The following is a 113245-nucleotide window of genomic DNA, read 5'->3' as shown; positions in this document are numbered from 1 at the left end:
ATATGATTTTCTACCAATGTACGGTCTAGTTTACGTATTAATTATGTATATTATCTGCCTCCTCATCCTTCCCACTACTAGAGTGTAGCTAGGATAAGATTTTTTTTTAACGTTTTGTTCACAACTATATTTCTAGTGCCCAGAAAAGTGGCTGGCACATAAACATTCAACTAAATTCAATTAACAGTGCAAGCCTGGGAATATTTATGTCAACATATCCACAGTGATCATTTCTAATGGTGGGATTATGGAGTATTTTTCTTTTGCCGACTTATATAGGACAGACAAAAGTAGGTTTACAGTTGTGAGTATGGGAAACAGTTTATTTTTGTACTACTATTTGTTAATTATTGTATTATTTTTCCATACAAACTACTGTAAACCTACTTTTGCTCTACCATGTACATTTTTTTTCCTATAATGATCTAATATATGCTTAGTGAAAACAAATAATCCGGCTAAAGTGTTTAAACCATAGGCAGTGAGGACAAGTCTTCTTTTATTTGTTTATTGTTTGTATGCCTGTTTGTTTTAGAAATAATAGTAATTTTTGTGGTTGTATTTTAAGAATGTTCCCTGTGAGCCCTGGCCGGTTGCTCAGTGGTTAGAGAGTCAGCTCTCGGACCAAAGAGTCTGGGCAAGGGCAAGTACCTTGGTTGCGGTTCATCCCTGGCTCTGGTTAGGGTCATGCAGGAGGTAACCAGTCTATCTCTCCCTCCCTCCCAATCTATCTGAAGATAAATGAAAAAGTATCCTCGGGTGAGGATTAAAAATAAAAGAAGAAGAATGTTACCTTGTGAAATATTTACAAAATGGATCAGAGCTGGGAAAGATTAGAAATCATGTAACATTTAGACAACAAATAAATGTTGGCAAGGATATGGAGAAAAGGGAACCCTTGTACACAGTTGGTGGGAATGTCAATTGGTGTAGTCATATGGAAGACAGTATAGAGGTTCCCTGAGAAATTAAAAATAGAACTTATATGTGTGTGTGTATATATACACATATATATATGGTATATTTATAGTGCCATAAAATATATTTTAGTACTAAAAATAGAACTATATATACAGAACTACTATGTGTACAGTACATATAGAAGTATTATATGACCCTACGATCCCATTTCTACGTATAGAACCAAAGGAAATGAAATCACTGTCTGAAATAGATATCTGTACTTCCATGTTCATCATATCATTATTTAGAATAGCCGAGATATGAAAACAACCTAAGTGTCTGTGTATGAATGAATGGATGAGCCAATGTTATATATAAATATATTATGTAGTAATATGTTATATGTATCAGATATCTACTATATATTTATGTATCATATACATATAATAGAATATTAATAAGCTTTATTCCCCCCCACCACCAAAAAAAATAATTTCCACTATTTGCGACAATATGGATGAAACTGGAGGGTAATATGCTAGTAAAATAAGCCAGACAGAGAAAGACAAATACTGCATGGCATCATTTATATGTGAAATTTTTTAAAAAGACAAAATCATAGAAACAAAGTAGAATTGTGGTTGCCAGAGGCTGAGGGATATGGAAAAGGGGAAGAGATTGGTAAAACATGCACATTTTCAGTTATAAGATGAATAAGTTCTTTTCCTGTAAGTGGCCTGAATTGACCTCTGAAAATGATTTGCTATTCACTTGACCAGAGAAAACCCCACAAAATCATGTAAAGCAAGAAGTTCAAATCTTCATGTTCACATTAAGAACACTTGCGAAACTTCCCAGAGCACAAAGGGTGTGCATATCTGTAAAGCCACCAAGTATCTGTAAAGGTCATTTTATAGAAGCAATGTGTGCCATTTCATCATTACAATGGTGGAGTTGGTAGGTGTGCCCAGGTGAAACAGTGGGGCTGGATGCAGCGTCGGTGGCCCCAAAAGTGTGCTGAATTTTTGCCGGACATTCTTAAAAATGCAGAGGGTGATGTTGAATTTAAAGGTTTAGATGTAGATTCTGTGGTCACTGAGAACATCAGATAATCAAAGCTCCTGAGATGTGGCACAGAACACATGTACTATGAGTTCTCCCTTCTAAACTGAGATGATCCTTACTGATAAAGACCAGATTGTTCCTAAACCAGAAGAGGAGGTTGCATAGAAGAAACTGAAGAAACAAAATATAATGGTCCGGGAATAAATCCAGCATAAAATAAATGCAAATAAAAATAAAAAGATGAATAAGTTTTGAGGATCTAATGTACAGCATGATGAGTATATTTAATAAAACTGTATTGTACACTTGACATTTGTTAAGAGAGATCTCAAATGTTCTCACCAAAATAAATAAATAAATAAATAAAAGTAATAATGTGAGGTGAGGAATGTATTAATTAACTCAACTGTGGGAATCATTTCTCAATGTATATGTACATCATATCATTGTATTGTACACTTTAAATGTATTATGATTTTATATGTCAGTTGTGCCTCAAAAAAGCTGGAAAAAAATTTTAAATCATATACTATTTAGGATGCTATTTCAATAATCCCTGGGAGATGAAATGAGATTCTTGACTAAAATGATGGCAGCAAGACTGTTTTAATCATTCAGAATAAACTAGGTTATAATGTGATAAAACATCCACAAAATTATAGAGGTTTAAGATAACAAGTGTTTATTTCTTGCTCATGGGAAGTCCACTGTAGGATTTCCAAGCAGCTGTCCTTCGTGTGTTGGCTCAGCATTCCATGCTGTTTTGATTTGCTATTACTTCGAAGTTAACAAAGGTTTCCACAATTAACATTGCAAGGAAGGAGAGACCACAGAGAATTGTGCACCAGCTCTTAAATGCTTTCACCAAGAAGTGACACAACTACTACCGCACACATTTCACTGGATGAAGCAAGTCCATGACTTCAAGAGAGTGGGAATAACTATTTCATGTGCTTGTAGGCAAAAGAGAATTAGAAATAGCAACACTTATGTTTACCAAATCACTTACTGTACTGAAAGCAAATATTCAACTTAGTTAACTGACTGACTGTATGTTGGCACCAGAAATGATTGATACTGGATCACTATCAGAACTAGGAAAGCCATGAAGCAGAGCTGGGTTGAGTATATTTTTAGAAAAAAAGAGTATTGAGTATGGTTCCAGAAATGCTCAAGAAACATCCATATAGTAAGGCCCTCAGGCACAGAAGTAATAACTGGATTTTTCCTTTAAAAAGGAAAGCAGAGGGATAAGGTTGGATCTTGAAGAATACATATAGGAAGCTGAAGGAGAAATGACCAGTGAGATCAAAAGAAAACCAGGACAGTGTATAACTGTGAAAAGCCAAGGGAGGAAAGAACTGTATTAAAAGTATTAACTTATGTGAAAGAAAATTTTGTAATTAGGAAGACATAAGTTATATCCCCAAAAATGTGTTTTGAGTAGTTTGATGGGACAGAAGCCAAATCACAGTAAATTGATAGAAAGAGGGAACAGCGAAAAAATCGTGCTTTAGGGTTTATGAACCTCTAGTTTAAGAAGCTGGGTTGTGAAATTAAAGAGTCAGCAGAACAGTAGTAACCAGCTCAAAGTTAAGGAGAAACTGTGGCCTTATCTTGCCCTGCTCTCTTACCCCCATCCCGCCCTGGCAACTATAGCCTAAAATCTAGAGAAAAAAAATGGGTAGGGATATATTCAAGATGTTGGATCAAGAAGAAATGATTGAAGAAACAGAATTTCAGAAAACTGGCAAAACTATGTTTTTCAAAGTCCCAGGAAAGTGGTTAACCTTGGAAAAGAGGAGGTAGATGCCTTGAGATATTAGAAATGAAGAAGAAACAGATAACAGGGAGGGGAGAAAATTCATGAAGGTGTCATTTAAGCTTCTTCATTAGTACTGTATAATAGAGGCATTTTAGTACATGGACAGGACAGGCTGGGCAAAGGCAGTTTTAGTGCTAATGAGGAAGGGCAGATTCAATTAGGAAATCAGTGGAGGTCATGCATCCACGAGCAATTTGAAAGAAAGCTGAAATATCGAGGCAGGAGAGTAAACAAGGTCCTAGCTGTTTGGACTGAGGTAGGAGAATATGTGCCATTAAAGTTTAGATGACAACTTCAAAATCTGCTATCTATTATTTGTTGGTAATTGCATCTGAGCTTTCATCATCTTAGCAACTTTGCAAAGTAGGTATTATTATTCTCATTTTACAGTTGGGTACTTTGTTTAGAGACAGTAAGCTGTAAGTAATGTATATGAGTTTGAATGAGGATTCCCCTAGATGCATTGGGCTTCTCAGGGCCCTTTCTCCTTTTACCAGGATCGGAAATCTATCAGTAGAAACTGAATGTATACACAGGCTCCTCTATATTATGCATGAATTTTTTCCTATAGGTATGTACTTGTCACTTCTTTTTCTTTTTTCTTTTTTTTTTTTGGTACGTGCCCCTAGCGGGAACTGAATCCGGCACTCTCTGGTCCGCAGGCCGAAGCTCCAACCCCTGAGCCAAACCGGCCAGGGGTCATTTCTTTTTCTAAGAATATTTTTTAAATGCAGATATTAAAAACTCTTAATTTTATTATATTTTTATAATCTTCACCCAAGAATATTTTTTCCATTGATTTTTAGAGAGTGGAAGGAAGGGAGGGAGGAGAGAGAGAGCAAGCTAGCTAGAGACATCAATGTGAGAGAGACACATTGATTGGTTCCTCCCAGATGCATCTGACTAGGACCAGGGATTGAACATACGACCCAGGTATGTGCCCTTAACAGGAAATCAACCCGAGAGTGACCCTTTGGTTAGAGGGCCAACGCTCTAATCACTGAGCGACTCTGGCCAGGCCTGCATACCTCTTTAAATAAAACAAAGCAGGCTGCAAAACAGCCAGTATATCACTAACTTCATCTTGCAGAAATCAAATAGCTAGTAATCTATGTATCTAAAAATCCTAGAAAGAACATATATCAAAATGTTAACACTTGTTATCTTTGGGTGGTGAGTTTGACATCTTATTTTCTTCATCTTATTCCTTTTTTGGTGTTTTTATTTAATTTTTTACATTTTTCTATAAAAAAAAACATACTTCTTTAGTAATCATACCCACTCCCCACCCCCGCACACAATAAATATACAATTCCATTTCACATTTTATGTAACAAATAGCAATAACATTATACAAATGAAAACGTCTCTCTCATCTGGACGATTGGTATAAATAACAAATGAGTTTTTCCCTTGCCCCTATAATAATTGTCCCAGTGCATTGTTGCTATAGTTGTGCAGAATGCTGTAATCCCAGTGGATCTCCATCCCTGGTTCATAAAACAAAACAAAACAAAACAAAACAAAACAAAACAAAACAAAACAAAACAAAACACAAAACACGCACAAGACCTGAGATCTTTGGATCTCAGCTGTGGCTGGAGAAAGCACCCACAGCTGGTAACACACTTTTGGATGGATGTACAGGTAAACCTCGCCTGAGATTTATCCGGGATCCCTCAAATCATCTCTGGACGCTCCTGTTGCCTAGTAACCAGAACCCTCTTCCCGGAGCTCCACCTCCTTCTTCTAGACCCCGCCCCCTCTCCCTCCCACTTCTCGGGCAGAAACGGGAGGGGGAGCCGAGCTCCTTCAGCCACTGAGAAGCCTCCATCGCCGGACCGCGAACGATGATTGGAGGAGTGCATGGGCGGTGCTTGGGAAGGGCCTTCCACGCCGGGGAGGAACGTCGGCACGTCGACGCGGGGGTTTTCTTTGGTCGGCCCCGCTAACCCTGCTCGGGTCTGTGGGTCTGTGCCGGTTCCTCCGCCGTCCCTGGCAAGGAGGGCAGTCGTTCTCCGCTCGCGGGCAGGCGCGATTATACTGGCTTTGTGCTGGGACTGACCGCCCTCACCTCCCTTCGGTTCTCTCCTCCGGGGCTAACCGCGTTGAGGCTCTTCGGAGCGAAGGCGGCTTCGGGACTCGGCCCGGGGCAGCTGGGGGCCCATCCCCGCTCTAGGCTCGGATGGGAGGTGGAGGGAGGAGCGGCCTGGGATGTTCAGTCTGATGGCCAATTGCTGCAGCTGGTTCAAGCGGCGGCAGGAGCCTGTCAGGTAGGCTAGAGCCGGCTGGCCCTCGCTTCCTAGGAGGTGGGGACAGCTGCGCCCCGAAGAGTTGGGAGGGGAGCCGCCTCCCCTCTCTGTGCCGGGTGGAGCCTGCCCCAGGCCGCGGAATTAGTCCCCGGAGCGAAGAATAGGAAGATGTAACCTTTTTGTCTAGTTGCATTTACATCTTCAACAACAGCGCTTATTATTGTTATAATTTAAATGGGTTCATAATACTTAAAAAGTTGTAGATTTTGTACACGCATGAGTGGAATTGGAAACTGCCTCTTGTGTTTTTTCCTGAAGTTTCTGTAATGGAATTTTTTTAAGTAGAGAAGCCTGGTATATAGTTTTCATAACACTCACACATCCCTTCCCAACAAACACACACGATTTTGAGGACTTACTATGGCTTGAAATCTGGCTCCAGCACTTCGTAATTACAGTGTATGACTGATATTTGTGGCCCCACCTTCCTCATATATTTAATGAGGGGTGATAATATCTATGCTGTAGGAGTGTTGTAGTAAATGCGAGTAAATGATGGAAAGTGTTTTCTTAAACTGCAGTGTAGCTTCAATTTTCTTACGAAGTCTAGTTAATCTTTTAATTGGTAGAGTCGAATTCTTAACTTTTATTTTGAAATGTCAGATGTATTAACATTCAGTGCCTGTTACTAGATATTCATTCATTTCTCAAAAAATATTTGTCAAGAAAATATCATATGCCAGGCACTGTGCTAGGAAGGGGTCAGGAAAATGATTGGGGTTTTTTTGTTTGTTTGTTTTAAATTGAGAGGTTCAACCTATAAAGAAAGTGTAAATTTGTTACTTTTTATAAATAATTCTGACTTTTATAGTTCTACTTTGGAATTAGGCCAAGGGTAAATTGTAGTAAAATTTTTGGATTTTTAAAATTAACATTTCAAACATAGCATTTGCAGTAATGATGAACTATCCTTTATTTTTATTTTTATTTTTTTGTGGTACGTGCCCCTAGCAGGAACCGAACCCGGGACTCTCTGGTCCGCAGGCTGGCGCTCAACTGCTGAGCCAAACTGGCCAGGGCTGAACTATCCTTGAAAGAATAAATCTGAAAAGCTATACTTGTACATTATAAGGAAAAAATATATGTCTACATTTGGAAAAGGAATTTGCTCTAAGCAAAACTTTTAAATTATTTTCCCTTTATTAACTTAACTGGATTTGAATGTTTTAAATATAAGTAACATGATTGAATGATAGAGCCAAAGATGTATTTGGGTGTATGGATTTGTTTTAATCATGTTCTGTGCTGATCAAAGAGTCTACTGAGATTTGAGGATCATTCTTAATAAATGGTCCCTTAATGTTTTTCTATCTCTGCATTTTAAAAATGTGTTTTGTTTGTGGAAGAGAGCACAATACCGTGTGTCCTTTTAACAAAACACTCAAAAAGCTTGCACGCCAAAGAAGTTTTCAGTTTAATTCATCATTCTTTGTGTTTGCTTCTCTTAGGTATAGTGTAACATCGGGGATAATTGTTTAAGCAAAAGACAGAGTTCAGAGAAAGGAGAATGTACTGATGTCCACGTAGCATCTAGATGTTTATCCAGTAGAGTAGTGACTAGCTGGATGTGGCTGGTGAGCATTTGAAAGGTGGCTAGTTGGAACTGAGATGCTGTGAGTATATAATACCAAGTGGATTTAGAAGATTTTTTATGCAAAAAAGAAATTAAGTAAATATCTTATGTCTTTTTTTAGTGATTACATTTGAAATAACTTTTGCTTATGGAGGATTGAATCAAATATATTAAAATGATTCCACTTTTTACTTTCACTTTTTAAAAATGCAATTACTAGAAGATTTAAACTAGAAAATTTAAACTTACCTATGTGCTTTACAGTATATTTCTATTGGACCTCCCTGATCTAGACCATGACGTAATATAGAGGGTATAGGTAACTCTCTCAGTGTTGGATAGAGTTACCTGTCAAAGGAATTAAAAACAAGTTGGATTACACCTACCTTTTAAGTATCTTTGTTCTGTTGCCTAGTTCACAATAGTGGTAAATAAATATTTGCAACATATTATTAGTAGTTTGATTACTCCTTAGCAATAATCACCCTAATGTAAATAATATTACCAAGCAGTTCTGTTTACTGGAATAAATGAGAGGTGATTAAACTGATTTAAAATCTATATCAAATTTTGTACTTTAATGATTTATTGTTTTGTATTTTATAAGTTTTTGGCTGTGCTGCTCCTTATTGAGTTTCCTTTTCATGTTCATATTTTATGGAGATATGTTTGCAAATGTGAAATGTGTGTGTAAGAGAAGCAGATGTTTATTAATACATTATGTTTTGCCCTGGCCGGTTTGGCTCAGCGGTTAGAGCGTCAGCCTGTGGTCCAGAGAGACCCGGGTTCGGTTCCTGCTAAGGGCATGTACCTCAGTTGTAGTTGGTCCCCGGCCCTGGTTGGTCGTGTAGGTGGCAGCCACTCGATGTGTCCCTTTCACGTCGATGTTCCTCTCTCTCCCTCCCACTTTATCTGAACAAAAAATGGAAAAATGTCCTCAGGTGAGGATAAAAAAAAAAAAACATTATGTTTTGCGGTTACTTTGCTGACTTATCTAATATATTCTGCACTTTTTGGGTTTATCCACCTGTCCTCACTTAGATGCTCTCCCAGTGAGCATATTATTCTAGAGAACAGGGATCAGGGGTTAGATGCAGTATTCAGAATGTGTGATAAGGACAAAGAGTCAGAGATCAAGTATTAAGGCACCAGTCTAGGTCAGGAGTCAGGACCAGGATGCCAGGCAGTTCAAGGATAACATGCATGCTATTGTTAACCACCAGTCAGAATCTGAACCTAGGCTTTCAATCTATGTAGATTAGTCTTTTTTTTTTTTTTTTTTAATATTTTTTTAAATTAATGTTTTGGAGAGAGAGATAGAAACATTGATGTGCGAGAGAAACATCAATCAGCTTGCTTCCTGCATGTCCCCTACTGGGGATCGAACCGGAACCTGGGCATGTGCTCTGACTGAGAATAGAACCAGGACCTCTCAGTCCAGGGGACGTTGCTCAATCCACTGAACCACACCCGGGGGAGAGGGCTGTAGATTAGTCTTGAGTAGACTTTATACCTAGACCCATAGTTAAATAAGTGTTTTGCTCCTGTCCAAGCAGTGCAATATAATGTGGGTTTTTTTAAAAAAAAACTTATATTTTGAGACCATAATATAGTGGTCAAAGCTAAGAAATTAATTTTGTACAGTACTATTAACTAAATTACAGACTTTATTCTCAGTTCACCAGTTTTAACACTGAATGCCCTTATTTTCTGTCCAAGATCTATTCTAGGATCCACATTTCTTTGTCATGTCTCATTCATCTCCCTCAGTCTGTTGTTTCTCAGTCTTTCCTTGTCTTTCATATCCTTGAGACTTTACAGAGTACTTCTCAGTTGTTTCGTAGAACACCCCTCAATGTGTTTGATGTTTTCTTGTGATTTGATACAGGTGTTGTTGCATTAATTGGGCAGAGGGATACCACAGAGGTGAGGTATCGTTCTCAGTACATTACATGAAGGGGTGTGTGATGTTGATATGTCTTGTTACGGGGGGGGGGGGGGAAGGGGGGTTAACCTTGATCACTTGGTATGGTGGTATCTGCCCAATTTTTTTTTTTTTTGGCATTTTTAATTTAGGTTTGTTTTATTTAAGTTTAATGTTAATTCCATGCTGTGTTTCAGTAAGAACAATACAGATTCTGTATCTGTGGCTCTAGTCAGATATCCAGTAGTACAAATTAGCTTCAAGTTACACATACTGCACAAATGAGGTTGAGCGAGCAAAGGGGGGTGGGGGGACAGGGAGAGGGAAGGAGAAGAAACAAAGAATTGAACACACATGCAGGCTTTTCCATACCACCCTTCAATGCTTACCTGCTTCAGAGGGAGAGTAAAAGTAGGCAAGAATGAGCAGCCACGGATTGTTGAACTGTTACCAGCACCATGCTTTTCAGCAGCATTTCAGCAGAGTTTGAAACACTCATTACAACAAACTCCCCAAACAACCTTTAACCACCTCAAGCTAACACCCAATTAATTTTAAACATTTGTATAAAATTCAATTTAAACAATTATAAAAAGGAAAAATGGTATCACATATGCCCCTATAGTGTGATTAACCTCTCTTTTAGATGCTTGCTTCACCTAGAAGTATAATGGCTTTCAAATGTAATTCCCATTTCTCATGGTGACCTTGCCACATCTGGCAGGAGACAATACAGAAATGCCGAAAAAGCCTCTATGCAGTCCTGTTGGTGTCTTAAAGAACCTAAAAGCTAGGACCAGTAAAATACACAGAAATTCACTCTTGCCTTTAAAAACTTTTGAAAACTGTTTTTAAAAAAACCAACAGAGCAGGAACCTAAATTCTGAGACCAAATGTAAGTCAGATTTGGTGGTTCTCATTGACAATGGGGGAATTTCCAAGAGGGGGTGGGATGGGAAGGAGTGGGGTGGTCAGAGATGGTTTCTCTTGTTGGCTTTGATGTCTCACTGATTTTCATCTTCCACATCCTGCAGCACTTCTTTATTCTGCTCTTCACCATCACCCTGCATGTCTGAAGTCCATAGTGTCAGATTATCACGTAACAACTGCATGATAAGTGTAGAGTCCTTACAGCTTTCTTCACTCAGCGTATCCAGTTCTGCAATTGCATCATCAAAAGCTGCTTTTGCCAACCTGCAGGCAAGGTCAGGGGAATTAAGAATTTCATAGTAGAATACTGAGAAATTGAGAGCAAGACCTAAGCGAATTGAATGCGTTGGTGGAAGTTCTGTCATTGCAATATCACTAGAGCTTTGTAAGCCACTAGGCTGTTCTCTGCAGCCTCCTTCCTGTCATTTCCTGTGGCAAATTCAGCCAGATACCTGTGGTAATCCCCTTTCATTTTATAATAGAAAACCTTGGACTCGCCAGTGTTAGCTGCTGGAATGAAGTATTTGTCTAGTACATCCAGAATGTCACAACAGATTAACTTTAGTTCAGTCTCAACCATTTGCCGATAATCCCGAATCATTTTTAGTTTGTCTTCTCCTCCCTTGTTTTCTTCTTTCGTTCAATGCTGCTGATTATTCTCCAGGAAGCTCTTCTAGCTCCAATCACATTTTTATATGCAACAGATAGGAGGTTTCTTTCTTCAACTGTCAACTCCACATCCATCCCTGCTACTTTCTTCTTTGATTCCACCATTTCGTCGTATCGCTCAGCCTGCTCGGTCAGCTTCGCCTGGTACACCAGATCCTCCCGATCAGCCATAGCAGCAGCGGCTCCGGCAGGGTCTGCGCAGTGGATGGAAGCGGATGGCGTCTCCGACTCTCTCAGCCTCTTGCTCCCTCTGCCCAATTTCCTAATATAAAGTTTAAGTCAAACAAATTCACATCTAAATCCTAGGAGTTTTGGCAATTATGTGTGTCAAGTGTGGATAATTTGTTTCTTTCAGAATTTTGAGAAAGAACCTTTACACAAGCGCTTGATGCTTCACTCATAGTACTTACTAAATAACATCTGTGAGCCTAGGAGACAAGTACCTTCCTCAACTCATCTTATACTTATTTTGTACTTTTCCATGTGAGTGGAGTAAGGGTCCATTTTTTTTCCTAAGGCTAGTTTTCATACTTGTGCTCTTTATTCCATTTCTCCCCACTTGCTGGTGAACTTCAGTTCTTCAGCATTTGGCCAGAGATCAAAGAGAGGACTTCTGGGATGTAAGAATAAATCCAACCTTTTTTTACATATATGATATTTTATTAATTTTTTTTAGAGAAAGGAAGGTAGAGGGAGAGAGAGAGAAACATCAGTGAGAGAGAAACATCAATCAGCTGCCTCCTGCAGGCTCCCTACTGGAGATTGAGCCTGAAACCCAGTGTGTGCCCTGACCAGGAATCAACTGGCGACCTCTTGGTGCATGGGACAGCACTTAACCAACTGAGCCACACCAGCTGGGCTAAATCTAAACTTTTATCCCAAAATGTATTGTTCAATTTTATTATCCAGACTAAAAAAATCTTTCTGTTTTGTTCTCAGAACTTTGCTTCTATTCCTTCTTTAGTACATAAACATGCTCATGCCCATCTTACTGTTATAGAACAGAAAGAGTTTGTCCACTCAGCGCTAGCAGAGCCAAAAACAGTAGACACTGAATTGGGGTGGTGAAAGACTATTTTATTAATGAATGGTGCCACCCAGGAGAACCGGAAGCTGATGTTCAAAAGCCTGAACTCCTTGATGGCATGTAGGTTATAGATGATATAAGGCAAATCACAAGTCAGGGTGGTGCTGGGAGCTGATTGTTTGGAGGTGCAGTAAGGGTAATGAATCATCTCTTTAGCTCTTGAGGGCAGCCCTGAGGTCTTTTTTGGCATCTTTCTATCTGGTCTCATGGGAAAGTAGCCAGAGGGTCATTCCACCTGGGGCTCAGGAACTGAAACATAATTTGGGTCAATGGTTAACCTGCCAGAGGTTTAGATCATGTGATAATTAGGTCTGGGCTACTGTCATCTGCTGCCTTGGGGGTTGCTGATTATTTAGGGGAAAGGCTGGGTCTCTGAGGGGTGTATATATAAATAGATAATTTATATAGCTAGGATTTAAAACTAAATTTAATCAAATTCATAAGGACCCTCAGTTTCACTACCTAAAAAAACAAGCCAAACTAAATTTTTTCTGTTGTTGCTGTAACTATTTATATTAGTGATTTCAAACAAAAATTTATCCTGTAGTTTTGACTTCACAAGTTGCATACCTTCTAGAGCAGTGGGTCTCAACTTCCAAATGCCGCGACTCTTTAATACAGTTCCTCATGCTGTGGTGACCCCCAACCATAAAATTATTTTTGTTGCTACTTCATAACTGTAATTTTGCTACTGTTATGTCTTAGGCGACCCCTGTGAAAGGTCATTTGACCCCAAAGGGCTCGCGACCCACAGGTTGAGAACTGCTGTTCTAGAGGGTGTAGGGGAGAATCTGTTTTTCTTTGCTTTTTCCAGTGAAGAAAGAGGACGTCTTTGCCTGGCTGATGTGGCTCAGTGGTTGAGCATCGACCCATGCACCGAGCGGTCACCAGTTCGATTCTTGGTCTGGGCACATGCCCAGGTTGTGGGCCAAATCCCCAGTTGGGGGCATGCAGGAGTGGCCAGTCAATGTTCTCTCTCATGGATGTTTCTGTCTCTCTCTCCCTCTCTCTCTCAAAATCAATACCAAAAAAAAAAAAAAAAAAAAGAGGCTGTCTGTGTTATTTGGACCATGGCCCCTTCCTCTGTCTTCAAAGTCAACAGCATAGCATCTTCTCATCTGATCTCTGTCTCTCTCTTATAAGGAATCTTGTACTTAAGTTCTCTAGTTACCCCTTTCCTTCCAAATGCCTTTTCTTCTTTGGCTGCTTCATATCTCAGCTGGGAGAATCTTTTCTTCAGGAAACTGTTTTTGAGTTCCAGCTACATTCTTTACCCTTTCATTGTATTTGCCTACCACCTTGTATTTGTCTCTACTTATCCATTATTGTATTGTAACGAAATGTTGACTTTTCTCTAATGCTCCAAGATATCTTTTTTTAAAAATATTTTTTCTTGCCCTGGCCGGTTTGGCTTAGTGGTTAGAGCATCGGCCTGTGGACCAGAGAGTCCTGGGTTTGGTTCCAGCCAAGGTCACATACATCGGTTGCAGTTTGTCCCCGCCCCGGTTGGGGGCGTGTGGGTGTCAACCGGATAAGCTGTCTCTCTCACATCGATATTTCTCTCTCTCCCTCCCATTCTATCTGAAAATAAATGCAAAAATGTCCTCAGGTGAGGATGAAAAAAAAAAAAATATATATATATATATATATTTTCTTTATTGATTTTAGAGCAAGAAGAAGGGAGAGGGAGAGAGAGAGATAGAAACATTGATGAGAGAGAACATCAGTTGGCCTCTTTCGCATGACCCCCACTGGGGATTGGGCCCACAACCCAGACATGTGCCCTGACGGAATCGAACCGGTGACTTCTTGGTGTATGGGTCGACACTCAATCACTGAGCAACACTGGCTGGCAAGATATCTTGTAGACAGGAGCTGTTATTTTTAAAACATTTAAAAATAATTAATGTTTTTTTGTTTGTTTTTTTGCAATTTAAATGTAATTCATGTTTATTGTAGGACATTGAAGGCTCAGTTAAGCAAAAAGTGGTAAATTTAAGTTATCCATAATCTCACATCTCCAGAGATGACCATTTTTAATATTATAGTGTAGAATCTCTCATATACATGGAAATTTTAAAAACAATAATGAGATAATAGTGCTGTTTCACAGCTTTTAAAACAATTTTTTTTTCTTTATTGATTTTAGAGAGAGAGGAAGGGAGAGAGGGAGAGAGATAGAAACATTGATGAGAGAGAACATCGATTGGCTACCTCCTGCATGCCCTCAACTGGGGATTTGGGCCACAACCTGGGCATGTGCCATGACTGGGAATCGAACCAGTGACCCCTTGGTGCATGGGTCAACGTTCAGCCACTGAGCCACACTGGCTGGACTGTTTCACAGCTTTTTATTTATATTTTGCTTTAATGTATAATTTATATCTTGTGCAGTAGTATGTATTATTCTTCAACATCTTTTTAATAGCAGCAGAATAGTGTGTTGCATAAATTCATCAAAATGTGTTTAACTATTCCTGTTATTATATATTTAGAATGTTTAAAATATTTTACTATATATCAACAATACTTTGGGGGCATTTTTATATATATATCTGAAAATTCTAGAACAAATGATATGAAAAAGCTTAAGTCATTTAATATATATTGTCACATTGCTCTTCAGAAGAGCTTTTTTTTTAAAAACTAATTTCTATACCTACCAGCAGTGTTTGAGAGTGCCTTTTTTCCTAAAAAAAAAAAAAAAAAAAAAGGGAGTTGTTTTATTTTCCCCAGGTTATAAAGGGGAAACACTATTTGGTTTTAGTTTTTATTTCTTTGATTGCTGGTAAGATTAAATGTTTTTCCTTGGACATTTGTATTTTTGGGGAAATTTCCAGTGATTCTCTTTCATGTTTTTCTGTTGGGGTAGATGCATTTTCTTATTGAATTTTCTGAAAGAGATTTTAAGTGTATATTGTAGGAACTGTTCCTCTGTAGTAGATGTTGAATATATTTTTCTTCTATTATGTTTTTAAATGTTTTGGTGGCTTCTGAATCATAAACATTGAAAAGTTTTTATTCAAATATATCACTCTTTCGGTGTAATATTTAGGAAGTTTATTATTAGTCCAAGATTATATTTACCTACACTCTTTTTCTAGTACATTTATGTTTTAGTTTTTAACATTTAAATCTGTTGAAATTTATTTTGTATGTTGTGAATGGCCTTCCTCCTGGACTCAACGCATGGTCTGTCAGGCCATGGCACCCAGTAACTGTCTGACCAGTAAAAACCTGTGAGCGGGTGCTCACACTTACATGTTTTCACCTACATAGTCTGAATTCCTATTTTTTATACCAAGTAGCATCCAGTTGATGAAATAGTACATACAAAGTATGACAGACTATTCCATAGTTGAAAGACGATTTTCAAGATTTTTATCAGAAATTAGTAGCAGGATTTTGGAAGGGGTTTATTTTTACCTGGGTCTTGAGGAAATTTATGCTCCCTAAGCTTGCTATGAGCATGATTTCAGGAATGGCCCACTTAAGAGAAGCAGAAAATTTACATTAATTTAAGTGAAAGAACTTTGGCAACAGGAGTTATGTAATATTATGATTAACAAAAATAAAATGTAGCCCTGGCCTGTTTGGCTCAGCGGTTGGAATGTTGGCCAGAGGTCCAGAGAGACCCGGGTTCGGTTCCCGCTAAGGGCACGTACCTTGGTTGCAGTTTGTCCCTGGCTGGTTGGGTTGTGCAGGTAGCAGCCACTCGATGTGTCCCTTTCACATCGATGTTTCTCTCTCTCTCTTCCTCTCTCCCTCCCACTCTGTCTGAACAAAAAATGGAAAAATGTCCTCAGGTAAGGATAAAAAAATAATAAATAATAATAAATAATAAAATGTATTTTTACCATCATTTAAGTAAAAAGAATATAATGAGTACTATGTGCTCACCAGCCAGGTTTTACTAATATTAACCTTTGCACATGACATTTCAATTTTTTTTTTGTAAAGAAATAGACAATAAATCTTTGAAGTTCCCTGTACCCTGTTCTTCTCTTACCATTCCTCCCCACAGTTACCCACTTGCTGGAATTACTAGTTTCTTGCCCATCTGTATTTTTTGTTTTGTTTGTTTGGTTATTCCTCTCCTGAGGTTATTTTTCCATTGATTTTTTTAGAGTGGAAGGGAGGGAAGGGAAGGTAGAGAGAGAGAAAGAGAGAGAGAGAGAGAGAGAGAGAAACAGAGAGAAACAGAAACATCTGTGTGAGAGAGAGACATTGATTGGTTGCCTCCTGAATGACCCTGACCAGGGCTGGGGAGGAACCTGCAACCCAGGTATGTGCCCTTGACTGGGAATTGAACCTGAGAGTCTTTGGTCCTCGGGCCTATGCTCTAACTGCTGAGCCAGAGCAGCCAGGGCCCATCTGTGTTTTTTGATGTTATATTTCAGACTAGCAAAGCTTTACTTCAGATTTATTATTAAATTGTTGTTCACTGTGGCCAAATCTGAAAGAAGGGCTTCAGATGTCACAGTAAGTAGTGTACATTGATCAGCGTGGTGTCTGTATGTGATCTCTGCTGTGAATTTTTTTCTGTGGGGGAGCAGCCAGCACCCTAATGGTCATCTTTCTTGTTCTAAATAAATGTAACTGTAAATCTATACCATTTATAGAAAGTGCTGAGTTCTTAATTTCTTAATTAAGCTGTACATACAGATTAGCAAGGATTATCTGATGTGCTGTATGCAGAACTGGAATATCTTACATTTCTTTTTATGCCCCCTACAGCTTCTTATTTATTCTGGGTAAGAATTTTTGAATTTTAGGAGATACCTAAATCTAGAGATACCCTGATTCTACCCCTTTATATTTTAGAAATGAACAAACTGACACTAAACGTTTCACTTGATCAAGACCTAAAAGCTAACATATCCCAGGTTTGGTCCTCTTACTGTTTATTAGTGCTCCATGAATTTAGGTAGTAGTTTTGATGTAATATTATCCTGGGCTGTACAAGCTGAATTAAAATGTCAGAAAGTCATGCACTTGTACTTTAAAATCACATTTTTTTCATTGTATCATTTTTTGTAGTAGGTATTTTTTCATTTTCTCAACTACAATCAGCCGTGGTTTATTGCGATTAATCAGTTCCTGACTCTACTGCGATAAATGAATTTCTGTGAAGTAGTATTCTTTATTTATATACAGTCGTCCCTCGCCACTTCGCCCTTCGACTTGCACGGCTTCACTCTGTCGTGGTTTTTCAATACTATACTATTCTATACTATATTGGAAAAAACCACGACAGAGTAAAGCCGTTCAAGTCGAAGCGCGAAGTGGCGAGGGACGACTTTATCTATTATAAAACAAGTTCCTTTTCATGTATGTGTTTATGTTACTTACGTATAGTTTTAAATATTTTAGGTAATATAAGTTTTCATGTATCAGCTTTTGTTTTTTTAGTGTTTTTAGTGAAATATTTTACTTTGTTAGAATAATTTTTTTTGTTAGAAATAGCTTTTATGTAATTACCTCACTTGAAGTTGTATCTTAGTTGACAGATGAGGTCTAGAGTTGTAGATGTTCAAATGACTGAAGTAATGTCATTCAGAAAAGATTAAAAATTCAAATGTTTTCTGAGTCTAAGTTCAAAATTCCAATATTATGTTGCTTATATTTCTGGTATACTAATTTGTTCACCTTTTATATAAAAAGGCACCATGAGATAAAATATATAAAACAAGCCTTTAGTCTCTTAATCCCTACTTTCTTTCTTTTTCTAACTTGGAATTATTTCAGTTTTTATTAATTTGTTTATTTTTTATCCTCACCTGAGGACATTTTTTTCATTTTTTGTTCAGATAGAGTGGGAGGGAGACAGACAAAGAGAGAGAAACATAGACGTGAAAGGGACACATCAAGTGGCTGCCACCTGCACGACCAACCAGGGCTAGGGACAAACTGCAACTGAGGTATGTGCCCTTAGTGGGAACCGAACCTGGATCTCTCTGGTCCGCAGGCCAATGCTCCAGCCGCTGAGCCAAACCGGCCAGGGCTGGAATTATTTCAGTTTTTAAAATAGTTTTTACTGTTAAGTGAAATTAACATTGTTGCCCAGCTGAGCTGGTATACCTTAGTGGTTGAGTGTTGACCCATGCACAAAGTTGCTGGCTCCATTCCCAGTCAAGGCATGTGCCCAGGTTGTGGGCTCAATCCCCATTGTGGGGCATGCTGGAGGCAGCCGATCGATGTTTCTTTCTCATCGATGTTTCTCTCTCTCTCTCTCTCTCTCTTTCTCTTGTCCTCTCTTTCTAAAAATCAATGAAAACATTTTAAAAAATTTTTAAAAGAAATTAACACTATTAATCGTTACCCTGAAACTATGACATGTAAACTTTTTCAGAAAACTTTAGCCAGTTTGATGTTAGAAGATAGGTGATTTTAATTACATTCTCTAATGTTGAACTGTTTGTTACCTTGGTGTAAAGACTTTTATAAATTCTGTACAGTACTTCCTCAATGTAAAGTTATGTATTATAATTTTACTTAGTATTTACTCAGCAAATGGAGCATCAGAAATTATACTTATGTTGTTTCATTCAGTAAAGGTGCCTAATGTGTGCCCAGCACATTTGACTTAGGGGCTACAGAGTTGATGAAGAGAGCTGGTAGTAGAGGAGACTGTATGATAAGTTGCATGGCAAAGTTAGAGTCTATTTACTGTGGTTGCATAGATGGTCGGGAAGGACTGGGGGTATCCCTGGCCTTGTAGGCTCTGTGGGGAGTGGCAGAAGAGGAGGCTGTAGTGTTCGGACTTGATTCTCTTTAAGGATTTTAAGCAGAAAAATAGCATGGTTTGAGTTTTATCAACATCATGGGTAGCTTTTATTAACAGCATGCAATTCATTACTTTAGTTAATTTACCTATTACTAGGTAATATAACTTCTTCTAGGTCCAGGAACTAGGTTATAATTGTGATAGGCCTAAATCTGGGGAAAAAAATTACAAGATACCTTGATGAAAATGAGCCAGACTACCTGGATACCTGGTGTATATCTGTGTGTGTGTGTGTGTGTGTGTGTGTGTGTGTTCTTTTGTTTAAGGCTTCTGTGCTGAAGTGTGATCTTAACCCCTGGGTTCAGCAACTTAGCACCCTGCCAGTTCTCACTGCCTTGGTATGGTGTCTTTCTAGGCAGTGTTCTCAGTCTGGAATCTCTCCCTTCTTTTTCTGTTTTCACTTTCCCCTTGCTTGGCAAACTTTTCTACTTTAAGAACTTAGCCGAGGCATCACCTTGTGAAAGAAATTTCCCTGGTCTTCTCTTGTATCTCTGGGCTGGATAATGTCCCCTTGCTCTGTTTTCTGTTAGCATCTTGTGTATGTAGATGAGCATTTTAAACTGTTATTGTGTCACGGTCTACCAATATTTGTTTACCTTTTACTCTCATTAGAGGATGAGCATTCTGGCATAGAAAATATGTGTCAGGCATTTTTGTGTCCATAATGCCTAATGTACTTTTTCTTGAATTTCTGTCTGACCAAATGACTAAATTATTGATTTATTACTGTGCAACATTTTTAGAGACTGTAAATTTAAGAACACTGTGTGTGTGTGTGTGTATTTTTTTTCAATTGAAGGGCTAATGTAATTGATTAGTAAGAATAAGATTAAAAGACGTAGACAATCTTTCTTGTTGGTGTTGGTCATAGTGCACCACAGTCAGTGATAATTTGCTATGTTTTAAAAAGCTATAATGACGTGTACATTTTAACATGTGTTAGATTCTACATCTTCATTATTTAAAGAGTTGCATAGAATTTTGAGTGTTAGGTAAATGTTAACCTTTTAAACTCATTCTATAATTAACATATAAATTCAATATTTTATTAAGCATTGTAGGAATTCATGTTGTGATTTTTATTTGTACTGCTAATGTTATATTTATTTATTAAGGCTTTAATTACCTCAAATACTAATTAAATCCATGTTTTCAAGTATATGGCTTAATCTTAAAAATTAACAACTTGCAATGTTAGTCAAAGTAAAAATAGAAATCCAGAGAGGCTTATTTAGTGCTAGTCTCAGCATGATTACCATTTTCCCAAGTGATTTTCATGTTTGAATAATTAAAAAAAAAAAATTTGAACCTAGTATCCTATTGAAAAATGGAATACTTTAAAGATAAAAGCTAACATTCTTGGCAGCTAGCTTTAAGAGCAATATGTAATAGTAATAATTTGGAAATTTTAAAATATGTTTTATTGATGTTTTAGAGAGAGAGGAAGGGAGAGGGAAAAGAGAGAGAGAGAGAGAGACATTGATCAGTTTCCTCCTGTACACCCCTTACTGGAGGTTAAACCCACAACTGGGGCATGTGCCCTAGCTGGGAATTGGGCTGCGACCTTTTTGGTACATGGGACAATGCTCAACCAACTGAGCCACACTGGCCAGGATTGGAAGTGTTTTTTTAAACTGATATATTAATAAGAATGGGGGTTGAGGGGACTTACGGTGCTATCCATATAAGAGAATGAGGGGCCATTTTCCTTGAAAAGGTATATTTAAGATTTTTTACTTGTCTCATAAGAGATGGGAAAGGTTTTATGATGTTTCTAGAACTGCTGACCCAGTTGCTGCATATTTGTAATGTGGTCTTCCTTGACTTCTAGAATAGGCACAGTTGTCTTGTTATCTCTTCCTGTGGCTGCCTGCTCTTTCCCTTTCAACAGTCATCACACAGAATTACCTCTCCAATGCCTATTTTCTTGCTAGGCTCTAAGGTTTATGAGGGCTAGGGATTATGAATGTTTGTATGCTACTGTGTAATAGGTGCTTAATCAATATTTATAGAATAAATTGTGCAGACAAGCAGAAAATGGTGATTTGTTCCCAAAAGTAATTGTTTGGGCTCACGATGATGTTAGTGGCACTATAGATCTTGAACTGAATTATAAATTATTAAAGAGCAATTGGATTAGCTTTAATATAATTTTAGTCTATTTGTTGTATATCTAGTATGTTGAATTTCTAAAATATTGTTTAAAATATTACATTATAGTTACTTACTATATTGTGTTTAGGGCATTATTTTACACTTAAGTCTCGTTCCTTGATATTTTATAGTTATGAATTTGTCAAACAAAATAATAAATTATACTCTAAATATCTCACAGCTTCCTTAAGTAAACTGATACTTTTCAAAGTTGATAATGCAGGTAAAATTTCCACATGGATAACAGTACGTACATACAACCTCAGCTCCTTAAATTCATAATCTGCTGTTGATCTCTGGCATTGTCACTGACCCCACCACTGGCTTACAGGGACAGGGTATGGGGATGCTGCTAATTATGACCTATTTGACCTACGTGATTCTTTCAGTGACTCAGGTGTAGACATCCTTCCATTTATTCCCCATTGTGTGTAGGGATGGTTGAAACATTTAGAATAGACTGAAGCTTCTGGATAACAAAGGAAATTAACATGGAGAGTAAATTAATTTCACTCACAAAAGCCAGTCTTCACCATGGCCCACAAACCTATAAGATCTTGCCTTTGATATGTTTCTGATCTCTTTCCCTTCCCCGCCCCTTTCTCACTGGGTTTTTACCATCCTGGCTTCCTTGCTGATACTGGAACATTCCAGCATGCCCCCACCTTAGTTCCTTTGCCCCAGCTCTTTTCTGTTGCCCCAGATATTCACATAACTACCTCCTTCAAGGCCTTGCTTAGACTTGGCCTTCTCAGTCAGGCCTACCCCGACCACCCTACATAAAACTGCAACCCACATCCTATCACCACCACTGTTCCCCTTTACCCTGCTCTATTCTTTTTTCTACAGTACGTAACCACCTTTCAACATACTATATAATTTATAATTTACTTATTTCTTATATTTATTACTATTGCTTGTCTTCTGCCACTAAAATGTAAGTTTAATAGGAAAGAGTTTGTTTGTTTTTCATTGTTGTGATTATTTTAATAAACAAGTGTATCTCAAATCCCGAAAACACTGGAAAACACTGGTGTCCAGTGCACAGAAGATAGTAACTATTTATTTAATAAATGACCAGTTTGGTTTTTGCAAGACTGAGTTTGTTCTTCCTCCTCTTACGACCCATTACTGGACTGCCTCACACCCTCACCTCTGTCTTTTCTCTTTGTTACATGGCCTTGTTGAATATAACTGGAATTTAAAAAAAAGTCCAGATCCAACAGTCAGGCCTAGAGAGATAAAAGAACACCCTTCCTTGCAATATAAGTTCTGTTTTTAACCTGTCTTCGGATGATTGCCAGTGAAGAACGACTGTTTTTAGCAGAAACCCTGACTCTACCCCATAGGAGTGTGGCCCTGTGGTTTTAACCCAGCTGCTGTGTTATGCTGTGGCTTTCTCTCTATATTCCCAAATCCATGGTGTTAATAGACAGTCTCATCTCATATTGTGCAGTAGTGTAGCCTAGATCAGAAATGAACTTTAGTAGTGGACTGAATTGTCATGTTAATAGGACGTATATAGGTTTGTTCCTATATATCTGTCCCAGGTTAAAGAATTCCCTAGGATGTGGGTGAATTCGGTTCTGGTTCTTTGTAACCTATTAATTATCTTATGTCTTCTGACTCTGGGCTTATGTTTTTCAGTTGTAAAACTGAAACTAGACTACATATATATATTTTTTGGACTCTGTGAAGTTTAGCTATGTCATTAGAAACATTTTAAACTTTATAATTATAGTCCTCTTTCAAAATATGTCAGCACTTAATAATCATGTTACTATGCTGTATTTAAGATTTATACTTGGTAAGGTACTACACATATCTTAAAACAGATTTGAGTATTCAAGTAATGCCTAGAATATAACAATAATTATTTTTTATGTGATGTCACAAGAAAAAACAGATTCGTGATAAGCCTTAGAATTCAATTAACTAGAAAAAAATTAGTCTTTAGTCATGATACATAACTCAAATGTTAGAATCCATCTCCCTCCATTTTTCTTTTTCTTTTTTGTTTCTCTTATTTCATCTATATGTTTTGGGTTTCTATTGTACAATTTCCCTTTTATTGCTTAGAGAACAAAAAGATGACGCTTGAAAGGTATTTTTCATGAATTTTGCTTTTTAAATCTATAGTTATTCATTATTTTCTCTTAGTATGAAGCAGCTTGTCTTGTACAGTAGATGCTCCTAAATGTTGCTTGAATGAATGCATTTGCTTTTATTTTTTCCAATATTGAATTAACTCAGAAAGTGATTTTTAAATTTTTTCATTTTAAGAAAGGTGACTCTTGTGATGGTGGGACTTGATAATGCTGGCAAAACGGCAACGGCCAAGGGAATCCAAGGAGGTAAGCTAAAAATATTTATTATTAAATTATTCTGACTTATTTATTTAAATTGCTTTATTATCTCTTCCTTGTGTACAGCTACTGTGCACTCCATTACTTTATTTTCTCATATTCTTATATTTATATAGGCTGTGGCTAATGTGAATAGACTGGCGTCATAATACCGACCTGTTACCATGTTTCAAATTTGAATAAATGCAGAGATGCAGAGGCTCCTCTAGGTCTTTTATCAGCTAATAGGGATCACATCGGTCTTTCAGTCCATATGAAGGAAAAAGTAAAAAAACTACATGCTGCTGCTTTTAAGGATACCCATCTTCTACTTACATTTTCTTGGCCAGAATTTAGTCACAGAACTTCACTAAATGAAAGAGTGGTAGAAATATAGTTAGCCAGCTGTCTGCATCTTCTGTCTGCATCTTCTGATTTTTTTCAATATGATGTGTAACTTTTAGAGTTATATTAAAGATAGGGTCTCTGTGTCATTAAACAGTGTTATGTCATTTATATCACAACCCATTGGATGTATTTCTTTAGCCTTAATTTCATTCTGTGTACTACAATATAGAAGTAACTGCAAGGGAGTTTTGTGTGTTTTTTTGTACCCAGGAGATGTAGCACCAGCCAGGCATCTTAAGCGTATGAATTGGAAGAAAACCTAACATATATTTGTTTCTGAAAGTGGATGTTCAAGAAGATACCATGCATACAGATAGTCAGGAGGACTTTTATTTATGGAAGTTTATGAAAGAAAACTAACACCTTGCACAACTTGATGTTGGAGAAAAACATTTTGTCACCCCCAATTTTATTATGTAACGTTAGATGTAAATTACATACTATTGCTTGTGGATTTTCCCAAACCCTTGTTGGTACCTTCATGCTATCTCCTGGGTTATATCCTTGCAGAGCACTCACTGTCATCACCTAAACCAGGGTTGGCAAACTTCTACAAAGAGCCAGACAGTGAGTATTTTAGGCTTTGAGGACCATATGCTCTCTTTCCCAGCTGTGCAACTCTGACATAGTAGTATGAAAGCAGCCATACACAGTATGCAAACAAGTGAGCATGGTCATGTTCCAGTGAAACTTTATTTGGTGTGTTATGAAATACTTTTTTTTTTTTTTTTTTGCAATTATTTTAAAATGTAAAACACATTCTTACCCTGCGGTCCATATAAAAACAGTTGGTGAGCCCTGGCCTGGTGGGTCAGTTGGTTGGAGCGTCATCCGTACACCAGAAGGTGTTGGGTTTAATCCCAGGTTGGAAAACATACAGGAGGCAACCGATCAATGTTTCTCTCTCACATTGATGTGTTTCTCTCTCTCTCCTTTTCTTTCTCTGAAATTAGTGAAAACATATCCTTGGGTGAGGATTAAAAAAATTGGTGAGGCAGATTTAGCTTTCAGGTCATGACTTCTTTATCCGAACATCTTCTCTTCTTCCATTCCTTCAAAGCCTTATAATGAAGGGAGCAGGCTCTAAGAATCTGCTAATCAAATTATCTGATTTGTTATGTGTACTCGGAATATCCTCTTTCCATCAGGCTTCTCCTCTTCTGATTTCAGCCTCCATATATCCATCAATTTCTTTATGAGTTTACAAAGTGTTCAAGGTATGAAATAAACAAATAGTCAAAACTATCTTCAACTTTGAGCTCCTTTCTGGCTCTGATTTTGTTCTTTGTCTCATATTTACTATTCGGTCTATTCCAGTGACTGATTTTTAAATCTTTTTAAAGATTCCAATTATACAGAAACACTGGAACTTTTCCAAATTAAGCCTTTTCATTCCTTTGTATTTTTGTTTATGCTGTTTCCATTTGTCTTACTAGAGAGAATATCTGCTTATCTTTAAAGGTAGAATATCTACTTATCTCTGAAGACATATTTTTGTAATATAGTGTCCCTCTTAATGAAATCCTCTCTGATCTTCTGCTGTTCTCACCCATTACCATCAGTGGAATTGACTACTTCCTCTGTTTTGGCCTACTCTTACCTGTACTGTACCTGCTTGTATCAATGCTTAATCGCCCTTCTGTTTATGTATCTGTCCACCTCTCCAAACTGTAAATTCCCAAAGGATAGTTTTATATATTTTGCTGTCCCAGTTCAGGCCACACCTTAAGTGTAGTAGGCAGTACTCTTAAAACATTTTACTCATGACTTCTCTTCAGCTTATTTCTGGTTCTTCTGTTTCTTTGTTTTTGATATTTTCCTGGGTTTTTTTTGAGATGTATCACCTTCCTCTCTAACTGTATTGCCATTGTCTAAACCCAAACCCACAGTGTCTTTCATCTGTAATATTACTATAGTTTCCCAATCTAAGAGTACTTTCTGTCTTGAGCCTAACTTCTTTCAATCAGCTTCTCTTCTTCAGAGCTGTCAACATGATTGTGTTAATTAGATATAGATTTTGGTTGTTTTAACAGAGACCCAAAATAATAGTGGCTTTACAAAATAGAAGTTTATTTCTCTCATAACAATGCATTAAAAGTAGTCTAGGGCTGGCATAGCAGTGCCATGGTGTTAGGGACTCGTGTTCTTTCTCCTATTTGCTTTGCTATTACAAGTGTTTTCCCTTGCCCACCTGTCCAAGGTAGCTCATGATGATAGTGCATTTCAGCTGGAAGGAAGAGTAAAGGGCAAGGGGAGGACATTCTCCTTTTCTTTAAGCATGTGACTAGAGGCCACTACCTGCCATTCAGCTCAGTTCCATTGACTAGAATCCGTGGTGTTTTGAATCTGGCTCCTGCTTGTGCATATTGCCTCCTATTAGTGAAAGCCAAATATGCACATCTCTTTTCCAACTCTGTGTTCAGGTACCTCATGTTGGTAGTTTGAAATTGATCATAGTGGACGTATTTATACCATGGAAATTGGCAAACACCACCTATCAGAGTTTCCTGACCTGATTAAACATGAACCTGCTCTCACAGCCGTATCTAACTGCCACAGAGACTAGGGACTGTAGTCTTTTGTGTTGTTGTTGTTAATCCTCGCCCGAGGTTATTTTTCCCATTGATTTTTATTTTTTTATTTTTTTCCATAAAAACAGATGTTTGTTACAGAACATTTAAAAAAATTAATTAAGCCCTGGCCGTTTTGGCTCAGCGGTTAGAGCGTCGGCCTGCGGTCCGGAGAGACCCGGGTTCGGTTCCCGCTAAGGGCACGTACCTTGGTTGCAGTTTGTCCCCGGCCCTGGTTGGGTCATGTGGGTGGCAGCCACTCGATGTGTCACTTTCTCGTCGATGTTTCTCTCTCTCTCTCTCTCCCTCTCCCTCTATCTGAACAAAGTATCAAAAAATGTCCTCGGGTGAGGATAAAATAAATAAATAAATAAATAAATAATAAAAAATTAATTAAAAGCGTTAAACTCAAAACTGTAATTCCACAAACTGACTGACTTGGTAGCGTGCAAATGCTTTTAAGCCAGAGAGGCAGGTATGTTTGTTCTTGATTAATTTACATATAACAAATTCTTATGATATTTGATTCCAAAATGTATAAATTGGCTTGACATTATTAATAACTTAAAGTAAAATGTAAACATAAGGACAATTTAAACACTGGTATTAATTTAGGAGTCAATTTAAGGTCAGTGACAGGAGTGATACATTAAAATAAAATCTGGGGCTAAAAAATATTTAGGAAGTGCCCTGGCCGGTTTGGCTCAGCGGTTAGAGCGTCGGCCTGCGGTCCTGAGAGACCCGGGTTCGGTTCCTGCTAAGGGCACATACCTCGGTTGCAGTTAGTCCCCGGCCCTGGTCGGTTGTGCGGGTGGCAGCCACTCGATGTGTTCCTTTCACATCGATGTTTTTCTCTCTCTCTCTGTTCCTCTCTCTCCCTCCCACTCTACCTGAACAAAAAATGGAAAAATGTCCTCCGGTGAGGATAAAAAAAAAATTATATATATATAATATATACCTTTATATATACCTTCAAATGCACAACCATGTACCTTTGTGCATTTGAAGATCAAGGTCTAAAAATCCACTTTTGATGAATACCATTATGCAAAGGATGTATAACATCCATCATACATCTGTTTTGAAAACAGCATGTTTCCAAAATTATACATTTCTTTACAAATAAACATTATACTATTAATAACTATTGGAATGAGTCCCAAAATATGTCAGCTCTCACAAGGCGTCCCTGAGCCGTATCTTAAGGCATCCCTTTTAATCTTGGGGCTTCAGGAACATCTTCTTTACTTTAATTGGTTTTGTGTCTCCATTTTCATCTTCTTCATAATTGGCATGATATCTTTTTTTTGGCAAACTTTTTTCCAATTATCCCCACCAAGGTCTCGTATCTTCTAGCTATTTCTTCATCTGACACAGCCAGCTCCACCGTTTCATCTTCAACAACTTCTGCTTTGTTCTTAGCATTCATCTGAAGCATTAATTTTTCAACCTCAGGATTAAATCCTCTGAATGACATTCTTCCATAGAGAAGATCTTCACATAACAAGAAACTCTGCTCTTCTATTATGAAACTCTCTTTCTCTTTAAGCTCTGGCAAATTCAAGTACCAGTGCTCTTCACTGATGATTTTCTTTTCTTCTTCTAGTTGTTTCTTGGTTTCTGAGTCCAGTCCCCTTTGCGTAAACTTCATGTGCAGCAAATTCTTGGATAACTTAGTCTTGTGCTTGGCCACCATGCTGGCTCCCACCCGGTCTCGTTGTCCTACGCCCCCATTGATTTTTAGAGAGAGTGGAAGGGGTTGGGGAGGGCGAGGGAGGGAGGGAGGGAGGGAGAAACAGAGAGAGAGAGAGAGAGAGAGAGAGAAAGAGAAAGAGAAACATCGATTGGTTGCCTCCTGCACATGCCTGGACCAGGCTGGGGACCAGGCTGCAACCCAGGTATGTGCCCTTGACTGGAAATTGAACCTGCAACCTTTTGGTCCGTGGGCCAATGCTCTAGCCACCGAGCCACACTGGCTAGGGCAGGGCACTGTAGTCTTTATTCTAAACAGCCACATGCTCAGCTAAAACAATCCAGGATTCTCTGACCTTTCAGTGTTGTTTCCTAAAAGTTCCTAAAGAACTATTGGTATTTTGGATGGGAAAATTCTTTGTGTAAATTGGTCCCTAGGATTGTTGGATATTAACAACACATCTTCATTAAATTGTAATTTGTTTATATATGTTTCTTTCCTTTTTTTCTTATATAATAGCTCTTTAAGATCAGAAGATACATCTTATTAATCTTTGTATATCTAGGACTTTACTCAGTGCTTAGCACATAACAGAAGTTCAGTAAATAGTTATTGATTATATATTTTCATTTTGTCTTGGACTTTCTAGAGTCTGTCTTAACACATATACTTTACTGAAATCCTTAGGGTTGGGAACCATATGTCTTTGTTCCCCTGGTTCTTGTATGGTACCTGATCTATTTATATAATAGGCCCTCAATAAACGATTACAAGCATGGACGAATGGATATATATATAGAAGGAGAAAAGGGAGGATGGATGTAAGGACAGCAGTTTCAGCTATCTTGCAGTCTGGTTGTGTAGAAGTGAGCCACTAGATGTGTTGTGCTTAGTGCTAAGGATACAAAGACAGGCCCCAGCTACTGGGAATGTATAGGCTATTGTGAAGACCAGAAAGAAGACAGGATTTATGATAGAGGGTGTAAGTGATACCGGAAGTAGGAAGGAATCATCAGAGAAGGATTTAGGAGAAGATTGTAACCTGAATATTTGGTCTTGAGTCTTGAAGTACAGAATCACAAGTGGGGACCAGAGGAAAGTATAGAGAAGTGGCGTAGGATGTTCCATGTATCAGAAGAAACAGTCTATGAAAGTCCTGAAGACCTGGCTCGAGTTCTGGCTCTGCCTACCATGTAACCTTGAAAAAATTACTTAATCTGAATTGGTTTCCTGGGAATATTGCCATCATTTTATCTGTATTTACATTGCTTTCCTGCCTAGAAATGTTCTTCTCCCTTTGTTATAATTTTGTAGTTTTTAAAACTTCACTCCTGTTCATTTCCTCTCTGACACCTTTCTAGACCATAGCCCACCCCTCTCTTCTCTTTACCCTTCTCTTGAATGTCCTCTGTTTTATTTTGGGCTGCTGTAACAGAATGCCATAGACTGGTGCCTTAAGCAGCGAACAGTGATTTCTTATAGTTCTGGACACTGGAAGACTGCAATCGCGGTGCCAGCATGGTCAGATTCTTGGTGATCCTCTTCCTGGGAAGCTGACCACCATCTTCTCACTGTGTCCTCAGGTGGAGGAAAGAGGGGAAACAAGCTCTCTTGTGTCTCTTCTTAGAAGGACACTAATCCCATCATGGAGGCATTATCCTCATAACTTCACCTAAACCTGATCCCCTCCCAAAGGCCCCACCTTCATATATTATCACATTGGAGCATAAGAGTTGTGTGGGGACACAGACATGCTGCCCATAACATCTTCACACTGTCCTCTTTAGACTTTTTCACAGAACATACTGGTTCTTACACTACGCTCATTAATATTCTGTCTCTCTGTATTGTACTGTATTATTTATTTATTTATTTTTAATCCTCACCGGAGGATATTTTCCCTTTGATTTTCAGATAGAGTGGGAGAGAGGGAGGGAGAAAGAGAGAAACATCGGCGTGAGAGAGACACATCAATTGGTTGCCTCCTGCATTACCCCAACCAGGCCAGGGATCAAACTGCAACCAAGGTATGTGCCCTGCCCTTGACTGGAATTGAACCCGTAACTCTTTGGTATGAGGGCTGAAGCTCTAACCACAGAACTAAACTGGCCAGGGCTGCACTGTATTCTTGAGGACAGCAACCCTATTGTATCTGTACATCCGAATGCCTAACAGAATCCTGGTACTGAGTGGGTGTTCTGTACATTTTAGTTCCCTTATCCCTACTCCAGCATAATTCTTTATTTTCACTGATAATGTCCTGAGGCTATCTCTCAAATCCTACTCCAAGACAGCTGCCTATTTTAACTGTGAAAGTCAGTTCTTGCCTGGACTAGATTTCACATTTTGAAAGGTCTAGTGTAATTCTGTTTTTGGAACATCCAGCTGCTTATATTGCTTCTAAACTTGCCCTTTTCTCATTCTAGATAAGGAAGTCTTACAAAATGTGACTTGTCATGTCTCTGTTAACTTTCTAGGGAGCTGTGTGAAGTGCCTTACAATACTTGGTGAAAGGGATGGTGCATTGCAAGTCTATTTCTCAGTAACACCTAAGCCTAGCAGCAAAAGCCTTTCAAATTTATCTTTGCAATAGCACATGTTGAGTGTGGGATAAGACTCTCTAAACCTGTGTTATCCACTAGAGCTTTCTGCAATGATGGAGACGTTCTATATTGGCTCTGTCCAGAAAGATGGGTAACTAGCCACTTACCGCTTCTGAACACTTGAAATGTAGCTAATACAGCCGAGGAACTAACTTTTTAATTTTATTTAATGTTGATTGATTTAAATTTAAAAAGCCTCATGTAGTTTGTGGTCCTGCAGCTGTATACAAAGTCCACTGGAGTAGTGTTTGTTGTAGATTCCAGTGGTGGAGAGAGAATGGGAGAGATAGCATGAAGTGTACATCTTCTCCGTAACCACTGAGACACCAGGTTCTAATACTGTTTTGTAATCTCTCTCTTTCTATTTTTATGCATCTCTGAAAAGCGGCTGTCACTTGCATTTCCAGTCAGTTCTAGAGACTCTTACAAAGATGAATCTTAATAAGGCACAACTTCAGTCACTTAACTATACTGTTGGTCTGCTGAACATTCAAAACATGTAGATAATGAGATCTACTCTTTATATTTGTAAGCTACCCTCACAGATCTTTTTATTTCAATGATAGCTTGAATTCAGTTAATTAAAAAGAGTGGTCCTACCTACTCTTCATAGCTTCTGCTCTTCTTTGGTTCTTTTAAACTGTTCTCTAAGTGTTCCGATTATTTTTACAACTCCACAGAGGTTGTTACGGTCCTTGGAGATGTCTGTGGTATTAAAGGGTTGAAATTTTTGTTTGTAGCTTGGAGAACAAATAATCTTATAGGCAAAAGTTTATTTATTCATTCTATAGATACTTATTAAGTACCTGTTATATGGCAGGCATTATTCAGGAGTGGGGTTTATATTAAAGAAAACATTTGAACAAAAACACAGAAATTCCTATCTGCTTGGGATGTAAATTCTAGTTGGGTATTTTATAGTATCCACCCTTCCCCCAAATCAGTATGCTCAGATGTAATGCTCATTGGGTAAGGAAATAATAAACATTATATTTCAACATTCCATTCTACATATTCAAGTATGATACTTTATATGTTATTTAAGTTGTGAAGTGAAATTATTATTAAAGTCTAAAAATTTTCTTTTATATCATTCAAAACAGAGTATCCTGAAGATGTAGCTCCTACTGTTGGATTTTCCAAAATTGACCTTAGACAAGGAAAGTTTGAAGTCACCATCTTTGACTTGGGAGGTGGAAAAAGAATTCGGGGAATCTGGAAGAATTACTATGCTGAGTCCTATGGGGTAATATTTGTTGTGGATTCCAGTGATGAAGAGAGAATGGAAGAGACAAAAGAGACAATGTCAGAAGTGCTGAGACATCCTAGGATATCGGGAAAGCCTATATTGGTGTAAGTAACGTTGGTGTCATTGTAAGCGTAGAGGCAGTGGCATTGGCCAATAAAGAAATAAATTTACCTAAGTTATAAAATACTAAATAAGCTAAAATAGTCATGCCCTAGTATAATAAAATGTATGTTAATTAGCTGGGAGTTAATACACTGAAGCCTTCTTATAATCTTATCTGTTAGGGATTAAGGGTTGAGGCTATATTATAAAGAAGCCTTATAGTTAGAGCTCCTGGGTATTCAAATCTAAACTCTTTGTTTTATTTGATAATTTACTTTTTATCAAATTGTGCATTTTGAAATGGTTTATTCACAAAGGTCTAGAATGTTTTTCAAATATTTACTCCTTTAATAACTAATTTATGTTTTGCCTTTGTCCTTTTTTTCTTGAAGAGTATTCTTGTTGAAAAATTATTAAAATGGTTTATGCTTTTTACGCCACATTGATTTCTCAGTTTTATTTCTATATTTTCAAATTAAACATGTGATCTGTCACTTAGTCACATGCTTACATAATTTTGTCCAGCTGTCTAAACCTTTTTAAAAAAATGACAAAGGCCTTGGCCTGTTTGGCTCAGTGATTAGAGCATCGTCCCTCAGACCAGTGAGTTGTGGGTTTGATTCCGGTCAAGGGCACGTTTGGTTGTGGTTTGTCCCGGGTCCTGGTTGGATCTTACTGGAGGCAACCAGCTGATGTATCTCTCTCACGTGATGTTTCTGTCTCTCTACCCCACCCCCCCCAACTCTATTTGAAGATAATGGACTAAAACAAAAAAACTGACAAAGGACTTTTGCTTTACTTGCCCTCGTAGCATTTCTTCATAGTAAACACCAGATGGTGCTTTAACTGCAAGATATAGTAAAGTGAAAGTAGTATAAATTGCTCTTAAAATTGTAGTAAGCTGAATGTGTGCCTTTGCCTTCTTATGCATTTGCCCTCGTTCTTCTGATTCATTACTAAGGGATAAAAACTGGAGAACGTGGTTTAAATGAGAAATTGTAAGTAGAGTTTCCCAGTGGTTCTCAATAGCAAATGGATTTTTTTTCAGGGTTTCTTATTCTTTTTTTTTTTATTACTTAGTTTTGTTACAGATGTTTCTCCTTTTTTTCCCCATTGATACCCTCCTCCCCACTCCACCCCCCACCCCATCCCCAGCTTTGTTGTTCGTATCCATCGGTTATGCATACCATAATTTCTGTGGTTTATCTCTCCCCCCCGACCCCCTTCTTCTGAGAGTTGTGAGTCTGCACCAACTTCCATGTCTCTGGGTCTACCCTATTCCTCAGACTGTTATGTTCATTATATTCCACAAATAAGTGAGATCATATGATACTTGTCTTTCTCTGTTTGGCTTGTTTCGCTTAGGATAATACTTTCCAGGTCCCTCCAAGTCGTCTCAAAAGATAAGAGATCTTTCTTTCTTACAGCTGCATAGTACTCCATTGTGTATATGTACCACTATTTTTTTTATCCATTTGTCTACTGATGGACATTTGGGCTGTTTCCAGATCTTAGCTATTGTAAATAGTGCTGCTATGAAATGGGGGTACATATATTCTTTCTAATTGGTGTTTCAGGCTTCTTAGGGTATATTCCTAGAAGTGGCAAAAGAAATAAGCATCAAAATGGAAAGGGAACCCACTGTATGGGAGAGCATAATTGCCAATGATATATCAGATAAGGGATTAATTTCCAAAATATATAGAGTGCTCATACAACTCAACAAAAGGAAGACAAAGAACCCAATTAAAAAAATGGGCAGAGGAGCTAAATAGACACCTCTTCAAACAGTACATACAAATGGCCAAGAGATATATGAGGAAATACTCAACATCACTAATCATCAGACAGATGCAAATTAAAACAACAATGAGGTATCACCTCACACTTGTCAGAATGGCCGCTATCAATAAATCATCAAACAACAAGTGCTGGTGAGGGTGTGGAGAAAAGGGGACTCTAGTACACTGCTGGTGGGAATGCAGACTGGTGCAGCCACTATGGAAAACACTATGGTGTTTCCTCAAAAAATTAAAAATTGAATTGCCATTTGACCCAGCAAATGAAAATTTTTAAATGAGGCAGTTTGGAAACTCTAATTACAAAAAGTGAAACTTTATTGCATCATTTATTGGTAAAGCTTATATTTTTTAAAATTATGTTTATATTGATTTTTTTTTTAATTTTTATTTTTTTTTATTTTTTTTTTATCCTCACCCGAGGATATTTTTCCATTTTTTGTACAGATAGAGTGGGAGGGAGAGAGAGGAAGGGAGAGAGAGAGAAACATCGACGTGAAAGGGACACATCGAGTGGCTGCCACCCGCACGACCAACCAGGGCCGGGGACAAACTGCAACCGAAGTACGTGCCCTTAGCGGGAACCGAACCCGGGTCTCTCCGGACCGCAGGCCAATGCTCTAACCGCTGAGCCAAACTGGCCAGGGCTGATTTTTTTTTTTAGAGAGAGAGGAATGGAGAGAGAGAAAGAGATAGAAACATCAATGTGAGAGAGAAACATCAGTCGGCTGCTTCCTGCACAGCCCCTACTGGGAATCGACCCCACAACCCAGGCATGTGCCCCAATCAGGAATTGAACCTGGATCTCTCACTCCATGGGATGACACTCAAACCACTGACCCACACAGGCCAGGCGATACACTGTTTAATTTTGTATACATTTAACTAGATAGAGAAAATATTTGATTTATATAATTATCACCTTTTTGAATCTAAAGATAACTTTAATAGACATATATACGAAGAATGAAATTTGTTGAACCCCATAGGCTAAATTAGTCTCTACAAATGTTTAAGCTAAAAATCGGTGATTTCTGAAGTAAAAAATATTAATGAGTGATACTCATTTATAAAGTAATTGTGTATGATTTTTAAATCTAATAGTCCTTTATTTAATTTATTCTTTCATGTATTTATTTATTCATGTATTAATGTGTTAATTCAGCAAATATTTATTGAGCATCCACTGTGTGCCAGGGATTATTACGGTGATGAAGACACATTTGGGAACAAAAACAATAAAAATCCATGTATGACCTCAGGAATTTATATTCCAGGGTGTGAGACACACTGAATGCAATAAATTATGTCATACATTAGGTGATAAGTATATTGAAAACAAAGCAGGCAAAAGAATACTGGGAATCTTGTGGTGTGGTGGTGACAGAGGCATGTTAGTCTTGTGGTCAGGACAAACACAGTGGATGTGATTGAGAGGATGCACTTGAGGGGAGAGGCAGTCACACAGATGGAGGTGGGAAAGCCTGAGGCAGGGGCTTGCAGTCTTGAGTGACTACAGTGATTTCTGTGTAATCAGATGACTGTCAGCACAAGGTCTGCTGTCCATTCCAGTCTGCCATCTAGTGAATTTCTGGAATAGAAAGAGAAAATCCACAACTAGGGTGATTGCCTCACCATTATAATTTCATAGTGAGGTCTTGCAAAGATATGATAATTGGTATAATGTGTTATGAAATATGGTTTGCCATTTGACCAATTTTTCTCAAATGAGTTTTACAACCATAGAATTTTTATTAAGAATGGTAAATTGCTTTTTGAAATGAATGTGCTTCAAAAATATGCAAGAAAATATACTCTTAAGAAATTTAGAAGATACAGGAAAGAATGGGTTTTAAAAAAATGACTTACCATGAAGAGTGAACCACTTCTGTTTTCATGACTTTCCTGTGTATAATTTTGTAAAAATATCATATATGCAGTATTAATATAATATATAAATTTTGTGTCCCACTCTTTTTTTATCCTCACCCGAGGACATTTTTCCATTTTTTGTTCAGATAGAGCGGGAGGGAGAGAGAGGAAGAGAGAGAGAGAGAAACATCGATGTGAAAGGGACACATCGAGTGGTTGCCACCCGCACGACCAACCAGGGCCGGGGACAAACTGCAACCGAGGTACATGCCCTTAGTGGGAACCGAACCTGGGTCTCTCTGTACCGCAGGCCGATGCTCCAACCACTGAACCAAACCGGCCAGGGCCCCACTCTTTTTAATGTTTATATTCCTCTTGAATATCTTCCCAAACCCAGTATTTGAAAGTTCTTCTACTTGCTTCTTCCTTTTAATGTTACTGTCTGAATATTGTTCAAATCTACCTACTCTCCATTCCCTTTGATATTACCTCCTCTCACTCCTTCTTCACCCCCACCTCCTCTCATCCCCTCTTCACCCCCACCTCCTCTCTTTCCCTCTTCACCCCACCTCCTCTCTTTCCCTCTTCACCCCATCTCCTCTCATCTCCTCTTCACCCCCACCTCCTCTCTTTCCCTCTTCACCCCACCTCCTCTCTTTCCCTCTTCACCCCACCTCCTTTCACTCCTTCTTCACCCCCACCTCCTCTCATCCCCTCTGCACCCCACCTCCTCTCATCCCCTCTTTGCTTCCCCATGTCACTGAGTGCAGTGGTCTCCTGACCAGTCCCCCCACCAGCAGTCTCACCTATCCTCCAATGTCCTCTACATTCTCAGCAGGAACTCTTTTCATTATTTGATGCCTTTAATTTTATTTATTTATTTGTTTGTTAATCACTAATCTTCACCCAAGGATATTTTTTTCCGTTGATTTTTAGAGAGTGTGGAAAGAGGGAGAGAGAGAGTAAAACATCGATGTTAGAGAGACACATTGATTGGTTGCCTCCTGCGCTTGCCCCAACCAGGGCCAGGGATTGCACTGCAATTTAGGTACGTGCCCTTGAACGAGAATCAAACCTGAGACCTTCCGTATGTCGGCCGACCATCTAATCACTGAGCCACACTGGCCAGGGCTAGTTGATGTTTTCTAAATTACAAAACTGGTACATGCTTTAACAAGTGATATAAAGCAAAGTATAAAAAATATGAGCATTCTTTTTTTTTAAATGCAAATTTGCTCATTTTGCTACTCCTCTGCATAAAGATCTGTAGGTTGCCTTCATAACTCCATGCAGCTAGGAAATTCTGTTTTTTTGTTGTTGTTTTTTCTCTCCCGAGGACATTTTTCCATTTTTTTGTTCAGATAGAATGGGAGGAAGAGAGAGGAAGGGAGAGAGAAACATCGACGTGAAAAGGACACATCGAGTGGCTGCCACCCGCACGATCAACCAGGGCCAGAGACAAACTGCAACTGAGGTATGTGCCCTCAGCGGGAACCAAACCTGGGTCTCTGGGGACTGCAGGCCGACGCTCTAACCACTGAACCAAACCGGCCAGGGCGGAAATTCTGTTCTTTAACTGATATAACTCTAGCACCTAACAGGTATGGCACTGAAAAGTCTGCTGGATAATAGGTGGAAAGGGCCTCCAGCAGAACCATACTAAGCTCAGTGCTAGGGGCTGGTGGGCTGTGGAGAAGTATGGGGAGGACACCTGACTTAGGAGGCCGTCTGTGGATCTCCTTGTTATACACACCTGCTTCCTTCCTGCCCATAGACATCTGGACCTCTCAACTGTAGAATCCAATCACAGCATCTAATTTCTTTTGTTCACCCCTGTCTCAGCCTACACTAGTTGATTTAGGTCCCACAAAACCTCTTAGAACTCACTTAAACACCTAGATAATTTTCTTTTCCCACCTTCTAATGAGCACCTAGAGAACAACCACAGACCTCTGAAAACAGAGAACTATTAAAGGCCTCAGTCATTCAACAGAAGGAAATAAACCTGAAGAATTAGAATATTTTCCATAATCACAAAATTACAAATTGATAGAGCTAGATTCATTCATATTATGGGAAGCAGAGGAGATGACCACGGTAGCAGGTCCTGGACAGTCCACCTTTGTCTGACTTGCTCCTGCACAGGAATCTGACAGCATATGTCATTACTAATGAAGCCTCAGCCAAATTTCACTTTGTCATAGGCTTGAGGGTTCTCTTGAAAGGTCAGAGTCATGCAACATCACTAGACTTCTGTGTTTTATTAGCTCAAAAGTTATGTTTTGTTGATAATGATTGAATGCCTCTTCTATAATAAAAGTAGCTGTAAAATACCTTGAAAGTCTTCCTTCTTCTCTCATATCTATTACAGAGATTAACTTTTGCCTGTATTCTGACTTATTAAGGTGTGAATTATGTTACCCACCCCTATGCCCCCTACACTCGTAATTAACCATTTATAACTTAATTTTAAACCTAAAACTAGGTAATCTTGACAGATAAGACCTTTTCAAGAGAAAAAGTAAACAAATCTGTGCAGTTTTCAGTAGCACAAATGATCAGTAATCCCAAGTTTGACGCTCATCCACCATAGAAATTTTCTGTTAATACAGCAAGGCACTGTATGTCGATGGCTGATGGGAAGAACTGAGCTGGGAGCTATTTTAAATATCTGAACCTATTGAGTTTTCAGTAGTGCAGGCGTCATAAGAAGGCACATGCTCCTTCTATAGCTCCTCTCTCTAGTGTAGTCTTGAAAGCCTCAGAGAAATAGTAAATCACTTTCTTTTTTCTATGGTGGAATCTCCTAATATTTATCATTGGAATGTCTCTGGAGATCCACAGGCTGAGATTTCCTCCAGGATAATAACAATGCTCCTTGTGTTCACACACTTGAACTCTTGGGATGGCGCCACTTCCTCATTACATCCTGTCTGCTTTTCTGTGGAGTCATATGACCTAATTGAACTTTTGGTCAAATCTCACAAATTGGATGCTTCACAATAAAAGTGATAAATACAGAGGAGTTTCACTAGGGAAGGAAACATAGTATCTCTGATATGATCTTACTAGATGTTTTGAACATTTCAATTAAGAAAAATACTTTTTTCCCCACATTTAAAATTCATTTATTAAATGCCCATGTTTTTGCATTCAGGAGATGTCAGAGGGGCCTGAGTCCTTGTTCCAGAGGCAGATAGAGGACACCACATGAATATCTAAAAAAAGTTTTTTGATCTCGAGGTCTTTGTGCCTTGGGGGGCCTCCCAGGACCCTGTGAAATCACACACACAATTCTGAGTGAATGTGCGTTTTTCTCAAGAGCAGATTGTAGCTCTCATCAAACTCTGAAAGGATTTCATGACCAAAAAAGTTAAAAACCATGACATTGAGTTTGCATATTAGGGCAAACAATAACTAAGCTTTTATTACTTCTACAATATAGGATTTTTGTCTCCAACCTTTACATGCCTGCTTGACTCACCTTCCTTCTAGATAATATTACAGGCAAATGTTAATTTGCAAGTATGTTTTTTTTTCTTTTTTAAAATCATATTCTTTATTATATGTACCCAGGAGAAGTTAACTAGGTTATGATTTTCCCAGTACTCTCATTAGAATTTGAGTCAGATGTATTTTTACTAAGTTAGACCTTTAAATAATAAATAGAAGAACCTGGGGTTTTTTTAGAGTGCTGGAAACCCAGAAATATGGAAGTGTGGATTACCTATGTCACTGAATCACTCGGTCTTTAGATATAGTGGTGAGTCCCCTAATTTTGCTAGTTTTACCATCTGAAAACCCCACTCACTGTATTTATAGGGTCCATTGGCTTAAGATTTCTCTTCTTTCAGTGGAACTTTACCAAGCCGTCATGTTCATAAACCTTATTTATTCTGTTGACTTACCTCCAGAATTTCTTTGTGAGAGCTTCCTTTGTCTCTAAGGTTATCCACCTTCACTCCTACAACTGTAGTTTGCCCTAAACCCTCTCGGCTGGTTGATATCCTTGGTAATTTGTGCACAAGCAGTCTGCAGAGGTTCCCACCCTTCCCCTCCCACGCCCAACTCACTCTTATTTAACAGCAAGTTAACAAAGAAAACCTGTTGGCAGTGTGGTTAGGCAGCAAGATGTTGTCCAGGGAACAGCTGCATCAGCATCAGCCCAGGCCGCCTGAATTTTAGAGGGTAGGACCAGGAATGCATCTTTTTTCGAGGTTTTTCCAGATCATTCTGCTGCACAGCAAAAAATGAAAACTATTGGAATAAGGGAAAGTGGGCTTTGGAGTCAGTCCTTGGATAGCTTACTTAATCTTTCTGAGCTTCTGTGTCTTTATTTGTAAATAAGGTATTTCATGCCTGTGTTGTCTGTGAATTCCAAATAATGTGTTTAAAGCATCTAGTGCAGAGTTTTGCTAGTGTGCTATATATGTGATGGTGGACCTGAATAGTTATTATTGATGATATATTGTGTTCAGATGGAGATGAATTGGGAGATCCAGTTTTGAAGTGTCTCACCATATGAATTTAGGCTACATGAAGCTTTTGATTACAGAAAACAGTATAGTTTATTGGGTAAGAATATGAGTCCAAGTACTCATATTACTTCTATTTTTTATAGTGCATACTTTCAGAACCAGTAGGTTACTAATATTGTGCCTCCAACACTTAAGATTTTTTTCCATAAGGTAGCGATTTTAAGGAAAATTTACTCTGAGTGCCTATTAAGTAAGTGACTAAAATATGCAAAATCTTCAGCAACAATTAGTTAAATTTCATGTTATTTTTGTTGCTTAGGTTAGGATGATACTATGGTTTTAAAATATAACAGTCATATGTGATACATTGCTGTGAAAATTTCTGCATTGGAGTCTTGCTTTAAAAGCACTGTGTATAGGTATAAATGCTAATAAAATTATTATTTTACAAACCCGTCTGGATATAATTTTGCTAACAAATATTACAAAGTACTTAATATTCTCTGTTTTTATGAAACAATTTAGGAACAATTGTAAGTCAATATCAGTAAGGCACTAGAGATAAAAGGATATAGTACAACTTTAGAAGGGACAGAAAAATATGTCTGCCGCCACTGATTAGCTGGAGAGTTTATCATGCATTTTAAATTTATCTTTTTTATAATGTTCCTTAAACATTTTGAAGTTAACATATGTGAAACATCTTTTTCTTCAGTAATGCTTGATAACTGACACAGTGGAAAGCTCTTCAATTTTTTTATATTTTATACATTAAAAATTATAGTGTTAGGAGGTATATGTATATATATTTCTGTTCTACCTTAATCCCACTGTGCTTCCAGTTAAAAATTTTGCCTCATACTTCCTTTAGAAAATAGAAGCTGTCATATAAGAATTCTCATTTTCCCACCACCAAATTGCTCGACTGTCTGCTTTTACTCCTGAACCTCGCCTTTCTTCCTACAGTGTGGAAGAGTTGTTTCTGCTCCTGTCTAAGGCCAGCTTCTCCATCTGTACTCCAGATCCCACCCCTTTCTATTTTCCATGTTCCCGCTTCCGTGTTATGTATGAAGGGTTTCTCTCTCCGGATTTTCCCATTAGCAGAATGTACCCTCTTGTTTCTTATAAGTATTACGGAGTCTTTTAACTCCACATTTCTCTTCAGCTCTTGACTCCTTTGTATAGTCCTCTGTTCGAAATTTCTGTAGTAACTATTGTAGTTTTTCGTATCACATTCTTTCCTCAGGATACCCCATGTGTGCTTCCTTCCCTCCAGTTCCTTGAAACTGCTCTTGTTGGAATCAGCAAGTGATCTCCATGTTCCCAAATCCACCATCACTTTGCTGTTCTTGTTTTACCTAAAACTGACAATTTCCTCAACTTTGTTCTTAAGCACTCTTCTTTTGCATTTTGCAGCACATTTCTTGGTTTTCCTTCTACTTCATTGATGATTTCTTCTCTGTCTCCTTTATTAACCCCTTTTCTTCTTTAAATCTAAGTTTTGGAATACCCCAGGCTCTTTTCTTGGCTTCTATTTTTTTTTTTTATATCTATATACTTTTTAAGTGACTTCATCCTAAAATCATCTGACCTTAAATAACATTTATTTACCCAAATGATCCAAATCTATACTTTTAGCCCTGACATTTCTCAAGAGCTCCTACGGCTATAACTATCTTAGAAACTTCTACTTGGACATTTTATTATCCTCACATCCCTCAGTCAGTACATTTCTGTATTTTCCCATCTCAGTAAATGTCAGTATCATCCAATCAATATCCTATAGTTTTTACCTCTTAAATCTATCACAAGTTAGATAGCTTTTTTTTAAATTAATTTATTTTTGTTACAGATATTTTTCCTTTTTCACCGATTCCCCTCTCCCCCATACCCGCCCAGTCCCCAGCTTTGTTGTCCATGTCCATTGTTCATGCATACATGCATATAAGTTCTGTGGTTTATCTCTCCCCCACCACCGCCTCTTCTGGGGATTGTCAGTCTGTACCCCACTTCCACGTCTTTGGGACTTACCCATTCCTCAGGCTGTTATGTTCCACAAATTATATTCCACAAATAAGTGAGATCATATGATACTTGTCTTTCTCTGTTGGGCTTGTTTCGCCTCGGATAATACTTTCCAGGTCCCTCCATGTCATCTCAAAGAATAAGAGATCTTTCTTTTTTTACAGCTGCATAGTACTCCACTATGTATATGTACCACAGTTTTTTTATCCATTTGTCTACTGATGGACACTTGGGCTGTTTCCAGATCTTAGCTATTGTGAATAGTGCTGCTACAAACATGGGGGTACATATATTCTTTCTGATTGGTGTTTCAGACTTCTTAGGGTATATTCCTAGAAGTGGGATCACTGGGTCAAATGGAATTTGAATTTTTAATATTTTGAAGTACCACCATATTGTTTTCCATAGTGGCTGCACCATTCTGCATTCCCACCAGCAGTGTACTAGAGTCCTCTTTTCTCCACACCCTCACCAACACTTGTTTGATGATTTGTTGATGGTGGCCATTCTGACAGGTGTGAGATGATACCTCATTGTTGTTTTAATTTGCATCTGTCTGATGATTAGTGATGTTGAGCATTTCTTCATCTTTCTCTTAACCATTTGTATGTCCTGTTTGGAGAGGTGTCTATTTAGTTCCTCTGCCCATTTTTTAATTGGGTTCTTTGTCTTTCTTTTGTTGAGTTGTATGAGCATTCTATATATATTGGAAATTAAGCCCTTATCATATATATTTGGCAATCATGCTCTCCCATACAGTGGGTTGCCTTTCCATTTTGATGATTGTATCTTTTACTGTGCAGAAGCTTTTGAGTTTGATGTAGTCTCCTTTGTTTCTGTTGCCTTAGGTGATGTATCAGTGAAAATTCTGCTGCGTATGATGTCTGAAATTTTGTTGCCTACATTTTCTTCTAGGATTTTTATGGATTCATGAGTCACATTTAAATCTTTTATCCATTTTGAGTTTATTCTTGTGTATGGTGTAAGTTGATGGTCTAGTTTCAATTTTCTGCATGTAGCTGTCTAATTTTCCCAACACCATTTATTAAAGAGCTGTCTATAATCCACTGTGTGCTCTTGCCACCTTTGTCAAATATTAATTGAGCAAACTGCCTTGGGTCCATTTCTGGGTTTTCTGTTCTGTTCCACTGATCTATATGCCTGTTCCTATGCCAGTACCAGGCTGTTTTGATTACAGTGGTTTTGTAGTGTAACCTGAAATCTGGTACTGTGATCCCTCCAACTTTGTTCTTTTTCAAAATTGCTGTGGCTATTAGAGGTCTTTTTTGGTTCCATCTGAACTTTTGAAGTATTTGTTCTAGTTCTGTGAAATATGTCATTGGTATTTTGATGGGGATTACATTGAATCTATAGATTGCTTTGGGTAATATGAACATTTTAATGATGTTAATTCTTCCAATCCATGAACAAGGTATGTGCTCCCACTTTTTTATATCTTCCTCTATTACTTTTTTCAATGTCCTGTAGTTTTCTACGAATAGGTCCTTTACTTTTTTGGTTAAGTTTATTCCTAGGCATCTTAACTTTTTTGCTGCAATGGTAAATGGGATTGTTTTTCAGTTTCTCTTTCTGTGAGTTTATCAATGGTGTATAAGAATGCCATCAATTTCTTGATGTTAATTTTGTATCCTGCTACTTTGCCAAATTCATTTATTAAGTTTAATATATTTTTAATGGAGTCTTTGAGATTTTCTGTGTATAATATCATCATGTCATCTGCGAATAATGACAGTTTCACTTCCTCCTTTCCAATTTGGATCCCTTTTATTTTTACTTCCTGTCTGATTGCTGTGGCTAAGACTTCCAGTACTATGATAAATAGGAGTGGCAAAAGTGGGCATCCTTGTCTTGTTCCTGTTCTTAAGGGAAATGCTTTTAATTTTTGCCCATTGGGTATGATGTTGGCTGTAGGTCTTCCATATATGGCCTTTATTATGTCGAGATATCCCTCTATTCCCAGATTGCTGAGCATTTTTATCAGAAATGGGTGTTGGATTTTGTTGAATGCTTATTCAGCATCTCTTGATATGATCATATGATTTTTATCTTTCATTTTGTTTATGTGGAGTATCACATTTATTGATTTGCAAATATTGTACCAGCCTCGCATTCCTGGGATGAATCCCAATTGGTCACGGTGAATAATTTTTTTGACATATTGCTGGATTCAATTGGCTCATATTTTGTTCAGGATTTTGGTATCTATATTTATCAGGGATATTGGTGTGTAGTTTTTGTTCTTTGTAGTGTCTCTTTATGGTTTTGGAATTAGAATTATGCTGGTCTCATAATACGAGTTTGGAAGTCTTCCTTCTTCTTGAATTTTTTGAAATAGTTTGAGGAGAGTGGGTATTAGTTCTTGTTCGATTGTTCGGTAAAATTCCCCCGTGAAGCCGTCCGGACCCGGACTTTTGTTTGGTGGAAGAGTATTGATTACATCTCCAATTTCTTCTGTTGTTATTGGTCTGTTCAAGTTTTCTATCTCTTCCTGGTCCAGTTTTGGGAGACTGTGTGTTTCTAGAAATTTGTCCATTTCGCTTAGATTGTCGAATTTGTTGCCGTATAATTGTTCATAATATTTGCTAATCCTTTGTATTTTGGGGGTGCCTGTTATTATTTCTCCTCTTTCATGCCTGATTTTGTGTATTTGGGTTCTCTTTGTTTCTTGCTGATTCTAGCTAAGGGTCCATCAATCTTGTTTATCTTTTCAAAGCACCAGCTCTTTATCTCATTGATTCTTTGAATTGTATTTTTGCTTTCTATGTCATTTATTTCTGCTCTAAATTTTACTATTTTCTTCCTTCTGCTTGCTCTGCGGTGTTCTTTTTTGTTTTCTTTCTAATTCTCTAAGTTGTGAGGTTAGATAGTCTGTTAGAAATTTTTCTTGCTTCTTGAGGTAGGCCTGTAGTGCTATGACCTTCCCTCTCAGAACTGGTTTCATTGCATCCCATAGATTTTGTGTTGTTGTATGTTCATTTTCATTGGTTTCCAGGAAGTTTTTAATTTCTTCCTTGATCTCTATGGTAACCCATTCATTGTTCAATAACATGCTCTTTAGCCTCCAGGGTTTCAAATGTCTTTGCATGTTCTTGTTGCAATTGATTTCTAGTTTCATGCCATTGTGATCTGAGAAGATGCTTGATATGATTTCAGTCTTCTTGAACTTGTAAAGACTCAGTTTGTGTCCTAACATGTGGTCTATCTTTGAGAATGTCCCCTGTGCACTTGAGAAGAATGTGAATTCTGTAGTTTTGGGGTGTAATTCTCTGTAGATATCTATTAAATCCATTTGATGTAGCGCTTCATCAAATTTATTTAGAGTCTGTGTTTCCTTGTTAATTTTTTGTCTAGAAGATCTATCCAGTGATGTCAGTAGGGTATTGAAGTCCCCTGCTATGATTGTATTGCTGTTAATTTCTCTTTTGAAGTCCTCCTGAAGATTTTTAATATATTTTGGTGCTCTTATATTGGGTGCATATATGTTTACCAAAGTTATATCTTTCTGTTGGATAGATCCTTTCAATATTATGTAGTGGCCTTTTTTGTCTCTATTTATGGTCTTCATTTTGAAATCTACGTTATCAGATATGAGTATTGCTACCCCAGCTTTTTTGTGCTTTCCGTTTGCTTGAAAGATTTTTTCCCATCCCTTCACTTTTAACCTATATGAGTCTTTTGATGTGAGGTGGGTTTCTTGGAAACAACATATGTGTTAGTCATGCTTTTATATCCAGTCAGCTACTCTGTATCTTTTTATGGGAGTATTCAAACCATTCACATTTAAGGTGATAATTGATATGTACTTATTCATTGCGATTTTTGTTTAGTGTGGTTCTATTTTTCTTCCTAGTTCTGCTACTAATTACAGCAGTCCTTTTTGCATATCTTACAGTGCTGGTTTGGTGTTAATGTATTCCCTTAGCCTTTTTTTTTTTTTGGTCTGGGAAGCTCTTTATTTGACCTTCTATTTTGAATGGTAGCCCTGCTGGATAGAGTAGCCTTGGATTCATGACCTTCATTAAAACATGCTATTCCCTTCTGGCCTGTAGTGTTTCTATTGAGAAGTCCACTAAGAGCCTTATGGGATTTTCTTTGTAGGTAACCTGTTTCTTATCTCTTGCTGCCTTTAGGGTTCTCTCTTTGTCTTTAATTTTTGGCATTTTAATTACTGTGTGTCTTGGTGTGGGCCTGTTTGGGTTCTTCCTAGTTGGGGCTCTTTGTGCTTCTTGAACTTGAATGCCTTCTTCCTTCACCAAGTTAGGAAAGTTTTTCGTCACTATTTCTTCATTATATTCTCTAACTCTTGCTCATTTTCTTCCTCTTTGGGGTCTCCTATGATGCGAATATTATTACATTTCCATTTGTCCCACAGTTGTCTTAAGCTGTCTTCCTATTTTTTAATTACTTTTTCCTTTTGGTTTTCTGATTGGTTGATTTTTTGTACCCTGTCTTCTAATTCACTGATCCGGTCCTCAGCTTCCTCTAGTCTGCTGGTTAGTCCTTCTGATGTGTTCTTAATTTCTGCTATGTCATACTTCATTTCCACTTGGCTGGTTTTCAGTGTTTCTATATCTTAACTCATGGTGCTGATGTCCTTACTCATGCTGTTGAGCTTCCTCAATATCATGGTTCTGAACTCTACCTCTTATAATTTGCTTAGCTGCATTTCATTTATCTCATCTTCAATAGAGTTCTCTTTTTCTTTCATTTGGGATTTGTTTCTTTGTTTCACCATTTTGTCTATCTCAGTGGGTTTTGGAGCCTGCCAACTTTTCCCTGTGGGTGTTGGTATTCTGCTGTTTGTGGCTCCCTCTACTGGGTTTGGATGAGCCTGGGTGGGCCCACATTAAACACCACTGCCGAGTCTTACTTCCCTGGGTAGATTTGCAAGCCCAGGAAATGTTCAGTTATCCTCTAGCTTTATCCTGGTGGCTAGTAGTCTCAGTTACTCTGTGCCTTGGAATGTAGCCCTGTTGCTCTGCATAAGAGGATTTCCAGAGGGTGGGATAGATGCTGGTTGTTAATGACCCTCAATTTGTATTTCTTTGCCTCACCTGGGAAAGGCTGAATCTCCAAGGGTGGGGGGCTGCTGCTTTTCCCCACAGCTTGGGGAAGGAGCACACTGGCCACTGTCCTTTGTGGCCGCAATTCAGCAAACACTCTGAGTGCCCTCCAAATTCCAAGTGTCCCCACAGAGTTTCAGCTCAGTCTGCCCTCCCTCTGCCATAGCCCCCAGGTAAGTGGCTTTTTTAGTGCTCTGTCCTGGCTCTCTGGGCTGTGGAGTGGGCTTGGTCTTTATTCCCCAAGGGAGCTGCTCACAGCTAAGACTGCTATTGTCCATGGGCTCTCAGCCTACCACCCTCTCGCCCCTCCGCAGATCCTCCCTGTGTCCCTGTTTATTGGTCCTTTCCTGCTGCTTTTCTGTTGCTTTTTTCCGAGGATTTGTCTTTATTTTATTTGTAATTCCTGTTTGGTCCTGGGAGATTATCTGTGTAGCTTCTATTCACTCCGCCTCCATTTTTCACATCCTCTTGCCTGTCTTGTGTGCAGCTGGCTCACACAGGCCTCTGTGGTGCCCCCACACCCTGCAGGTCCCACAGGTACCAGGATTGCACAGTCCCTTTGGGGACCAGGCTCTATGACTGTGTTATGGGCTGCTGGCTCGCACAGGCCTCTCTGGACCTTCAGCACCCCGCAGGTCCCTAGGGTAACTGGATTGCACAGTCCCTGCTGGGTCGCACAGGCCTCTCTGGTGCTACAGCACCCTGCAGTTCCCAAGGGTGGGCAGCTGGATTGCACCAGTCTCTCTAGGGCTCTGGCTTCCCACTGCACTTGTGAGCTACTGGACCGCTCAGGCCTCTGCTGGCGGCTGGGGAGTGCTGCTGCCCAGTGGAGCTCAGCTCCTGCTCCGCTTTTGCTGTAGTTTTTAGGGATGGGTGTCAGCTGCTGGTCTATGTTTCTGTTGCCTGGGGATGGATGTTTGCTCCCCAGCCTCTGTTGCTGGGGGTATATCTCAACTCTGATCGGGCTGCTACTATGGGGGATGGTGCTGGGCTCCCGGCTGTCTGCGTCTTCTGTGACCAGCACCTTGGGAGCTCCACTACTGTGCACTGGTCTGTGTTGACACAGAGTGTCCACTGGTCTGATGGTGCCAGGTGAGCTGGTGGGCTCAGGTTGCTGGGCCCTAGCCACTCCCACTGCCTCCTCCCAGGGAAGACTCAAGATCTTCCAAAATGGTGGGACCTCTCCAGGGTGCAGGGAGAAAGGCCCTGAAGGGCTGCTTACCGAGGTACCTGGCTGCTCCCATCCAGGAACCTTCTGCTCCATGTCTCTGCACTGCATGGGTTTGGTCGTCCACCTTCCTGTGTCCACTCACGCTCTCTCACACACTCGCTCACTCTCTCACACACTCACCCTCCCTCAGGTCCTGCCAGCTGCCATCTTCCTCCCCTTTTTTAAAAAAATCACTGCTGTTTAGTATATAGTAGTTAAGAGCTGATTGTAGAATCATACTGCCTGGGTTCAATCCTCATTCTCTAGACACAGTTTCTGTGACCTGGGCCAGGTTGCTTAACCTTGCTGTATATCCCAGTGTTCTTGTTGGTGAACTTGTAAAATTATTAGAACTTTGCTGGAATGTAGCAAGTATTTCATTAATCTTGAGTATGAGTACTGCTGCTACAACCATCTCCACCTCCATTCCCATCCTAGTCCGAGCCTTCATCATCGCTTACTGGGAGGACTTCATTAACCTGATTGTCTTCTATACCTGTATGCTTATCTTCCACATACCTGCCCCAAATCCATTCTAACCCACTCTGCATATAGTAGACAGAATGATTTTTCTCACATATAAATTATATAACATTATTCAGAGGCCAAAATATATAACATTATTCAGAGGGAGCTTTCCATGGATTATACTTGCTGTAAACGTCAGACTTAATGGCTTACAAGAGCTTCACTCTAGCCACTGCTGATCTTAATTAATTTTATGTCTTCCCTCACTGCTCTTTTGCCACTATAATATAGCTGTACTATTCATTTTTCTTTGAACAGAATAAGTTGCACCCTCCTCAGGGTCTTTCTACTGTTTGTATCCTTTGCCTGGAATATACCATCCCTTGTCCTCATCATTTAGATTTTCACTTAATATTACTTTTTAGAGAGGCCTTCATTGACGGACCAACAGAAGCCACCCTGATAGCCTCTGTCTCATTATATCCTCATTTTAAGTCTGCCAAGAACTTAACATGGTTGGATATTTATATTTGTTTGTTATCTGTTTTCTTTACTAAAATGTGAGTTACAATCTTTTATCTCTTTTTTGAGTTCCAACTATATCCCTAGCCCATAGTATAGTGCCTGGCTTTACAAAATAGTGATGAAGAAACTTTCAAGAATACAGTTACCTTTATTTTTTACTTTATTTGCCAACTCTCCTGATCTGTATGTCCTAAATGGACCCAAGTTCAGGAAAACAATACCTTAATTTACCTTCTTAAGCCTTAAACTAGATTTAGCTCCTCGTTAGCAACCAGAGTCTTCATCAAGTACACAGTGGGATTTTATCAGGATTTCTTTACTACTGAGTTTTCTGCTATATCTGAGCATAAAAGATTTGATACAGCTTCCGGTTTACTTTTGCTTGAATGTAGCACCCTTTGAGATCTTACTTTATACAATTCTTAACTACCAAAATATTCTCAAATGCACCAAAAAATTGTTGAAGTACTTGTCACTTATTGACATTTGTCTTTTGAAGTTAGCATTGGAAATTACAAAAATATTTAATAGAGCTTCATACCTGATTCGAAACTCAAGATCACTCACCTCATTTTCAACAGCTAAGCATGCTGTTTTTAGTTTAGTAAATGACAACTTTTCATGTCACTGGCTTCAGATGCTTATGTAATTCTAGTGGGTAAGGGCTGAAGTGGAGGATTGTCACTTAATAGTGATGAAAGGTATGTGAATGAACCCGTGAAATGAAGAAAAACAAGACACTGAAATACTGGGCATCCTTCATTCTAAAGCTGGAGAAATTTCTAGAACAGCTTCTTTATTTGGAGCTACAGCATGGACAACACCAACAACACAGTACCCTGCAAGGATTTCTTTTTCTGTATTTTACAGCTAGTCCAAATTTCTCTTTAGTAGTGTTAACATACTCTTTTGTACCATTCACTATCATTTCAATATTGTTGATGCTTTCACCTTGTTCCTCTACTAAAAGAGATATCTGAATGAAAAGCTCCCTTAAGTCCTTTACTTGATTCTCCAAGTTGACAAGTTCTCTGTGTCTCTGTTCAATCTCTGAGAGTTGTGCTTTAGTGATATTGGTTTCTGCCAGCAAGCTTTCATTAAAAACTTCCCATTTTCCTTGTTGGAGCATGTCCTCTACTTCTTCTTCAGGTACTTCCTTTCCAGCCACTTCAAGCTGACGGAGAATAAATGTCTTGCACTTCTCTTGCTTTGCTGCTATCGTGTCATTGTATATCAACATTGTTTGTTGAAAATGGCGGAACATGGCAGCATGCTGAGATTGAAGTATCCTTGTGACCACTGATGATGGACCATTTTCAGCCTCTGATTTTTTAGCTTCTTTTACTAAATCATCCAAACCTCTCTTAACGTGTTCTGCTTGAATTTTTATCTCCTTTGCAATGCTCGACTCTTTCTTAAGTAGACTAAACCTTCTCATTGAAGCCACCAGACTTTTCTGTTGCTGCCCAAATTTTTGAACATCGTCTGTCAAATTGTTAATACTCTCCTGTAGTGTTTGGATCTCATGTAGGTGTCTTTCAGCTACAGGCTCTCTTTCATAAATAACTGCTTGCTGCAGAATCATTCCTTGTTCCTCTGCTTCTGCAGTTGACACATGCCTGTCTCTAGAGAGTTCAAGTTCCTTTGTTCGCTGCTTTAGTTCTTGAAGTCGGTCCTTCATCTTGCCTTTCCTCCTAAAAAGCAAAAATGGTTGTGTTTAGCAAAGAAAAGTTTATATTTTTCCCTGGAGCAGTTGGCTTCACATAGCTATACCTTTCTCCCAGAAAAATCTTCTGCTTTTCTGAAAAGAGGTTAAAAAATTAGAAAAAGCAATGAGAATTTCCTCATAAACATCACTAAGATAGAAAAAATAATGTCAAATAATTTATAAATTACTTTGCATGATGTGGGGCCACTCTGAGTCCATTCAGTTGAGTGAGGTACCTGAGGAAGCAGTGATACAGAGATACAGCTGCCCCCAAATAATGTTTTGTGTCATGACACTGCGACATAATAATAGATTTTTCTTGATATGGGAAGATATATCTTAGAATGGAAGATTTGATTTGACAATATCTTCAACTTTAAAATTGAAAGGGTAGCCCTGGCTGGTTTGGCTCAGAGGTTAGATCGTTGGCCTGCGGTCCAGAGAGACCCCAGTTCGGTTCCCACTAAGGGCACGTACCTCAGTTGCAGTTTGTCCCCAGCCCTGGTTGGGTTGAACGGGTGGCAACCACTCGATGTGTCCCTTTCACGTCGATGTTTCTCTCTCTCTCTCTCTCTCTCTCTCTTTCTCTCTCTCTCTCTCTTCCTCCCACTCTATCTGAACAAAAAATGGAAAAATGTCCTTGGGTGAGGATTAAAAAAAAAAAAAAGCTACAAAAAAATTGAAAGGGTACCCTGAAAGTGCCCTTATTACTAAAGATACTGTTCCCAGTTAATTTGTTCTATACAATGTTAAAAATATACTCATTTTGCTAAAAATACATAATTTAATTAAAATAAGTATAGTGACAGGGACGCTTTCACATGAGAGCTTTAAGCAATATAGATAATGTTGAATTTATCTTAAAATGTCTGAGGCTTCTGGATTGATGACCACATTATTTGACATAGTTTTGTTTTCTTATCTATTGCATATGTATGAAAACCTGTTCTTGGTCTGATTTTGCTGGTTTCTCATTCTTAGCTTTCCTTTGCAAAGATATCCAGACTGTCTTAGAACAGAATTTATATTAAGTGATATTTTCACAAACATGAGAATATATTAATATAAAATCTTATTTTGGGGTCACTGATAACATTGACATTGATTCACACCCTGTGTGGGTAGTCATCCATAGGATCAAGTTGATGTGCATAATTTATATATGTGATGTTTGTGTGTGTGTGAATAAAAAGAAATTTTTGTTAAATAAAACACTTGCCCTGGCCAGTTTGGCTCAGCGTTTGGAGCGTCAGCCTGTGGACCAGAGAGTCCTGGGTTCGGTTCCCGGTAGGGGCACATACCAAAAATAATAATAAAAATTAAAAAAAAAAAACAACTTAATTTTCACACAGCAACTTGACTTTAGTAAGGCATTTTAAAATGCCCTTCATGATATTTTGCAGCTAAGAAGCTGTTAAGGGAGCTAAAAATAGCTCATCGAACCATACATATATCAAAGTCAATCAGAGGAAAAGGACTCTGATGATATGCTGTTATGCTATGGGACTCGGCTTTAATATGTTCATGCAAATCTTTTTATCAGTGAGTTAGATGTTGTCACAAAGGCATGCTTTTCAAATATGTTGATGGCACCAAATTTGGAGAGATCTGTATTAAGTTTAAATAGACAGCTGGGATTGAAAGATTAAAATAAGATGGAACACTGTACTAAAAGTAACAGCAATATGTTTAACTAAGGTAGATATAAAATATTCACCTAGTTTAGAAAACAATTCACATCTGTGGAATGGAAGGTCCTTGCATTCAGAGCAGTTGGTACACCTGTCCTACAGTTGCAGAGTGCAGCACATATTTCACAAGTCTTCAAAATGTGCATATCCTTTAGCCACAGTGAAAATTACTGGAGATTTTAATTAAATACAAACTTTTTATCAGAACTATGAGAATAGTTATTATGCTCTCATGAATAATGGTGTGATACCTAGATTGATTAAGAAAGGTATTTGTTCCACTGACTGCTAGTCAAAGCAAATGGGAGTGGGAGTGTGTTAAGTTTTGAGTGTGATATTTTAAGATGAAAAGTCATGAATTAGGAATTTACAAACATTTATGAAAAGATTGAGATTGGAAGACCATACATAGTAAATGGAGACTTATTCAAAGAAATGGAAATATTTGTCCTGCAAAAGAGAAGATATAGGAAATATCTACAACTATTTTTTTAAATGTGTAGGTCTATATAAAAGGAATTCCACTTACTTGGCATAATTCCGAAGGGCAGTGAGTGGAAATTACATGAAGAAAGGTTTAATTTAATGTAAAGAAGACTCTTCAGACAAGTAGAGCTGTCCCGAGATGGAATGAGCTGCTTTATGAGATAAGCTTGCCATCACTGGAGATGTTCAAGATATTCTTGAATGATGACCCAGTTGAGGATGTTATAAAAATGATGCCTGCATTACATAAACAAAATTAAACCAATGTCCTGACAATATTCCTTGGGTTTTAAAGGACTGACATCTTGTCAAATAATTACTGATTCTTACTATATGCAAAGTTTTAAATACTGTAGTGTATATTCAATAATACCTATCCTTGACTAATTTACTGTCTGAGGGGAGATGGACAATATACAATTAAAAATGAAACTACACTACCCACTTACACCATACACAAGAATAATCTCAAAATGGATAAAAGACTTAAATGTAAGTCATGAACCATAAAAATCCTGGAAGAAAACATAAGCAGTAAAATCTGACATCTCATGTAGCAGAATTTTTGCCAGTACATCTAGGACAAGGGAAACAAAGGAAAAAAAATAAACAAATGGGACTACAGCAAACCAAAAAGCTTCTGCACAGCAAAAGAAACCAACATCAAAATAAGAAGGGAGCACGGTGTATAGGGGAAAATCTTTGCCACTGATACATCTGATAAGGGATTAATTTTCAAAATATATAAATAACTCATACAACTCAACAAAAAGAAGACAAATAATCCAATTAAAACCGGCAAGGACCTGAATAGGCACTTCTCCAAGGAGGACATACAGATGGCCAACAGATGTGAAAAAATGCTCAATGTCACTAATCATTAGATACAAATTAAAACTACAATAAAGTGTAACCTCATACATACCAGAATGGCTACCATCAATAAATCAACAAACATCAATTGCTGGTGAGGATGTGAACAAAAGGGAACCCTAGTACACTGCTGGTGGGAATACAGACTGGTGCAGCTACTATGGAAAATAGTGTAGAGTTTCCTCAAAAAATTAAAAATGGAATGCTGTTGGACCCAGCGATCCTGCTTCTGGGAATATATTCTGATTTCAACACCAATCAGAAAGAATATATACACCCCTGTGTTCAGTTCATAACAGCATTATTTACAATAGCTAAGGTCTGGAAACAGCTTAGGTGTCCATCAGTAGATGAGTGGATAAAAAGCTGTGGTATGTTTATACAATGGAATACTTTGCGGCTGTAAAAAAAGAAGGATCTCTTATCCTTTGTGACAGCATGGATGGACCTGGAGAGTATTATACTAAGCAATATAAGCCAGTCAGAAAAAGACAAATATCACACAATCTCACTTATTTGTGGAATCTAATATTACACAAAATAAACTGATGAACAAAATAGGTCCAGAGGCATGGATGCATGGAACAGACTGACAGAACTCAGAGGGGAGGAAGGAGGAGATTAACCAAAGAACTTGTATGCATATATGCATAGCCCATGGACACAGGTAATGATGTGGTCAAGGCCTGAGGTGGGTCTGGGGCTGGTGGATGGGGACAAAAGGAGGGTGAAATGAGGGACATCTGTAATAGTCAATAGATAGATAGATAGATAGATAGATAGATAGATAGATAGATAGATAGATAGATAGAGTTTAAGATGCCATGTCACTTTTGATAGAGCCGTAATCTTTTTCTTTTTAAAACTGTCTCTTTTTATTTATTTAACTTTGTTTTTATCCTCACCCGAGGACTTTTTTGCATTTATCTTCAAATAGAGTGGGAGGGAGAGAGGGAGGAAGAGAGAGAGAAACATCGGTGTGAGAGAGACACATCGACTGGTTGCCACCCACACAACCCCAACCAGGGCTAGGGACAAACTGCAATGGAGGTACATACCTTATTGGGAACCGAACCCAAGACTCTCTGGTCCACCAGCCGACGCTCTAACTGCTGAGACCAACCATCCAGGGCTAAAACTCTCTCTTTTTAAATGGGATTTTTATTTTCCTCAAGTTAATACATATACACAGTTTAAGAAGTCAGATCATTTCAAGGCTTATAAAGATATATAGCCAACCCCCGCCTGCCCTACCATACTTCATTTTCAGTTCTCAGTTCCCAAAGGGAATCATTGTCAGCTCCTTAGCTAAATGTTGCTTTTAAACACCCCCCCACCCTCCATTTCTAGGTAATTTGTTTATGTAGGTTTTTCTGCTTTTTTAGATTTAAAAATTATACTGAATCTCTGTTAAAAAGGATGTGGATTTAACCATTTTTTACACTCCCATCTTTCCCTCAGTTTTTACCTCTCAGTATAGTTATATCACAATTTTTGGTTAATCATATCCATTGTTTATATTATTATGACTAACCAAATGTTATATATACCAGAGTCACATAGGTACTATATACTTTTTTCCTCAAATAAGTTTTGTTGTTTCTAGGCCATTTCTATGGCTAGAGCTAGGAAATTTATACTTTATTTTAGGAAAGTTTTTCACTGACATACTTATGCACATAGAGAAGGTGCCCAAAACAAAATGTATAATCTGATGATTTTTCACAAAGTGAACACACCCATGTAATTATCACAATGATCAAGAACCATTTAACTTTTTAATTTTTCTTGAAATTATTAATTACCTAAGTTTTCCAGTTGTTTCATTTTCTATGTATATACACCACCAGTTCATTTTAAAACTCTTAAATTGAACTAAAAAATCCTTTTAATATATTTTAAATATAGTAGGTACTCTATTTTTTTTACATTTTTTATCTTTTGAGGCTTCTTTCCTGGATCCCCCTAGCTTGACCTGATTTACCAAATTGCTGTTGTGTTGGGATTTTTTTTCTCCTTGTATAAATCCTCCTAATTCCTGGCTCCTGATATCTATTAATGGTTTATCTTCTTGATTTGGGGGCATGCCATACCTTTCTTATAAAATGTAAATGTGATAACTTTTATTTCTGCAGATGTTTTTTTTTTTTTAATCCTCACCCGAGGACATTTTTCCATTTTTTGTACAGATAGAGTGGGAGGGAGAGAGAGGAGGAGAGAGAGAGAGAAACATCGATGTGAAAGGGACACATCGAGCGGCTGCCACCCGCACAACCAACCAGGGCCGGGGACAAACTGCAACCGAGGTACACGCCCTTAGCGGGAACCGAACCCAGGTCTCTCTGGACCACAGTCCGACACTCTAACCGCTGAGCCAAACTGGCCAGGGCGCTGCAGATGTTTTTATTCTGTATTTTTTACACCTGAATGATTTGTTTCTGAGTATATCATTCTTACTTGGAAATTATATATTACCTTAGAATTTTGAAAAATTTGCTGGGTTTTCTTCTAACTTTTGTTATCCTTGAGAAATCTGCCATCAGATTCCTGATATTTTGTGTAATATTTGTGGTTTTAAAAAATGTTTTTTCCTTTAATGAAACTCTTGGCCTTTTCTCTTTATTCCTGGTTTTCTCAAATTTCACAATAATATGCCCAGGGTAGGTCTTTCTGCAGTATTTGCTAGACATTTAGTAGCTTTTTCAATCTGAAAATTAATGTGTTTAGGATTTGGTGCAGGGGCGGGAGGTATCCTAATTTTTAAAAGAAATTTAGCTTCTCCATTATTTTTGTATACTTTTCTTTTCTTTTCTTTCTTTTTTGTATACTTTTCTTTGACGTTCCTTTCATTTGGATGTTGACTTCCTTAACTAATTTTCCTAGTGTTTGGGGAGTAAAGTTTCTTGCCCGAGGCTACACAACTACAAAGTGGTAGAGCCTATATTCAGATATAAGTCTACCTGATGCAGATTTGTTCTTTTTCCCTAATCCATAGTGATAGATTATCCTAGTAAAACATACAAATGAAGTTGATCTGTATCAAATATTATTGGTATAAATACTGTGTTTAAAGGAAACAAGTTCCACCCATCTGGTATTGCTCAGTGGTTTATTGTCCACTCGTGCACCAAAAGATCGCCAGTTCGATTCCTGGTCAGGGCATGTGCCCAGGTTGTGTGCCCGAACCCCAGTGTGAGGCATGCAAAAGGCAGCCAGTCGCTGTTCTGTCTCATCAGTGTTTCTCTATCTTCCTCTCCCTTCCTCTCTCTCTAAAATCAATAAAGAAAAAAAAAAGTTCTTGCAGGAGGTCATATAGCATATCCAATCTAAAATAATTATGTTGGCCCTGGCCAGTTTGGCTCAGTGTTAGAGCCTTGGCCTGTGGACCAAAGGGTCCTGGGTTCGATTCAGTGTTTGATCCCTGGCTCTGGTCGGGGTGTAGGAGGCAACCAATCTGTGTTTCTCTCTCACATTAATGCCTCCCCCCTTCTTCAAGTGAGGATTAACCAAAAAAATAAATGAAATAATTATGTTGTTTGCAGCTTTATTGGGATCTTTAATGTAATTAAACCAAATTAAGCACTTTACAGTTGAGAAGAAGGGAAGGAATTAGTTCTGATCTCATAGACCTATGTCACAGGAAGTCTCTAAGAAATTTTGAATCCTGTCCTTGACATCATGTAGAGATTGGGGTTGTTATAATTTCTTCTGCCTTAGCTCATAGTCATAGGCTAAGATAACATAGATAGGAAGTGAGGTATACTTCATTTCTATTTCTGTACAGAGATTTCTATTTCCTATTCTTGAACTAACCTGTTACTATGAATTCTTACAGCTACGAAGTATATAGCAGATATGCTATTTGTTGTACTATTTTTTTAAACGGACTTGTGTTCCTGATAATATGGGAAAAAGAAAAGAGGAACAGTATTGGAGAATCAGATGAGTGATGAGGGGATCAAAACAAAACATTTTGATTCTTTATTCATGAGAATTAAGTCCTATCTAATGCTTATATAACTGCTAAGAAGCATTTAACAACCTTTAAATATCTCAAGAACTACAAGGTCTCCAACTTTCTCTTTGGTAGTATGACTTGGAACAAATCCTGAAACAACCCTCTCTAACATTTTTATGGCTGGATAGAGCTTTCTTTTTTTTAACTAGAAATAAATGACCAATTCCACCAAAAACCTTTTTTTCTAAAGCATCATAATTATTTTTTTCTTTTAAGAAACAATATTAATTAATCAATTAATTTATTTATTTATAATACATGTTTTTATTGATTTTTTTAGAGAGAGAAGAAGGGAGATAAAGATAAAAACATTGATGTGAGAGCAAATCATCAATCTGCTGCCTCCTACATGCCCCCTACTGGGGATGGAGCTCACAACCCGAGCTCAGGCCCTGAAGGGGAATCAAACCCGGACCTCTCACTCCATGGGACGACACTCAGTTCACTGAGCCATACCAGACTGGCAACTAGCCATTTTAAAACAATTTATAAAGTTTCTTAGACAGAGATTAATAGAATGTTTAGTGCTGGGTGTGGGGAAAAAAGTTCAGCTAAACAAATCCCATTGTATTATTTAATTTTTATTTTCGTTTTGTTACAGAGGTTTCTCCTGTTTTCCCCATTGACATTCTCCACTCATCCCCGCCACCCCATCCCCGGCTTTGTTGACCATGTCCATTGGTTATGCAGACATGCATATAACTTCTGTGGTTTATATCTTCCCTCCCCCCACAACCCCCTCTTCTGAGGGTTGTCAGTCTGTACCCTACTTCCACGTCTCTGGGTCTACCCTATTCCTCAGACTATGATGTTCATTATAGTCCACAAACAAGTGAGATCATGTGGTATTTGTTTTTCTGCTTGGCTTGTTCCACTTAGGATAATACTTTACAGGTCCTTCCATGTCGTCTCAAAGGATAAGAGATCTTTCTTTCTTTTTTATTTATTTTTTATTTTTATTTTTTATTTTTTTGTACAGATAGAGTGGGAGGGAGAGAGAGGAAGGGAGAGAGAGAGAGAAACATCGACGTGAAGGGACACATCGAGTGGCTGCCACCCGCACAACCAACCAGGGCCGGGGACAAACTGCAACCGAAGTACGTACCCTTAGCGGGAACCGAACCCGGGTCTCTCCGGACCGCAGGCCGACGCTCTAACCGCTGAGCCAAACTGGCCAGGGCAAGAGATCTTTCTTTCTTATAGCTGCATAGTACTTTATTGTGTATATGTACCACCGCTTTTTTATCCATTCGTCTACTGATGGACACTTGGGCTGTTTCCAGATCTTAGCTATTGTAAATAGTGCTGCTATGAACATGGGGGTACATATATTTTTTTCTGATGGGTGTTTCAGGCTTCTTAGGGTATATACCTAGAAGTGGGAACACTGGGTCAAATGGCAGTTCAATTTTTAATTTTTTGAGGTAACAACATATTGTTTTCCATAGTGGCTGTACCAGTCTGCATTCCCACCAGCAGTGTACTAGAGTCCCCTTTTCTCCACACCCTCGCCAGAACTTGCTGTTTGATGATTTGTTGATGGTGGCCATTCTGACAGGTGTGAGGTGATACCTCATTGTTGTTTTAATTTTCATCTCTCTGACGATTAGTGATGTTGAGCATTTCTTCATGTGACTCTTGGTCATTTGTATGCCCTATTTGGAGTGGTGTCTGTTTAGCTCCTCTGCCCATTTTTTAATTGGGTTCTTTGTCTTCCTTTTGTTGAGTTGTATGAGTACTCTATATATTTTGGAAATTAACCCCTTGTCTCATGTATCATTGGCAGTGATGCTCTCCCATACAGTGGGTTGCCATTCTATTTTGATGGTTGTTTCTTTTGCTGTGCAGAAGCTTTTTAGTTTGATGCAGTCCCATGTGTTCATCTTCTCCTTTGTTTCTGTTGCCTTAGGTGATGTATCAGTGAAAATTCTGCTGCGTATGATGTCCAAAATTTTGTTGCGTACATTTTCTTCTAGGATTTTTATGGATTCATGCGTCACATTTAAGTCTTCTATCCATTTTGAGTTTATTCTTGTGTATGGTGTAAGTTGATGGTCTAGTTTCAGTTTTTTCCTTGTGGCTGTCCAATGTTCCCAACACCATATATTAAAGAGGCTGTCTTTATTTTATTGTATGCTCTTGCCTCCTTTGACAAATACTAATTGAGTATAATGTCTTGGGTCCATTTCTGGGTTTTCATTTCTGTTCCACTGGTCTATATGCCTGTTCTTGTGCCAGCTACAGGCGGTTTTGAATACAGTAGCTTTGTAGTATAACCTGATATCTGGTATTATGATCCCACCTACTTTGTCCTTCTTTTTCAAGATTACTGTGGCTAGTCGGGGTCCTTTTTGGTTCCATGTGAACTTTTGAAGTATTTGTTCTAGTTCTGTGAAATACATCATTGGTATTTTGATGGAGATTGCATTGAAACTATAGATTGCTTTGGGTAATATGGACATTTTAATGATGTTAATTCTTTCAATCCATGAACAAGGTATGTGCTTTCACTTTTTTATATCTTCCTCTATTACTTTTTTCAATGACCTGTAGTTTTCTGCAAATAGGTCCTTTAGTTCTTCAGTTAAGTTTATTCCTAGGTATCTTAAGTTTTTTTGCTGCGATGGTAAATGGGATGGTTTTTTTTGGTTTCCCTTCCTATCATCATTGGTGTATAAGAATGCCATCGATTTCCTGATGTTAATTTTGTATCTTGCTACTTTGCCAAATTCATTTATTATGTCTAGTAGATTTTTGATGGGGTCTTTACGGTTTTCTATGTATAATATCATGTCATCTGCAAATAATGACAGTTTCACTTCCTCCTTTCCAATTTGGATCCCTTTTATTTTTACTTCATGTCTGATTGCTGTGGCTAAGACTTCCAGTACTATATTAAATAAGAGTGGCGAAAGTGGGCATCTCTGTCTTTTTTCTGTTCTCAAGGGAAATGCTTTTAGTTTCTGCCCATTGAGTATGATGTTGGCTGTAGGTCTTTCATATATGGCCTTTATTATGTCGAGATATGATCCCTCTATTCCCACATTGCCGAGCATTTTTATCAGAAATGGATGCTGGATTTTGTTGAAGGATTCTTCGGCATCTATTGATATGATCATGTGGTTTTTATTCTTCATTTTATTTATGTGGTGTATCACATGTATTGATTTGTGAATATTGTACCAGCCTTGCATCACGGGGATGAATCCCACTTGGTCATGGTGAATAATTTTTTGATGTATTGCTGGATTCGATTGGCTAGTATTTTGTTCTGGACTTTGGTGTCTATGTTCATCAGGAATATTGGCCTGTAGTTTCCTTTCTTTGTAGTGTCTTTTTCTGGTTTTGTAATTAGAATGGTGCTGGCCTCATAAAACAGTTTGGAAGTCTTCCTTCTTCTTGAAGTTTTTGAAATAGTTTGAGGAAAATGGGTATTAGTTCTTTTTTGAATGTTTGGTAAAATATCTCCGTGAAGCCATCCGGGCATGGGCTTTTGTTTGCTGGGAAAGTCTTGATTACCTCTTCAGTTTCCTTAGTTGTTATTGGTCTGTTCAAGTTTTCTATCTCTTCCGGGTCCAGTTTTGGGAGACTACATTTTTCTAGAAATTTGTCCCTTTCTCTTAGATTGTTGAATTTGTTGCCATATAATGTTTCATAGTAGTTGTTAAGGATCTTTGTATTTCTGTGGTGTCAGTTGTAACTTCTGTTTCATTTTTGATTTTGTGTATTTGGGTTCTCTTTGTTTCTTGGTGAGACTAGCTAAGGGTCCATCAGTCTTGTTTATCTTTAAAAAAAACCCAGTTCTTTGTTTTATTGATCCTTTGAATTGTTTTTTTTGGTCTGTATGTAATTTATTTCTGCTTTGATCTTTACTATTTCCTTCCTTCTACTTGATTTGGGGTTTTCTTTTTGTTTCCTTTCTAATTCTTTAAGTTGTGAGGTTAGATAATCTGTTAGAAATTTTTCTTGTTTCTTGAGGTAGGCCTGTAGTGCTATGAACTTCCTTCTCAGAATAGCTTTCGCTGCATCCCATAGTTTTTATGTTGTTGTGTGTTCATTTTTAATGGTTTCCAGCAATTTTTAAATTTCTTCCTTGATCTCCTCGGTAACCCATTCACTGTTTAATAACATGCTATTTAGCCTCCGTATGTTCAAATGTCTTTGCTTGTTTTTGTTTCAATTGATTTCTAGTTTCATGCCATTGTGATCGGAGAAGATGCTTGATATGATTTCAGTCTTCTTGAACTTGTAGAGACTTAGTTTGTGTCCTAACATGTGGTCTGTCTTTGAGAATGTCCCCTGTGCACTTGAGAAGAATGTGAATTCTGTAGTTTTGGGGTGTAATTCTCTGTAGATATCTATTAAATCCATTTGGTCTAGTTTAAAATTGATATTGTAGCACAGAGACTTTTGCTCATACTTTTGGGAAGGTGAATGTTACTGTCACTGATTTTGGAAACCAAGATATTTGACTGACCTTTGTAAAGGTTGTCTTTCTCTGAGCTCCTGTGCATGAATGAAACTTCCTGAAGGAGTACCATATTTTCCTATTTGAATGAAAGGTACTTTAAGGGACTCTTTAAAATATATTGTTATGTGTTTTGTATTCACTAATCTTAATAACTTTACTAGAAAAAAACAAGTAAATATCCTGAATCTCTTTTTTTAAAAAAAATTTAAATCTCTATGTGTTACTGATATTGTAGGAAAAATAGCTCTTCTTTCAGGGCTGTATATCATGGCATGCAGAATATAGTAAGTGATGTTTATATAAAATTAACTATAAAGCACATACTATTTTCATCAGGGTTTATGGATCCTGTGTCTTCATTGAATAGTTAAAGGGCATTTATGTCAAAGATCCTTTACATTATTAGGTTATTTTTGGTTTCTGAGGAATAATTATCTTTGTTGTGGCCACCGTCTGTTTCTCTTGGTGGTTGACAAGTGGATTTAGTGAACTTTAACAGTTTATCTTCACTGGGGAATTATATTATACAAGAATGAATTCAGTGCCCTGCATTTCTTACCCCATTTTTGTGGTTGTCACTACTAGGGCTCCATGGAGTTTGCCTATTGTAGCCCAGGCCATATAAGTATGGACCCAATTTTTCTCTAATGATTTTGATAGCATGAATGGATCCCTCACTTGTTGTAATCCTGGACAAGCCAACAGAGATTTTCCTGTCTGTATATAGACTGCTTTTTTTTTTTTTCTGGTTCACTACTTCATCTAGGAAGCTCAGTTTTAGTTCCCTATAATCAACAAACACACTCTAACTTCCAGCTTCTAGTAGCTCGTGGAGTTGCTTTGATTCCTACTCTCTACTTTGGCTGAGTATGTTCCCTCTTCATTTCTGGGGTTTGGAAATTTCTCTTTCTTACTTTAAGTGTAATATGTAGTTTTAAAATTTGTCTTTGTTCCCCTTAAGATCCTATGAAACACTTCTGTATGTAGAAGAAAGAAGTTCTGTACTGTGTATCTTGACTAAAAGTCATATTGATCATCTTTACAGTGTTAAAGTAATTCAGAATATTCCCCAAATCCTCATTCATTTCTGCAGAAATTGACTTAATGTAGGAACTCAGATGCACTTACAAGCTGTATACAAATTGCATTTTCTAGTAGTTGCATCCTCATAACTACATGTGTAACTATTTCCAATTTAATTGCTTAAGTATGTATCTTTATAAAATAGAATATTAGAGACCTGCAAGCATATTAGAATTTAAAAGCTGGAAGAGACAAAGTTCATGAACATAAAATATTAAGCTCATAGTTATTTAATTGATTAGGCTAGGTGAAATTGATGAGACTACCATCTTAACAGTCTTTTCTGTACCTTAAATTTATTGTTTTAATGCTGGAAGAGTTCTATTCAAATGTGAATCATGCATTGCTATATAGTTTTGAATTCTGCTGTCAATAACTGACCTTATTTTTGAGCTTAAACATATTTGCAAAAAGAAAGAACATTAATTTATAAACATAGTAATCAACTTTGACAATTTGTTATGGAAATAGAAAGTAAACTTGTATGACTCAAATAAAAGTTTCTCCACCCTAATGCAAACAGGGAATATTTCCAGGAACAGAAATGTAAATAAAAATTACCTAGTGCTTTAAGAAATATACCCTGGATAGATACATTATAGATTTATAGATTAAGATATTTTCATTTTTAGTAACAATATTGATTAAAATATTTCAAGAAATGTAACCAGTTATTATCTAACACAAAATGGGATTTTTTTTTTGCTTCTGTATATGAGGACAGCTTACAGAATTTCCCTAGTTCAAGGTGAAAGGAGCTAATGTTATTGGAATAGTCACCTCTTTGGCTACTTAAATGAGGAAAACAAAGAAACAAACAAAAATATTGCAAATTACATGTATTTTCTCTAAGTTTAAATTATCTGATGTTTTTGTAATGCAATCTTTTAGGTCCTTTTTCAAATTTTTATTTTTATTTAGTTTAAATAAGTTAATTGTTAACTGAGTTGTTTAAATATTAAGACTCTTACCTGATGTAAGTATGTTGTTCATAACATACATACTATGATAACAATTATAAAATAACTTAAAAAAATTAGAAAATAAACTATGTTTTAGTTAAACCACTATATATTGCTTTATTAGATCTACCTATACCTGTAGCATTTAAATGATTCTGACTTAACAATGTAAAACTATCAAACCAATTATAATATTTATATTAAATTTTATTATATATTTTTAATACGCTAGCTAAAACATTTAAAAAGTGAGTACTTTGATGTTTTACAGTGGTCCTTTTATAAGATTATTTTCTAATTTCCTCAAATTAATTTAAAAATATTCTGGGAAACAACAATGGAGAAATTAATAAGACCTTCTAGAAAATTATCTTAAGTTTTTAAAGGTTATACATATGTGTTAAATTTGGGTTTAAGTTTCTTTTCAGAATTCATTGTTAAAAGTGTTCTTTAAAGCAAGCACAGTAGGACTAATTTATAATCAGTCTATAAAAGAAATAATTTTAAGTTTGTTTTTTATAGGATCTAAGTTTCCAAAATGAGAAGCTATTTTTTAAAGAACTTAAAAGAAAAAATTGACTATTATTTTGGTGCTCTGCTTCTGAGATCTCTGATCCCAGATCCCGTTCAATTTATTAGCAGTATATATGAGCAGATCAGCTGCCAGTAGCCTGGTCCAAATTCTAGCAAAATAAGTAATTTTAATTATCTGTTGAGCTAGTTTTAAATGTCACCGATTTCAGGCTATGGGTATCTGAGATGAAAAAATGCAAAAAAAAAAGAGTGGTTTCTTTACCTTTGTCTTGTTCCTTTTGTTGCTTTTCCACCTGCGGTGTTGGAGTCTTGCCTTTGAGAGAGAAACTGAGTTTTCATCTGTAACCTGTTGATCAAATTATTTAAGTCTCTATATTACAGTTAACAGGCAATTTCTGTATGTTTTCATATAGTTAACTTAATTGAAAGCCAAATTACGAAGCCAAATAAGTTAGAGATAAAGTTGTCCTTTTGCTGAGAAGAACAAATTGCTTACTTGACTTCACACCTGGAGAATCCGGTTCTGCCAGTTAACCGCCCATTCTTTAGATTAAAGGAAGATCATTTTCATTGGAGCTAGTTGTAACAGGAAGTCCTTGTTAAACTGCCTACATAGAGTATTTGGCACAGGCTCTGTAATTCCATTTCTATATTATATATAAAATTCATTAGTCACTAAAAAGGGGGTTTGTATTTAAACAAAGGTTTCTTTGTTTTCTTTAAGTATCAAAACTTGCTAACATACAGAATTCAGAATAAATAGGAATGGAAAGAAGCTTGGTGTAAAATGTTTTGTTCCATTTACTTTAAAATGATTTAATTCTGTCCTATTTTAGGAAATCCCAAGGGCTTCACTCATAAAATCATTGAATTTCAGAACTGCAACTACCAGTAAAGAGCCCCTGTCCTTAAACCTTCCACCCCACTTTTCTTTTTATTATACCTGCTAGTTTTAAAGTTTCTCCCACAGTTTTCAACACACAAAAATCGAAGTTATGCCACAATATGTTATGCTGTTTATTATATCAATATAACAATTCAAAAATAATTTATACCAAAGTGATATATTGTTTGAAAAATTAGAAATGAAATGTCTCTAATACTATTAAATTTCCTTACTGTCCCCTTCTTTTCGGCCTGATTTTTATGATTTGAGGATGAGAGGAGGGACATTGGTATAATTTCTGTCAAAATAACATTTGTCTTTATTCTTTGATTTAGTATCCCCACTTCCTGGAATCTCTTCCCAAAATAAGAAATAACTTGTTCCCACACTTACTCTTCACAGCACTCCTTGTAAAAACAAAACACTGGAAAAACCCAAAAGTCCTTCAGTGTGGGCCTGGCTGAAAAAAGCATGCAAGAGCCATAAAATAAGCATCTAGCTCATTTATAAAAAGTATACTAATAAAGATGTCTTTACATTACTTCAGGGTAATTTTAGAATTTACTGTTTAAAAAAATGGAAGGTGGTACCCAAGAGCATATATAACATGCTGGTTTCTGAGAAGGAGAGGGGGTGGGTGTGGAGACACACACACATAAACATCCCCCAGCCAGGAAAAAGCAGTGAATACCTATGATGCCCAAATTGTGATACTTATCATTTTCTGGATATACATGTTTCTATTTTCAAAAAGAAATAATGGGGAGATGAACTAAAGCCTAATGAAAATAGTTACTTAAGGAGCATGGATGGACTAGAGAGAGGAGAAGGGACAGAGTTGGATAATACTTCTGATTGTACTTTTTTTTATGGTTTTGTATTTGAAACCACATAAAAGTTTTGAAAATTAAATCTTTAATTTTTAATTTTATGTTTGTTACCAATGTTTCTCATTTTTTACCCCATTGATACCCGGCTTTGTTGTCCATGTGCATTGCTTATGCGTACATGCATATAAGTTCTGTGGTTTATCTCTTCCCTCCCCCCACCACTCCTCTTCTGAGGGTTGTCAGTCTGTACTCTACTTCCATATCTCTGGGTCTACCCTATTACTCAGATTGTTATTTTCATTATATTCCACAAATAAGTGAGATCATGTGGTATTTGTCTTTTTCTGCTTGGCTTGTTTCACTTAGGATAATACTTTCCAGGTCCCTCCTTGTCGACTCAAAGGATAAGAGATCTTTCTTTCTTACAGCTGCATAGTACTCCATTGTGTATATGTACCACCACTTTTTTATCCATTCATCTACTGATGGACACTTGGGCTGTTTCCAGATCTTGGCTATTGTAAATAGTGCTGCTATGAACATGGGGGTACATATATTTTTTCTGATTGGTGTTTCAGGCTTCTTAGGGTATATTCCTAGAAGTGGGATCACTGGGTCAAATGGCAGTTCAATTTTTAATTTTTTGATGTAACACGATATTGTTTTCCATAGTGGCTGTACCATTCTGCATTCCCACCAGCAGTGTACTAGAGTTCCCTTTTCTCCACATCCTCGCCAGCACTTGCTGTTTGATGATTTGTTGGTGGCGGCCATTCTGACAGGTGTGAGATGATACCTCATTGTTGTTTTAATTTTCATCTCTCTGACGATTAGTGATGTTGAGCATTTCTTCATCTGTCTCTTCATCTGTTTCTTAATATGTCCTGTTTGGAGAGGGGTCTATTTAGTTCCTCTGTCCATTTTTTAATTGGGTTCTTTGTCTTCCTTTGTTGAGTTGTATGAGTACTCTATATATTTTGGAAATTAACCCCTTGTCTCATGTATCATTGGCCGTGATGCTCTCCCATACAGTGGGTTGCCATTCCATTTTGATGGTTGTTTCTTTTACTGTGCAGAAGCTTTTTAGTTTGATGTAGTCACATGTGTTCATTTTCTCCTTTGTTTCTGTTGCCTCAGGTAATGTATCAGTGAAAATTCTGCTGCGTATAATGTCTGAAATTTTGTTGCCTACATTTTCTTCTAGGATTTTTATGGATTCATGGGTCACATTTAAGTCTTCTATCCATTTTAAGTTTATTTTTGTATATGGTGTAAGTTGATGGTTTAGTTTCAGTTTTTTTGCTTGTAGCTGTCCAATTTTCCCACCACCATTAATTAAAGAGGCGGTCTTCACTCCATTGTATGCTCTTGCCTCCTTTGTCAAATATTAATTGAGCATATTGCCTTGGGTCCATTTCTGTGTTCTCTGTTCTGTTCCACTGGTCTATATGCCTGTTCTTGTGCCAGTAACAGGCTGTTTTGATTACAGTAGCTTTGTAGTATAACCTGATATCTGGTATTGTGATCCCACCTACTTTGTCCTTCTTTTTCAAGATTGCTATGGCTATTCAAAGTATTTATTGATTCCATATGAACTTTTGAAATATTTGTTCTTGTTCCGTGAAATATGTCATTGGTATTTTGATGGGGATTGCATTGACTCTATAGACTGCTTTAGGTAATATGGACATTTTAATGATGTTAATTCTTTCAATCTATGAACAAGGTTTGTGTTTCCACTCTTTTATATCTTCCTCTATTTCTTTTTTCAATGTCCTGTAGTTTTTTGCAAATAGGTCCTTTAGTTCTTCCTAGGCATCTTAATTTTTTGCTGCAATGGTAAATGGGATTGTTTTTTTCAGGTTCTCTTTCTGTGAGTTCATCATTGGTGTATAAGAATGCCGTCGATTTCTTGACGTTAATTTTGTATCCTGCTACTTTGCCAAATTCATTTATTAAGTCTAGTAGGTTTTTGATGGGGTCTTTACGGTTTTCTATGTATAATATCATGTCATCTGCAAATAATGACAGTTTCACTTCCTCCTTTCCAATTTGGATCTCTTTTATTTTATCTTTTGCTGATTGCTGTGGCTAAGACTTTTAGTACTATGTTAAATAAGAGTGTTGAAAGTGGGCATCCCTGTCTTGTTCCTGTTCTCAAGGGAAATGCTTTTAGTTTCTGCCCATTGAGTATGATGTTGGCTGTAGGTCTTTCATATATGACCCTTATTATGTAGAAATAAGATCCCTCTATTCCCAGATTGCTGAGCGTTCTTGTCGGAAATGGACGCTGGATTTTGTCGAATGCTTTTTCAGCATCTATTGATAGGATCATGTAGTTTTTATTCTTCATTTTATTTATGTGGTGTATCACATGTATTGATTTGTGAATATTGTACCAGCCTTGCATCACGGGGATGAATCCCACTTGGTCATGGTGAATAATTTTTTGATGTATTGCTGGATTCGATTGGCTAGTATTTTGTTCTGGACTTTGGTGTCTATGTTCATCAGGAATATTGGCCTGTAGTTTCCTTTCTTTGTAGTGTCTTTTTCGGATTTTGTAATTAGAATGGTGCTGGCCTCATAAAACAGTTTGGAAGTCTTCCTTCTTCTTGAAGTTTTTGAAATAGTTTGAGGAAAATGGGTATTAGTTCTTTTTTGAATGTTTGGTAAAATATCTCCGTGAAGCCATCCGGGCATGGGCTTTTGTTTGCTGGGGAAGTCTTGATTACCTCTTCAGTTTCCTTAGTTGTTATTGGTCTGTTCAAGTTTTCTATCTCTTCCGGGTCCAGTTTTGGGAGACTACATTTTTCTAGAAATTTGTCCCTTTCTCTTAGATTGTTGAATTTGTTGCCATATAATGTTTCATAGTAGTTGTTAAGGATCTTTGTATTTCTGTGGTGTCAGTTGTAACTTCTGTTTCATTTTTGATTTTGTGTATTTGGGTTCTCTCTCTTTGTTTCTTAGTGAGTCTAGCTAAGGGTCCATCAGTCTTGTTTATCTTTAAAAAAAAAAACCCAGTTCTTTGTTTTATTGATCCTTTGAATTGTTTTTTTTTGGTCTGTATGTAATTTATTTCTGCTTAGATCTTTACTATTTCCTTCCTTCTACTTGATTTGGGGTTTTCTTTTTGTTTGCTTTCTAATTCTTTAAGTTGTGAGGTTAGATAATCTGTTAGAAATTTTTCTTGTTTCTTGAGGTAGGCCTGTAGTGCTATGAACTTCCTTCTCAGAACAGCTTTCACTGCATCCCATAGTTTTTGTGTTGTTGTGCGTTCATTTTTATTGGTTTCCAGCAATTTTTAAATTTCTTCCTTGATCTCCTCGGTAACCCATTCACTGTTTAATAACATGCTATTTAGCCTCCGTATGTTCAAATGTCTTTGCTTGTTTTTGTTGCAATTGATTTCTAGTTTTATACCATTGTGATCTGAGAAGATGCTTGATATGATTTCAGTCTTCTTGAACTTGTAGAGACTTAGTTTGTGTCCTAACATGTGGTCTAGAATGTCCCATGTGCACTTGAGAAGAATGTGAATTCTGTAGTTTTGGGGTGTAATTCTCTGTAGATATCTATTTAATCTGGTCTAGTGCTTCATTTAGGGTCCCTGTTTCCTTGCTAATTTTTTGTCTAGAGGATCTATCCAGTGATGTCAGCAGGATGTTGAAGTCTCCTGCTATGGTTGTATTGCTGTCGATTTCTCCTTTAAGTCCTCCAGAAGATTTTTAATATATTTTGGTGCTCCTGTATTTGGTGCATATATGTTTATCAAGGTTATATCTTCCTGTTGGATAGATCCTTTCAATATTATGTAGCGGCCTTCTTTGTCTCTAGTTATGGCCTTCATTTTGAAATATATTTGATCAGATATGAGTATTGCTACCCCAGCTTTTTTTTCCTTTTTGTTGCTTGGAAGATCTTTTTCCATCTCTTCGCATTCAAGCTATGTGAATCTTTTGTTGTGAGATGGGTCTCTTGTAAACAACATATATTTGAGTCATTTTCTTATCCAATCAGCTACTCTGTGTCTTTTTATTGGAGCGTTCAGGCCATTTACCTTTAATGTGATTATTGATATGTACTTATTTATTGCCATTTTTGTTAGTTTAGTTATATTTTTCTTTCTGTTTCTTCTACTAATTACTGCTGTCCTTTTAGCATATCTTGCAGTGCTGGTTTGGTGTTAATATATTCCCTTAGCCTTTTTTGTCTGGAAAGCTTTTTATTTGACCTTCTATTTTGAATGATAGCTTTGCTGGATAGAGTAGCCTTGAATTCAGATCCTTGTTTTTCATGACCTTGATTACTTCATGCCATTCCCTTCTGGCCTGTAGTGTTTCTGTTGAGATGTCAGCTGAGAGTCTTATGGCGGTTCCTTTCTAGGTAACCTGTTGCTTATCTCTTGCTGCCTTTAGGATTCTCTCTTTGTCTTTAATTTTTGGCATTTTGATTGCTATGTGTCTTTTTGTGGGCCTGTTTGGGTTCTTCTTACTTGAGGCTCTCTGTGCTTCTTAAACTTAAATGCCTTCTTTTCTCACCAAATTAGGGAAGTGTTCTGTCACTATTTCTTCGAATATATTCTGCTCATTTTCTTCTTCTTCAGGGACTCGTATGATGCAAATATTATTACCTTTCCATTTGTCCCACTGTTCTCTTAAGCTGCCTTTCTGTTTTTTCATTGTTTTTTCCTTTTGGTTTTTTGAGTGGTTGATTTTTTTGTACACTGTCTTCTAATTCACTGATCCAGTCCTCTGCTTCCTCTACTCTGCTTTTTAGACCTTCCTATGTGTTCTTTCTTTCTGATATGTCATTCTTGATTTCTTCTTGGTGGTTTTTAATTTCCATTTGGTTGATTTTCAACATTTCTATGTGTTTACTCATGGTGTTGAGCTTCCTCCAGATCATAGCTTTGAATTCTATCTCTGTTAACTTGCTAAACTGCTCCATATTTATTTCATTTTTGGTAGTGGTCTCTTGTTCTTTCATTTGTTTTTTGTTTTTGTTTTTCTGTGTTTCACCATTTTGGCTATAAGCATGGGCTTTGGAGTCTGCCAAATTTTCCCTGTGGGTGTTGATGTTTTGCTGTTCATGGCTTCCTCTCCTGGGTTTGGATGAGCAAGGGAGGACCCACGTTAAACACCACTGTCAAGTCTTACTTTCCTGGTTAGAGTTGCTAGCCCAGGAATGGTACAGTTATCCTCTAGCTTTTTGCCTGGATGCTATCAGTAGTGGTTAGTTGAAGAGCCTTGTGTTTTCAGTTGAATGAAAAACTCCCTCAGGTGCTCAGAGTAAGGAGATTTCCTGAGGGTGGGGCAGATGCTGGTTGTTAGTGAGCCTCAATTTGCATTTCAGTGACCCACTGAGTCGGGTTGTATCTCTGAGGGAGGGGCCTCCACCTGTCCCCAGGGCCCTGGGAAGGAGCAATAGGCCACCGTCCTGCGTGGCCGCAAATCAGCAAAAGCTCTGAGTGCCCTCCAAATCCCAAGTGTCCCCACACAGTTCCCGTCCAGTCTGCCCTTCCTCTGCCAGAGCCCAAAGTGAGTGGCTGTGGCTCTTTTAGCATCTGTCCCGGCTCTGTGCTGTGGAGCCGCTTGGGCATTTTACCCCAAGAGCACTTCTAACAGCTAAGGCTGCTGCTGTCTGTGGGTTCCGAGCCCCCCCTCTTGCGCCTCCGCAATCCTACCAGGATCAAGTCAGTGTCCCTGGTTATATGATCCTGGCAAGCTGCTTTTCTGTTGCTTTTTCCTGTCCATTTGTCTTTATTTTAGTTGTAATTCCAGTCTGGTCCTGGGAGACGGTTTGTGTAGCTTCCATTCACTCTGCCACCATTTTGGAATCCTCTGAAAATTAAATCTTAAAATTAAAAAAAATAGCCCAGGCCAGTTTGGCTCCGTGGTTGGAGCTGCCGACCAGAGAGTCCCGGGTTTGGTTCCTGCTAGGGGCATGTACCAAAAAATTAAAAAAATAAACTGGAAAGCAAAAGCTGCCTGAAACACGAGAACCTAGCTATATGTCTAGGTGATGACCTAACTATGCAGAGAATGATTATTTCAGGTATTTTAAAACCCAGTATTTTGACTATGCATTTCTTGTGGGATATATTTTAAAGAGAAGAATAACCACAAAGAGATTTTAACCTGCTATTATTAATCTTATTTTTAGCAATAATATTGATATTATTGTGTTGAAACTTTTACTTATATATAGTAGGATAAATTAACAGTGTTATTAGGAATTGTAGTTTTCAGCATAAGAAAAATGTGATAAAATTTAAGAAGCTGAGCAAAACTTGGTAATATTTGATTTAAAATGGAAAAATCAAATATGATTTGATATCATGATTTACATTTTTTCTTTCTTAACTACATTTTTTTTTCTCCTTAGCTTTGTCCACTGTAAGGGTTTAGGAAATATTGGCAAGTCAATAGCAATAAATGATCATAGCACCCAGCTTGTGGTCCTTAAAATACCAGTCCTTACTGAAAGGGCTCCTTAAGGAAATGGATGATTCTAGGTCTGTAATATTGTTTCTTACAAAAAAGCAAGAAGATATCAAAGACTATGGGAGCTGTACCAAAGAACACAGGAACCAACACAGGGGGGACTCCCACTGGCCCAAAATGGGTAACATAGAGCCTCAAAAAGAAAAGTAACTACAATATTTTAAAGTACGTCAAGTATATTTTTAAAATCCATTATTTTATAATGATATGCCCCACAAACCAAAGAAAACAACTTGATCACCTTTGTAGATTGATAGAGCAGCAGTTTATTAATATGAAGATTAGGAAATGAAGGCAAAGAATCAAATTGTATCTTGACTTTTCTCTGAATTTAAGTAAGAGTAAGCAAGTAGTTTATGAAAGCTTGCTTTTTAGCAAATAGTCAGCTAGTAAATGAAGGAATATAGAGCTAGAAAAATCATGATTTTATATGCTCTTATAAAATGGAATTTAGCAAAGGTCATCAGTGGATGCTAAACTCATTAGGTGAAAGTATTTTGGCTGAATCAGGCTGACTCTCGCTGAATCCACTGATCCATTTTAACATCACTAAATGTGGTACAACTAGATGCTTCCTAAGTACCAGTGCCCTGTGCATAATTATTAAAGATAGGTGGTAAGGGTTCATTTGATTTATTACTTTATATAATTAAATAATATATATTCGCCTGAAATATCTGTCAAACAACACTTTATTAAACTTTTTGATCTCTACCATCTGATAGCAGATTGTGGTATTTCATGATAATTTCTTTTTTAGAACTTGTTTTGGTTTTTCATTTAGTTGTTTCTTGATTGTTCCTAGTTGAATATAATGTTCTTTATGCACAGTGTTTTGTAAAGTAAATGACATAGAAGTGGCCCTACCTCTGCAGTAAATCACACATTTATGTGGACACATTCACACACTGGAAATGCAGATGAGCTCAAATATTACACGGTCAGAATGAATGTTTGGGTATTTAAAACATGAACATTTTGTATTTTAAGAAGTTAAGGACATGAGATAACATCATTTACATAATGATATAATGTATTTTAAGAAGATAAAGACATAATTAATGTGAAAATTAGGATTGATGGCTTAGGGCTGTGGAAACTAGTCCAATTCTTTTTCTATTTGTAACTTTTCTTGTTGGTTTATTGACCTATTGCTTGTTTTATTGACACTTTAACTGATTTCTCTTTCTTAGTCTAATTCTTACAAACTTATTTTAGCAATAAAATAAAGGAAAAATGATGAAATAGATACTACAGTTCTCTCTTAAACCAGTATGTTCTGTAGTCAGTGGGTTTAAAACTTAGGGATGAGACCATGGTGAAAATACTTTTAAGGGGCTTCCTGATTACATATTTGCTAGAATATCACTTTATTTATATCTCTCTAGGTTGGCAAATAAACAAGACAAGGAAGGGGCTTTAGGGGAAGCTGATGTGATTGAATGTCTGTCGCTGGAAAAAATGGTCAACGAGCACAAGTGCCTGTGTCAGATAGTAAGTTTGGGGTTTGCTTTGCTTTGCCCTATGGAATATGTGCAGCATAACTCAGTGTTTGTAAAGGTGATAGGCAATTAGGTGGCAGACAGCTAATAAAATAATTTATTTGTGTCTTAAAATATTTTTTTTTTTACCCAGAAAATCACATTCTCACTGTTCTGTTGATATTACTTAATATGGTAATATTTCTTTTCTATTCAGTTGTTACTACTTCCATAAACTGTCTTTTGAGTTTCAAAGACTTCAGATTTGCTTTTTGATCAGGATATTGCTTGCAGGACTTGTAAGCTATACAAACAATGTTTCACTATACATTTTGTAAATGGTAAAGAAAACATAAATACAAAATTTAAACATAGGACAGGTTTGCAATGAGTTTTGAGAAGTCATATCAGGAGAGTTATATAATCTTAAGAAAGATGAACAGAGGATTTATTTATTATGGTTTCAGAAGATGGACATTAGACTGTCCACCTTGAAAGATGTAATCTATACATTCTCTGGTGCAAGGACTGGAAGCTTAGTTTTGTCTTCCAGTGAGTTTGTTGGAAGCTTGAACTGGCACTGGCAACTTCCTGCATCATAACATCTCTCATAGCTTCCCGCTGTAACACTTACAATATCTCAGCTCCTGCGTACTAATCTTCGTAGTCATTGCAATGGTGTTTGTTGAGTTAAATAAGCAGGTGCTTTATATCATTAATTTAATGGGTTAATTTTGATTTACCAGTAATTACACTTGATGATTTATGAATAGATTTTTGTGGAGAACTTTTTGTTTTAATCTTTAAGTCAGATTAATTGCTGTTTTATCAGGAACCTTGTTCAGCAATCTTGGGATCTGGAAAGAAGATTGACAAGTCCATTAAAAAAGGTCTTTATTGGCTGCTACATATCATTGCAAGAGACTTTGAGGCCTTAAATGAACGCATTCAGAAAGACACAATAGAACAACGTGCTCTTGAGGAACAAGAGAAACGAGAAAGGGCTGAACGAGTGAGAAAGTTACGAGAGGAAAGGTAAGTAGATTCGCTTTGTACCACAGTGCATTTGAAACGTCAAAGATAAAACACACCATAATTTTACGGATAATTTCTGAGATTTTTCTATTCAGTTTCCTTTTTTCTGTCCGAAGGAAGACACTAGGTAAATTTTCTATTATGAAGGATCTTTCTCTACACAAGTTTGGGAGATAGGATTCTACTTTTCCTGGTGGTGTTATGGAGTTAAATTTATTCCATGTGTATTTATTATTTCTGAGAGGTTTAAATTTTTTATCTCTTATTTCTGTGGGTGCCTTTGCTGCAGTGGTTTTCACGCAATAAGTGGTTTTGCTTCTCGGAGGGCATTTGTCAGTGTCTAGGCTAGAGATTTTTATTTGTCACACCCAGCTGGGGGAGGGGTGCTACTGGCGTCTAGTGAGTAGAGGCAGGAAGCTGCTCACCGTCCTGTGCTGCACAGTCCCCTCAACAAAGAATTCCTGAGTTCACATCAACAGATTGGAAAACCCTTAGTCTTGGCAGAGACAGAAGGTAAGCTGATAGTGGATCAATCAAATAGTGAAGCAAAATTTGACCGGTAACACTAGTTTTGGCAGAAAGTAAACTAGATTTCACTGTTTCAGATTTTTAAGAATATTTTCAAATTATTTAAAAATATATTTCCTGAAAGAAAACTTTTAAACTAAATTAAGCAAATTCTGAATTTAAAAAAAAATGATTATGCAAATTCTGCCACAGAATCACTTAATAATCTTAATGCCGCAAAAAAAGTACTCAGATTTGATTAAAAGTCGAATTTAGTGCTTTATTCCAAGATTTCTCTTTCTTTTTTCTCAACTGGATAGTTCCATGGTAGGGAAGGGGAGAAATGAAAAGATATTTAAATGAGCTCCTGCAAGATCCAAAGTTGTCTTCCATCTACCTGGGTGTTAGTGGCCTTGCCTGGGCTTTGACATTGTTGCAGCCTGTGGAATGAACCCACTAAGCTACTATTGGTGATGCCTTTGTGAGGTGTTCTCTTACACTGTCAAGGAAATCTTCTGATTACAGGTATCTTGCATTTAATTTAGAGGTAGGACTTAAAGGAAATAAATATTTGTATCTCCATCCCCAAGTGCTCAATAAATATGAGCAGGTCATTCATCTAGGTCTCTTTTGATACTGATATGAGATTTTAGTTCCTGTGAGAATCTTTGGTTTTCTATCCTACTGTATATTTTCATAATATAAAGCTCAGTACAACCAATCATTCATGTCGGTCTACCTTTTATAGCAAAAAAAGAAAATAGAGAGATGATTGTGGGGCCAGTGGGGAAGGGGTGGAGGAGGAAGAGGACAGAGGGGATAAATGATGATGGAAAACATAAAAGAACAAAAAGAAAATGAAAATGAAAATAATTCTGGCTTCACACACACACACAAACAAAAACAAAATAAAATATATGACCATACTTTTCTGCAGACTCCTTTGCTTTTCTTCCATTAAGAAACCAAACCAAAAACCCTGGCCCATGTGGCTCAGTTCATTGGGCATCGTCCCATGCACTGAAAGGTTGCCGGTTTGATTGCCGGTCAGGGCACACGTTCGGGTTGCTGGCTCGATCCCTGGTAAAGGGCGTGCAGGAGGCAATCAGTCAATGTTATGATCTCACATTGACGTTTCTCTCTCTCTCTCTCTCTTCTCTCTCCCTTCCTCTCTCTCTAAAAATCAATAAACTATTAAAAAAAAAAACAGAACAAAAAAATTGAGTTGGATAAAAGAAACCTAATGTTAGTTCTTTTCTTTCCAAATTCTTACCTTTTCCATGAAGATATTCCAGGCCATGTTTTGGCAGGCTTTTCTAATACCCATTCCCCTTTCTTCCTTTCCTTAGCCATGCCACGTGTGGTCTGAGGCCTTTCCTGTTGAGCAGAGTCTCCATAATTAAAAGTAAATTGGCATTTAGAGACAAGTGATTTAAAAAAAAGAAAACCACCTTTTTTACTTTATTAAATTCAGTCTAATAGATTTAGATATATTTGAAAGCAGTAAAAAAATTATTGTTCATATCTGAAAATAGTATTTTAATACTAGATACCTAAAATTGCTTGCTAAAAAATTAATAACCTTAATAACAATAACTGTCCTATAAGTATGTTCATTTACAAAGTACTTTCACATATATTACTTTAGCTAAAACAACCCTCTGAGGTAGGGTTTTTTATCCACATGGCAAAGCTATCACTCAGTGATCCAGATACATGTCCAGGATCACTGAGGTAGTAAATTGCAGATCTTTAAATCTTGGCTTGCTCAGTTCAGAATGGAAGGATCTTTCCAGCAGAGGACATAATTAATAAATGTCATAGTAATGACCTTTCCATATTGCTATACTATACTTGCAGCCCAGTTGCATCTACACTAGTCATCTTTCTATCTTCAGTTACTTGTTTGTAACTTAATTACCCTTCATGTATGGGACAACATTAACTATAAATCACAGAGAGAGTAAATGTTTCGGTAGTAACGAATATGGAAATACAATATTTATTTAATCTAAGTGATATAGTGCAACTTATCTTTATAGCCTCATCTATAAAGATAAGCAACAGTCATTATCTGGTTCATATATGATAGGTAATTTGACACAGCTCTTCAGAAGAGAAGAGGGTTAACAAGAGGACTTATTTATCTGTTAACATCAATGAAGAGGCAGTGTTGGTTTGGGATGGTAATTAATAGATTGACAAATATAATAACTTAGTACATAGAATTATTAACATGCACTATTGACATTTAAGAAATCAGACATAGGGAATGTTATTTTTGTCAGCATTTATTTCTTTTAAAAAGTCAAGTGAATAATCTTTACATGGGGGGGTGGGTACAGGCTTGTTACCTGCATAAGGAGTTCTGAAAATCTCTCAATAATTCAAAGCTAGATGTTTAAATTACTAAATTCAATAGCCCTAACCCTATTGCAAGTGTTCTTAAACATGGTTCAGCATTTTCTCAGGAATTACCATTTTTTCTCTCAAACAATAGAGAACAAAGAGAACGAGAGCAGGCTGAACTCGATGGAACCAGTGGTCTGGCTGAGATGGACCCAGAACCAATTATTGTTAATCCTTTCCAGCCGATAGCAACTGTTATCATTGAGGTATGGATGGTGGCTAATGTAATTTTTATATCTTACATTATAAAGTTGGAAGTTAAGAAAGGAGACAAGGAGACAGAAAGAAGTGTTTCACCAGAGAACGGTTATTTCTAAAAGAATTAAGAATCAATCAGAAAGAATATATGTACCCCCATCTTTGTAGCAGCACTATTTACAATCGCTAAGATCTGGAAACAGCCCAAGTGCCCATCAGTAGACGAATGGATTAAAAAGCTGTGGTACATATACACAATGGAGTACTACGCAGCGGTAAGAAAGAAAGATCTCTTATCCTTTGAGACTACATGGAGGGACCTGGAAAGTATCATCCTAAGTGAAACAAGCCAAGCAGAGAAAGACAAATTTCATATGATCTCACTGATTTCTGGAATATAATGAACATAACAGTTTGAGGACAATCCCCTAAGGAGTGGGGAGCTGAGAGAGGGATGAACAACAGAATCTATATGCATGTATGCATGAACAGTGGACATGGACAACAATCGGGGGAAGGGGCAGGGAGGGAAGGGGGAGGGGGGAATCACTGGGGGGAAAAGGAGAATCATTTGTAACAAAAATTAATCAATAAAAAAAATAAAAAAATAAAAGAATTAAATGGGAGAGACAACAGGTTAAAAGTTTGCTGCTTTTTCTTCCTCTTCAAATGTACCTTCAGATCTAGTATAAACAGGAAAGATGACTTCAGAATCAACTAAGAATGAAAATGAAGATTGAATGTAACAACTGTAATAGCTACTGTCTTGATAAATCATATTTTTTTTGTCATTTATTTCATATGGTAGTAATATATTTACTCTTATTTACGTTGTCTCTTTGTCCGTGTATGGCTTTTACTATAATCTCTTTACAGTAATATTTAGATGCTTATGATGCTCTAGAGTACATAAATGAATTTCTAATAGTTTATCCAGGATACTTAAGATTGTTTGAAACTATAATAAATACTTCTCTATGTAAATATGATTTATTTTAATTTTAATTGTCAGAAGTTTTACCAAAATTAATTTTTAGATTTTAATCACAAAGAAATTAAGGGGTTGTATGTGTGTGAGTGTATATGTGCGTGTGTGTGTCTGTGTCTTTGCTTTCATTTCCTACTGGTGTCCAGAGTTTGCATTGGCTCTGCTTTAATCGCCCTCAGCAGCCAGCAGCTGCACCTCCTCAGAGGCAGAGCTTCAAGCTTCCTCTGTTCACCAGAGCTTAGTGTAGCAGCTAGTTTGCTGGTCCCACTGCCTGTGTGTTCTCCATTCCTCTTCCCCCGTCACTGCCTCCTTCCGCACAGGTGCTCCTCTGGAAAGGTGGATGGTTGTTTCTTCCTTGGGGCTGCTGCTGAGGAGGGAGGCAGCTCCGCAAGTAAGAAGATGATTGGATCATTTTGGCATTGCTTTGTTTTACAAAATAATTGGTAATATGAAATATTTGTGCTTACGTTGTTTAGGTACCAGAAAGTTAATTGTATTTGATTGTTTTATTAACCCCATTTCATTTAACACAATTAAATGTGTGCTTTTCTAAGTACAGTAAAGCTGTCTTAATAATTTAAGGTATTATTTTGTCTCCATCCTATTAAATATTATTTTTGTCAAATTTTGTTTTATGCTTTTAAAAAAATATTGGTTGCCCTGGCCAGTTTGGCTCAGCGGTTGAACATTGGCCTGTGGACCAGAGAGTCCCAGGTTCAGTTCCTGCTAGGGGCACATACCACAAAAAGAAAAAAAAAATATTGGTGGAGAAGAGGGGAATCATGTTTGACCATTCACTTCGAAACATTATTATATGTATAATAAAGCTCACCTTGTAAATAATGACCAATTTTATGGTACCATGGTTGCTTAGAAAGGGCCTTAGTGCTTCTATCAACATGGTATTTTTCACTGAAAAAAGAAGTGAACAATACTGGTGTACAAAAGAGAATAGCTTATATTGAAGATCCTGGAATTAATTCGTGGCATTGGGAAAGTGCACTTATGCTTTTAAGCTACAATAGTTTTAAGAAGATGATCAGTAAAGAAATGAAATGAATGAAAACAATTATCTATAGTCTCCTTTATACCAAGTACATTTTCTTTTTTTCCCCCCACAAAATTAGACCTTTAAAATGTTTGCGTTTTGGAGAAGCACCTTACGTTCCTTTGATGTTTACCACAGATAGTAAAAAATGGTGATATATTGGTTCCAGAACAGACAGAGAGATAAATGGAACATTAATAAATATGGAATAAACCTAATTATGTCTGAGCATTTTTAAAAATTTTATTTTCTTATATAAATTTTTAGAGAGAGAGGAAGGGAGAGAGAGAGAGACATCGATAAGAGAGAACATTGATTGGTCACCTCCTGCATGCCCCCCAACTGGGGATCGGGCCCACAACCTGGGCATGTGCCCTGACTGGAATCAAACTGACAACCCCTTGGTGCATGGGTCGATGCTCAACCACACCGGCTAGGCTGTTTGAGCATTTTGTATAAGATAAAGGTGAAATTTCAAATCTGGAAGAAGAGGATATTGGGAAAACTGAACAATCCTTCTGAAAAAAGTTAAATTATTAAACACTGTATATGCCTAATTAAATCCCAAAAGACTCAAATGTATTAAAAAGAAAAGAAGCCTTAAAAACACTAGCACATAGTATAGTTAAACATACCTGGAGGAGGAAAAACTTTCTAAGCAGAACAATCGAGCCACAAGTCAAGAAATGAAAATGAGTAGATCTTATTTTATTCAGTTTAAGAGCTGTTCTACAAAGTTAAAGGCAATAAGTAAACCCTCATGAAAAATACTGAGAGACATAGGACTAAAAAAGAACCCTTAAAAATTACTATGAGAATGAAATAGAAAAGTGGATATTGGGTTACCATGGGTAGTTCCCTAAAGAAAAAGAAAAATGGCAATAATGGTATTTAATAGTTCATCTTCATAGTACTAAACAGTAGTAAAATCAGTAAGTTAAATCAGTACTAAGGTAAAAACATTTATTTATTAGTGTGGTGGAGATGTAAAAGATTGATAATGATATACACCATTGAAAAGCGGTGTAAATTGACTTTAGTTTTTCTGAAGGGAAGTTTGTAGTGTGTCACATTTTAAAATGTGCTTACCAATTCCCAACAGTTCTAATGTTAGGAATTTATTCTAATGATCTAATTCAATAGTTCTGTCTCTTTTAATAGTGAACATTTGCAAGTAACGTTTCTGTTCATTGATTGGGAATTGGTAAAATAAGTTGTGATATAACCATTCAAAATGATAATGTATTTGGTGACAGTAATCATAGCTAACACCTATATGACTCTTATATAGCTGACACTTGACGAGGTGTCAGGCACTGTTCTAAGGAAAGAAGTATGTATTCTTAAATAAAAACTTCAGTTCTTTTTTGTTTAAAAAACAAATACATAAATATGTATATAGAGAGAAGCAATCTACACATTTATGTATGTTTGTGGGTAGTGTATGTCTGTACGTGTGTGGTAGGCAAAGAAAAACATCTCTTAGTGATTGTACACCAAATAGTGGTTATCTCTAGATTGTGGAATTACTGGTAATAGTTGTTTTCTTCCTTTATACAATCTGTTTTCTGAATGTTTGGCAATTAGCATGTTTTAATGTAGTCAATAAATAATTTTTAATAGAAATATTACAGTTCTCTGAAGTTACAGAATGCTCTTGGGTTGTTTGATTTTTCCCTTAAAACTATCTTAGAAACAACTGTAATATTTAAGATGATATTTTTCATTTTTGTTAGAATGAAAAAAAACTTGAAAAAGAGAAAAAGAGGCAAAATATGGAGAATGACTGTGATGCCTGCCCCCTGACGCACAGAATGGAGCATGAGCGGAGCCGGATCAGTGACAGCAGCCAAAAAAACAGTGAGCTTGGAACAGTAGAAAATTATACTGAAGCATTAACACAGCCGTTGGAGAATGAAGATGAGACAGACCAGCCATCATCAGAATCAGGTGATAAATCTACTTATTAAATGAAAAGATATATGTATATAATATATATAACATAATTACTTTTATTTGTCATGAGTATTTTCACAAAAAAATGATATATTTTTGTCTGCAAATGCAGTATTTATCATGGTTTTTAGTTAATTGATGTAATTTAACAGGAAATTCATGTCTTTTGGTGTCATAAAGAGACAGCCTGTGTCTGGAATCAGACAAGCTGGGATGGAACCCTGATGTTCCCTCTACTAGATGTGTGCTATGTTATATGACATTCTTCAGTCTTCCTCATCTCTAAAATGAAAATAAGCATCACTTTTTACAGGGATTTTAGGGTTAGTTGTAATAAAAATAGCTCTGCAATGTTCTAGCATGAGCCTGACACATGGGAGCTACCTAATAATTATAAGTTCCTTGCTATTCCTAGTTAACAGTATGGTTTCACTGTATATAAGAATTTGTATACAATATCAGAAAGTTTATAAAAACAGGATTTCAATCCTTGAGGTACAGAAGCTAATATGGATATTTTGCTATTTAAAAAATAATAATTAAATTAGAAAGTTATACTATTTGTGAGTTGGGAAGTTAGGGCAACCATATTCGTACCCATACAGCTCGTCAGCATAAACAGAAAGTAGACTTAAGGTAGCCTCTCAATATATTGAAAGAACTCTTCCTAACACAATTACATTGTTAAAGAGCAAAGTGGTTTGACAGATATTTGAAAATAAAGTGTAGGAAGATCTAAGATAATCGTATAACTATAATAATAATTATAGTAATTATATATTTATAATTTAGAACATGGTTTCAGATACCTTATGTTATTTAACACAGCAGTATGTTATTTAATATAGCAGTTGTAGAGTATATTATTCCCATTATATAGAATAAAAAGCCAGGCACCTGGAGATGTTAAGTAACTTATTTAAGATCATACATCTTGTCTGTGGCTGGGCTGAGACCCCCACCTCAGATCATCAGCTCTATCTTTTATGCTCTTCTGTGACCCTGCTACTGCCCATCCTAAAGTACCATACCTTTCTCGGCTCTCTTTCCCTTCTTCCAGCTGTAAAGCTTACAGCCCTAATTGTAGAAAGATGTCTTTGTTTCTATCTGGAGTAAAATGTGTCAAATGACACTAATTGATTTAGAAACTAATATGTTTCTAAATATGGTTGTATTTCTCATTGCTTTGTAGGTTCCATAGATACTGTTTCTTAAGTAATATAATCCCCATTTTAGAAAATGTATTATATAGTATATAAAGTTTGTTTGGGGTTATGAAAATATTTCAGTAACTTTTATGTTTGGTTATTTAACTACTGTACTATCCTGGCTTACATTGTTTTTTTTTTGTTTTTGTTTTTTTATGAGGTGAATGTGTTCATTTATTTTATTTTATTTTATTTTATTTTTATTTTTATTTTTTTATTGATTAATTTTTGTTACAAATGATTCTCCTTTTTTCCCCCACTGATTCCCCCCTCCCCCTTCCCTCCCTGCCCCTTCCCCAGATTGTTGTCCATGTCCACTGTTCATGCATACATGCATATAAGTTCTGTGGTTCATCCCTCTCTCACCTCCCCACTCCTTAGGGGATTGTCCTCAAACTGTTATGTTCATTATATTCCACAAATCAGTGAGATCATATGAAATTTGTCTTTCTCTGTTTGGCTTGTTTCACTTAGGATGATACTTTCCAGGTCCCTCCATGTAGTCTCAAAGGATAAGAGATCTTTCTTTCTTACCGCTGCGTAGTACTCCATTGTGTATATGTACCACAGCTTTTTAATCCATTCGTCTACTGATGGGCACTTGGGCTGTTTCCAGATCTTAGCGATTGTAAATAGTGTTGCTACAAAGATGGGGGTACATATATTCTTTCTGATTGGTGTTTTCTGCTTCGTAGGATATATTCCTAGAAGTGGGATCACTGGGTCAAATGGGAGATCAATTTTTAATTTTTTGAGGTGACACCATATTGTTTTCCATAGTGGTTGCACCAGTCTGCATTCCCACCAACAGTGTACTAGAGTCCCCTTTTCTCCACACCCTCGCAAACACTTGTTGTTTGATGATTTGTTGATGGCGGCCATTCTGACAGGTGTGAGGTGATACCTCATTGTTGTTTTGATTTGCATCTCTCTGATGATTAGTGATGATGAACATTTCTTCATATGTCTCTCAGCCATTTGTATGTCCTGTTTGGAGAGGTGTCTATTCAGTTCCTCTGCCCATTTTTTAATTGGATTCTTTGTCTTCCTTTTGTGGAGTTGTATGAGCACTCTATATGTATTGGAAATTAACCCCTTATCTGATATATCATTGGCAATTATGCTCTCCCATACAGTGGGTAGCCTTTCCGTTTTGATGATTGTATCTTTCGCTGTGCAGAAGCTTTTGAGTTTGATGTAGTCCCATGTGTTCATTTTCTCCTTTGTTTCTATTGCCTTAGGTGATGTGTCAGTAAAAATTCTGCTGCGTATGATGTCTGAGATTTTGTTGCCCACAGTCTCCTCTAGGATTTTTATGGATTCATGAGTTACATTTAAGTCTTTTATCCATTTTGAGTTTATTTTTGTGTTTGGTGTAAGTTGATGGTCTAGTTTCATTTTTTGGCAAGTAGCTGTCCAATTTTCCCAGCACCATTTATTAAAGAGGCTGTCCTTACTCCACTGTATGCTCTTGCCACCTTTGTCAAATATTAATTGAGCATATTGCCTAGGGTCCATTTCTGGGTTCTCTATTCTGTTCCACGGGTCTATATACCTGTTCTTGTGCCAGTACCAGGCTGTTTTGATTATGGTGGCTTTGTAGTATAACCTGAAATCTGGTATTGTGATCCCTCCAACTTTGTTCTTCCTTTTCAAGATTGCTGTGGCTATTCGAGGCCTTTTTTGGTTCCATATGAACTTTTGAAGTAATTGTTCTAATTCTTTGAAGTATGCCGTTGGCATTTTGATGGGGATTGCGTTGAATCTATAGATTGCTTTGGGTAATATGGACATTTTAATGATGTTAATTCTCCCAATCCATGAACAGGGTATGTTCTTCCATTTTTTTACATCTTGCTCTATTTCTTTTTTCAAAGACCTGTAGTTTTCTGCGAATAGGTCCTTTATCTCTTTGGTTAAGTTTATTCCTAGGTATCTTAATTTTTTTGCCGCAGTGGTAAATGGGATTGTTTGCTTAGTTTCTCTTTCTGTGAGTTCATCATTGGTGTATAAGAATGCCATCGATTTCTTGACGTTAATTTTGTATCCTGCTACTTTGCCAAATTCATTTATTAAGTCTAGTAAGCTTTTGGTGGAGTCTTTGGGGTTTTCTATGTACAGTATCATGTCATCTGCAAATAATGAAAATTTTACTTCCTCCTTTCCAATTTGGATCCCTTTTATTTTTTCTTCCTGTCTGATTGCTGTGTCTAAGACTTCCAGTACTATGTTAAATAGGAGTGGCGAAAGTGGGCATCCTTGCCTTGTTCCTGTTCTTAAGGGAAATGCTTTTAGTTTTTGCCCATTGAGTATGATGTTGGCTGTAGGTCTTTCATATATGGCTTTTATTATATCTAGATATGATCCCTCTATTCCCACACTGCTGAGCGTTTTTATCAGAAATGGATGCTGGATTTTGTCAAAGGCTTTTTCAGCATCTATTGATATGATCATGTGGTTTTTATTCTTCAATTTATTTATGTGGTGTATCACATTTATGGATTTGCGAATATTGTACCAGCCTTGCATCCCTGGGATGAATCCCACCTGGTCATGGTGGATAATTTTTCTGATGTATTGCTGGATTCGATTTGCTAGTATTTTGTTCAGGATTTTGGCATCTATGTTCATCAGGGATATTGGCCTGTAGTTTTCTTTCTTTGTTGTGTCTTTTTCTGGTTTTGGAATTAGAGTTATGCTGGCTTCATAAAACAAGTTTGGAAGTCTTCCTTCTTCTTGAATTTTTTGAAATAGTTTGAGGAGAATGTGTATTAGTTCTTCTTTGAATGTTCGGTAAAACTCCCCTGTGAAGCCATCCGGGCCTGGGCTTTTGTTTGCTGGAAGAGTCTTGATTACATCTTCAATTTCTTCTGTTGTTATTGTTCTGTTCAAGTTTTCAATCTCTATCTGATCCAGTTTTGGGAGACTATGTGTTTCTAGAAATTTGTCCATTTCGCTTAGATTTTCGAATTTGTTGCCGTATAATTTTTCATAGTAGTTGTTAACGATCTTTTGTATTTCTGTGGTGTCCGTTGTTATCTCTCCTGTTTCATTTCTGATTTTATGTATTTGGGTTCTCTCTCTTTGTTTCTTGGTGAGTCTAGCTAAGGGTCCATCAATCTTGTTTATCTTTTCGAAAAACCAGCTCTTTGTTTTATTGATCCTCTGGATTGTTTTTTTGGTCTCTATGTCGTTTATTTCTGCTCTGATCCTTACTATTTCCTTTCTTCTACTTGCTCTGGGGTTTTCTTTTTGTTTACTCTCTAGTTCTTTAAGTTGTGAGGTTAGGTAGTCTATTAGAGATTTTTCTTCTTTTTTGAGGTAGGCCTATAGTGCTATAAACTTCCCTCTCAGAACTGCTTTTGCTGCATCCCATAGATTTTGTATTGTTGTGTGTTCATTTTCATTGGTTTCCAGGAAGTTTTTGATTTCTTCCTTGATTTCCTCGGTGACCCATTCATTGTTTAATAACATTCTATTTAGCTTCCATGTGTTAAAATGTCTTTGTATGTTCTTCTTGCAAGTGATTTCTAGTTTCATACCATTGTGGTCTGAGAAGATGCTTGTTATAATTTCAATCTTCTTGAACTTGTAGAGACTTAGTTTGTGCCCTAACATGTGGTCTATCTTCCATGTGCACTTGAGAAGAATGTGAATTCTGTAGTTTTGGGGTGTAGTTCTCTGTAGATATCTATTAAATCCATTTGGTCTAGTGCTTCATTTAGAGTCTCTGTTTCCTTGCTAATTTTTTGTCTAGAGGATCTATCCAGTGATGTGAGCGGGGTGTTGAAGTCCCCTGTTATGATTGTATTGCTATCGATTTCTCCTTTGAAGTCCTCCAATAGTTTTTTAATATATTTTGGTGCTCCTATATTGGGTGCATATATGTTTATCAAGGTTATATCTTCCTGTTGGATAGATCCTTTCAATATTACATAGTGGGCTTCTTTGTCTCTAGTTATGGCCTTCAATCTGAAGTCTATTTTATCAGATATCAGTATTGCTACCCCAGCTTTTTTTTCTTTTCCATTTGCTTGAAAGATTTTTTTCCATCCCTTCACTTTCAATCTATATGAGTCTTTTGTTGTGAGGTGGGCCTCTTGTAAACAGCATATAGATGAATCTTGCTTTCTTATCCAATCAGCTACTCTGTGTCTTTTTATGGGAGCATTCAGTCCATTTACATTTAAGGTGGTTATTGATATGTACTTATTTATTGCCATTTTTGTTTAGTGTGGTTCTATTTTTCTTCCCATTTCTCCTGGTAATTACAGCAGTCCTTTTAACATTTCTTGCAGTGCTGGTTTGGTGCTAATGTACTCCCTTAGCCTTATTTTGTCTGGGAAGCTCTTTATTTGACCTTCTATTTTGAACGATAGCCTTGCTGGGTAGAGTAGTCTTGGATTCAGATCCTTGTTTTTCATGACCTTGATTACTTCATGCCATTCCCTTCGAGCCTGTAATGTTTCTTGTGAAAAGTCAGCTGAGAGCCCTATGGGGGTTCCTTTGTAGGTAACCTGTTGCTTATCTCTTGCTGCTTTTAGGATTCTCTCTTTGTCTTGAATTTTTGGCAGTTTGATTACTATGTGTCTTGGTGTGGGCCTGTTTGGGTTCTTCTTACTTGGGGCTCTCTGAGCTTCTTGAACTTGAATGCCTTCTTCCTTCACCAAATTAGGGAAGTTTTCTGTCACTATTTCTTTGAATATATTCTCTAGCCCTCGCTTATTTTCTTCTTCTTCAGGGACTCCTATGATACGAATATTATTACGTTTCCAGTTGTCCCACAATTCTCTTAAGCTCTCTTCTTGTTTTTTAATCTTTTTTTCCTTTTGGTTTTCTTACTGGTTGATTTCTTCTAGCCTGTCTTCTAATTCACTGATCCGGTCCTCAGCTTCCCCTACTCTGCTTTTTAGACCTTCCAGTGTGTTTTTCATTTCTGATATGTCATTCTTCATTTCTTCCTGTTGGTTTTTCATTTCCAGATGGTTTATTTTCAACATTTCTATGTCTTTACTCATGTTGCTCATGTTCTTACACATGCTGTTGAGCTTCCGCAACATCATGGCTCTAAATTCTAGTTCTGTTAACTTGCTTAACTGCACCTCATTTATTTCATCTTCTGTAGAGGTCTCTTGATCTTTCATTTGGGTTTTGTTTCTGTTTCTCACCATTTTCGTTATCACAGTGGGCTTTGGAGTCTGCCAAGTTTTCCCAGTGGGTGTTGGTGTTTTTTTGTTTGTGGCTCCCTCTCCTGGGTTTGGATGCTCCAGGGAGGACCCACTTTAATCCCGCCAAGTCCCCTGTTCTCTGGGTGTCTGTGTGGCTCCAGCCGAGAGATTAGCAGGCTATAGCGTCACGAGGGCCCATGCAGGGTGGCAAGGGAGGCGGTGGGAATAATTTCCCGCTGAGTTCCCTGATCCCACGGAGTTCCCTGGTCCAGCTGAGTTCCCTGGGGCCCTCGAGTCTGTGCGGCTCCAGTGGAGAGTTTAGCTGGCTACAGAGTTCCCAGGGCCCATGCAGGGTGGCAAGGGAGACAGTAGGATTAACTTCCCGCTGAGTTCCCCAGTCCCGCGGAGTTCCCTGGGGGCCACGAGTCTGTGCGGCTTCAGCGGAGAGTTGAGCCGGCTACAGAGTTTCCAGGGCCGTGCACGGTGGGAAGGGAGACGGTAGGATTAACTTCCCGCCAAGTTCCCCGGTCCCGCAGAGTTCCCTGGTCCCGCCCAGTTCCCTGGGGGCTGGGAGTCTGTGTGGCTTCAGCGGAGAGTTTAGCTGGCTACAGAGTTTCCAGGGCCGTGCACGGGGTGAAGGGAGACGGTAGAATTAACTTTCCGCCACGTTCCCCGGTCCCGCCGAGTTCCCTGGGGGCTGAGTCTGTGCGGCTTCAGCGGAGAGTTTAGCTGGCTACAGAGTTTCCAGGGCCGTGCACGGCGGGAAGGGAGACGGTAGAATTAACTTTCTGCCGCGTTCCCCGGTCCCGCTGAGTTCCCTGGGGGCTGTGAGTCTGTGCGGCTTCAGCGGCTACAGAGTTTCCAGGGCCGTGCACGGCGGGAAGGGAGATGGTAGAATTAACTTTCCGCCGCGTTCCCCGGTCCCGCTGAGTTCCCTGGGGGCCAGGAGTCTGTGCGGCTTCAGCGGCTACAGAGGTTCCAGGGCCGTGCACGGCGGGAAGGGAGCCGGTAGAATTAACTTTCCGCCGCGTTCCCCGGTCCCGCCGAGTTCCCTGGGGTCTGCGAGTCTGTGCCATGGCTTACATTGTTAAAGTCTACATTTTAACAACATAGATGTTCTAAAAATGTTATTAAGTGAGAATCTGTAAATAGTTACCTTTAAAAGTAACACAAATTCGGCCTGGCCCATATGACTCAGTGGATTGAGATTGTTCCATGGACTGAGAGGTCTCTGATTTGATTCTTGGTCAGGGCACGTGCCCGGGTTGTGGTTTGATCCCCAGGAGGGGGCATGCAGGAGGCAGCCGATCATGGTTTCTCTCTCTCATCAATGTTTCTCTCTCTTTCTCCCTCTCTCTTCCCCTGTCTCTAAGAAATCAATAACAACATATTTTTAAAATAACGCAAATTCAATTCTGCAAGGTCCAATGTGAGTTTTGGTTATATATACAAGTTGTGGCAAAAGTAGGTTTATAATTGTGAGTACATGAAACACAGAGTTTATTCTTTTTTTTTTTTTTTATGAATTTTTATTTATTTTTTTGTTACACATATTTTACCTTTTTACCCCATTGGCACCCCCCACCCGCCCCCTCCACCCTGTCCCCGGCTTAGTTGTCCATGTCCATTGGTCATGCATACATGCATATAAGTTCTGTGGTTTATCTCTTCCCACCCCCCCACCCCCCATCCCCTCTTCGGAGGGATGTCAGTCTGTGCCCTACTTCCATGTGTCTTGGTCTACTGTATTCCTCAGACTGTTATGTTCATTATATTCCGTATATAAGTGAGATCATGTGGTATTTGTCTTTTTCTGCTTGGCTGCTTTCACTTAGGATAATACTTTCCAGGTCCCTCCATGTCGTCTCAAAGGATAAGAGATCTTTCTTTCTTACAGCTGCATAGTACTCCATTGTGTATATGTACCACAGCTTTTTGATCCATTCGTCTACTGGTGGACACTTGGGCTGTTTCCAGATCTTAGCTATTGTAAATAGTGCTGCCACAAACATGGGGGTACATATATTCTTCCTGATTGGTGTTTCAGGCTTCTTAGGGTATATTCCCAGCAGTGGGATCACTGGGTCAAATGGAAGTTCAATTTTTAATTTTTTGAGGTAGCACCATATTGTTTTCCATAGCGGCTGCACCAGTCTGCATTCCCACCAGCAGTGTATTAGAGTCCCCATTTCTCCACACCCTCGTCAACACTTTTGTTGTTTGATGATTTGTTGATGGCGGCCATTCTGAGAGGTGTGAGGTGATACCTCATTGTTGTTTTAATTTGCATCTCTCTGATAATTAGTGATGTTGAGCATTTCTTCATATGTCTCTTGGCCATTTGTATGTCCTGTTTGGAGAGGTGTCTATTCAGCTCCTCTGCCCATTTTTTTAATTGGGTTCTTTGTCTTCCTTTTGTGGAATTGTATGAGCACTCTATATATATTGGAAATTAACCCCTTATCTGATACATCATTGGCAGTGATGTTCTCCCATACAGTGGGTTGCCTTTCCATTTTGATGATTGTTTCTTTTGCTGTGCAGAAGCTTTTTAGTTTGATGTAGTCCCATGTGTTCATTTTCTCCTTTATTTCTGTTGCCTTAGGTGATGTATCAGTGAAAATTCTGCTCCGTATGATGTCCGAAATTTTGTTGCCTACATTTTCTTCCAGAATTTTTATGGATTCACGGGTGACATTTAAGTCTTTTATCCATTTTCAGTTTATTTCTGTGTATGGTGTAAGTTGATGGTCTAGTTTAATTTTTTTGCATGTAGCTGTCCAATTTTCCCAACACCATTTATTAAAGAGTCTGTCTTTACTCCACTGTATGCTCTTGCCACCTTTGTCAAATATTAATTGAGCGTATTGCCTTGGGTCCATTTCTGGGTTTTGAGTTCTGTTCCACTGGTCTATATGCCTGTTCTTGTGCCAGTACCAGGCTGTTTTGGTTACAGTTGCTTTGTAGTATAACCTGATATCTGGTATTGTGATCCCACCTACTTTGTTCTTCTTTTTCAAGATTGCTGTGGCTATTCGGGGTCTTTTTTGGTTCCATATGAACTTTTGAAGTATTTGTTCTAGTTCTATGAAATATGTCATTGGTATTTTGATGGGGATTGCATTGAACCTATAGATTGCTTAGGGTAGTATGGACATTTTAATGATGTTAATTCTTCCAATCCATGAACAGGGTATGTGCTTCTACTTTTTTATATCTTCCTCTATTTCTTTTTTCAATGACCTGTAGTTTTCTGCAAATAGGTCCTTTACTTCTTTGGTTAAGTTTATTCCTAGGTATCTTAATTTTTTTGGCGCGATGGTAAATGGGATTGTTTTTTCAGTTTCTCTTTCTGTGAGTTCATCATTGATGTACAAGAATGCCATCGATTTCTTGACGTTAATTTTGTATCCTGCTACTTTGCCAAATTCATTTATTAAGTCTAATAGATTTTTGATGGAGTCTTTAAGGTTTTCTATGTACAATATCATGTCATCTGCAAATAATGACAGTTTCACTTCCTCCTTTCCAATTTGGATCCCTTTTATTTTTTCTTCATGTCTGATTGCTGTGGCTAAGACTTCCAGTACAATGTTAAATAAGAGTGGCGAAAGTGGACATCCCTGTCTTGTTCCTGTTCTTAATGGAAATGTTTTTAGTTTCTGTCCATTGAGTATGATGTTGGCTGTAGGTCTTTCATATATGGCCTTTATTATGTCGAGATATGATCCCTCTATTCCCACACTGCTGAGCTTTTATCAGAAATGGATGCTGGATGTTGTCGAAGTCTTTTTTTGCATCTCTTAATATGATCATGTGGTTTATATTCTCCATTTTGTTTATGTGGTGTATCACATTTATTGATTTGTGAATATTGTACCAGGCTTGCATCCCTGGGATGAATCCCCCTTGGTCATGGTGAATAATTTTTTTGATGTATTTCCGGATCCGATTTGCTAATATTTTGTTCAGGATTTTGGCGTCTATGTTCATCAGGGATATTGGCCTGTAAGTTTCTTTCTTCGTAGTGTCTTTTTCTGGTTTTGGAATTAGAATTACTCTGGCCTCATAGAACGTGTTTGGAAGTCTTCCTTCTTCTTGAATTTTTTGAAATAGTTTGAGGAGAATGGGTGTTAGTTCTTTTTTGAATGTTCGGTCAAACTCCCCCGTGAAACCATCTGGGCCTGGGCTTTTGTTCTCTGGGAGAGTCTTGATTACCTCTTCAATTTCCTTAGTTGTTATTGGTCTGTTCAAGTTTTCTATCTGTTCCAGGAATAGTTTTGGGAGACTGTGTGTTTCTAGAAATTTGTCCATTTCACTTAGATTGTCGAATTTGTTGCCATATAGTTGTTCATAGTAGTTGTTAACGATCTTTTGTATTTCCGTGGTGTTGGTTGTTACTTCTCCTCTTTCATTTCTGATTTTGTGTATTTGGGTTCTCTCTCTTTGTTTCTTGGTGAGTCTAGCTAAGGGTCCATCAATCTTGTTTATCTTTTCGAAAAACCAGCTCTTTGTTTCATTGATCCTTTGAATTGTGTTTTTGGTCTTTATGTCATTTATTTCTGCTCTGATCTTTACTATTTCCTTCCTTCTACTTGCTTTGGGGTTTTCTTTTTGTTTGCTTTCTAATTCTTTAAGTTGTGAGGTTAGACAGTCAAGTAGAAATTTTTCTTGTTTTTTTGAGGTAGGCCTGTAGTGCTATGAACTTCCCTCTCAGAATTGCTTTTGCTGCATCCCATAGATTTTGTGTTGTTGTGTGTTCATTTTCATTGGTTTCCAGGAAGTTTTTAATTTCTTCCTTGATCTCCTCGGTGACCCATTCATTGTTTAATAACAGAGTTTATTCTTATATTATTATTTATTAATTATTGTATTACTTTCCATATGAACAACTATAAACCTTCTTTTGCCTTGCCCTGTATTTATATTGGGCATACCTTTTTTTGGGTTATTTTAATGGGTAATGTTTTTAGATTTGATTGGAGTCTTTTTCACATTTCAAATAATTATTTTTGGACTATTTATGCTAGAATATATATAATCTCCATCCTATTGAGACAAGTCAACACCACTCCTCCTTCCCCAGGCCATTCTGAGTTTTATGGAAATCCCTGCAATAAGACAATTGTATTTACTTAATATGACATTTGGCAAAATTATAAGTTATTTTTAGAAATGTGGACTTTCTTTGTTTCCAAATAACCTCTCATAGAACTTAGAATATAGGCTTTTTTATTTTTATTTATTTTTTATCCTCACCCGAGGACATTTTTGCATTTTTTTTCAGACAGAGCGGGAGGGAGAGAGAGGAAGAGAGAGAGAGCGAAACATCGATGTGAAGGGACACATCGAGTGGTTGCCACTTGCACGACCAACCAGGGCCGGGGACTAACTGCAACCGAGGTACGCGCCCTTAGCGGGAACCGAACCCGGGTCTCACTGTACCGCAGGCCGACGCTGTAACCGCTGAGCCAAACCGGCCAGGGCAGCATATAGGCTTTTTGTTGTTTGTATCATATTTGTCAACTTTCAATAAGCAATTATTTAAAAATTTAATTCTTAGTAAAGAGAAGTTCACATTTTGTTATTGGTAATGTCAAACTTGAATTGAAGATATATTTCTATGGTAATAATATCAATATTATAGTTTTGTTCTTAATTTTTATTATAGAAGTTTAATTTTTCCCAAGTTCCATGTTTATGTTCTTGTAGATAACAGTAAAAAGAAAACTAAGAAACTAAGAATAAAAAGGAGTCACCGTGTAGAACCTGTTAATACAGATGACTCTGTTCCTAAGAGCCCCACACCACCCCCACCTCCTCCTCCTGGTGAGTAGTTTGACATTGATACTGAATGTAGAAATACTGCTTTAAACAATGAAGAAAAAGAAAAAGAAAATGTGTAGTTTTTATTCAGTATATCATTGTCTTGTGAATTTGAAAAAGGTAGACTTCTTTGTTGTATTTTGTTCATGATATATCAAGATATATATCTGTTTCCTTTTTAACTATAAAAAATGTTTTATAAAGGTAAAAAAAAAAAGTAAAAATTAATAAGAAAACCTTACCTAGGCCCTTCCTAGAATGGATTTCAATCTTATTTAAAATGTCAGTGCACAAATTGCTAAAAGGAATTTAAGTTTAATGAATGAATGGCTAATAAGAGCTTTTAAAAATTTCATCTTTCATCTTGAAAGTTAACATTTGAAACCAAGATATATGAATTTTTCCATTATATTTCCAACATACATGCCGACCTTCTAAGTTGTTCCGAGGGTTAAATGGAATACAGCGTGTAAACCACGGGGGCTTATTAGCTGCATAATAACTGTGAGCAGTTTGCCAGCATTAGGTATAGTACCTCGTATACTGTAGGTACTCATTAGATATCTAAATATATGTTTATAGTGTCCTTTTAGCCCAACTAGAAGGCTGTTGATGGTAATATTTTCTTTTGAGAATTAGCTGAAGACTCATTTCTAGTATTCCATTTAATAAGTAAACATTTCTTGTAGCCTTTGCTAGGGGTTACAACAATAGCCTAAGGTTATTTATTGTAGTGGGGAAGATGCTTATATTTTTAACTAAAGGTAAATAAAAATTCCAGGCAAGTGTTGCCAGCCTACAATGACATTTTTAAATCAAAGTCATTTAAAATGGGTTTATGGCTATTCAGTATTGTGTCATTTAGTGTATATGAATTGACATCATCTGTTATATACATTCCTGTCTAGGGAGTGATCCTCTCCACCAACCTAAAGAGACATTATTTAACAGTGTTTTAAATGTTTTTCTTTTTCTTTAGTTGGCTGGGGAACCCCCAAAGTCACTAGACTTCCAAAACTTGAGCCTCTTGGTGAAACACGTCATAATGGTAATGCAAAAGGATCCGTTTTCAAATATCTGTACATTTTACATTTACTTTTCTTTGCCTCATTACTTCAGCAAACTTTTATTTTTGGAAGCCTTTCAAATCCACAGGCATCCTTTTTCATTATACATCTTTTTTTTTTTTAGTGACTTTTCCCTCTAAATTTGAATTGATGTTTACCTTAGAATACAGTGGCAAAAATAATCAAAGCTTGTGTTTATCCATTATATATTTATATAAATAGTGATGGAAAGGGAAAGGCTTTACAGCAATTGAAATTAAATAGACATTACAATTATAGTGTTTAAAAACTACATTGTCACATATGTACTCAATATACTCAATGATGCCATATAATTGTGCTTTCTCTGCTTCTAATAAGACAACAAGCTGCTGAATATTAAAATGAAATATGATCAACATAATTATAGAATCAGAGGCCAATCAAGTATACCAAATAAAGTTCAGCTAAATAGAAAGGTACTGAACTGAAGGTTTTATTGCCTCAAGAAAATAATTTCTTTGGATGAAATTAAAATAAGGTATAGTCCAGCCAGTACATGGCATTAGAGAAGAGATGGAAATCTATTTTCCCTTTGTAAACAGTCAGTCCATACTTCATCAATATGTTATGTATTATACATTATGAGAAATAAGTCACAGATTCATGAAAAAAAAAACAAGTGTACAAACTAAAGAATATTTTCAAATCCTAGAATATGAACTAAGATAAAATTTTGTATGTAGTATTACTACATACAATTTTTCATGTTTGTGTTTGAACCCTTTATAAAAATGGTGTTAATTAAGTTGGTCATACCGTTTGGCACTAAGATCAACTTATATTCTCCACAATTAAGGCAACAAGAAACCTACTTTGTAGAATGATTTAAATTTTCTGGCAAAGAACTAATACAAATCAACTGCAAAAATAAAATAATATTTTGGGTGGGGAAAGATACTTCTTGCTAGGTTTTCCTATTTGGACACTGGTTCCCTCAGCAGTTTCTGTGCATGAATGTCTGCTCCAGTAAAGTGAGACTCCTTGTATTTGCCTGTCTGTCCAATATTGGAGGCAGTGGTTCTACCTTTGACCTCCCTCTCATGGATCCAAGAAGAGTTGTTGACTGTTAAGTCTGTTCAGCTGTTTATTTCATGTTAGGATGGAGTGATGACTCCCAAGTTCCTTAAATACTGTTATGATTTTTGTTGAATTGACATTTGTTAAGTAGACCCCTGCACACTGGATGGTAAGCTTGGGTTCTGGAAGACCATAAGAGAAGTTGCAATAGAGAAGTGTATTACTCACAAGTCCCAGAGGAAAGACATGGCATGCCTCAAGGGTTCCGCAGGGGGTGCTCAAGGCATGGTGCAGGCTGAGAGATGCAGGATCTGGGCACTTGCCTTTATTAGGGTCTGTGGTGAAGTGCTTTGGTGTTCTCAAGCTATGGCCAAATTGGTCAATTCAAAGAAAGTGGAGTTTTGTTAAGTTCCACTAGAGTCTTATCTGAGAAAAGACTGGAAGGTGAGAGAGAGTGTTGACCACAGGGCCATTGAGGAAGTCATATCGGGAACTTACATTTACTAGGACTCCGCAGGAGTTATCTAGAGCATGTGCTTTCGTGAGGGGCCACTGTCTTTAAGGCCCCACAGGCCACTTGGCCAAACAAAATGAATGCTGAGGCAGCAATACCATGGAGTAGCTTAGCTAAACTCTAGACACATGCAGAACTGGAATAGGCCCCTAATACATTTTCGATATATTTGTTTCATGTGATCCTGAACACCTGTGCTTCTGGAATAATTTTAAGGGAATAGGCCAGAAAATAATTACTTACTGGAATGTTAAATATGCTATTACATTTAAAAGCTAATTTGTGATAATAAAAGGATAGGAACTTATAAAATATAAAATGAAACTTTTTTGTATCTAATTTGCCCTAAATCACTGAACTATATTGAAACATCATTATAAAAGATTCCTACTTACCAGAACACTAAAATAATTAATTACTTCTCCCAAAATACCTAGAAGAAATGTCACTGGATAAGAACATGGATTGTATAAACACTGACTTATCAGGGCTTTGACCACAGGTTCCATAGATTGTAATTATTTGTTATTCTTTTCTAATGTGAACACGTAATTGGAAACAAAAATAATAAAATAGATTTTAGGTGCAGCTTTTCATTAAATCAAGTAGAGGTTAATGTATGATTTAGAGTTAAGAGTTTACCCTATGATTGTGTTTTAAATTTACTCAAGTTTCCTTGGATTTTGATTTTTTTCAACTCTCCCATTGCTTCATCTATCAAGTTAGATTTTTTTTTTTAAGGTGTTAGTTGGCAAATAATGAATTTTTTCAAAAATATCTATTTACCATAACTGTTTTGTATTTTTGTTATGCCTTGTATACATAGATTTCTACGGGAAACCACTGCCTCCCCTGGCAGTGCGACAGAGACCTAACAGTGATGTCCATGACATGATCTCATAACCAAGTCTTGTGGATGAGCTGTCTTAATATAGGCAGGATCAACTGGAGGACCTTCTTTCTAGGCATGATAACCTTAGCAATTTCACTGAGGAGGTTGATGACCAAATACATGAGTGATCTGATAATTACTTAGCCATGTTGTTCATGGTTTAAAAAATAAAAGGAAGCAGAAGAACCAGCAGATGGGATGAGCATTTTGGACCAAGTTAGCAAGTTAGTATTGACTCTGGTTTACACATCCCTACTCATGGGCATATTCCTGAAGGAGAACCTTTCAGAAACAGAGCCAATGGACTTTGCACACTTTCATTACTATTTGTTTAATAGTCTTTATTTCTGAACTGTTAACCTTTTTGGTAAGATACATGTGCATGGAAGGGGAACTCTTGGGAATTTATAACCTAAATTTTTAACTTTTTATATTTTTCTAAAACATTTGTTTAAGAATTTTAATTACTATGATATTGACTGTATACTTTTCTATAGATGCTTTGTTTAAATTGTCTGGAAAATAGAATTGATTTACTGGACAAACATTAAGTATACAAATGATATATTTATATGTTTTGAGGTATGTTTTATAATAGTATTATTCTTTAACTATACATACTAATTTGACCTAATTTTTAAATAATACTTTTTAAAAATAGATTTTCAGATCCTTATTCTAACAAATTGTATTATTTGAAAGCATGAGCCAAGGAGAGTTCAATTCTTTTTTTGTTTGTTTTCTTTAACGATGATCCTAATAAAAGATACTTGAAAAATAAAATAAAAGTGTTATGTGAGATATTATTATAAGTTCCAGTAAACCCCTCCTTCAAAGGTGAAACCTTTTCAGAGATCAAGGGGCTCCTTGTCACTCCCTTGTTGATCAGCAGCTGCAGTGACTCTTAGGTTAATGTAATCCTTTAGTGCTGTGAAATCAAAGGCAAAAAGACTGAAAAGGCTACTGTAGGTCCATAGACTTATGTTTTATAACAGGGAAATGCTTGGGTACTAAAACAAGAAGAATAAGGAAATAATTTCAAAATAATTTTTATAAAGAAATAGCTCCAAAATAATTTCTCAATGTAAAATAATAGCATTTCTTTTGCACCGAAGAATGGCATCTGTAGAATTTTTTATTTCTCTGCATTTAGACACTTAGATATATACTTTGAGGAATAGATTCATAAATGAATGCATATATTTATATCAAGGTGAAAATGCTATAAATGGTGTGATTCCTATATCACCTTGTCAAAATCGGTCGGTTTGGTAACTTGTACTAACAACAGACATATACTGGTATCTGACAACAACATGATAGTATGTCGAAGGCAGTTTACTGTGATTATTTAATTTTAAAATTTTACTGGAGAGCATCATGTTTTATTCACATTTTAAACTCCCTGAACTTTCATTAATCAAGTCACTTACTACTCTAGTTAACATCATACACATTTTATTTTTTTAGTTTTGTACATTGAACTCCTACTTCAGATAATAAAATTATAACAACATAAATTTGATAGATGGCTGAAATGTAAGGAGAAACAACACAAAGAGACAAATGTAAATTTTGGACTGGATTTTAAAGGGAAAAACTCATTTTTACATCTTTTTGGTTTCATTTTTAACATTTACATTTCCTCATTTTTAAAGAAACTAAACTTATACTTTTGCCATTTTTTTAAAAATTCATCTAGCTTGAGAATAAATGTTTTTTAAAATTTTTGGTTACTTTAGTATATAATAATTACTAAGTCCATTTAATTAAAGTGATTTTGAAATTAAATATATAATGAAGTGGAATTAATGTTTTATATATCTCAAAAATTAATTTGTTTTCTTAATGCATTCTAAAAATACTTTAAAAGAAGTTTTGTAAATCCAGGTGGCTTTTAACAGTTAAATGCCTATTTTGTTATATGCTGCATTTTTATTCTTAATCATCATAAATTATGACATTTTCACAGAATAAAAATAATTTATATTAGTATGCTCTTTTCTCATCATTTGATAAATTATTTCATTGGTGTAATAAAATAGGAAAAGGCTTTTAAAATAGGTTGAGAGACATTTTAAGTATACAGATTAAAATAAATTTTTTGATATTTTACATGAAATACTTTTCTCTGTATAAGGTTTTGTATATGTGGGAAATATCATTTTAAAGAGTTAAAAATTAGATCATATCTGCTTATGATTCTGTATGATTCATTGTCTGTCTTTTGTTAAGTTAAAGCTACTGACCAAAAGATATCTTTTTACTTATTTAAAAGATAGTTGTATATGCCTTTATGTGTAAAATGCATATGTAACATATAAGCAATATTGTATGTAATTGATTTCAAGTATGTATGTAATATATATATATATTTTAATTATTTATTTATTTTTTTGTTACAGATATTTCTCCTTTTTTACCCCATTGACACCCCCTTCCACACCCCATCCCACCCCCACCCCGTCCCCAGCTTAGTTGTCCATGTCCATTGGTCATGCATACATGCATATAAGTTCTGTGGTTTATCTCTTCCCACTTCCCCCACCCCCTCTTCTGAGGGATGTCAGTCTGTGCCCTATTTCCATTTTTCTGGGTCTACCATATTCTTCAGAATGTTATGTTCATTATATTCTGTATATAAGTAATATCATGTGGTGTTTGTCTTTTTCTGCTTGGCTTATTTCACTTAGGATAATACTTTCCAGGTCCCTCTTGTCGACTCAAAGGATAAGAGATCTTTCTTTCTTACAGCTGCGTAGTACTGCATTGTGTATATGTACCACAGCTTTTTTTATCCATTCGTCTACTGATGGACACTTGGGCTGTTTCCAGATCTTAGCTATTGTAAATAGTGCTGCTATGAACATGGGGGTACATATATTCTTCCTGATTGGTGTTTCAGGCTTCTTAGGGTATATTCCTAGAAGTGGGATCACTGGGTCAAATGGAAGTTCAATTTTTAATTTTTTGAGGTAGCACCATATTGTTTTCCATAGTGGCTGCACCATTCTGTATTCCCACCAGCAGTGTACTACAGTCCTCTTTTCTCCACACCCTCGAAAACACTTGTTGTCTGATGATGTTGATGGCGGCCATTCTGACAGGTGTGAGGTGATACCTCATTGTTGTTTTAATTTGCATCTCTCTGATAATTAGTGATGTTGAGCATTTCTTCATATGTCTCTTGGCCATTTGTATGTCCTGTTTGGAGAGGGGTCTATTCAGCTCCTCTGCCCATTTTTTAATTGGGTTCTTTGTCTTCCTTTTGTTGAGTTGTATGAGCACTCTATATATATTGGAAATTAACCCCTTATCTGATACATCATTGGCAATGATGTTCTCCCATACAGTGGGTTGCCTTTCCATTTTGATGATTGTTTCTTTTGCTGTGCAGAGGCTTTTTAGTTTGATGCAGTCCCATGTGTTCATTTTTTCCTTTGTTTCTGTTGCCTTAGGTGATGTATCAGTGAAAATTCTGCTGCGTATGATGTCCGAAATTTTGTTGTCTACATTTTCTTCTACAATTTTTATAGATTTACAGGTCACATTTAAGTCTTTTATGCATTTTGAGTTTATTTTTGTGTATAGTGTAAGTTGATGGTCTAGTTTCATTTCTTTGCATGTAGCTGTCCAATTTTCTCAACACCATTTATTAAAGAGGCTGTCTTTACTCCATTGTGTGCTCTTGCCACCTTTGTCAAATATTAATTCAGCATATTGCCTTGGGTCCATTTCTGGGTTTTCAGTTCTGTTCCACTGGTCTATATGCCTGTTCTTGTGCCAGTACCAGGCTGTTTTGATTACAGTCGCTTTGAAGTATAACCTCATATCTGGTATTGTGATCCCACCTACTTTGTACTTCTTTTTCAAAATTGCTGTGGCTATTCAAGGACTTTTTTTGGTTCCATATGAACTTTTGAAGTATTTGTTCTAGTTCTGTGAAATAAGTCGTTGGTATTTTGATGGGGATTGCATTGAATCTATAGATTGCTTTGGGTAGTATGGACATTTTAATGATGTTAATTCTTCCAATCCATGAACAGGGTATGTGCTTCCACTTTTTTATATCTTCCTCTATTTCTTTTTTCAATGTCCTGTAGTTTTCTGCAAGTAGGTCCTTTACTTCTTTGGTTAAGTTTATTCCTAGGAATCTTAATTTTTTTTGGCGCCATGGTAAATGGGATTGTTTTTTCAGTTTCTCTTTCTGTGAGTCCATCAATGGTGTACAAGAATGCCGTCGAGCCCTGGCCAGTTTGGCTCAGCGGTTAGAGCGTCGGCCTGCGGTCCTGAGAGACCCGGGTTCAGTTCCCACTAAGGGTATGTACCTCAGTTGCAGTTTGTCCCCGTCCCTGGTCGGTTGTGCGGGTGGCAGCTACTCGATGTGTTCCTTTCACGTCGATGTTTCTCTCTCTCCCTCCCACTCTACCTGAACAAAAAATGGAAAAATGTTCTCGGGTGAGGATTAAAAAAAAAAAAAAAGAATGCCGTTGATTTCTTGACGTTAATTTTGTATCCTGCTACTTTGCCAAATTCATTTATTAAGTCTAGTGGATTTTTGATGGAGTCTTTAGGGTTTTCTATGTATAGTATCATGTCATCTGCAAATAATGACAGTTTTACTTCCTTCTTTCCAATTTGGATCCCTTTTATTTCTTCCTCATGTCTGATTGCTGTGGCTAAGACTTCCAGCACTATGTTAAATAAGATTGGCGACAGTGGACATCCCTGTCTGGTTCCTATTCTTAATGGAAATGTTTTTAGTTTCTGTCCATTGAGTATGATGTTGGCTGTAGGTCTTTCATATATGGCCGTTATTATGTCGAGATATGATCCCTCTATTCCCACATTGCTGAGTGTTTTTATCAGAAATGGATGCTGGATTTTGTCGAATGCTTTTTCAGCATCTATTGATATGATCATGTGGTTTTTATTCTTCATTTTATTTATGTGGTGTATCACATTTATTGATTTGCGAATATTGTACCAACCTTGCATCCCTGGAATGAATCCCACTTGGTCATGGTGAATAATTTTTTTGATGTATTGCTGGATCCGATTTGCTAATATTTTGTTCAGGATTTTGGTGTCTATGTTCATCAGGGGTATTGGCCTGTAGTTTTCTTTCTTTGTAGTGTCTTTCTCAGGTTTTGTAATTAGAATGGTGCTGGCCTCATAAAACAGTTTGTAAGTCTTCCTTCTTCTTGAAGTTTTTGAAATAGTGTGAGGAAAATAGGTATTAGTTCTTTTTTGAATGTTTGATAAAATTTCTCCGTGAAGCCATCGGGCCTGGGCTTTTGTTTGCTGGGAAAGTCTTGATTACCTCTTCAGTTTCCTTAGTTGCTATTGGTCTGTTCAAGTTTTCTATCTCTTCCCGCTCCAGTTTTGGGAGACTGTGTGTTCCTAGAAATTTGTCCATTTCGCTTAGATTGTCGAATTTGTTGCCATATAGTTGTTCTTAGTAGCTGTTAACGATCTTTTGAATTTCTGTGGTGTTGTGTGTTACCACTCCTATTTCATTTCTGATTTTCTGTATTTGTGTTCTCTCTCTTTGTTTCTTGGTGAGTCTAGCTAAGGGTCCGTCGATCTTGTTTATCTTTTCGAAAAACCAGCTCTTTGTTTCATTGATCCTTTGAATTGTTTTTTTGGTCTCTATGTCATTTATTTCTGCTCTGATCTTTACTATTTCCTTCCTTCTACTTGCTCTGGTGTTTTCTTTTTGTTTGCTTTCTAATTCTTTTTTTTATTTTATTTTATTTTATTTTATTTTATTTTTATGAATTTTTATTTATTTTTTTGTTACAGATATTTTACCTTTTTACCCCATTGGCACCCCCCACCCGCCCCCTCCACCCTGTCCCCGGCTTAGTTGTCCATGTCCATTGGTCATGCATACATGCATATAAGTTCTGTGGTTTATCTCTTCCCACCCCCCCACCCCCAATCCCCTCTTCTGAGGGATGTCAGTCTGTGCCCTACTTCCATGTGTCTGGGTCTACTGTATTCCTCAGACTGTTATGTTCATTATATTCCGTATATAAGTGAGATCATGTGGTATCTGTCTTTTTCTGCTTGGCTTCTTTCACTTAGGATAATACTTTCCAGGTCTCTCCATGTCATCTCAAAGGATAAGAGATCTTTCTTTCTTACCGCTGCATAGTACTCCATTGTGTATATGTACCACAGCTTTTTGATCCATTCGTCTACTGGTGGACACTTGGGCTGTTTCCAGATCTTAGCTATTGTAAATAGTGCTGCCACAAACATGGGGGTACATATATTCTTTCTGATTGGTGTTTCAGGCTTCTTAGGGTATATTCCCAGCAGTGGGATCACTGGGTCAAATGGAAGTCCAATTTTTAATTTTTTGAGGTAGCACCATATTGTTTTCCATAGCGGCTGCACCAGTCTGCATTCCCACCAGCAGTGTATTAGAGTCCCCTTTTCTCCACACCCTCGCCAACACTTGTTGTTTGATGATTTGTTGATGGCGGCCATTCTGACAGGTGTGAGGTGATACCTCATTGTTGTTTTAATTTGCATCTCTCTGATGATTAGTGATGTTGAGCATTTCTTCATATGTCTCTTGGCCATTTGTATGTCCTGTTTGGAGAGGTGTCTATTCAGCTCCTCTGCCAATTTTTTAATTGGGTTCTTTGTCTTCCTTTTGTGGAGTTGTATGAGCACTCTATATATATTGGAAATTAACCCCTTATCTGATACATCATTGGCAATGATGTTCTCCCATACAGTGGGTTGCCTTTCCATTTTGATGACTGTTTCTTTTGCTGTGCAGAAGCTTTTTAGTTTGATGTAGTCCCATGTGTTCATTTTCTCCTTTATTTCTGTTGCCTTAGGTGATGTATCAGTGAAAATTCTGCTCCGTATGATGTCCGAAATTTTGTTGCCTACATTTTCTTCTAGAATTTTTATGGATTCACGGGTCACATTTAAGTCTTTTATCCATTTCGAGTTTATTTTTGTGTATGGTGTAAGTTGATGGTCTAGTTTAATTTTTTTGCATGTAGCTGTCCAATTTTCCCAACACCATTTATTAAAGAGGCTGTCTTTACTCCACTGTATGCTCTTGCCACCTTTGTCAAATATTAATTGAGCGTATTGCCTTGGGTCCATTTCTGGGTTTTTAGTTCTGTTCCACTGGTCTATATGCCTGTTCTTGTGCCAGTACCAGGCTGTTTTGGTTACAGTCGCTTTGTAGTATAACCTGATATCTGGTATTGTGATCCCACCTACTTTGTTCTTCTTTTTCACGATTGCTGTGGCTATTCGGGGTCTTTTTTGGTTCCATATGAACTTTTAAAGTATTTGTTCTAGTTCTATGAAATATGTCGTTGGTATTTTGATGGGGATTGCATTGAATCTATAGATTGCTTTGGGTAGTATGGACATTTTAATGATGTTAATTCTTCCAAGCCATGAACAGGGTATGTGCTTCCACTTTTTTATATCCTCCTCTATTTCTTTTTTCAATGGCCTGTAGTTTTCTGCAAATAGGTCCTTGACTTCTTTGGTTAAGTTTATTCCTAGGTATCTTAATTTTTTTGGCGCGATGGTAAATGGGATTGTTTTTTCAGTTTCTCTTTCTGTGAGTTCATCATTGATGTACAAGAATGCCGTCGATTTCTTGACGTTAATTTTGTATCCTGCTACTTTGCCAAATTCATTTATTAAGTCTAATAGATTTTTGATGGAGTCTTTAAGGTTTTCTATGTACAATATCATGTCATCTGCAAATAATGACAGTTTCACTTCCTCCTTTCCAATTTGGATCCCTTTTATTTTTTCTTCATGTCTGATTGCTGTGGCTAAGACTTCCAGTACAATGTGAAATGAGAGTGGCGAAAGTGGACATCCCTGTCTTGTTTCTGTTCTTAATGGAAATGTGTTTAGTTTCTGTCCATTGAGTATGATGTTGGCTGTAGGTCTTTCTTATATGGCCTTTATTATGTCGAGATATGATCCCTCTACTCCTACATTGTGGAGTGTTTTTATCAGAAATGGATGCTGGATTTTGTCGAATGCTTTTTCAGCATCTATTGATATGATCATGTGGTTTTTATTGTTGATGTGGTGTATCACGTTTATTGATTTGCGAATATTGTACCAGCCTTGCATCCCTGGAATGAATCCCACTTGGTCGTTGTGAATAATTTTTTTGATGTATTTCTGGATCTGATTTGCTAATATTTTGTTCAGGATTTTGGTGTCTATGTTCATCAGGGATATTGGCCTGTAGTTTTCTTTCTTCGTAGTGTCTTTTTCTGGTTTTGGAATTAGAATTATGCTGGCTTCATAGAACGTGTTTGGAAGTCTTCCTTCTTCTTGAATTTTTTGAAAGAGTTTGTGGAGAATGGGTGTTAGTTCTGTTTTGAACGTTCGGTAAAACTCCCCCGTGAAGCCATCTGGGTTGGGCTTTTGTTTGCTGGGAGAGTCTTGATTACCTCTTCAATTTCCTTAGTTGTTATTGGTCTGTTCAAGTTTTCTATCTCTTCCGGGAATAGTTTTGGGAGGCTGTGTGTTTCCAGAAATTCGTCCATTTTGCTTAGATTGTCGAATTTGTTGCCATATATTTGTTCATAGTAGTTGTTAACGATCTTTTGTATTTCCGTGGTGTTGGTTGTTACTTCTCCGCTTTCATTTCTGATTTTGTGTATTTGGGTTCTCTCTCTTTGTTTCTTGGTGAGTCTAGCTAAGGGTCCATCAATCTTGTTTATCTTTTCGAAAAACCAGCTCTTTGTTTCATTGATCCTTTGAATTGTTTTTTTGGTCTCTATGTCATTTATTTCTGCTCTGATCTTTACTATTTCCTTCCTTCTACTTGCTCTGGTGTTTTCTTTTTGTTTGCTTTCTAATTCTTTAAGTTGTGAGGTTAGACAGTCAATTATAAATTTTTCTTGTTTTTTGAGGTAGGTCTGTAGTGCTATGAACTTCCCTCTCAGAACTGCTTTCGCTGCATCCCATAGATTTTGTGTTGTTGTGTGTTCATTTTCATTGGTTTCCAGGAAGTTTTTAATTTCTTCCTTGATCTCCTCGGTGACCCATTCATTGTTTAATAACATGCTATTTAGCCTCCATGTGTTGAAATGTCTTTGCATGTTCTTGTTGCAATTGATTTCTAGTTTCATGCCATTGTGATCTGAGAAGATGCTTGATATGATTTCAATCTTCTTGAACTGTAGAGATTTAGTTTGTGTCCTATCATGTGGTCTATCTTTGAGAATGTCCCATGTGCACTTGAGAAGAATGTGTATTCTGTAGTTTTGGGGTGTAATTCTCTGTAGATATCTATTAAATCCATTTGGTCTAGTGCTTCATTTAGAGTCTCTGTTTCCTTGCTAATTTTTTGCCTAGAGGATCTATCCAGTGCTGTCAACGGGGTGTTGAAGTCCCCTGCTATGATTGTATTGTTGTCGATTTCTCCTTGGAAGTCCTCCAGAAGATTTTTAATATATTTTGGTGCTCCTATATTGGGTGCATATATGTTTATCAAGGTTATATCTTCCTATTGGATAGATTTTTTCAATATTATGTAGTGGCCGTCTTTGTCTCTAGTTATGGTCTTCATTTTGAAATCTATTTTATCAGATATGAGAATTGCTACCCCAGCTTTTTTTTGCTTTCCATTTGCTTGGAAAATTTTTTTCCATCCCTTCACTTTCAACCTATGTGAGTCTTTTGTTGAGAGGTGGGTCTCTTGTAAACAACATATAGATGAGTCATGCTTTCTTATCCAATCAGCTACTCTGTGTCTCTTTATGGGAGCATTCAATCCATTTACATTTATGGTGATTATTGATATGTACTTATTTATTGCCATTTTTGTTTAGTGTGGTTCTATTTTTCTTCCCATGTCTACTGCTAATTACAGCAGTCCTTTTAACATTTCTTGCAGTGCTGGTTTGGTGCTAATGTATTCCCTTAGCCTTTTTTTGTCTGGGAAGCTCTTTATTTGATCTTCTATTTTGAGTGATAGCCTTGCTGGGTAGAGTAGTCTTGGATTCAGATTCTTGTTTTTCATGACTTTGATTACTTCATGCCATTCCCTTCTGGCCTGTAGTGTTTCTTGTGAAAAGTCAGCTGAGAGCCTTATGGGGTTCCCTTTGTAGGTAACCTGTTGCTTATCTCTTGCTGCTTTTAGGATTCTCTCTTTGTCTTTAATTTGTGGCATTTTAATTACTATGTGTCTTGGTGCGGGCCTGTTTGGGTTCTTCTTACTTGGAACTCTCTGTGCTTCTTGAACTTGAATGCCTTCTTCCTTCACCAAATTAGGGAAGTTTTCTCTCACTATTTTTTTGAATATATTCTCTATTCATTGCTCATTTTCTTCTTCTTCGGGGACTCCTATGATTCGAATATTATTACGTTTCCAGTTGTCCCATAGTTCTCTTAAGCTGTCTTCCTGTTTTTTAATAGTTTTTTCCTTTTGTTTTTCTGATTGGTTGATTTTTTCTACCCTGTCTTCTAATTCACTGATCCGGTCCTCAGCTTCCCCTACTCTGCTTTTTAAACCTTCCAATGTGTTTTTCATTTCTGATATGTCATTTTTTATCTCTTTTTGATGGTTTTTAATTTCCAATTGGCTTATTTTCAGAGTGTCTATGCCCTTTCTCATGCTGTTGAGCTTTTTCAAGATCATGGCTCTGAATTCTAGTTCTGTTAACATGCCTAACTGCTACACATTGATCTCATCTTCGGTGGAGATCTCTTGGTCTTTCATTTGGCTTGTTTCTGTGTTTCACCATTTTGGCTATCACTGTGGGCTTTGGAGCCTGTCAAGTTTTCCCTGTGGCTGTTGGTGTTCTGCTGTTTGTGGTTCCCTCTCCTGCGTTTAGATGAGGGAGGGAGGACCCACCTTAAACACCACTGTCAAGTCTTACTTTTCTGGTTAAAGTTGCTAGCCCAGGAAAGGTACTGTTATCCTCTAGCTTTTTGCCTGGAGGCTAGCAGTAGAGGTTACTTGATGGGTTTTGGGTTGTCAGTTGATTGAAAAACTCCCTCAGGTGCTCAGCACAAGGGAATTTCATGAGGGTGGGGTAGATGCTGATTATTAATGAGCTTCAATTATCACTTCAATGGCCCACAGGGTGGGGTTGGATCTCCGAGGGAGGGGCTGCTGCCTCTCCTCAGAGCCCTGGGAAGGAGCAATGTGTCCACCGTTCTGGGTGGCTGCACTCAGCAAAAGCTCTGAGCGCCCTCCAAATCCCGCGTGTCCCCACACAGTTCCAGTCCAGTCTGCCCTCCCTCTGCCGGAGCCCAAGGTGAGTGGCTGTGGCTGTTTCAGCCTCTGTCCCGGCTGCGCTGTGGAGCCGCCTGGGAGTGTAACCCGAGGGCGCTGCTCCCAGCTGAGGCCGCTGCCGAGCTGCCGACCGTGGGCTCCCAGCCCCGTCTCGTGCCTTCGCAAGCCTACCGGGATGGAGTCAGTGTCCCTCGTTGTCTGGTCCTCGCAAGCTGCTTTTCTGTTGCTTTTTCCCGTCAATTTGTCTGTGTTATAGTTGTAATTCCTCTTTGGTTCTGGGAGACAGTCTGTGTAGGTCTGTTCACTCCGCCGCCATTTTGGAATCCAATGTGTACTTTTTTATCCTCACTCGAGGACATTTTTGCATTTATCTTGAGATAGAGCGGGAGGCGCAGGGAGAGGAAGAGAGAAACATCAACTGGTCGCTACCCACACGATCCGAACTGGGGCCAAAGACAAACTGCAACCGGGGTATGTGCCCTTAGCCGGAACCGAACCTGGAACTCTCAGGTCCTCAGGCCAATGCTCTCACCACAGAGCCAAACTGGCCAGGGCTGATTTCAAGTATAAAATGGCATTATACAACTTTAGAAGTGTTGCAAAATGTTAATAGTGAATTTTATAGAGTTAATTGGTTATTTTTTTTCCTCATTTTTTCAATCTAATTTTTGTAATTTGGCTTTTATAATGGGAAAGCAAATTTGTAATTTTGTAAACATTAAATGCTATTTTTCTGCAAGTTTAAAATTAAATACTATTTTAAATGCCATATGAAGGACTATATATAATTCACTTGCTATGTAAAACTTCCCGTGACTAGCTCAGAGATACTCAACTATAGACTATGCCAGTCAGCATATTTGCAGCTAGTCTCTTACTAAGTGTTCTTTTACTATGACAGTATTTTAGTTTGTTACTTGATTCTATATGCTAAGATATTTATGTTATTCAATTTCTCCCATTCCACACTCAAGAAACCCGGAGCTTCCAGCTGGCAAAAGTGTATCCAAACTAAAACTGCTTATACAAATAAAGCTTTAATGCCTAAGTTTTTCTCTTAGTGGAGTATGTGCTGCAATTAAGATCTGGTAATATTGACTGTTTAATTTATCAAGAAATATAGTTCAGCTGACCCAAAACAAAAAAATTCAGTTATTTTACAATGTATATTAAAGTGTGGTGTACATTATCAAAATAGCAATAATCCTTCAACTTTGTGGAAGCAGAAGAATAGAAGCCCTTTTTTTGAGAATAAATTGGAAATCATAAATGAATTTCCTTTGATTAGGGGATTTACTTATAATTAAAGGAAAAACAGGAAGAAAATCATTTGCATGGTTAGAACCTGAGCTGTAAATTCCTTCTGTGTGCTGATGAGGAAACGATTTATGACCCAAGGAGTGAATGAGTGGTCACATTTTTATAATAATACACCCATTTCAGTAAATATTTTGAGTAAACATTTATACGAAAGTTGTTATATTAGTCTGCTAGGACTGCCATAACAAAATGCCACAGACTAGGTGGTTTAAACAACAGAAATTTATATTCTCATAATTCTGTCTGGAATTCCAGATCAAGGTGTTAGTAGGGATGGTTTCTTCTGAAATCTCTCTTCCTTGGCTTACAGATGGCCTCCTTTTCCCTGTGTCTTCGCGTGGCCTTTTCTCTGTATATGCTTTCTCCTAATGTCTCAGTGTGTCAAAATTTCCTCTTTTTATAAGGACACCAGTCCCTAAAGGCCTCCTTTTAACTTAGTCACCTCTGGAAAGACCCTATTTTCAAGCATGTCACATTTTGAGGTACTGAGAGTTAAGGGTTTCCACATAGGAATTTTGAGGGGATAAGTTTCAACCTGTAACAGTTATGTACATGTTCTGCATGTTGTACATATATCCCCCTACACATTTTGTAAAGATTATATAACATTAAAATACAAGTTATTATATTTACTTCCCAGTCCCAGTGGATTCTCTGCTGGAGTTTGTACACACTGCTTTGGAAGCCTAAAATAATCAAATGAGAGCCTCAGCTAACTAGCTACTCACCTTACTCACCTGAAGTCCAAGTCCAAGATTGCCTGTAACCATGGTTTGTTCTCTTGCTTTGAGGGCAGGTTTCTCTTGTGTTTTTCTGCCATCCTAATGTTCTCTTAATGCCAGACTGTGTTATTACAAAGTCTGTCTGCCTTTTGACCCATAAACCTCTATATCAGTGGTTCTCAACCTTCCTAATGCTGTGACCCTTTAATACAGTTCCTCATGTTGTGGTGACCCCCAACCATAAAATTATTTTTGTTGCTACTTCATAACTTTAATTTTGCTACTGTTATGTTTTAGGCGACCCCTGTGAAAGGGTCGTTAGACCCCCAAAGGGGTTGTGTCCCACAGGCTGAGAACCACTGCTCTATTGAACATGAAAGTTTTTGAGAGATGTTTTATATAAATATGAAAATTCATAAAATAGTACAGGAGATGGTTATAAAGTGTACTTATTCTGAAACATTTCTTAGACCAAATGACTTAACAATAAAATTGCTGAGATATATAAAAAATTATTTTCCTGTTTAGCAGTAAGTTCTTATTAAGATGCTTTATTCTAGACAGTGAATGTGCTTTGTAGTTTAAGCATATTCAGAGAACCAAATGGTATTTTAGTTAAGCCAACTGTAGTAAGCTGATATTTTGAAGGGAGACATTATATGTGCACACATATAACTATAAATACATATGCACTCACAGCAAGAGCAGACAAACTCCTCTATCATTTCTCTACTTACTAGAGGAAAGGAAAGTATTCAGACTACCACTTTCTGATGGTGAATAAACAAATATAAGAACCTAGAGGAAAGAAACCATTTTTTCCAAGATGGTGCCAATGACCACATCACTGCTGAGCATTATCTTTGTGCCCTTATCAAGAAG

At 37.3% G+C, this 113245-nt stretch overlaps 4 protein-coding genes across 6 annotated transcripts; 1 reads left to right on the top strand and 3 right to left on the bottom strand.

Annotated features, from left to right (window-relative positions):
* Positions 1-5918: 5918 nt before the first annotated feature.
* On the top strand, positions 5919-99556 carry ARL13B (ADP ribosylation factor like GTPase 13B). Of its 2 annotated transcripts, none has more exons than XM_036243535.1 (10): positions 5919-6066; positions 23513-23583; positions 31952-32201; positions 75097-75202; positions 76022-76224; positions 79232-79346; positions 83111-83324; positions 95419-95535; positions 96512-96580; positions 98999-99509. In XM_036243535.1, exons 1-10 carry the CDS (start codon positions 6008-6010, stop codon positions 99073-99075), a joined length of 1281 nt encoding a protein of 426 aa, XP_036099428.1. In that variant the 5' UTR covers positions 5919-6007; the 3' UTR covers positions 99076-99509. The 2 variants fall into 2 exon arrangements, with proteins under 2 accessions (XP_036099428.1, XP_036099427.1); XM_036243534.1 differs by lacking the exon at positions 5919-6066 and adding an exon at positions 7545-7718 and having other exon boundaries at positions 98999-99556.
* On the bottom strand, positions 10531-11415 carry LOC118617540 (14-3-3 protein epsilon-like). Its single transcript, XM_036243538.1, is given in 3 exon segments — positions 10531-10911; positions 10914-11171; positions 11174-11415. Coding segments are annotated over 3 exon segments (762 nt in total). The 5' UTR covers positions 11373-11415; the 3' UTR covers positions 10531-10606.
* Positions 27835-28248, bottom strand: LOC118617541 (M-phase phosphoprotein 6-like). Its single transcript, XM_036243539.1, has one exon. It carries the CDS (start codon positions 28246-28248, stop codon positions 27835-27837), a length of 414 nt encoding a protein of 137 aa, XP_036099432.1.
* On the bottom strand, positions 50447-65963 carry STX19 (syntaxin 19). Of its 2 annotated transcripts, none has more exons than XM_036243536.1 (2): positions 65749-65963; positions 50447-51354 (listed from the first exon to the last, which is right to left on the bottom strand). In XM_036243536.1, the coding sequence occupies exons 1-2, from the start codon at positions 65823-65825 to the stop codon at positions 50457-50459; spliced, it is 975 nt and encodes a 324-aa protein (XP_036099429.1). In that variant the 5' UTR covers positions 65826-65963; the 3' UTR covers positions 50447-50456. The 2 variants fall into 2 exon arrangements, with proteins under 2 accessions (XP_036099429.1, XP_036099430.1); XM_036243537.1 differs by lacking the exon at positions 65749-65963 and adding an exon at positions 53589-53646.
* Positions 99557-113245: the final 13689 nt, after the last annotated feature.

This window comes from Molossus molossus, unplaced genomic scaffold (genome assembly GCF_014108415.1).
Source record: "Molossus molossus isolate mMolMol1 unplaced genomic scaffold, mMolMol1.p scaffold_m16_p_5, whole genome shotgun sequence".
In the NCBI taxonomy this organism is placed as follows: domain Eukaryota; kingdom Metazoa; phylum Chordata; class Mammalia; order Chiroptera; family Molossidae; genus Molossus; species Molossus molossus.
The sequence above is the reverse complement of the archived record's forward strand: the minus strand, read 5'-3'. Positions and strand labels throughout refer to the sequence as shown.

What these genes read in the sequence shown, in the direction of transcription:
- LOC118617541 (XM_036243539.1), bottom strand. Translation starts at nt 28,248, where the DNA reads ATGGTGGCCAAGCACAAGACTAAGTTATCCAAGAATTTGCTGCACATG.
- STX19 (XM_036243536.1), bottom strand. Translation starts at nt 65,825, where the DNA reads ATGAAAACTCAGTTTCTCTCTCAAAGGCAAGACTCCAACACCGCAGGT. An exon ending in ACAAAAGGAACAAGACAAAG is followed by an intron (nt 51,355 to 65,748) that starts GTAAAGAAACCA and finishes TTTGCTTTTTAG; the next exon opens with GAGGAAAGGCAAGATGAAGG.
- ARL13B (XM_036243535.1), top strand. Translation starts at nt 6,008, where the DNA reads ATGTTCAGTCTGATGGCCAATTGCTGCAGCTGGTTCAAGCGGCGGCAG. An exon ending in TAGCAACTGTTATCATTGAG is followed by an intron (nt 79,347 to 83,110) that starts GTATGGATGGTG and finishes CATTTTTGTTAG; the next exon opens with AATGAAAAAAAACTTGAAAA. An exon ending in ACCCCCACCTCCTCCTCCTG is followed by an intron (nt 95,536 to 96,511) that starts GTGAGTAGTTTG and finishes CTTTTTCTTTAG; the next exon opens with TTGGCTGGGGAACCCCCAAA.